The following is a 144,179-nucleotide window of genomic DNA, read 5'->3' as shown; positions in this document are numbered from 1 at the left end:
TGCAGTTGACATGTGAACATGCCCAGCTGCTCAATGCCAGTTGATGGAAGTAGACATTAGTCCCACACTGTCAGAACAGGTCAATTTTTGTGGCTGTGCCATCTTGCAGTGCTATCATGTTCAGAGTTTTGTTGCACGCCTTGGTGTGACCCACAGGAATGCTTCCTCTGCCTCTGAAACAGAATGAAGATCAAGTGAGTAACTGTGCTTTTACTGGTTGTTCATTCTGTTGCAAACTTGTTAACGTAATGATGTACACACCCAACGTTCAACATTTTCCATCTACACTCCACTCTTGTCTTCTGTATATCCCACCAGTCCCTCAGCATTGAATACAGCTTGCCCCGTCACCCATTTCTTGTTCCCGAGTGTTGTGCCTTCATTGTGCATCTGGGATCTTGCTGTGCATTTGTTATATTCTGTTCTTTTTTCCTGTTGCATTTGCTTTTCTAAGCATTTTCAAGCCTTATTTGGACTGTGTGTCCCTGGAATTGCCCTTGTAACTTGCAGAGTATTCAGTGTGCTAAGCACTGTGCCTCTAACACTGGTATCTCTCGGGGGATGATTAGTCTAGAAGTGCCAACCACATGCAGGATAAGTTCGCACAGATAACCTGAATCATTATACTGGGCCCTGCCAATTGCTTTCATAGCTCTGTACAATATATTATTTCCTTCAGAGTGATGGTAATCTATAATATTAACATATATTGTTCTTTTTTTGCTATTCCTACCTTTAATTCCCACAGTCATTAAGTCATTAGTTTCATAATTGAGTAAGAGAGAAGAAAAGAGAACAACAAACAACAAATCCCTATACATAGCAATTTCATTCTGTTATCTCTTGTTGTGTGAGTCTCTAACTTTTGTGTCTACCTCTTAGCTTTGGTATGCCCAAATGGTAGCTCCTACACAACTCAACTTTGGTTGCTTCTGCTATTTCCAATGTCGGCTTCTTGTTGCAGCTCTGTTGCTGTGCTGGTATCTTTTGTGATGTCTGACAGGTAAATCCACACCTTGTGATTCTTCAACTTCACAGCAGTGGGTGTTGACAACACTACTTAATGTGGAAGGGTAACCTTGGGTTGGTTCCATTGTGTGATTGTGCTGGTGTATGTAGACTCAATCTCCTGTATGTATCTATGGGGTCTGAGTTGTTCCTGTGTTATTCCTGTGTTGCTTTGGTTTCGCTGAACACCTTTGATGTATCTTTGTGACTCCCTGATGAGACTAAACTTCTGTGCATGTTGACAGATTCTTAAGATACACATTAAACTCTGGCCCAAGTATGTCTGACCTTCTGTGATCATCTGTCAGTGTTCACGTTGGAGAGCCTGGCATGTGCATTTGCCTACCTATTACCACCTAATGCGGTGACAAATCGTGGTACTTGCTTGGCAGGTTGGGCAAACTGAACATGCCAGTGTCAGGCAATAATGCCAGCCCTTTTTTAAGGTTGCACATATTTTAGCAAACTTATTTTTCAGTAAACAGTTCAATCTTTCCAAATTCATGTTGGCTTGTGGGTGATTTGCAGTGCATAGCGTATGTTTCATAACCAGTAATTTTGGAATCTTACTAAAGATTTGTTTTACAAAGGGAGGACCATTGTCGGACCTCAGGACATTGCATAGTCCCCATCTTGGATATACCGCCCTGTTCAGAAATGTGGCTGCAGCTTTTTGCATCAGCGTTCACACAGTGCCAGCCTCAATCCCATGGGAAAATGGGCATGCAGACACAATCAGATATCTATATGTGCTGCACCTGTTCACCATGTCGATAATGTCAATATGGAGTTCCTTGAAAGGCTCTAAATGGGGGGAAGGGAGGGATTTTACCCCATGCGATCTTCATTGTACAACATGGGTGAAACATGTGGCATGTAATGCAGTTGTCCACAAACATATCCACTAGCTCTGACAGGTTTTGTATGAACCAATCCACATTAATGTTGGCAGCGATGTGCTGTTTAGGTGCATTTGTTGGGTGATGGATCTGTTGTAAGGTAACATTTAGCAATTCGGAATTACTCTTTACCTGTGATATTTTGTCTCCATACCAAATCAGTGGGTGATAACATGCAGCCTTTTTTCATCCATAGTGCTTTCTTCTCAGCTGGTGGTTTTTAGTTCAACTGTTTGCGCCATTGATACTGAGTTGTATAGTTCTGGTAACTGCTCCGGTTGCACCGCTATTACAGGAATGCTACTTTCCACTGGGCATATAAGCTGTCTGTTTGACGGATGCATCCACAGCTGCATTCTCGTGTGAAATTGTGTTTTTCACTCTAGTGTGAGCTGTGCACTTCATGATCGCTGCATGGAGAGGATGCTTCAATGCTTCTACCAATCTTGCCAACAATGAGGAATGCTGAACTGATGATCCATCTGATCTCCTGTACCCTCTCATCTTCCATCTTGATAGACCTAAATGGAATGTTTATGTTACTTAACCTGAATCTAAGTATATTGTGACATCATCGTCCAATGACACTTCTAGTGCTTCTATGAGTGCAATGTGTTCTGCTTCCTGTGCTGAAAAGTGGCACGGTAATCTTTTTTGCATTACTATTTGGTATTCTTCTTCTTCGTCTTTTACATATCTCCCCACTGCTGCACCTGTGTGCCTTTCACCACTCTCCTGATTTAATGTTGATGACCAATTTACATAAAGTACTTTGTCTGTGTCAAGTGCATCTTCACTCACCCTGTTGTGGTCGTTTGGCTCTCCTTCATACACCGCACAGTCATGCACCTGATTGATCTTGTGTTTCAATAGGTTTTTTTCTACACATGATGATGGGTTTACAGTGTGACAACTCACCATGTCAATGGCTGAGTTTGACCGAATGATTCTGTACCCAGATGCTCTCTGTGTGGTGGGGGTAGACTTGTTTCTTTCTAATATGGTGAAAACTGCATGTTCAACATATATTGTAATTGGGTATCCCATTGTGATGGTGGCTGATTTCTGAAATGCAAATGTGGCAGCTGCTAGAGCCTGTTTGCATGTAAAATGACCCTGCATGGCTGGATCCAAAAGCCCATTATAATAAGCTAGGGGCTTGTGTTTCTGGGAGGATTTTTGTGTGAGGACTCCTGTCATTACTTTTCCATCTTCTTGTGAAAACAAATACAATTGTGTGTTATGATCGTGTTTTGCTAACACTGGGGAATTGCTTATGGCTGCTTTTAAATCATCAAAACATTCTGTCATTTTTTCTGCACATTGAGGGTATCCGTTCTTTTTCTGGGCATCTTTGAGTGCTTGTAGTAGGGCCTGACATATGTGCAATAATCAAAAATCCATGTTCTGCAATAATTGCATAATCCTAGAAACTGCTGCCCTTTGGTGTATGTATGACTGCAATGGCTCTGTCTTGTGTCACTCTCCTCCTTGCTGCTGAAAATATCTGCCCTAAGTGTATTACTTCTTTGTGGCAGTACTGTTATTTGTATTTGTCCACCTTGCATTCTTTGTCTGCAAGGAGTTGTAGGAACTTGATGGTGTCTTTTCTGCAATGTTCGGTGATGCTACAAACTAGCAAATCATCTGCATACTACAGCACAGTGCTTGGCATTTGTACATTTCCTAGGTCCATCTGGAGGACCTGGTTGAAGACACTTGTCGACTCACAGTACCCCTGTGGTAAACAAGCGTGCAGGCATCTCCCTCTTCGGTTTGAAAAGGCAGTAAGGTACTGGGAATCTGGATAAAAGGATACTGAGTAAATGCATTCTTTAGGTCAATCACTTAAAGTTTGTGGCATCTGTGGGTGTGTTACAGAATATTGCAGCTTGATTGGGCCCTAGTGGATACTCTGCTTCCACTATATTATTAAGAGGTCTGAGATCCTGTATGAATCTCCAAGGTGAGCCTTTTGCTTTTTTCACTGGGTATACAGCTGTGTTACATGGTGATGTGGATGGTAGTATAATGCCTTTCTCAATTAATGCTGGAATAGTGTCATATATTCCCTCTTCAGCTTGTCTGGACAGTGGGTATTGTTTTCACTCTTGAGAGTATTGTATCTGATTTCAATTTGATCTTCACTGGTCCTATGCTGTTCAGTAATCCTACATCATGGGAGTTGTCTGTCCATAATCGACTGGGCACAGTTGTCAAGTCATCATCCAATCGTGGTGGTTGTGTTGTTAGGACTAGTATTGTCTGTGGTACCTCTCTGAGTTGTACTACCATGTGGCATGGTATACAGATTTCAAACAGTGTTTCCCCTCTCTGATTCTGTGTCTGCAAATTAAGTTAGTCAATCAGTTAGTTCTCTCAATGGTAATGTGGGGGTCTATGCATAATACTGTGACCATTCTATTCCCTCGTCATCTGTACCTACATTATGGCGTCTCTTCTGGTTATTACTGCATCAATGAGTAAAGTGAACTTTGCTCCTGGTGCCCTCTCTTGTGGCATTGCTTGTCTAAATAGGAATTCCAGTTGCAAGCAAACTTTCATGTTTTGAACTCCTGGGAGCCATCCAATAAGGATGGTTACTGCGTACGGGAGGATCTGTTCATGCAGTGGTACTGCTTGAATTGCATTAGTTCAGAAAAGTGCTTGAATTACTGCGACTACTCTGTTAGAATGCATGCCTGGTGTTGAGCACACTATTCCTTTGTCTGTGAAGGAAATGGTCATATTTAGTTTACTCAGTAAGTCTCTATCGAATAAATGTACTGGTGTCTAAGTACTGTTCAATAATGTGCTAACATTTCTTGCATCCCTGCGGTAATTGGTTAATCTTCTATAAAAGGAACCTTTGTTATAGCACCAGAGACCGCTTTGTGTCCATGATTTTGTTGGTCAAAGAACACCTTCCTTCATGTATACAGGACATAGTAGTTCCTGTATCTACCATGAAAGTGAACAGCCTGTCTTCTATCTTCACACCCACTTCAGGTTCCTTTTCAGGGTCTGGGGTGACTGATAGGACTAGATATGTCAGGGCTCACTTTGGGCTGCCCTATTGTGAATAAATGTATGTCCCCAGGAGTGATAATGTGTTGTCTTCCATGACACTCACTCCTGTGTAGTCTGTCACTGTCCCTCGCAGCAGGGCATTCTGTGTCAATGTTGGAGTGGTAGCTTGGGAGGGGGCCTCATGTGTGATATTTCGTGCAATATTCAGAGTGATTGGCTTCTGTAAGAGTCGTCCCTATGTGGGGACTATCATCTGCTGTGGTCCTGGATATTGATATTGACATTGATATTTTATTTCTATCGTGCTCATACACAAGTGTTTCAGAGCGCAACAAGGCAAGGGAGTGGAACAGGGGAGAACAAAACAATGATCTCACTAGGCCCAGTGACATTGAGAACACGCAAGGGCATGGGAGGGGGGGGGGTGCATGGAAGGGGGGAGAAGTGGAAAGTGCGGAGCAAAGGAGAAACAGATAACTAATAAATAAATAAAAAAATAATAAAGACAACAAACAGTGGTAGTGCAGCTAGCAATTGGTAAGTGATGGGTTTATAGCAACAGGCAGGGTAGGTCTGATAAGTGCAGGAACAAAAAAGGGGGGACTGTATGGGTACATATACAGACCCCAGTGCAAGGGGTTGCCCAGAGGCAGTGCAGGAGGGCGACAGGGTGAGCAGGTGCCTGGCCCGGAGGACAGAGGGTGGCCAGGTGCACAGTGCCAAGAGAGAACAGATCAGCAAGGGAGAGGAGGCGCGAAGGCAGAAGCAAAGAGGAAGGTCTTGAGGTGCTTCTGGAACCAGAGATGGTTCTCATCAAGTTTTAGCGTGGCAGGGAGGCTGTTCCAGAGGTAGCCCCCAGCCGAAGACAGAGATCTACCCCCAGCTTGTTTCTTTGAAAAACGACTGACCCTGAGGGAGTTAGAGGTAGAGGAGCAAAGAGCTTGTGAGGGGAGGTATTTGTGGAGGGATCGCTGAATGCATTTTGGACCCAGGCCCCAGAAAGCCTTGTGGACAATGCAGAGTGTTTTGAATTTAATCTGGGAGCCAATGGAGAGATTTCAGAGCTGGAGAGATAGGATCCCAGGGCTTGAGGCCAAGGACAAGTCTTGAAGTCTTGTTCTGGATCAGTTGCAGAGGGCAGAGAGCAGAGGCAGGTAGATTTAGAAAGAGGCTGTTGCAGTAGTCCAACCTAGAGAGAACCAGACCTTGTGAGACCATGAGCTTCTGGGGAAAGGAGAGGAAAGGCAGAGTACCTCTGAGGATGTGCAGTAGGAAGTTTGACTTTTTAGAGACATCAGAGATGTGGGCGGAGAAGGAAGGTGTTGAGTCAAAGATTACCCCGAGGTTCTTCTCTTCGCAGGTGGGGGTAGGAGGAGGGCCAGGGGAGGCCGGCTAGAGAGTGAGGGGAAAAGATGGTGAAGGTGTACCAATGAGGAGGATCTCCGTCTTGCTGGCATTCAGACAAAGACAATTGACGGCACAACAATCTTGAATGACAGGCAATCAGAGATGAGAGAGGGAGAGGAGGTGGCCGAGGGCAGCCTGATAATGATTTGAATGTCATCAGCATAGCACTGGAAATTTGAGCAGAACATGGCAATGCAGTGGGAGAGAGTTGCTTGGTATTAGTTGAAAAGACAGGGCGAGAGGTTAGACCCCTGGTGAACACCACAGGTAGAGAGGAAGATAGATGATAGGAAGGACCCAAGATGGACCTGGAGGGTCGATCAGAGAGGAAAGAGGTCAGCCAGGTCAGAGCCTGATCAGTGATACCCAGGTTATCACGGAGACAGTTGTGCGGGATGATATGGTTGACATATTACTATACATACCTATGGTATTTACTGTGGCTGTGTAGACCCCAGAGAATACCTGTTGTATGATGATGCCCTATAAGATGACTGATAGGCTGGATACTGATTTGGGAGTGCACCTAGATGATATTTAATGAGTTGCCTGCTTTGGCAATCTCGCAATACATGTTCCAGTTTAATGCATGTCCAACATGCATCTCCGAATCTTGATATAAAACCTATCAATCCTCCCCCTTGCCCTCTTTGGGAATTACCTAATTCTCCTTATACCCCTCCCATGTTTCTTCTATTGTTCCCCATGTTACCTGGTCTCCCTTGCTGGCGTTCCTGATCTCGTCATTCATATTTGGCATTTGTGACTACCACACCCCCCTTTCTTACCTTGGCTAGCTTTTTCTGGACCAACTTTCCCTCAGATTGCTGCACTTGCTCATCCTTTTCTCTCAATTTCTCGCATTTGCTCTTGCCATGATGTACTTTGTGAAACAAAAGTGGTGAGGGCTGGAAGGTTTTGAATTCATGTTAACCTCTGGCATTGCTCTGGGCAACCCTCCAGACCATCGTTTGGTGCCTGCCAAGCCATTACAAAAGGGGAAAGACCATATGCAAATCAGGCTTAGTCCCACACCAAAAGGGGTAGTCCAGCCCAAACAGCTTGGTCACATCTCTTCTGCAGGAGACCACCAGCATCCACAAACATGTTTTCTGCCTTGCTTGGCCTCATTAGTGAGGAGTAGCTTGGGACTCCAGGCCCAACAGGCATGGGATCCACCTCTGGGCATACCTGGCCCACTCGGGAGGGACAAAGCAAAAAAAAGAGGTGATTTCTGGAAGGTTTCAAATTAATTTTATCCTCTGGCATTGCTCTGGGCAACGCTCCAGATGATCGTGTTTTGCCTACCGAGACATTACAAAAGGAGAAAGACAATATGCAAATCAGGATTGGTCTCACCCTAAAAGGGACTGTTCAGCCCGAACTGCTTGGTCGAAGGCCGAAACATGTCTGGGGTTGCTTGTGTTTCTGTGCAGAGGGGACCTGGCCTAGCAGTTCAGGCAGGGGTGCTCCCATCGGTGGCAGTGCTTGGTTGATTTGCATATGGCTGGACCCCTTTGGAGGAGGATACCACAAGTGTTTTCCCTTCTGTTCTCTCCCTTCCTTCTCACTCCCAATCTACCTTGTCATAGTGCTTCCAGAGCTCTAATATGCTACATTTCAGTTTTTCTACCCTTCAATGTTGATAACAAATGTGTATACATTTGCTCAATAATGCCCATATCATCATGTTCCCTGTGCTGGCCATGGTGTAAACATTTTCCCTTCTGACCTCTCTAAATTGTACTTAATTATCTTATCCCTCTTTGTCGGTAGCTCCTTGCACATATGTTCTACCAATGTGCACATTTCTAGCAATAACAATGTTACAGTGATGAACTGGCCAATAACTAATTGTCACATTAAAACAAGACACCAATAATCAACAGAAAACATCTCCTGATGTCGCCCCCAATGGCGCTCCGCGAGTTGCCTCCAAGAGCAACAGAAAACCACAGCTGAATTTTCTGTGTGTCTCTTTAGCACAAAAAATTTTCAACATTTCTACCAATGCACTCTTCTCATCCATGCTCTATGCCTACTCTCCACACTCACGCCCACTACTTTCACCTCTAATCAGATACCAGCATTCTATCAACACTTTATACAGCATAATCAAAAGTAAAACACTTATATACACCATTTTCTTCCCTCCTCTCACTCCCTTACCAGAATAACATCCTGGCCTGTGTGCTACTTTCCTCTCTTATTCAACCTGTGCTGCCCTCCCTCCTCATCAAGGGACTTTACAATTCGATACCTAATGTTCTCTAGTAATGTGATGTCATTGCCTGCCCATGTAAGGCCTCTTCTATTTCTACTACAATAAAAATTTAATACAACATTTTACACCACATAGTTAATTTATCACCACTCCACTCTCCTTCCAATACTCAATCTCCCGCCTGTTGTTCTTGCATCTTGTGCACTTTGCTCTCTATGTTCTTCACAGGTCTTCTGATAACATCCCTCCCCTCAAGAGGGCCTGCACACCTGGGGGCGGGGCAACATCCTTCAGCGATCAGGCAAGCCAATGGATCATTCTGGCACTTGCTGGCATCCTCATGGTCTGTGCAGTTTCAGCTCCCTGCAGGCAGGCAACGTGTACCCAGTGAAAGCAGCAAAGGAGCTTCTGGGGCTCCTGGAAAAATACTGGAATTACGGCGGTTGGGTTACAAAATGTAGGGTAAGGCCCAAAAATCAATATAATAAAAGTAATCGAGTGAGCCAATGAAAGTGCACGAGAGCAACAAAAACAAAAATGTATCACAAGCAACTGCGACCCGGAACAATACAAACATTATTCAAAGAAAATCACAAAATGGCTGTGTTTTAGAAGAAAGTGGTATGACATTTCAATCATTGTTTCAGAATACTATAAAAAATACTGTTCATTGATTGGGCACCCTTGGTTGACCTATTGGTGATTTTATATAATTCCTTGCCCAATTGGCCTATCCTATCCCTTGTGACCCTTCTAATAACTACCTCATGATAATAACTTCATGGTTGGACCATCTAGTTTCTCAGGATGTTGATTGGATAGCAGACAGTTTAAAATATTTCATATACAACTGGACTTCTGATTGGTGTGGCCCCTCTGGTTATCCTGGCATGGCTACTTCGGTCATTGGTGACCAATAGAATTGTGAGGTGAGAACAGTATTTGTATGTGTATTTTATTTATTTGTATAGCGCAGCCAGGCTCGGGGCAACCGGGCGCATACCTTCAATCATGGTTACATGAGGAGTTACAGTTGATGATACAGTCAGACATATGCAGGAGCAGTAAGGTACAAGTACAGTGCAGATTTAGTCAAACATAGTCAGGCATACATAAGGTTGTGGTAATTCGCTTGTTCAAGAGGACAATTAGTTATGTGTGGTGACTAGCCAGTGCTTAGCCTTTTGTTTAAATAGGTTCAGTGACGTAAGATTTCTCATGGTAGGTGGTATAGTGTTCCAGAGTTTGGCAGCCTGGACAGGGAAGCTGACACCTCCAGCTGTTTGAAGCTTATATTTAGGGATAGTGAGACATTGAGATCGGGCCGATCTGAGTGGCCGAGACGGAGTGTATTGGGTAAATCGCGAGGCAATGTAGATGAGAGCCTGGTTGTTCATGCATTTGTAGGTGAGGGCCAGCGATTTCAATGAGATTCTTGGGCGACTGAGAGCCACTGAATGTTCTTCCTAGTTTCCGAAATATGAGCTGATCTGGCAATGTTGAGGGCCGCTCTGATCGCGTTATTTTGGGTAATCTGGAGTTTGTTAAGGTTGAGTTGGTTGGTTCCTTGGTACAGTGCGGTGCAATAGTCCAATTTGGACATAACCAGAGTCCTGGCGAGGGTGATGCAATTTTGAGTAGATAGGAATGGGTGGCAGGCTGTGATCAGCTTGCAGTGTAAGCTGAGGCAGCAACAACTGTGTTGGTTTGTCTGAGTAAGGAGAGTGTGGAGTCTAAGTAGATTCCTAGTGTTTTGGTATCTTTGGATACCTTGATGGAATTACCATCAATATTAAAGGAGCTGAACGAAGGGTTCAGCTTGTTGAGTCTCTGTTGTATTCCCAGGATGAGGACCTCTGTCTTGTCATCGTTGAGACAAAGCCCATGTTGGGCCATCCAAGCTTGGATGACTTGGTAGATGTCGTTCAGAGCTTTAGAGTCTACAATGTAATCACCAATGATAGGAATGAGTATCTGAGTGTCGTCCGCATAATTAGTGTAGGTAACATCCAGATAGTCAAGCACGTCAATCAAAGGTTTGGTGAATACATTGTAGAGTGTAGGGGATACACAGGCCCCTTGAGGGACTCTGCAAGGGACCGACGTGGGGTCAGCAGAGGAGGAGGGTGAAAATACTCTCATTTGTCTATTGTTATGTGGCAACAAAAATGAATACTTTGCATCCTTTTCCATGAGAGCTAAAATGTTGGCATCATTTTACCCTTCTCACCCTTATGCAGCCACCATGACTGAACATAGCTCTGCAAACATGTGCACAGGTGGTGACATGAGATCATTAGTCACCTATAACAGATGTTTACATAAAAAACTGGATGCTCCAGTATTTCCTGGAGTGGGGAGAGGGCGATAATCTGCCCCTCAACTAAAATCATGAAATAAATGCAGTGCTTCTGAAAGTTCTCACTCCCCACAATACCAATGAAACTCAGAATAAAGGACACATCCCAGTAAGGAACGAGACCACGAGAAATGATTGCGAGTTTGTCAAAGATGTATATGATATTCAGCATCCAGAGAACTCTGCTGCCTTGAGAGAACTCTGGTAAACAATATAGATACAATATGTTTTAAAGGGTTACAGTGTCATCAGTGATGATTTCTATACAGTCTGTAAGTTACAATATCATTGGTTAGAAGAGAGGTGCACATACAGTTCTTTATGGGCCAGCTGCACAGGATTGTCAGACGACTTGGGGGGAGGTTGGACATCACGTGATTCAGCTGGGCCAGCTCGTGCGAGGTGAAGGTTAGGCCAGGTCGGAGAGGGGGCTGGACCTCACTAGCTGATCTATACACTTATTCTAGACATGCAATAAACAATAAGCATCAATACACCGTTAAATACGTCTTAAAGGCTTATAAGGTGTCCATACCTAATTACATTGGGCCTCATTACGACCCTGGCGGAAAGTGACTGACCGGACCGCAACAGCGTAAATAGCGTTTCCGCCATTGCACGAAGGAGCAAAGTGCGGCCAATCACGACCCATCGGGCACGAGCATTACGCCATGGCGGAATCCGAAAGGCTGCGATGGCGGAAATGACCCCAAAACGGCCCTTACCGCCGCCGTACGCTGCACCAGGTGCAATACCGCCACCCATCTTAGCGGTCACCGTAATGAGCGGTCACCGTAACGAGCGTGCACCGCAAATTACGGCCACCGTAAATATACGGAAACGGAAGTAAAAGCATGTGGCCGGAACGGGAAACAGCACGCCGCACAACTATAAAATCCGAATCCCAACACAACCATAAAAAATCCGACCCTGACACACATCCCAACCCGTTAGCAACCCCAGTTAAAAAAATAAATATGGGAAAGGTAGCCAAGAAAGCGTGTGACCGCAAGCGGCAGGTACACTTCTCCCGAGAGGAACTGACCGTGCTCACCGAGACCCTCCAGGAAAATTCCGCCGTCGTCTTCTCCAGTCAAATGACCAGGACGGCCCTTGCCAACAAGAAGGCCATATGGGCCCTGGTGGCACAGCGCGTAAGTGCGGTGGGGACAACACCCCGCACGCCACAGCAATGTCGCAAGCGGTGGGACGACCTGCGGATCCGCGTACGCAGCATACTTTCTGCGAACAGGAACATCGCCACAGCTACCGGGGGGGGTTCAGAGTCGCCCATCAAGTTGACCCCCTGGGAGGAAATCTGCGCCTCCACCATAGGAATGGAGAGCATAGAGGGAGTCGGAGGGATGGAGAAAGGAGTGCCGACATCCGGAGAATCAGGTAGGTTGGCCAAGAGAAACAATGCGAAATCCACAAACCACGAACATGTGCAGTACCATGTGACCCCATAGTGCAATACATACTTTGCCCTGACAGCGCCCTCTAAAAGTCAGAATGAACAAACAAATCAATCAAGAAGCCATAAACAACCCCTACATGTGCAGCATGCACCCCCTAACTGCAGGCAGCCAAATGAATGCATCCTCAATCCACACGAAAATGAGACCACCTCCAAGGCCCAGTCCCAAATCAGCCACATGTACCACCCCAATGCATTTGATACGTTGCCATTCCAAATCCGACAGACCCATAACTAACGCTCGCCCCTCTTTACTCCACCACAGGGTCCGATACCAACGACGAGCTGCAGGACACCCCTACCAGCACGCCTGCAAAGAGGGCCAGGACCAACGTCCCAAGAGCCTCCACCTCAGGTGCAAGGATCAAGACACGGCAGCAGCAGGAATCAAGTGGCAGCACACTGGAGGGGACTGCAACAGGCACCCCAGCAGCCAGCAAGTCCACAACCCCAGCACCACAGGTCCCCCCAAAGAACGTATCTGATGGCACTGCCTCTGGTGGTAGCAGCACCATAGGTGACACAGCTGTCATGCCAGCATGCTCCGACACGGAAAACAGTGCTGGCGACGTAGGTACCATCCATGACCTTTCCCAATCCCCCTGCATGTTCCATCCCCTACACCATGACGAAACCACGCAGGGGCACCCTGAAGACGACGACTGGCCAACCCCCACAAGTCCTCTGCCAAGGCAACATGTGTTGAGCAGCCCCCCTGTCACACCACCGCAAATGTCCATGGCCCAGCAGAGGCAACAGTCCCTCGACCTGCTGATCGAGCAACAGCAGGAAGCGTCCACGCTACTCAAGGACCATGCAAATGAATGCGGGGGTTCCAGGGCAGCCATGGAAACATCCACCGAGACACTCAGGGCACAAATAGAGAAAAGTAGTGAGAGCCTCAGGGGAGAAATGGAGAGAAGCACCGAGAGCCTGAGAGCACAAATGGAGAAAAGCACCGAGAGCCTGAGGGGGGAACTGCATGCGACGTCCAAAGACGTTTGTGCTGAACTTGCTGCTGTGCGCCGTGTGCTCTCGGAGCTCTCACAAACCCTCAGAGACATGCATGGACGCGAGCAGGCAGAGACATCATCCGTGGCAAGTTCCGTCCAGGGCAGCCCCCAACGCAGATCTGGCAGGAACCTGCGCTCCACGGGCAGGGGTGCCCCTGATACCCGTAGAGGGGGCTTGCAATAGCATCTACCCACGGACAGCATGCATATTTGGACACTGGTGTTGGGGGGGGAGGTAGTAGGGTGGAGGGGGTGTGTTGGGCTTCACTGGGTGGCGGGTCCATAGGGTGTATAAATCAAATCACATTAACAATACAGCACCTCATTATCATCCAATGACATGTGTGGACATTGATATTTGCGTACGAGGCCTTCATAGGCGTACAGTCCACAATGTGCCTGTACTACACACACACAGTGCCACAGGTCCCCTTTCCGTGTAATAGGCACCATGCGTGGTTGCTAGAAGCATGCATCTATGATGCTCTGTCGGATTGCACGTACATCCTGTGCCTCATGGACTCCTTGAGGTGCCTCCACATCCCCACCCTCATCACCATCATCATCTTCAGGTGCATGCAGTACAGCGTCAGGGGGCATGGGCACATTCCTACGTATGCACATGTTGTGCAGCATGACACATGCCATGACCATCTTAGAAACCTTCTCATGGCTGTACATGAGTGCCCCGCCAGACCTGCTGAGGCTGCGGAAACGAGCCTTCAGTAGGCCGAATGCCTGTTCAATGACCACACGGGTACGTGAGTGGGCATGGTTGTAGTCCTCCTCATACTCGTTCTGTGGGTTCCGGATTGGTGTAAGGAGCCATCTCTTCAGTGGATACCCGGCATCACCTGTATGAGACGAATTAAGGGTGTCAGTGGAATGATAGTGCTAAGTAGCCCCCCCCCCCCCCTGCAAGGTCATTGACGCATCAAATGGGCCACGATGTCATGCATGGAATGAGACTCACCGAGTAGCCAGGATCTGTGCCCTGCGTGTCGCTCCATGTAGCGTGGTATTCTTGTGTTCCTCAGGACCATAGAATCATGGGTAGATCCTGGAAATCTGGCACAACAATGCGTAAAGATCTTGTTGGAGTCACACACCATTTGCACATTGATTGAATGAAATTGTTTCCGGTTGCGGTACTGGACCTCCATGGCATGTGGGACAACCAATTCAACATGGGTGCAGTCGATGGCACCAATGCAACCCGGGATGCCGCCAAGTGCATGGAATCCCACTTTAGCGTTGGTAATCTCCTGGTACGTGCGTGGTAGTGTGATGTGGTCGTCGGCGTGCTTCAGGAGGGCATCGTGCACTTGGAAGAGTGTCCGTGAGAACAGTGGCTGTGAAATGCCATGCAACTGTCCCACTGTGTGCTGGTAGGTGCCTGTGGCCAGGAAGTGGAGTGCAGACACCACCTTCAGTAGGGGTGGGATGGCGGTTGGGCTATCTATCATGCTCACGAGGTCAGCATGTGTCATGTCCACAATGGCGATTATGGTGTCCCGGTCCAAACGGTAGAGGGTGTGGATCTGCTCAGCAGTGAGGTTGAACGGATCGGCTCGGAGGCGTGGGATTGCGGGCCGCCTGCGTGGTGGTAGTGGCAGTGCTTGTGGGGCCTTGCTGACCCTGCCTTGCCCTCCTCCTCCTCCTTCTCCTCCGTCTCCCCTGTGCGCCCGGTTGTTGTACCTGTTGTTGTTCGTCGTCTTCTTGTAGTTGTAGCACTTGCAGTGCTATCTGGTACCCCAGGCCCAACATCGCTAGTCCTGCCGGTAGCATTTTGGAGTGGGAGTGGTTGTGGGAGGGGTTTGGGTCTGCTATATATGTGCTGTCGGCCTGTATGGCCTCCACCTGTGCTGATTGAATGAATCTGTGGCAGATGCAATCCCTTCTGGCCGAGCACGTCCCGCACGTAAGGCTGAATTTGGCCGCATGGCATCTTGGGATTTGAATCATGTATCAAATCCCGATGGCAGTGTGATGTACTTTGACTGATTTTCATGCTATGCTCCCATTGTTACACATGCTATGATTGCAGCCGCTTCCATACCTGTGAAGAGTCAGTGGTATGTAGGGCTCGATCGATGGCCGACCCTCATGCAGCACAGTAACGTACTTCACCGACGGGCGTGGCGTGCCATTTGTGATTGCAGCCAGTTAGCATCATGACACACAGCCGCACTACATTGATGTAATTGTGAATGCAAGCGTTCACAGAAGCCTTTTCGACGTAATGTTGCAAGTGAGGAATTCGAAGGCCAGCATTTTGGGTTTTGAAGTAGCGGCGAGGATACGCCCACAGGTCTGGCTGGAAATGTAACGTTCTATTGTAGTATGTCCTTGGGACATGGCCCATAACGAGCAGGCAATGAATGATATGAATTGAATGGGATGCGCAACAGCGTAGTGGACGATAAGGCAGGACGTTCCCAAATCCATCTTGCTTCACAACACTACAGATCCGGCCAGGGGCACAGTGGTTTTTGCGGACTGCATTACGCACAGACGCGATGGAAGTTTCACATATTATGTGAGTGAATATTCATGCGTTTTCATTGCGGGATGAGGGAATGATGTGTGGATGCATGGACTGATGATTCCGTTTAGGGTCTGCCATGTACATGGGTTTTTTGATTCACTCCCCTTCCCCTGCGTTATGTGATGCAAGGCTGCCATAGTGGGACATACGTCTATCTGCCCTTGTCGGATCCTCCCTGTCTCGACGCGCCTTCATACACTTGTGTCTAGGCACGTTACTAATCCCATGTCATGGGTTCTATCTTGACGGACGCATGCACAGTAACCGACGTTGACAATGGTGTATTTAGCTCGATTGGTTTCGTTATGATTCGAAACTGATTTAGGGGTGTGTATATTCCTTTGGAGTGGGCTAGCATGCATATGGGTGTGGATTTGGTGTGTTGAATGAAGATTGTAATGCATCATGAGTCCCGTAATGCAATCGGTTGATTTGTGTTTCTTTTGGGTGACAGGTATCTCCTGCCCTATTGCAGATGCCATCTCTACGCCACTCCTCCAGATGGTTTTTACTCTCGACTCCTGCAGCTTCGGGTGAATCAGTGGAGCACCATTTCGATCATATGGGACGATCGCCAATGGGCCACATGCCCTTACGCTGTACTGGTGGCTAGGTGCAACATTTCGGCCTTTCAGCTCGACTAGTGCCTGCCTCATGGGACGGACCTGCGGTTCTTGCCGCTTCCATGGTGCCTTTTGGAACGTTGATGTAGGCCCTGTGTGCCATGATGGTACAGGGCGTCACACAAGTGGAAGCCGGTCAATTATTGCAGATGCAGCCCTCGGTGATGATGGTTGTTTTGGTGGTATTTTGCAAATTGCTGTGGGGCCTTTGTCATTTGGATGTGCATTTAAATTGTATTCCGATATTTGTCGTGTTGCGTTGTTCTTTGCAGGTGATGTGGCGAATTTCGCTTTGTGGCGGTATGTATTGCGTGATGATCTGCATTGTGTTCCGCCTTCTGAGTTGAGTTGTGTGGTACAGTACTGGCCGCGTTTGCCTACGTAGCACAGTATGGTCACGGATAGGGGCTGCCATTGTGACTGTTTACATGATGTGCTGTTCAGGGGCGGGGGATTGGCTTTTGGCCGACTGGTGCCTGTCAGCCAGGTCGATTGGTGGAATGATGGGTTGTTCAGAATGTGGCTGGTCACAGGTGACTGTGTTTGCGTGCGTTTGTTGGAGGGGGACTGGGGTCATGTCCATTGGAATAGCTTCTGTATTGATGCCATCTGTGCCCTGCAGCTCCCATCGGCCCCTCTTGGGATGAGCCTGGCTGCTCAGTCACTCTGCCGACTTGTGTGGTACATGCTTCTGCTGATGGTTGGTTTGTTTACTGGCATGAGTACAGGGCTGGTGCAATCCCCCTCAGGATGCTGTTTTGGATGTTGCCTTGCGCTGGTGGCAAGCGATGGGGGACTACTGTTGTTTTGTGTCATGTGTTCTTGATTTTCATTTTGATGTATTGTACCTTCACATGCCTGTGCTGCGTCAGTACGGCTATGGTGACATGCCGTACATGGATGCCCACTCACGGGGCGCTTTGAGCCCCTGCATGCTTTTCTACGTTGGCATGCATGGGTGAATTGTGGATTTCACTGGTTGCATAGTGTGAGTACATTGCGCCTGCCAGGAGTTGTGCAATGAGGCCAGGGAGTGGAGTACAGGCACTCAGTGGGCCATTTACGGTTGGTTCGCGTTGCCGTATTTCTCGCCATGGCGGAATGGTACTTTACGACGTGCTTGATGGCGTTCAGTACATGTCCGCTAGGGTCAGAATTCGCGTACCGTTGCGCCATGGCGGTGATTCCGGTTTTGCAAGGCGCGCGTGCGCGTACTTGGTGCAGTTAGCGTTGCCGTTCACTGCGGTGTCGCTAATGGCATCGTACTTTACGGTGACGGGTCATGATCGCAACGAGCGGTGTTCGATGGCGGTATTGCATTTCCGCCATCATTTTTCCATTTCCGCAAGGGTCGTAATGAGGCCCATTGTCTCACATTGGGTCATTCATAAGGTGAAGGGTGTGGGGGTCTTGCCTTCTGTGATAACCTGGGGACTGGGCTGGTCTGGCACATCAGGGCGAAGAGGGGAGTGGAGTGGCACATGTTAGTTTAGGACAGGATATACTGTGACAGGGGTCTGGGTTTATGGGCAATCAGGGGTGGTCAGCACATTGGGGGCACACTTCTGTTACATCAAGAGAATACCCCAGGATGGCACTGGTTTACATAAGCAGTAATTTTCCAACAACGGGGGTGAGGGATGCAGGAGCAGGTTTGTGGAGATGGATGAGCTACACGTCATGGTTCAGACCGGTTCACAAACTGGACAGTGATCTCAAAGGAAGAGTGATTCAATACATTGTTTTAGTTGTAACAGTTAGCTTCAGCGCATCCCTGAGAATGGGAATTGGGCCGCGCAGAAACGGTGGGGGTGGTTAGTGCTCGCTGGGCGTGGTGCTGCAGAGGGGAGAGGAGACTTTGTAGTGCTGATTTGCGGTCTAGGCCAAAGAGGGAGTCGAGGGCACACAAAATGGAGTCCAAGTGTGTCTTGCAATAGCCCCACCTCTGCTCCAGCCGAGGCCTTATTCCACATGGCAGCAGAAGGGCGATGGAGTCGTCCCCCACTAGTGCAAGAGCAAGTGGTTCATTTAGCGTAGAATGTTTGGGGGGGTGCTAATTCGCCCCTTCCTTTCTTACACTTCCTTTGCAGAATGTTTCTATTGAATTGTTGATCTGTACATATTTTGAATGCATCAAACTAGTGTACAGATGTAATTATCATATTAAAATGTTAGTTGTCAAATTAGTTATTTTAGAAATGTTCTTAAGGAGATATCGTATGCTGGTAAATTGAAAATATCTCTTTGGAAAACACTTATTAATCGAAGACTTGGCACTCTTGTGACACCGACCTTAATGGACATGACAATGGAAATGTTTCAACCAAAAACAATGGCTTCCATCGATTGCAACCTTTTTATTAATTCTAAACATACACTTCTTACCTCTCTGCTTTTTTCTTGTGGTGTTGCTTCCTTACTCCCCTTACCGGCCGGATCAAATTAAATGAGGTGTACATGTAAATTGAGTCTGTTGTGAACAATCCTGTTGAAGTTGGCTCTATTCGTATTCAGTTGTGCAGTGACGGTATTTCACATCGCGCAAGTGAATTGTATCAGGTCACAAAAGCTGACATGTTATTTAGCACCCGTTTAGATAACAGAACTGATTCGTTCTTTTAACGTTCACCTCTCAGCCTACGGTTCTACGTACAGCATTATGCTTCCACAGCGAGTGGAGCACATTTTCAGTTTCCAATCAAGATGTGACAGCATACAATGCATGCATAGACCAAAAAGGAACAGACGAGAAGACTTCCAAGGGAGACATCAAACAAGAGATGAGACCTTCATGAAACGGCGTGCAGATGTATTTGATTGCATGATACCCATCCTAAATAAGCCATGTTTTTTTTTGTTTTAAACAAAAAAGTCGGCGGCATCGCAAACACATTTCAATGTGACATTTGGGTTGACTTCATTTTATTTCTCAAATATAATCCTGGATGCGCCTTTGTACTCACTCCCCTGTGTAAATGTCTGGCATTCGTGGCTAGATGATTATATTAAATGTCAGATAGATTGAAACGGGAGAGTAGCATTGGACTACAACATCGGCATCCGTGACGGCCGATGCGTGTTTGGCAATTCAACTTAAAAAAAAAAAAGTGTTTTTAAACATGATAGACAAGAGGGTCGCCAGGTACGTAGCTGATAACCAGAGTGACCTTGTTTTTTTCCAGATCTTGATCCTACTGTACTTTCGAGCAACATTTGGGCGCTCTTTTTTCCCAGACGAAACCTCGATCTCGTCGACTGATCTTTGCAGTCATTTGCAGAATAGTATATTCAATAGAAGGCTGATACAGTGGTGTGACCTGCTAGCGACCACCCACTTGCTAAGAGCACATAAGTATTCTGGGGCGTGTCACAGCCAGAGGATTGGGAATTTGGTGTCCAATAAATTCGCGTCCTGGACTGATGGAAGTGAGAAGCCATTTGACAAAGTCGCCAGTGAAATGGTGATGATATTACGTAATGCTGGCGGAACCACTCACTTGACCACTAAACAAAATAACTGAAGGCGAGCATCACAGATGGAGGATTATATCCTGTGAAGGCACATTACGATTCACGTGACTTTTAATAATGACGAAACTATGCTTTTGATCCTCCAGCTCTTCGCATGGGGCATTCAACTGGAAACTCCACGATCAAGCTACATCATGACTCCCTCTCTTGATTTTTGGGGAGCTGCAGGGGGTTTAGCCTGACCATTGATTGTACTCTGTACATATGGCACATTAATAAACAGCAAACAAATGTAAAAACAAAGCAATCAAAATAAATCACTAATAAACACGTCTAGAGAGAACGTTATTAAAATCGGGTGAGTATGGGTGTGGCTGTGGAACGTGTTGAGTACCAAATACGTCAGTATGTCCCTATTACATGCCTTCAACATTACTAAAACTGGTATACAACTCATACTATAGAATGTTAGTGTCATGAGTAGAAATTCATAGATGAATCGCTCAGTTTAGCTCCCTTTCGTCAACCAACGCATTTTACCCATTGTTTATATATGGAAGTGATCATCTGAAAACAGCCCCAATCATCAGTTTAATATAATTAGACAAAATACATTGTTTCACAAATCCTTTTCCAACCGATGGTGACTTTATGTTATGGTTTGTTCTGTTCCTGCAAATTGGTCCGATCTAAAAACTCACCCTAGCCGCCACCCACTCCCCCACATTGTGTTGCATGCAGTTACATACAAGAGGTGGAATGTTAATCAGCAGCCTCAACTGTCGCAGTAAAAGCAATTGGGTTCTCAGCAGCTGCTCTGGGGTGAAGGCTGAGATGGCACCTGCACATGCATTCTCAGTCTTTAACTGTGTTTCTGTGTGGCAAGGTGCAGTTCATTTAACCACACATATATTACAACAGATTGGACTAGATTTCTCAGACACATGTGTTAAGGAGTCCTTTGTAAGGGTTTACTGAGAAGCCACTCTTAACACGTTATGAAACAAACTGTTTAACAGATTTTGTATTAGCCCTATCTCAGACACATATCATACCCTTTGGAACCCTCTCCCCTGAGCTAACAATGAGCCAAGAACCAGGCCAGTGTACAGGAAATATATTGATATTTAGGTCAATTGAATTTAATAGAAATTAGCACAGAAAAGGTCAAAACACCACTTTATCCGTGCCACAACACAATCAAAATCTCTCAGCATAAAAAAAATCACAAAAGTGAGTTAAAAAGAACACAACCACAAATTCTTCCCTTTCTGTGAATTTCACTTCACAAAACTATTACACTGATCAATAAAGAAGGCACTTATTGAAGGTTTTGCGATTTTGATTTTCCTGCAGGCTTAAACGGCTATCAGTAGGATTTCAAGATTGGTGCAAATGGCACAGTGCAATCCAAACCAGGACTCTTTCTACTGGCCGTGGGTGCAGCGCACAATTAAAACACTTTTATGTATTACGAATTCAGTTTTTAGAAGGCACCCAACCCGTCTGACACCCACCTTTACAAACACCCCGAGTCGCAATGGACCATGAACCAGGCCGGTGTGTAATAATACAATATTTATTTATTTTTAAATTCCAATGAAAATTACACACATTTAATGTAGGGCAGCAATCACCAGTGTGGTGATAGGTACACTGTAAATTGATAGAATACACTTAGTTTGACCTTTCAACATCAGACATACAATTCACAATTGAATAAAGGCAAGATTACTTTTTGGGAGGTGTTTTCTGATAGCACCACAGTTAGCCTCAAACCTCGGTTATCCAAATTTTCTGTGGGTAGCAGAGAGTAGCAAGGAATCAAGTATACTAGTCAACAAACAGAATACACATCAGACTTTTCCCCAATATTTGTTTTACATATGTGGTTGAATGAGGTAGAAATGAGTATGGCTGTATCAAAGAAGTAAGAACACTAGCAAACTGCAAGGCAATGTACTAACAACGGGCATACAGTTCACAAAATCAACTTTGGAAGGAAAAACACAGTGCAGCAAAATCTCACGTGGGGAACTTGCATTTGCTTAGTTTCACAGGTTTAAAATGACAAAAAAGCTTGGAAAATGGGCTAAACACACAAAATCGGAAATCAGTTTTGATGCTAAGGTACAAAGACACGTCACAGGTAGGATAGGAAAGTGAAAGGGTAACTCTGAATGAAATAACAGGATCAGATTCTTACAGGGAAAGGAAAAATCGTTTTAAAATGAAAGCAGTTCACAGGGAGAATCGTAAGGAAATTGACCAGTTCTACTAAAACTTTATTTTCGTGACTAGATTATCAATAAGAGAAACACTGCCCGTGAAAAGGGTTAAGCTGCAGTTTTAACCCCCCCCACACTGTGTGTCTCTTTATGTGGGAATTAATTTATTAAAAATATTACTAAGGACTTACACAACTGACTAAAAGGATTTGAAAGAACAGCGCTAATACCTGGAGATTAAAGGACAGGATACACAGAGAATTCTGACAATTTTAAGGATTTTGCTAGGGCAGTTTATAGGTTCTCTATGGGATTGGACATAATACAATGTAACAAAGCAAGGGATGCAGTTTGTGGTTACTGGAGAAGGGAAAAACTCACAACAGGCACTTGAATGGGGTAGCTTAGACAGCGGACCAGGTTTCTGGACAGCAAGGTAAGATCTTGTCACTGCAAACAGCAGCAGGCTATCCTAGAAGGGGACAGCTGGGCCTAGTCTAGTCACTAGATAGCGAGGTGCATCAGCTGGGCTCTCCTTGAATTATTGGGATTTTTGTGGGGTTTTAATTCTGGACCAGTGGTTCTGCCTGAATAGGGTCAGCTAAGTCTGGCCTGGATTCTGGAATCTGGAATCTTGCAAGGTGAATATGGAAGATCTGGATCGCTGGACGTGCGGGAGCTGGAAAAGTCAGAAGAGAGTCCAGAGCTCCCTTTGCCTCCCACTTATATAAGGAGTATGACATCAGAGGATTTTACTATGGGGCAGACTCAAGCTGGACACACCTGTTACAATTGGATAGGTCAGGCTGCAATGTTACCTCCTCCCTGGAAGAAGATTGGACTGAAGAAGGTGATTCAGTTTTATGGTGGGTGTTTTTTTTACAATTTGCTTTGTTCTACCAAAGTTACTTTTGCCAAAATCAGTTATGGAACAAAAAACTCATATTTACAAATGTCATCATCAGGAAACTTATATGAGCCGACTACATATTTTACAAGATGATGCTGATCCAAATATCAAGACGGTACGATACTGTTTAGTTATCCTGGCAATCTTTCGCCATTTCCATAGATAACATTTCACCTAAAATTCTACAATTGTATAGATGTATACATATTATCACTGTTGATGTTCTCATTCATTTTCAAAGTTGTACCATGTATGTTTCCTCAAAATTTAAATTTTCCTGTGGTTTGTGTCTCCAACATGCTAGGAAAACCTATAATGTTCTATTTTAATGGTGCAAACATGACATTTAAATGGTCATAATTTCACATTAATATGTCTTTTGAATACTGAAATAAATGTCATAAACTGAATAGTCTCTGAAATCAACTGGGCTGACTTTGTTTTCCAAATATTGGCGCTCCTTTCCAGCCCACAGTCAAATGTCAGGGTCTGGTCAGTATAGCCCAGTGTTGCCATGGATTCACCTTTGAAGTCCTTCAGTTTGAGTTGAGGGGAGGTGTCACCAGGAATTCACACCTATGTCTCCTGGCAGTCCTTTGTCTCATGCTGGAGCAGTGCCGCTTTGTCTGAGGGTGCTAGATTCTTCCCCTTGGCCCATTCCTAGTTTCCAGGGGGCTGTTCCACTTGGGGAAGGTGATTCTGTTTCCCGGGGAGGCAGGCCTTTCTGAAGCCAGGGTCTGCCAAACCTGTTCTGCTGGCCTCCAAGTACTTTTATTTATTTATTTCTTTATTTTTCTTTCTTTAATCAAAAAGCAAGTTTTTGGGAATAAATATCCTATATATATATATATATATATATATATATATATATATATATATATATATATATATTAAAGCAAACCCCCATCATATTTCTATGCAAACACAAAGCCTTAGTTTAACATTTCCCCTTTGAAAAGTCATTTTCTTGTTTGGCAAAAGCACCATTTTACACGTGGGTTAAAATTCCTTGAATGTCACTTTACAAATGCGTTTTTTCCTACCATCTGTATTCTGAGCATTTACATGGACCTAGTCAATTTCTAATACACAGAAATCTGTTCAACACAAAGGTCCTTTGAAGCTGACATACTGAGGTGAGAGATTGGACTCCGACCCTCTGTTTAGCGAAACGCTTCACACACAGAGAGTTGGTGCCAGAGCACTATAGATGTCTAGAGCAAGAGTTTTTATTGATAGCAAGTTGCAGATAGTGTAGTTCCCTTCCCCAGACAGCCTTGTAGCTGATGCAGTGGGATCTGAATTTAACCTGTCCTGCAACCGGGAGCCAGTGAAGAGTTTATAGGGCAGGAGAGATGTTGTCCCTGGGGTAGAGGCCAAGGATAAGTCTTGCTGCCCTATTCTGGATTAGCTGGAGGGGTAGTAGAGATAAAGAGGGTAGATTCAAGAATAGGATGTTGCAGTAGTCAAGCCTAGAGAGAACCAGAGCTTTGGTGACATTGAGCTTCTGGGGGAAAGTTAGAAAAGTGAGAATTCCTTTCAGAAGGAAGAGTTAGTTGAAAGTTGGAATGCTTTGTGCCGGATGTAAGGGAGGAAGCATCAAGAGGAGTTGGAGATGAATCCAGCATTTTTGGCTTCAGGTAAATTAGAAGGGGGCAAGCCCACAGATGATGGCCAGAGTGAGGGGAAGAAGGAGGGAGCAGTGGTGCCAATAGGAAGGATCTCAGTCTTGCTGGCACTGAGGCAGAGATCATTGAAGGTGCACCAGGACTGGATAGCAGATAGGCAGTCTCAGATTATGGAATAAGCAAGAGGGTCAGCAGGAAGTTTGATGCAGAATTGAGAGTCATCTGCGTAGCACTGTAAGTTGGGGGAGAAGGAGGAAGTGATGTGTGCCAAGGGAACAAGGTAATTGTTAAAGAGCCAGGGGAGAGGTTGTAGCCCTGGGGGACACCACAGGTGGAGAAGGAGGTAGCCGAGGAGAAGGTGACCAAAATAACCTGAGACGTACAATCAGTTAGGTAGGAGGTCAGGCAGTCCAGTGCTCATTCCGAAATACCCAGTGTATCATGGAGCCATTGTATGAGGATGGAGTTGTTGACCATGTCAAAGACAGAGGAGAGATCAAATAGAATGAGGACAGCTGGAGAGTTTGAATCCAGAGATGCAAACAATTCTTCACGGGTGTTCAGAAGAGCAGTGTTGGTGCCTCTAGATGCACAGAATCCAGATTGTTGGTCATGGAGACCACCACCAAGTTCAGTGTGTGAGTTAAGTTGGGGGAAGACCAGCTTCTGCAATAGTTTCTGAAGGAAGAGGGTGATAACAATCAGGCAGTAGTTAGCTGGACAAGTAGGGTCTGCTGAAGAATTCTTCAGGAGCTGAGGCGCACAAGGGAGTGCTTGAGGGAGGAGGGGAAAGATCCAGCAGCAAAAGAGTGGTTGCAGAAATCAGCAAGAGCAGGTGCAAGCAAGCCAATGTTGCCCTTAATGGCTCTGGAGGAGCAGGGGGAAACTGTTTGGAGGAGACTTCATAGAGCCGACCACTCTGGTGACCTCATCAGGTGTGACAGGGGAGGAGGAGAGAGAAGAAGAAGAAGGGGAGGCCATAAGGAGGCAAGGAGGAGGGGGAATATGGGGGAAATGGTAGCAGGGTGTTCAGGATGTCCAGAGTTTTTTTGGTGGTGTATGGCCAGTGCGTTGCAAAGGGACCTGGAAGGAAGAGGGGAGCAGGAGACTGTGGAACGGTTGGCTAATTCCCTGCAGACTTTAAAGAGTTCAGCCATGTTGTTGGATGCAAAGGATAGCCGTGTCTGAATGTGGGCCCTTTTATTGCCACAGATGGAAGGTCTGTATTGCCTTTGGAGCAGGCAGCAGGTCATTTTGTCAGAGGGTGAGTCTGAGGATTGCCACTTCCATTCCGCAGCTCTGCACATGTGTTTCAGGGTTGCAATTTTGAGTCTTACCTGGTATTACGCTTAGAGGCAGGTTTCAGGTGGATCCTCATGACTGGGGAAAAATGTCCAGAGTGTTAGTAATGGCCCAATTGAGGTTTCTGAGAACAGCGTCAGAGGTAGCATCAGAGGTGGGAGAAAAGGGGATGAAGGTGGATGAGAAGGCAGCACTTGACACTTGTTTCATCAGATGGATGTTCGTGAAAGAGGTTCTCAGGGCTGGAGGAGTTGCTGTCAGAGGACCGAGGGGACCCAGGTAAGAAGAGAAGAGAGAGTGGTCTGACCAGCAGAGACATGTGATCAGAGGGGGGTGAAAGTCCAGAGTTGATGAGGGCATCAAGAGTCTATCCTGCCAAATAGGTTGGGCCAGACGGGAGAATGGTGAGGGCGAGAGAAGTGCAAAGGTCATGTGAGAGGGACTGTACATAGTGACATTGGTCAGAGAGTAGGAGGGAGAGATGGCCAACTTGCAGACCAGGCTCTCAAAGGAAGAGTAAGGCTAAGTGAGTATGAGGGAGGCAGGAACCCACTCAGGGAAGTTTAAGGCAAACCCACCACCAGCAGGGTTAGGTTGTGGCTTGGAAAAGAATGGAAGCCATCCGGGAGAAGGGAGTCAAAAGCAGTGACTGAGCTGGCATTGAACCATGTCTTGGTAAGAGCGAGAATGTCAAGGTCGATGTCTTCAAAAAAGAGGCAGATGTCAGCAGAGTGTTTGTTAGTTGAATGGTTGTTAGGTGTAGCCAGTTGAAGGAGGTCTCCTCCTTTGAAGGTTTTCTGAGGGGGAATACAGGGGTGTGGTACACCAGTCGGAGGGGTAGGGACAGAGAGAGTAGTTGGGGGAGGCAGGTGAAGGAAGGAAGTTAATGAGGGAAGGCAGGTGGCAGTCAAAGAGAAGGAGGTTGGGTTGAAGACCATGAACCAAGAGAGTGCCAGTGTGGTTGACAATACATCATGATGATGAGAAGCCCGCCAAGAGGACTTCCCACTTGGTGCCACCATTGATGGGAGAGGATGTGAAAAGGAAGAGAGTAGAGATGTGACAAGGAATCCATAGATCTGGGGAGGGGACAGGGAATTGGATATTCTTGAAGACCTGTCATAGGTGCCTACGATGGGTAGGCCAGGGTTGGCATTCAGGATGTCTTTTTGTGCTTTTTTCTTCCAGACTTTGTGAGAGGGGGAGGGTAGGTGATAGTGTAGGAGTTAGAGAAAATAGGAGAGATGGTGAGTAACATCAGAGTGACAGAGTATAGCTGAAGGAGAGAAGAGTGCTGCACTGCAATGTCCTAGCCCAAACTCACCAGGCGGCCCAGTAGTTACAGGACAGCATAAAAAAGGAATGCAGAGTGTTTGGTGCAAGATTAAACAACCAGACACACGTAGGTTTGAAATTCAAACGGCACAGAAATGCAATGCAGAATGTGGGGTACAAGATGATACAAACACACACACCTTCTGGTGTTTTAAACCTGTCTTTCTCCAATAACTTGGTCCCCAGTAATCTGAAACAATCCTGGGTCCTACCACTACTAAAAAAAAACACTCTCGACCCTGACATACCCACGAATTATAGACCCATTACCACTGTCCCATTCTTACTAAAAATTCTTGATAGAGTGGCCTATTTACAAATCCAGGATTACCTCGAGACAAATCACTTACTATGAACTCGCCAATCTGGCTTTCTACCACAACACGGGACAGAAACAGCCCTTGTTGATCTCAAATGCCAGATAGACAAACTTAAAGATAAAGGTAAGGCTGCCATCCTTCTTCTCCTCGACCACTCCGCTGCCTTTGACCTGGTCGACCACAAAATCCTGTGCAACCATTTGTCATCGACAGCACACTTCTCCCACTCTGCGGTCACATGGATCCAATCCTTCCTGGACAATAGGACCATGCGGGTCTTCTCACCCCCAGCAGCGGCTGACCCTATCCCCATTACCTGCGGTGTCCCACAAGGATCCTGTGTCTCACCTACTTTGTACAATATATTTACAAAGCCCCTATTTGACAAGCTGGACAATCTGGGTGTCACCTACACGAACTACGCAGATGACACCCAGATACTCCTCACTCTATCCAGTAATTACAATGTGGATGCCAAATGGATCAATGAAGTCTTCTCCATCATTCAGGCACGGATGGCCACACATGGCCTCTGCCTGAATGATGATAAGACCGAACTGCTTCTAGTCGGCTCACCCAATACCATCCGTAAACTCTGTCCCGGTTACACCAGCTTTACCATTGACGGTAACACCATACCCATCGCCAAAAGTGTAAAAACCCTTGGTTTCTATTTAGACACGAATACCAACTTAGCCAAACAAATCAATATAACTGCCTCAGCCACTGCCTACACTGGTAAATTAATTAGGGCCTGCAGACCATTGATCTCCCCCAACAACTGCCTCACTTTAGCCAGAGCACTCATTCAATCCAAACTGGACTACTGTAATAGCCTCTATGTAGGTGCCAATGAAACAGTAATCAATAAATTCTTACAAAATAACGCACTCCGTGCAGCCCTAAATCTTCCCAGAAGAGAACATATCTCCGCTACAAGAATTGCAAGCAAATGGCTCTCCATCCAACAAAAAATAGACTTAAAATCCATATGCCTTACATACAAAGCTCTTAACCACCTAGCCTCGCCCTATCTCACTAACAAATTTACATTAAGACAGAACACTAGAACCACTAGATCGTCTAACACACTACAACTGACGGTGCCCAAATACTCCCTCAAAAGAGCTGGTGTATCCAGCTTCCCAGCTCTGGCCTCACAACTTTGGAACACCATTCCACTGGATATCAAATCCACACCTACCTTCTAACCCTTCAGAACTAAGGTCATCACCTGGTTACTCAACAAATAACCAACCATGTATGTATGCATGCTCAATGTTCAAATGCTTCTTATTGTGTTTGCCTATTATTATCTATGCACTAACTGCCTTCTTGTCAACCTATATGCCACATTACTGTTGTACTATTGTTCCCTACTGTTGCCTGTAACCAGATGCTCAAAGCGCACATATACCCCTGGGTCAAGAGCGCTATACAAATAAATAAACAAAACAAACATACAAACAAACAAAACCTTGGTTCAAAATTCAAATAGGGCACAGCAATGCAATGAAGAAGAGGACGATTAGGTAATGTAGAAAGTCAGAGTGAGGAGAAGTGGCATTCAAGGATTGTTAGAGGAGGAGGCAGTAGGGGAGTTCAGCCATCACTCACTTGTCGATGTGGGGAGTATGAGGAGGTACAAGGGCACAAGTTTGGGCACCAGATGCATTAGGAGACTCTCAATGATTCAGGGGATCCAAAGAAGGTGGGGGCCCTGCAGCCCTCCTTAGCCCAGACAGGAACAGACAGGAGACTTAGAATCTGGGCCTTGGGTTCAGGGGCTGGCTTCTGCCATCTGGCGAATATGATTGGCTCCTTAGATACAATGGGGAGCCAATCGCATAGGTGTAGCATCAAGGTGGTTGGCTGTTCCTGAGGAGAAAAGTCATCGTCCATTTGGAAAGTTGCTTTCATTGATTAAATCAGATTTAAATGCAGGTGGTTTCAGGCAATATGCACAGTTTCAATGAACATCAGCCCCAGATTACAGCAGCGCAGGCATCCACACACATCTCGGTTGCCAAGTGCGGTGCGCATGCTTGCTGCACAGTATTTTCAAGAAATTTTGAACTTCCTTTGCCAGAAGGTCCTATAAAGCCTGCTAGACTTACCATATGGCCTTAGATGAGAGAACACTGCTCCTGCAGCGTGAGATGGCAGCAAGGAGCACCTGCCCTCCACAATGTGACTCAGTGCCGGTCTGGTGAGAGAGTGTAGACACAGGCCCAGACAGGAGCTTTAGAATCGGGGCCTTGGGATCAGGGGCTGGCTTCTGCCAGCCGGTGAATCGTATTGGCTCCTTAGATACAAATGGGAGCTAATTGCAGCATCGAGGTGGTTGGCACCTTGCCGATGAAAAAAGGTGTCTGCCATTTTGGAAGGTTGCTTTCATTGATTAAATCAGCTTCAAACACAGTTGGTTTCAGGCGCTATACACAGTTTCAATGAACATCAGCCCCAGATTGGATGAGCACGGGCATCCACACACATCTTTGTTGCCAAGTGCGCAACCGGAAAGTGCTGTGCAGTATTTTCAAGTAATTTTGAACTTCCTTTGCCAGAAGGTCCTATAAAGCCCATTGGGTTTACCTCATGGCTTTAGATTAGAGAACGCTGCTCCTGCAGCGTGTGATATCAGTAATGAGCTCCTGCCCTCCACGACGTCTCTCAGTGCCGGTCTGGTGAGCGAGTGTAGACACAGGCCAAGAAAGCAGCCTTAGAATCGGTAGCCTTTGGATTAGGGGCCAGCTTCTGCCGGCAAATCCAATCGCAGATGTGCAGCATCGAGATGGCCGGCTGCTCGTCGAGGAGAAAAGGTGTCAGACATTTTGGAAAGTTGCTTTCATTGATTAAATCAGATTTAAACACGGTTGTTTCAGGACATATGCACAGTTTCAATGAAAATCAGTCCCAGATTACAGCAGCACGGGCATCCACACACATCTCTGTCGCCAAGTACAGTGCACGCGCTCGCTCTGCAGCCTTTACAATACATTTTTAACTTGATTTGCCAGCAGGTCCTATGAAGCCATCTGGGCTTACCTCATGATCTTAGATGAGAGAATGCTGCTCCTGTAGCGTGTGATAGCAGTGAGGATCTCCTGCCCTTCATGATGTGTCTCAGTGCCGGACTGGTAAGTGAGTGCAGATAAAGGCCAAGAAAGGAGCCTTTGAATCGGGGCCTCTAGATCAGGGGCCATCTTCGGCCAGTCTGCGAACATAATTGGCTCCATAGATACATGGGAGAGCCAATCGCAGAGGTGCAGCATCGAAGTGGTCGGCTGCTCGCCGAGGATAAAAAAGTGTCAGCCATTTTGGAAAGTTGCTTTCATTGAAAAAAATCAGATTTAAATGCAGGTGGTTTCAGGTGGTATGCACCGTTTCAATGAACATCAGCCCCAGATTGCATCAGTGCAGGTATCCACAGACATCTCTGTTGCCAAGAGTGATATGTGTGCTTGCTCTGCAGTATTTTGAACTTCCCTTGCCAGCAGGTCCAATAAAGTCTGCTGGACTTACCTTATGGCCTTAGATGAGAGAAAGATGCTCCTGCAGTGTGTCGGCAGTGAGGAGATCCTTCCCTCCACAATGTGCCTCAGTGCCTGTCTGGTGGTTATCCCTAACCTAACCTCAGCTATCTTTCTAAAAATTACTATTTTATTAACCAGGATATCTACTCCTGCTTTCTTAACCTGAGATATTACAAAGAATTGATGTCTAAAACCATCTGCATCTCAATCATCGCCAATAAGTTTTAAGGAGTTGGAGTAAAACAATATCAGCATCCAATTCAGTTAATTTATCAAGCACACTCTTCCTTTTCATTGGGAAGTTCAGGCCATGTGCATTCAGGGATACTATTTTAAGGGTAGCCATTTAATTTCCAATCAGATATCCTGAAAAATATCTGACAACAATACTCAATGTTCTCCCTCATGAAGCCTACATATCTCGTCCCTAAAATATATAAGCATAAAAGATTCAAACACTGCTGGTATACCCACCTCCCAACCATTGTACTCTCTTCTTTTGAAACTTTTTGAAATGTACCTCTCCCAAATGCATTCCATTTTTAATCAGGTATCTGTCCACCCACACATTCTATTTCACCAATCAGTGTAGAATTCTAAGCCCACTATTCCCAGACATCATAACTGTTTTCAATCAAAATATCATGCCTTGGAATACATAAACTTAAAATAACCCCGTTATGGGAAACCTTAGGTGTACTACCTAAGTTAGGGTGCATCCTCCTGATGCAACTACAATTATGAACGTATGCAACAGTTATAACATCTCAGCTTAACAAATCTAAAACGGTTATCCAAAAACTTGGCCTATGGATCCCAACCATAACGAGTACTTCATTACCTCCCTATACAGATTAAAAAGAAAAGTCGGAGTGAGGGAATTCCATCCTCACACCGAATCACAACTCAGGTTGCCGCCCCGGATTCCAAGATTCACTCAGGTCGATCCATAGATGGTCTCCAAGGATCCCTCTGCCTGGCCTACTCAGAACCTGCTGTAAATAAGAGGGATTTTCTACATTCAGCATTTGAGTCTCTCCCTGTGGAATTATCAGCACATCCACTGCTGCTCCAAGGTTGGTAAATTGATATTGGGTTCTGTTGCTAGTAAAATGTATCTTAAATTGATATCCCCACCTATAAGGGATTGCCCTGAGGTGAAGCCATTGAGTCAATGGTTTCTTAATTTTGTGTTTTTGATTGTGCCGGAGACAGATCCTGAAAATTATTGATGGAGTGACCACTGTAAGGGATTCCGTTTTTGTGTTTCAGCCTTTTGGAAGGTCCATTCCTTTGATTTCAAAAAATGTGCCCTTGTTAATACATCAGGTTAAAGGTTCTGGCGTGGTTGAAAGTTCGAAAACACCCGATGTGTACGGTGCAGGGTGAGATTCACTCCAGTAGAATCCCCAAGAACCTCGAGGGACAAGTCTTGCACATAATCCAACAAGACACGATTAGTAATCTCCGTAGGGACTCCTCTGAGCCTAATGTTGTTCATGCATGAACGATTTTCAATTTCCTCCAACTTTTCCTTTACAGACATCTACTGTAGTTCCAAATCGTGGACTCTGAGTTGCAGATCAGTATGGTGGTTCTGCTGTTTGAAAAAGGCATTCTCAAGCTCTTCTAACCGCTGTTCAGTATTTTGTACATTTAGAGCAAGTTCCTGAAATGTGCGTTTCAACTCTCATAGCCATATCATTCTATATAGTGTACAATAGCTGAGTAATATCACATTTAGTTGCTGCTTGTGAGTGTTCCTCCTTCTAAGATGTAGGTTAAAACAGTGACCCCAATGCACCAGTGTTACTTCTTTTAGCTTAGTGAAGCACATCTTTAATTGAGGAGGTGGATTTTTGTTTTGATATATGAGACTCCATTGTGGGAATTTAGGGCCAAAATCTATCCCAGAAAAAACTTCTGACAATGCCCCAAGATCAACCAGCTGCTGACACAGCATGAGAAGAAAAACAACATTGCTAGAGTCTTGCTGTTTTTAACTGTAGGTTATAGGAAATACAGGCGGATTCCCTTGTGGTCTTAACAGGGCTAATGAATTGCCGCCTGTGCCCAGATCTCCTCCCACCGCTTCAAGCCTACTTCACAGAGCAGGGTAGCCATGCTTCCAGCAGCCAAAGCCAGTTGCTCAGTGCAACTGCAGCCACCACACACAATAAACCCCCCAAAGCTAAGCTGCAGCACCTTTTATGAACATCAATTCAAAGTCTCTCTGGGCAAATCAGAATACAGCCCTTACCTCGCACAAACAGGTCCATAAGGCAACAAAGGGAAATGGGAAGGGAACACCCCCATAAGCAAACTGCTTGGTTAAGCTGTTCCTCATTTGGCCAAATCTCCCTCAGTCCCATTCGCTCTGTGGATGGATTATCTGTAAGATCACTGTCGCCTGCTCACAACTCTCTTCTCTGCTTCCAACGCGATGAAGGACAGCAGAGCGCCATCTTGGAAGAGTTCCAAGTCTGATATAAAATCAGCAGATATAATCTCAACAAAGAGCAGATTGCTCCAAAAGGTCATGAATATTAAACCCTAACCCCTCATAATAATAAAACCGTAGGTCTGGATCCCAAAGGTCGTCTCTTCATGCCAGGATGCTATTTGCTTTCAAGCAGCGTAGCAGAACTCTGGAGATGTACGTCTGCTTTAGGCTCACACAAGGTCACACCGGCCCTAGAACATCACTTTTCAGATGAATAGATTGCAAGATTGTGACTTTTGTCATAACTAATATGAAAATGTATGGAAATAAATAATAATTTCTATACCAGCACATTCTCTGAAAAGGCCCAATTGCTGTTGTTTTATCTGCACGATATCCACTTTGAAGACATACATCTCTTTTAACTCCTTGGGAGAAACCTGATGGCATTCTCCCACCATCTCCCTCAGGATTTTGCTTTCAGGTAGCCAGGGAAGGGCCATCGGTTTTGGATCTTGACCCTAGTGGTGAACAAGTGAGGGAGGATCACCTGATTGGAGAGTCACGAGGGATTGGGAGGAGAATACCCAAGGGCAAGACATGGTATTCACCCATTCCCAATAAGACCCCAACCCACTCTCCCTCAACCTTCATGGGGTATTTTTAATCAAACCCCATGCCCCTCACCCCATTTCCAACAAACACTTAGACGAGGAAGATGCAACTAAGATCAATGAGGAATACCCTTAGGAAAAGCATTGGGAAACAAGAAAGGGGCCTCATTACGAGTGTGCCATTCCGGTAACAATGGTGCCGGTAAGCCTACCAGCACCGTTGTTACCAGACCGGCGAACTCTGAGTCTGCGGGCGGCTGCCGTTCCACCCGCCAGGCCTGACCGCAAATTCTCTGGGAAGCATCAGCACTGTTATCAACGGTGTCAGTGCTTCTGTCATCCCCCTTCCCATTGAGTCCTATGGGATTCAAATGAGAATGAGGATTAACATTTTTCCAGCACCTGTCTTCCAGGAACACCAGAGTCGTAATACCCCGGTGCTTCTGTGGAGCCAAGCGCTGGAAAAATGCACGAGGCTGGCGGAAGCCTGCCATTTTTACCAGCACGGCTACCGCCAGATTCGTAATGAGGCCCAGGCTCTTCTACTACTACAACATACCACTAGGCTGTCCCACTAATAGAGTCGGGCAAGTTCAGGCACTTTATCCAACTGTGCACATTTGACTCCAATTGACTCTGCCCTACACAATAAAATGTGGAGTTCTGCTAGAAACAGCAAGCGAGCTAGGAATGCTGTCCGGACCAGAGAAGTCATGGAGCAGAGAGCAGCAGGAACTCAAGCCTGGAGGAGAACGGCATACCGAGACGCTACGCTGGTGTTTATGAGGGACTGCAGTGTGGCTAGGGAGTCGTGCCTCCAAGGAGCTGGAGTGAGGCAGCCTGCATCGTGCTGGCAGCGTTTGGTGAAGTGCTCATTCCCTTGGGACCTTTACCCGCCCCAAGGGGGTCTGAGGGGCAGGTGGTCAGACCCTGAGTCCAACCCCTTGTATCCAGATGGAGACCGCCTTTAAACACAATGTTGCCCGGTGATATGTCTGTAAATCAAAGAGAGAAATTCGGGAGCGTGCGTTTCACTGGAGCGAAGCAGGAGAAAGACACAGTTTGCAAAGTGGCATGGAACGGAAAGAGAGAGAAAGCATAGGAAGTACAGAAAGTGTAAGAAATAACAGAAATAGGGAAAAAGCACTAGAGGCGCAGAAGGAAAGAAAAGCAGAGTAAAGGCTTGTGAAGTGTGTACGAAGCACGAGAAACAAGCGGACTCAAGAAAGTGTGCACTATAAAGGAAAGAAAGTGTGCGACAAGCACAATACAAGAACAAGGAATCAAAAGGAAGGTGCAAGAGTGTACAGTAAAGAAAAGGGTGCAAGTGTGCACAGTGAAATAAAGGAAACAAAAGAAAGCAAAGAAACAAAAGAAAGCAAGAAGGGCTGCAGGAAGCACCAGAAAGTGAAAGGGCGGAAAGAAACGGATGAGTGCAAGTTTGCACAATAAAGCTAAGAAAACAAAGGAGAGCAAGAAGGGGTGCAGGAATCACCTGGATGTGAAAGGTTAAGAAGGAAGAGCATGGATTAAGGAGAGGGGATAAAGGTCAGAGTGGTTGTGCTTGGGAGGAGCAAAGAGCCCAGCATTCTCGAAAGTCTCTGACACTACCCATCTAAGAACTGTACAGTTAACGGTACATGCAAACTTTGTTTAAAGATGAAAGAGGCCTAAGCTTGAGGAAGGGAACCGAGGGAGCCCGAGATGAATTGTGTGGGAAACAAAAGGTACATCCTGACTAAAAGAACTTTGTATGTTTGTTAAAAGACAGAGGGGGCCTCAGCTCGGGGAAGGGAACCCTGAGCGGTCTAACAAGGGTTGTGCAAGAGACATTGTTGAACTGTGTAAAGAGAGGCCTTCACTTGGGGAAGGGAACCCTGAGAGGGTTTACCATAACTGTGTATTATTATTTTTTTTGTTTGGAACCGGCAGGGAACCCCAAGAGACCCAAGGATATTGTGAACTGTGTTGATTTGCTGCGTGAAAGGTTTCAAGGGTTCCCCTTTTGAATTGCACTGGTAGAACTCCACTATCTGAAACCAGCTGTGGTTTACATTTCCTTTTCTTTGTATCACTATATTTTCCTTTTGAAAGACTTCCTAACACATTTTTTTAAAGAGTGAGGGAAGCTTAGGTTTAGACATAGACTGATTGTTTTTTGGACTTTCAGACATCGATGGCCCTTAAAAACATCAGTTAAGGGAACCACCCCTTTAGGGTTAGGACCAGTTAGGCATTACACCAACCCAGGAACCTTAGTAAATTAAGGTATTGAAACTAAGATCTTTGAGGCTGTATTTCTCTTGATAACATGCCTGTCACACACCCTGCTTTTAAAGGGTGTCCAGTCAACTCGTCGAAAAAAAACTGGTCGACTGCAATTTGGTCGACGCAATTTGGTCGAAAACCATTTCGTCGAAATTTTTTTTTTATTTATATATGTATTTTTTGGGTTTTCGTTTAGTTAAAAAAGGGGTTTTTAGAGAAAAAAAGGGGGTTGGGGGGGCACCCCCCCAAAAAAAAAAAAAAAAAAAGGGTTAAAATAGAAAAAAAAAAATTTCGACGAAATGGTTTTCGACCAATTTGCTTCGACCATTTGTCTGGTCGACCAATTTTTTTCGACGAATTGACTGGCAACCCTTTTAAAGCATGTTATGTCTTCCTGTTATTCCTGTTCTTGTGAAAACGCCTCATTACAGTTAAGAAAATTGTGACTTTTAATTTCTGAAAAAAGTCTCAGTTGCTGCAATGCACAATGGGAGATTTATAAAAGATTTTGGTTCCCAAATACTTCACAAGCATATTTACCAATAGAAATGTAAGAAAACAACTTTGACATCTCAGTCCTTCAGCTCAACCTTAAAATACGTTTTCTACACAAAACTAAACATTCTCTTCCTGTTTTACTTTATTTTATGTATTTATATAGTGTGACCCTTGTCAACGAATGATCGAGGTCGAAACCTGGACCTTACGGCAAGAAATATACCAAAATCTATTCAAAACAATTACAAGGTTCCTATAGAAGTAGTAGAAATACATAACGAAGAACATGTAAAAACACAATACATTTAACAATTCCAATAAAAGTATGAAGATAATATGGTAATTAAAATCCAACTATTAGAAACCTGAATGTAAAACAGTATTCATTTCTTTAAAAAAGATGAGTTTTTAGCAACTTTCTAAAGTGTAATAGAGCATCAGCCTTGTAAATATGAATTGGAAGGGAGTACTAAAAAGTTGGTGCTGCAAAAGGGAAAGATTTTTTTTTGTTTGGACTTTCTTTGACTTTGCAATACAAAGTGTTAGCTTATATTTCTTTCAGGAGTTCTCATTTATACCAAACATACCATGTTTTTCAGAAAGGGAAAAAGGGTGGCCAAAAGGAAGAGCTTTAAAGGTCAGGCAACCTAATTTAAAAAGAATCTGAGCCTGTAGGGAGAGCCAATATAAGAACCTCGAAATTGGCGATACTGAGTCAAATTTTCAGTCTCCAGCAATCAGTTTGGCAGCGCCATAGAAAACTATTTCATGAGGTTTTAGGGTAGTGTCGTGGACCCCGTAAGAAAAGCATCCCTCCATCCAAATGAGAAAGAACCAAATAATGAACAAGAGTGCAAAACCAGCTTGAGGGTGAAAATGGTTTTGATTTATGAAGTACCAAAAGCAGTTGCGCTATCTTGTTTATATGTATTTTTAGGGAAAGCTCGGTATCCAAATAAAAACCTAAAGATTTCACTGCTAACTTTGACTCCAGTTGAGAATTGTCAGGGAACAGAGATGTGAAAAGTTCCCTGTGAACTATAACACATAAATAAAATAAAAGAAGTTTGAAATCAAGGAAAAACAGTTTCGCAGATTTTCCTACAACCAAACCAGATCAATTCCGTTTGGGAATTATTGAATTTCAAGCATACCAATTTCATCCACATCTCAATGTCAAGCAGACATTGGTGTAGTTTAATGACATCATCTTCTAATGACACTTGGAGATACAATTGTGTATCGTCCACATATTGATGGATGGAGATGCCATGTCTCAGTATTTGATCACCAACCTGGATCCTATCAGCATTTGGTAGCCTAGTCTAAGATTTCCACCACACAGAATCTAACCAGGGTGGGGACACCTGCCCCCAAACATTGCTAACACTTCAGCACTACTTGCAACTTAGGAGGTGTTTTTGACAGCATGTATGAATTGGTAACTTGTATTATGCCAAGCAATGTTGTAAAAACCTGCGTTTTTAGACACAAGTCCTTGAGCCTAGCCCACTTAGTACATCTCTGCCTTCCTTCATCCAAACCTTTACCCTTACTAAATACTCCTTTGTCCTTTTGATACCTGGCACTCTGAAATATTCTACATGGATTCACGTGTTTTTATCGCTGCAATTTCTGATGTGGCAGTTTTCATTGTGATGTTTTCATTCTGGCGATGCTTTTTCTTTTTTGTATTAGAGAGGTTGCCTAACCCCACTACCCCTGACACCTCACCCACCACCCCCAAAACCCCCCAAAACGTCTGGAGTGAAAACACCACAGTGAAACCTGGTGTGCCAAAAATGCAGCGATGAAACCATGGTAACCAATTGTACATGTATGCAGTGTGTTCCAAAACACCAGCTATGTACTATTTCAATGTCCTTTTCCACCAGGCTCAGAGGAGTGCCTCTTGTCATGTGACTAGCTCCACTTGCTCCAGCTTTTCATGCCAAACAGGTTTTATTTTTTTATTTTTTATTGTTTAAAGCACAGACTTAGATGGAGAGCAGCAGAGCGCTGTACAGAGTGTGTTTAGCTGGTGTTTGGGCTGGCATCTTTTAAAAGTAGCGCATTATTGAGATTGCAGATCACAGAGACAAATTACGTCCTGTGCACTGTGTACTCTCATGTACAACTGGGTATCGTATCTGGACTCTCATGAAGACATAGAATCAGTTAGAATGCAACAAGTTCATCTGGACAGCATGTTGTCTCCCTGAGAGGTTGGAGGTAAAGAAATTCAGGACAGTGACAGAGAAACCCATCCTGTCAGCAAGGAGGGAGAGAAAGATGCAACGATCGACAGTATCAAATGCAGCTGAGAGGTCAAGGAGGACAAGGAGGCATGAGTCAACCTTATCCATGATTTGCAGAGCATCATCGACCACCTGGATGGTGGTGGTCTCAATGCTACACTTTGGGTGGAACCCTGACTGGTAGTAATTCAGGAGGTGGAGCTGTTCAATTCTGGTGAGTAGTTGTGTAGCAACAACTTTTTCCTAGATTTGGCCAATAAACAGAAGGTTCATAATGTGCCTGTAATTGGTTAGGTCGTCTGGATCGAGGGTTGTTTTTGTCACATTTGGTCATATGAGATCAGTCTTGAAGGTGTACAGAATTCCTCCTTCTACTAGGGAGGCTAATTCTGCTGATGAGCGCATTCAGTGCTGCCCCATCAATTGTTTAATGATGGAAGCCAAAATGATATCCTGAGAGTAAGAAGTAGGTTTGAGAGATGCAATCATGTTTTAGAAGACCTGGGGTAAAGAGAGGAGAGAATTCAGTCCAGAGGGGCAGTGCGCGTGATGGGGTGCAGGGGATGCTAAAGTTATGAGAGGTTGATTTGATGGTGTCTCGGATTCTGCCTATTTTTTCAACAAAAAAATTGTTGATTTTTTTGCATTTTTCCTGAGTTGCTGGTACCTCAGGGGTTGTAAGGGTTTGGTACAATGCTTTACTGCTTCAAATAGGGCTTTGCTCCAGTTGGAGGCTGCCACAACGGTGGTGGAGTAGTAAGTAGCTTTCACGTTGGTAATCAGAATCCTATGGTTTGCGTGCAGTTTTGAGTTTGGTGAGGTCTCCAGAGTTTTTGCACTGCTGTTTCTGTAGGGCTCTGATTGAGCATTTGTGGGAGGTTAGCTCAGGGGTGTACCATCGGGTGGATGATTTGGTCTTAGCCCGACTGGATTTTAGGGGAGGCATGAATGTCCACCAGTTTCATAGCAGAGTTGCAGAATAAAACCAGGAGGCCTGAGGCATACCCTGTGGTGGGGAAGTCTGCAAAGTTTACTTTTAGCTCATTGACCAGGAAGGACTCAATTAATGGTGTTGAGTGAGGTGGCGATTAGCCTGACCTTTGTGAGCCATATTCACATGGGTGACTGATAATGGGATGGCGGCACGGTCAGAACAGTAAAGTGTGACAGCGTCTGCACAGGTGATGCAGGGGAATGATGTGAAGACTAAGGGCCTCATCACGAGCTGGGTGGTATCCCAGCGGTATTTCTGCCAGGTTACCACCCGTGCTAATAGCGTTATCGCCAACCGGTCTGGCGCTATTAGTGCCGGATCAAGGGTTGGGTGGTAACTGTAATTCCCCATTCCCCATTGGGTCCATTGGACCCAATGGGGAATGTTCAGTGCAATTAGCATGCGCTAATAGTGCCTGAAAAGGGGAATTTTTCCAGCGAGTTTACCCCAGCTCTGAGCTGGGGGTAAACACGCCAGACCGATGTTTGGGTGGACCCTTAAATGTGGTGGTAATAGCGTTACTGCCGCATCAGAACTAAGATTTTTAAATACATTTTATTCTTGTTGAATGTGATTAGTTTTAGCCTGTATCAGTATTGTTTTAGCTTTGTGTGTTTTTACTAATTAGGGTATTGAATTTCTGTGCTTATAAACCTGCTAATTGTGGGGGGAGACACTAGAAGCTACCTTCTTTAGTGTTTCAGTATGCAGCCTTCTTTAATTTTACCTTTGAAGACATGAGCAAAAGCATGCGCTATTTTCCAATTAAGAACTACAATCCCCAGTAGGATTGTAGTTCTAGAACTCCATTTCCCTTCAAACCCGGCCCGAATGCGCCGGCACGCATGGGCAGGCTCAGTCTGACTCAGTATAAAAGACTGGCTGCAAGGGAAGCACGGTTAGTACTAATATTTTAAAATACATTTTATTCTTGTTGAATGTGATTGGTTTAAGCCTGTATCAGTATTGTTTTAGCTTTGCGTGTTTTTACTAATTAGGGTATTGAATTTCTGTGCTTATACGACTGCTACTAGTGGGGGGAGACGCTAGAAGCTACCATCTTTAGTGTTTCAGTACGCAGCTTTCTTTAATTTTACCTTTATTTCCAGTTAAGAACTACAATCCCCAGCAGGATTGTAGTTCTAGAACTCCATTTCCCTTCAAACCCGGCACGAACGAGTAGGAGTTGTTCCATGGCAGAGTCCAACAGAGCCCCAACTTGTAATCCAGTCTGCAGTAGGAAGCCAACAATGACCAAGTGCCCACACAGACTGGCTGGAGGGAGAACAGGAGAGAAGAAACCAGATAGCACCGGCAACATAGCAAAGTTGCAAGTAGGGCTGCTAAACACGAGGTCCTTAAACAAACACGCTCATAATGTGCATGACCTCATTAAAGAGAAGGGCTTAGATATACTATGTGTAACTTAAACCTGGTACATAATTTACAACAAAAACAGAGAGAATAATATAGGCGGAGGGGTTGCGATCATAGCCAGAGATACCCTGAAGTTATTCAAGGCGGAAATTGCATGCACAGGCTGTGAGGCAATCCAATTAAAACTAACATACTAACCTAATGATAGTATTAATGTCATTGCTCTCTACAGACCACCCTCCTTAGTTTCAGATTTTGAAAACAAAGTCACTTCCCAAGCAACTAAGCTTATCTCAACCAATACATCTACGTTGTTGGTAAGGGATATGAACGGATGGAGAGGGAATTCTGAGGACAAAGAAGCAATATTGCTGGAAAACTCCATGAATAATCTGGGTTTCCCAGTATTAAATAAAGAACTCACGACTCCCCCAAGGAATCAGTTAGATAGGGTTTTCACCAACAACCTGAAGTATCAGAATGTTATTACTGAACCATGTATATGGTCAGACCATTACTTAGTCACCTTTGAAATAGAACTGTATAGACCGTCCATAAAAAATAATAACCCCCATATCAAGGTGTGGAGCAGAAATGTAAAAAATATAGGTCCTGAAATACTGAAACCATGCTTACAGAAGATCGCAGAGTCCTTTCTTGAGAAGGAGGATTGCGAGGGCATGCTAAAGAAATACAACAAACATATGCAAGTTTTGGTGGAAGAAAATTCCCCGCTGAAACAGAATTTGGTGAGAAAAAACAATAACCACAGCATATGGTATAGTGGAGATCTTAATAAACTAAAACAGAAGAAACGAGCCAAAGAAAGGATATGGCATCAGAACCCAATCCAAATAAATAAAGAAAATTGGAAAAGGGCTGACCACTGCTATAGGAAAGGGGTTAGGGAGGCTAAGAAAAATGACTACAACAAAGAAATTGAGGCAGCCTCTAATACATCTAGCAAAATCTTTGACATCCTCAAGGGAATGGAAAAGCTCAGGGTATTGTCACCGCCACATACACCCACAAGTGAAGACTGTGATAGGGTGCAGGAAGCTTTTGCTAACAAGATTCAAAAGGCCAGAAACAACATCATTACAGCCAGAACCGAAGGACACAGTCCTGCCACCCTTGTTGAAACCTCAAACTTGGAAGCAAGAGGGAGTTTTAGGTTCTCGCCCATATCTGAGGGTGATTAATGTAAGGTAATGGCTAAAATGAACCCGACTTTGTGTGCAGAAAATATTCTGCCCACCAAAATCATCTTGGAGAATAATGAACTTTTCTCACCGGTTCTGACAAAGATAGACAATGCATCTTTTAGTGACGGTGTGGTGCCCAAAGAGATTAAGGAGGTAACTATTACCCCTTTAGTCAAAAAAGCAGGGTTGGATCCTAAAGATCCCTGTAACTTACGGCCCATTACAAACTCGAACTTCATTTTGAAGGTATTAGATAAAATTGCTACAAATCAACTGCAAAAACATGTGGAAGACCTGAATCTGAAGTTACTGCATAATCAACAATCTAGTTTTCGGGCCTCCCATAGAACCAAATCTGTCATGCTGGACCTTCAGACACACATGTTGGGCTTGAGAGACAAGGGTAAAGCAGGAATTTTCATGTTCTCATGCTGCTGGACTTAAGCGCAGCTTTTGACTTGGTGGATCACCGGCTCCTTCAGGAGGCATTGCCTAAAATCGTAGGTTGTTCTCCCAAAGCACTGGCCTGGTTGTCATCCTTTTAGAAAGATCGGAGTGCTAGAGTACACTGGGGTTATAATTTTTCCAGGACCTCTCCCATTCTTTATAGAGTCCCGCAGGGAGCAAGCCTGTCACCTTTACTATTTAACTTATACTTGAGAAGACTCTGCGAACTCCTGGAACACATCGGCGTATTCTTCACGAACTACGCCGATGACACGCAGCTTATCTTCGAACTCAAGGGCAATTACATCACCGACAGCGTGAAAATCAAAGAGGTATATCAGGTTATACAACATTGGATGCAACATCATTGGAAGTGCTTAAACAATACTAAAACCGAATTGATGATTTTCGGAACTCGACAGGCCAGAGCAAAGTTGGGGATGGAATATAAGACCTTTACCATCAAAGACGCTATAATCCCGGTGATGCCGCATGTCAAAACTCTCAGGATGATGGTGGAAGCTTCGTGGGTTCTGAGGTACAGGTAGGCTACCAGCAGAAAAAGAACACCTATTATTTGTGCCTCTTGAGAGTGATAAGACCCTACATTAACGAAGCTAACGCCGTGCCAATTGCTAGAGCTATCATTTTGTCGCGTCTTGACTATGGCAATGCTTTACTGCTAGGAGCCACGAAGAGGGAAATGCAAAAGTGTCAAGTCATACAAAATTATGCAGTTCGCATAGTCAAGAATATGAAAAACAGAGAACATGTATCAACAGGGAGAAGAGTACTCCACTGGTTAAGAGTGGAAGCTAGAGCTCATTTTAAAGCCATGACAATAATCCACAGATGCCTATATGGAGAGGCCCCGAGCTATTTTAAAAAACATTTCTCTTTTTATACACCTGGAAGATGCTTAAGGTCAGCCGACAGGGGCCCCTTGAATCTTCCCGGTGCCAAGCGTGCGCTAGGGCAAGGAAAATCCTTCCCGGTGAAAGCAGTAATCTACTGGAACAAAATGCCGACGGTACTACGGCAAGAAGTGAACTACCAGAGGTTCAGGAAATTGCTTAAAACTTTTTTGTTCCAATAAATAGAGCCGATTTCTCCCACCAGCACCCAATCCTAGTTTTCGAAGAAGAGTACTATGTGTATTTGATCTTCTTGGTTTCTCGCGCCCTGATGCCTGCGGGCTTCCGGCTCGTTACAAGCAGACACATAACAGAACATTTAAGGGCTACCGTCCAACTCGTGATGAGGCCCTAAGTCTAGGGTGTTGTATTTGTTGTGCATGGGGGAGAGCACAATTTGCTTATGGTTCTTGGAAGTGGTCAGTGCCAAAAACAGGCTTTGAGTGTCGTTGTCAGGCTGTGACATGCAACGTTAAAATCACCAAGAAAGACATTATTCGAATTGCTAATTTGGCAGCAGTAAATTGGAGATGTCTGCAAGAAAGGAGTCACTCCTGTGAGCTAGTTTACAGGAATTAAGTGTGTCCCAAACATAGCTGTGGTTTGAGCCATTGCTTTTACAGTTTGATATGAAGAGAATAGAATAGCATACAATGTGCAACACTCTCAATATAACTCACACATTTCGAACACATTGGGCCTCATTACGACCCAGGCGCTAATGGGTTAACAGCGCCGTTAAAGGGTGCGGCGCCGTTAACCTATTAGCGCTAAATTACAAGGCCCCTTTGCGGGACCTGACCTTAACGGCTGGTTTTACTGTTATTTGCTGTTCTGGAAATAAGGGTGCTGGTAAGCTCACTGGAACCCTTGTTTTGAGCCCGACAAACTACAGGTTTGTCTGCCGGAGCCGCTGTGCCCAACAGGTCTGACCCTGCCGGGTGCAGCAGTCATGGTAAGCAAAGCCATCATGGAAGCACCGGCACCATTAACAACGATCCTGGTGCTTCCATGTCCCCATTCTATTGGACTTTATATTAATGGATATTTACAAATGTACTGGTGCCTTACTTCCCAGCCGCCGGTGGCACCGGGAAGTCAGGCACCGGTAAATTTGTACGGGTCCATCCGAACCCACCGGTAGCACCGGCGGGGTTACCGCTGGGCCTGTAATGAGGCCTAGTAACTTTGCCCCATGGCTGAGTCTTCCATTCTTGTGGTGGGAGTCTTTGATGGACCCAATTGTACTATGATGATAATTGGGGTGACTGCAGAGTACCCCGACCACACCTATACAACTTCTTGGTTGACTAAGTGACAATGTCAATGTTACTAATCATGTCACAAGGTGATGGAAATGACTCTCTGCCTGGGGTTGGGAAGCGACCAGAGAGAGTCCTTCCACAGAAGAGGACAGTGGCAGTTGAGAGGGCCCTAGTTGCTGCCCCTTACCCCCCGTGCCACTATGTATTTGGCAGTACAACCTTGTCTCACCTGTATCTTTATTGCGATAAGTGACAACTTCCCATCATCTATATTTCTGTGTATTCATACCTAATAAAATCACTTATAGTACCATCATTGCATGCATAAAAAGCAGACGACTACTTATTTTAAATAAGTTCTATTATAGAAACCCTAAGCCGACTCCATCATTTTGAAACACGATGATCCTTCAAAAGGACAAGCATATATTTTAAGAACGTATGTTTTTTAAATACTTAATATGGACAGACTATTCAGAAAAAGAGAATGCTTTTAATAAATTAACCAAATAGACAATATATATATAAAATAACAGCTATTTATTGCCATAAAATGCCCAACGCGTACTGTCAATACTAACGCTGGTATTGCATACATGATGCTACTATAACAAGCTTTATATATTCAAGCTATATATGTTGTGTTACTAAACATTCCATTCAAAAAGTTCCATATTTGAAAGTTGTCAGATGCTCCAATGGGACATTACTGTTGAAATGTATTTCGAAACTCTAGCCTGGTCGACAGATGTTAAGAGAACACCCTAGTTATATATAGCAAACAGGAAACTCTCGGAATTTAGACACACCAAATAACGTAGCATGTACAGTGGACAAGGCTACGTCTCACGAGCGGTGAGAGGGGCCAAGGGTCCACAATGAGTCCACACAGTAAAATACACAATGATTACACTTAGACAGTATGTGCAAAAATACTCTATTTAGTATTGGCCAAAGAACACACCATACAAATGAATCAAGCAGGTGTCACACAACATTACAAGTATACAGTCACTGGTATTTATTTGTTACATTTAAGTAATGCCCACACCTGGAGGTATCACAGTATTTGTACAGAGTAAAGGAGAAAACGGTACACAGGTGAGACATTAGTCATATTTGTTAAACAGCCAGGTCTTTAAACGTTTTTTGAAGGTTGCTACTTGCTGATGTGCGGTGGAAAAGAGTTGTAGAAAGAGGGTGCTGTGACATGGAAGCTTGCACCTCCAGCTCCCTCGTTTTTGTATCTCAGGGTGAGCACGGGGAGGTTTGTGGATGATCTTAGGTTTCTGGGCAAGGCTGTTGTTAAGGTAGATGGGTGCCTCTCTGTGGATCCACCTATGAGCAAACTCATGGTTTGAAGTCAATGCAGGCTTCGATGGGTAACTAGTGCACCTATCGCCTGGTAGCTGAGATGTGGTCTGAGGAACATAAGCCCAACGCTGCTTGTAGGGTTTTCTACTGGAGGAGTTGGAGTTTGGTACGGTTTGATGATGAGGTGCCCAAGAGGAGAACATTGCAGTAGTGCAATTTGTTGATGATAAGAGCTCTTGCGTGCGTGAGGCAGTTACTTGGAGAAATACATTGTCTAGCCAGGGAAATTAGATTAGCAGTGTAAACTGTGGATGAAGCCAGGGCATTAATGTTTCTAGACATAGGGCCTCATCACGACTTGGGCGGTAACGCCGGCGGTATTACCGCCGGCGTTATTAGCCTTACCGCCGAACTCCCCGGCACTAATAGCGCCGGATGACGAGTTCGCCTATAATGTCAATCCCCATTCCCCATTGAGCCCATTCAGGAATGCCCCATTCCCCATTGGGCTCAATGGGGAAATTTTGTGCTAATACCGCCGGCGGATTTCCCGCCGGCGGTAATAGAGTGAATTTTCGGCGGATTTCCCCCCAGCTCAGAGCTGGGGAGAAATCCGCCGAAGTCCTGCTTTGGAGGACCCTTAAATCTGGCGGTAATAGCGCTACCGCCGGATTTAAGGGTTACCGCCAAAGTCGTGATGAGGCCCATAGCCAGTTCAGCCTCTAGTTGAACACCTACGGTTTTGACGTGTTTCAGGATGGGTATGATTTAGTCATCAATGATGAGGGAAGAAAAGGCCTTGTCAAGGATTTTGAAGTGTGGGGGGAGCCAAAGATGAGCAGCTCTGTTTAGTCATCATTAAGGCAGAGTTTGTGAGAAGCTATCCAGCTTTGGGTAGGACTACACACCCGGTTAATGGTGATAGAGTGAGAGGTATGATTGTCTGTGATAGGGGTGAGGATTTGGATGTTGTCGGCAAACTTAGTGTAGATAATCCTAAAAGAGTCCAGGATGTCGAATAGGGGCTTTGTGTAGATATTGTAGAAGGTCATGGAGAGACAGGAGCCATAGGGTCACCAAGGGGAACCAAGATGGGATCAGCTGTTGCGTTTCTGATGAAGACTCTTGAAGTGTGATCACTTGAAGGATTTAATCCAAGTAGTGGCCTCAGGAGAGAAATTGAATTGAATTGAGAATTGAGGTACTGGCAAAGTGTGTCATGGTCCACTAGGTTGAATGCTGGAGAGAGAGTGAGAAGGAGGACACTAGCTGGGTTACCTGAGTCATGGTTAATGTCTATTTGGATGTTTAGGTCAAGCAGGGCTGTTTCAGTGCTGTGTTTCAGGTGGTAGATGGATTGGATTGATCTGACTGGTGGTGCTGTTCCCAACAGTTGGACTTGGGAGTAGGCCATGCAGACCAGAATTTTGAGCAGGAAGGGACCGATGTGATGGGGCAGTAGTTTGTCAGGAGGGTCGGGTCAAGGGATGTTTTTTTGTGGAGCCGGATGCCCCAAACTTTCTTCTTCTTCCTTCATTCTTTCTTCCTGGATCCTCAGCCTACACGGAGCCCTCGGAACTCACTCCACCAGCATTACCGCTTTTTGCAGGGTAAGCGCTCCATTTTTGGCGTGCATTGCCCCTGATGTGCCGTGCTTGGCACGCATTTTTGCAATATTGATTTTCATTGTGCTGGCAATGTGCTGATTACATGAAGAGCTCTCCTTTACTTATTTCAACCAAGAGCCTGGGTTCTTGCCTTATTTTCGATTTCCAGCATTGGCCCTCATTGTGCTTTCTGGCCTTCAAGATGGCCGCATTACCTTGTCATTGAAATCTGCCTTGGGCTTGCCACTGGTCTCCCACTCTCATTGGTTTCACTGGTCCCCTTTGACCAATCACAGCAACCAGGAGGCGGGAGCCAGCCCAGTGCACCAAGGCCCACACGGTGGCCCTGAATTCTTTCTTCCTGGATCCTCTGCCTACACAGAGCCTTCAGAACTCGCTCCAGGAGATGTCTGCCTGCCTGCAAGACTCCACCAGCATTGCCGCTTTTTGCAGGGTAAGCGCTACATTTTTGGCGTGCATTGCGCCTGATGCGGCACGCTTGGCACGCATGTATGCATTATTGATTTTCTTTGTGCTGGCAACGTGTTGATTGCGGGAAGAGCTCTCCCTTTACTTATTTCTACCCAGATCCTGGGTTTTTGCCTTATTTTTTATTTCCTGCATTGACACTCATTGTGCTTTCTGGCCTTCAAGATGGCCACATTACCTTCTCATTGAAAACTGCATTGGGCTTGCCACTAGTCTCCCCCTCTCATGAGTTGCGCTGGTCCCCTTTGACCAATCACAGCCACCGGGAGGCGGGAGCCGGCCCAGTGCACCAAGGCCCACACGGAGGCCCTGAATTCTTTCTTCCTGGATCCTCTGCCTACACAGAGCCCTCAGAACTCGCTCCAGAAGATTTCTGCCTGCCTGCAAGACTTCACCAGCATTACCACTTTTATCAGGGTAAGCGCTCCATTTTTGGTGTGCTTTGCACCTGATGCGGTGTGCTTGGCATGCATTTATGCAATATTTATTTTCTTTGTGCTGGCAATGCGCTGATTGTGTGAAGAGCTCTCCCTTTACTGATTTCTACCCAGATCCTGTGCACCAAGTCCCACATGGAGGCCCTGCCTTCTTTCTTCCTGGGTCTTCTGCCTACACAGAGTCCTCAGAACTTGCTCCAGAAGATTTTGCCTGCCTGCAAGGCTCTGTCAGTATTGCTGCTTTTTGCAGGGTAAGCACTCCTTTTTTTGGCTTGCAATGCGCCTGATGCGGCAAGCTTGGCACGCATGTATGAAATATTGATTTTCTTTGTGTTGGCAACACGCCGATTGCCACGCACCAATGATTAGCCACGCACCAACTCCAAGGGTACGTAGATAAGCACAATCTACTAAACTCCCAGCAATCTGGATTTAGAAGTACACATAGTACAGAATCAGCACTACTCGATGTTCAATCCAAAATGCTGAAAATTCTGGATAAAGGAAAAGCCGGCCTGCCCATTCTATTGGACCTCTCGGCAGCATTCGATTTATTAGATCATGGGAAGCTCTGAGAGGCCCTGGGAAAAGCAGGTAACTGCGCTGATGATGCCATTGAATGGATATCCTCCTTTTTGGAGGACAGAAATTCTAAAATCACTTGGGGCGGACATTCCACTAGTTCGATCCCTGTGGACTGTGGCGTCCCACAAGGAGCCAGCTTCTCCCCTCTCCTCTTTAATCTATACATTCACTGCCTCTGTACCCTCCTCTCACAGTTAGGGATTTATTTCACTAACTTCGCAGACGACACACAGTTGATCATATAACTCTGTGGAGACCATGTCACAGATAATAATACACTGTCAGCCATCTACAATACCATAGAGAGTTGGATGAAGGCTCACTGGATATGCTTGAATGGCTCGAAAACAGAACTTATGACATTTGGATCCAAAAAAGCCCTATCAAATCTAGGTCCAGCTTATTCTACATTCAACATTAAAGACTCCAACATCACAGTCACAAACAAAGTCAAGACACTCAGCATATACCTGGAATTCTCACTAGGAGCTGAGGCACAAGTCTTATACCTCAAAAGAAACTGCCAATATTACCAGAGATTATTACGCCGCATCAGGCCCCACCTTAACGCCAAAAATAGCGCCACCATCGCTAGAGCCACTATCCTGTCCCGACTCGATTATGGGAATGCATTGATGCTTGGGTCTAGTAACAACTGCATCAAACAATGCCAAATAATTCGAAATAACGCTCTTAGGTCCATTACTCAGAAACCCAAGCCCGACCATATCACCCAAGACAGAATCGGCCTTCATTGGCTCACCATAGAGGAGCGCATTAAATTCAAATCCTTGACGCTGGTTCACCGCTGCCTATACGGCACGGCCCCATCATATCTCAAAAAGGAATTCAATTGGTACGCACCAAGCCGATGTCTAAGATCAGCTAAACAAGGGCTACTCAAAGCTGCCCATACCAGAGTAAAAGCCAATGGACTCGGGAGGGCTTTTCCCACCAAGGCAATTGCTCTCTGGAACGAGCTTCCAGGCACCTTAGATTGGAAAGTAACTACTTTTCGTTTAGAAAGCAGCTGAAAACTTTACTTTTTCGGTAGTTGTTACATACTCAGCTCTGGACTCATACTGAGTCCATCTCTTCTCTGTTTTATGTAGTCCCGTGATCTCTTCTACTTCGTGTTTTTGTCGCGCCCTGATGCTTGCAAGCTGCGGCGCGTTATATATATATAAATAAATAAAATAGCTCTCCCTTTACTTATTTCTCTCCAGATCCTGGGCTTTTGCCTTATTTTTGATTTCCTGCATTCGCCCTCATTGTGATTTCTGGCCTTCAAGATGGCCGCATTGCCTTCTCAGCCCGCTCTCTGGGGCCTCAATGGGCTCCGAAAGGGGGGCCGTAAAGAAGCAGATAATTCAACTCTTTAAATGCTAGTTTCGTACATTGCTATTCTTTCAGGAGACCCCCTGGCATTCGTGTACTGATTAAATGCCTTGCTCCCTGTCTTCAAGGATATGTGAGGGAGGGAATTGGGCATTTCTGTCTGGCTCTCCAGTGTAATGTTTCAACATGTTTCTTAGCCTTGGACCATTGAAGCGAAATAATATCTACAGCAAAGCAGTTTTACATGAGGCAAAGTGGCAACGTTCGAGAGAGCAGAGAGAGAAAACAAAATGGCGATTCTGGTCATCTTAAAATGGCCTCACTCTAGTTGAACTAATAGCTACGTAATAACTAATGAATATATATTCTTAACACTGTAAATGAGGCGGTTGGTCTTCCGCCAACCAATTATCATTCATTTCCGGACCCTCAAGGGGTGTTTGGTTTTTCTGGACTGACAAACAAACCCTCCTCTTGGGCATAAACCAAACATCTCATCCATACATTGCATCCTCCTCCGACAAGTATTTGGATTAGATTAGGATTCTGATTCAAATTCTGACTCATGTACACTTGTTGTCTACTCGTTATTATTATCAATATCAATTGCCATGAATTCTTTAATGGTTTCAGATTTGTTACTATGCCGAGTGCTTGATTTAGTAATGTTTTTTCGTTTCATCATTTATACACGCTCTTCGCTAATTTCAGTACATACTATGGGGAGACAATGTATGCAACAACAACATGTCACAAATATTCCGAGGATTGCTACTAGGATTGCAAATAGCTTCCATCCCGAGGACCGCAACACTTCCCAGAACCAGGAGCTTGTGTTCAATTCCCAGCCACCTTCAGGGGGGTGGAGATCAGAGCTTAACACATGCAATTTTCTTATCACCTCAAAAATCGGGGGGAAGAGTCACTTACAAATATGCAACACGCTGATCCCACGATTTTGCAAACACAGCAGTGATCAACTAAGATTATATCAAGGACCATTCTATTTTGCAGTGACATTAATCTTATACCTTTTTCCTCGAGAGTCATATTATATAATATGTCAGTTGTTCCATTTATTGTTTCTTCTAATATCCTAGAAAGTCGTCTTATGTTATAAGAGTTTATCTCCTGGCCCCAAAATGGTATAAATGATTTCCCTATGTCTTCTGCAATCAACCCATCCCCACTATTCCGGCGAGGTTGTGACCTGGTCAGCTTGGCTATGTCTGCTGTTTTTGAAAGGAACACCCCAGGAAACAAGAAACCTTAATAACACATGCCTCCCCAGTTCCTAGGTAACCAAGGATATGCTTTTTCTCCACATATGAAATACACAGGATCTCCCACATATATTGGTTCCACTTCTTTATCAAGGAGTGCTATGTTCATGCATCTGGTAAATGTTCCTACCTGGAAAGAACCCTTTTTCTTTAAACAGAATGGGACAGAATGAGGGTTATAATTCACTGTATATGAAGGGGGTGCCACATCGTTATTCCTCTGTGTGTTCATGTGGAACGTGATCACAGAAGTTTTATAAGGTACAGACAACCTATCCTGTGGCATTATTGCTGGTGTAATTTATCGTCTTTTATGGAATATGGAGCAACCCACCGGTTTCATTATCACTTCCTCAAATTCATTCATATTTGTTTTATCTAGTTGACCAGTTTCCCTTTCGTTCCATTTCCCATAATATAGGGCACTCAGTGAGGCATAACATGCGGAAGTCAATGGCAGGGGCTGTACATACCATCCTATTCCTTTGCCACCATGTTGAGGCAAATGGGCACAAACCCAGCAATTGTTTTTTCTTAGGATTAAGTGTGTCATATTCATTATTAATAGCAATGTATTGTTCCCATATCCTTCACTATGTCTTTCTTCCATTGGGGACAAGGTATAGGAAATCACATGGACTGGGCTTTCTGTTGTGGAAATGTTCATAATGGGCAAAAGTACTTCAAAAGGGTGTATTTCCTCTAGGTACCATAATACTGATATGGTCAACATTGGGGCTAATATACTCATTATGCACATTACTATGGTTAGACCCAGCATACACTTCTTTTTACCATGTCCTTTTTCCACCTTTCTATATACTACGTTTAATTCTTGGTGCAGGAGGGGGCATTTGCTGGTTCCGACATTTCTTCCCTTCCTTCTTCTTCTGCTGTGCTCGTCGTGAATATCTCTTGTTCATGTGCTTCCCAGTATGTTGACAGATTTCAATAAATGTCTACAATCTTTTTATGCCAGTTTGCTATCTGCCTGGATTGCTTTTTCATTTGACAAGGCCTTCGTGCATTTTCACATTGCCCTATAGTTTCAGAGCAGCTGCCTTTGTACCAAGTGTGCCCCGCTTGTTCACTTGGGTTCCTGACACATGGATTTAGCACCAAGGAGTTGCGTTTCGTGAGCTGTCTAACTTGCACAACTCTTACGCCACCCTCCTCTAGGCCTCCGGTTCCCACTTCATCCGAAAATAGGAAACAGAGGCAAGAAATTCCCCAAGAGATGAAAATGTGATCACTCCTTCTTTCTGCTCCGCAGGTTGTACTGATTTGCTCCTGGTACCGTGTGATCAACAAATAGTGCGGGTGCACTTCCGGTCTCGAGCTTGGAGTCAGCCTGGGGCACAATGGTTCTCGTTTATCACCGCAGAAGAGATGAAAAAAACCCTTGTCTCTATGAAACCTACCTCATGCGCAGAAAACATCCTACCCGCCAAAATAATCTTAGAAAACCCAGACATCTTCACCCCTACACTTGCTAAAATCGTCAACACTTCCTTTAAGGACCAACTAGTCCCCTAGGCCATAAAGAAAGTCACAGTTACCCCACCTGGCTTGGATCCAAGAGACCCAAGCAACCTTAGGCCAATAACCAACTGTAACTTCCTGCTTAAGATCATGGACAAAGTAGCCACTGCACAATTACAGGCACACATTGAGGCCTCAGATGCACTCCACCCACAACAATCTGGGTTCAGACCATCTCATAGCACGGAATCAGCTATGTTGGACTTACAGACAAAGATGCTCAGCATCTTAGACAAGGGAAAAACAGGACTTCTCATCCTGTTAGATCTCAGTGCCTGCCGCCTTTGATCTACTGGATCATAATCTACACAGAGTAGCCCTAGGCAAAACGGCGAACTGCTCACAAGTGGCAAAAACATGGATAATGTCTTTTCTAAAAAACAGGACATCTCGAGTCCGTTGGGGAGACAAATTCTCCATGGAAAGGGAGATCCTTTGCGGGGTTCCTGAGGCAGCCAGCATGTTCCCACTGCTGTTCAACCTCTACATTAGATACTTATGCTACATTTCAGATCATGCAGATATATTCTTTACCAACAATGCGGATGATACGCAGCTGGTACTGGAATTTAGCGGGGACCATAAAACTGACAATGACAATCTAATCAGAATTTATAACATCATTGAACAATGGATGGATTCCAATTGGATGTGTTTGAACGGCAGCAAAACCGAGCTGATGGTTTTCGGATCCACCCAAGCCAGAAACTCACTGTCCCAAGACTACGCAAATTTTAAGATCAAAGACGTCATCATCAAAGTACTTGAGAAAGTAAAAACCCTGGGCATGATACTGGAAGCATCCCTAGGAGCAGAAGCCCAGACTCAATACATAAAAAAACATGCAATTATTATTTGAGACTCCTCAGAGCCATTAGACCGTACCTTTCGGAGAACAACTGTGCCACAGTGGCCAGAGCAACCATCCTCTCTCGTCTAGATTACGGGAACGCACTTATGCTAGGAGCCAACAAAAAAAGCATACAAGCGTTCCAGATTATCCAAAACAGCGCAGTTAGGATAATCAAAGGCAAATCCAAATCAGACCACATCAGTAAATCCAGGAAGGAATTACACTGGCTCAAAGTGGAGAGTAGAACCCACTTTAAGGCGCTTACAATAGCCCACAGATGCATCCACGGGAAGGCACCATGCTACCTAAAATCGAAAGTACGTCCTTATGTCCCAAGCCGCGCCTTAAGATCCTCGGATCAAAACAGGATCGCAGTGATGCCACACAGAAGTAGGTCTGGACTGGGAAAATCCTTTCCAGTCATTACAGCAGGTATCTGGAACAATCTGCCAGTCCACATAAGGAAAGAACCCAACTACTTACGCTTTCATAAGTTAGTGAAAACTTATCTCTTTAATTGACCTCGCTAATCTTGACCCACCAAACCTTTGATTTCATTAGGAACTGTCTCGTCCCATTGTGTTTGTCTTCATGTCCATGTCTCTGCGCCCCGAAACTCGCGAGTTACCGGCGCATTACAAATAAATAAATAAAACAATAAAAAAATAAAAATGGCAGATGACGATGGGTGCCCAGGCGACAATGCAGACTGTGGCGCAACAGAAGATGGTGAGCGCCACAGAGGTATGCGCTTGATGAGGACTGGCAACAACCTTTTTCGTTTCTGGAACTGCTGCTGTCTCCTTCTGGTCTTTGTCCCGATCAGTTGACGTGTCGAATGGCGATGGGACTTTCTTGGCATGCGTGGCATGAATCCACGCCTTGCGTCCATCCATGCGTATCGCTGTCTGCGTGGTCAGGAGTATTTGATACGGCCCACGCCACCTGGGTGCCAGTGATATTTTCCGTTCATAGTTTCTGACTAATACCTAGGTTCCTGGCTCCAATGCATGTCCTGGGCCAGTATACCTCACCGGTAATGCCTCCTGCAGCTGCTGATAAATCAAATAATAATAATAACAGATTACAATAAATGCTGAGTACAGGGTATTCTACCTCTCTCATTCTCCTAGGCTGGGGTGTGCACCACACATTCGCCGGTCTCCCCATTATGAGTCATAGGGGGAGAGCCCAGTTCTGGCCTGCACTGACGTTCGCATACACAGTAACTCTATTGGTAACTCTATTGGTAACTCTATTGGTAATTCATCTACCCAACTTAGTTTGCTGCCTGCACAGATCTAACTGATTTTGGACTTCAAGATTATGTTATGCCGTTCAATAAGACCGGCCGAACTCGGATGTCTCGAACAATGGAATCGTTTACCGATCTGTAATCCTGCACAAATCTACAAATCTGCAGTATCACTGCACCTACAAAGTGCGGACCATTGTCCGACCATATGACACGGGGCAGACCAAAGCAAGAGCAATACTCTTTTAGCATTACTTTCGCCGTGCTCATGGCGTGCAGTCTTTCAATGGATATGCTTCCACCCATTTGCTGAATGCACATATGATCACCAAAACATACTTCAGATTTTGGCATCTCTCCATTTCTATGAAGTCAAAGTGAATCACTTTGAATGGCATAGAGGGAGGTCCAAAACTTCCTGTTGGAGTCACCGTTCCCTTTCCCACATTGTGCTGTAGACATGTAATGCAGTTCGTTACCAGCCTCTCAGCATTCTTTTTTATGAGTGGATTTTCCCAGACTGTGGCTAAATGTTGGACTATTTTCATCGCACAGATGTGTGTGGGACTGGGAGCCATTGTAACCATTGTGTTTATATAAGCATTTGGCAACATCCAATTCCTGCATTTCTTGTCCACACAGCAACCCTCCAAATCCAATTCTGCAGAGCCCTTGGCCCATCCCTGTATTTTGTCGGCGGTAGTTTCCGCCTGCGTTTCTTTGACAGTCACAATTCCATTTTCTATCATGCAGGGCACTTCCTCCGATTGTACTGTCAACATTTTTCTATTCAAATCAGTGGCAGTCTGTTTCGCAATCTTGTCTGCAAATGCATTCCCTTCTCCCACTTTACATGTCACCTTCTTATGCGCCTCGCATTTCACTATTGCCAGGTGCTTTGGACACGTAAGTGTAGACAGTAATCACACAATCAGAGAGCCATGTTGAATTTTAGCCCCATGGGATGTTAAGAAACCTCTCTCGGCCCATAATCGGCCAAAGTTATGGACTACGCCGAAGGCGTACTGACTATTAGTATAGATATTTACACTCAAGTTCTCTGAAATTTCACAAGCTCTTGTTAAGGCAATTATCTTTGCTGCCTGGGCAGAGTTATAAGGAATTCTTTTACTCTCTACAACGCTTTTTAATGTCGTAATAGCATATGCGGCAATTGATGTGCCGTCAGGTAGTTTAAAAGGAGCCATCACAAAACAGTTCCCCTTCTGGTTCTTTTAGTGGTGTGTCACTCAGATCAATTCTCCCTTTTGTTTCAATTTCATATCTAGTCAATCTAGCAGAGGTGAGGTGTTGCGTCTGCGTTGTATTGAGTAGAACGTCTATGGCATGTGGCACCATCAAAATTAAGGTGTGCCCCAAAACCATCCCTTCTGTTTGTTTCACTGACGCAGCAGCCGCTGCAACAGCTCGCAAACATCGTGGTAGTGCGCGCGCTACAGGGTCCAGCGCAGAAGAAAAATAGCTGCAGCCTATTTCTTCCACCTTGTTCCTGTGTTAAGACAGACAACACGCATCCTTTGTTCTCATGCACAAATAGCCTAAAAACCTTTTCATAATTCGGTGTGCCCAAAACTGGAGCAGAACTCAAAATGGTTTTTAGCGAATCAAATGCTTTCTGACATTCTTCATTCCACTGCAAAGGCATCACAGCATCCTTTTTTGTCAATTCCACCATTGGTTTCACAATTAAAGCAAAGTTTATAATACATTGACGGCAATAAGAAGCCATCCCTATTATTGCTCTCACACCTTTCTGTGTTGTTGGAATAGACATACCAGAAATACTCTTTATCTTCTCTGGCGTTAATCTTCTCCCTTCCTTTGAAAGTAGGTAACCCAAATAAGCTACTTCTTTCTGACAGTACTGGAATTTCTTTAAGCTTTCTTTATGGCCATGCGTAGCTAGATGAGTCAATAATAGAACAGTGCCTTCTTTACATATCTCCTCTGTGTCAGCAGCAATTAGTAAATCGTCAATGTATTGTAGCAACACAGTCTGCTGGTAATTCTAACATGTCTAGCTGTTCTTTCAATGCTCTACTGAATATACTCGGACTTTCAGTATAGCCTTGTGGAATGCGTGTAAATGTGAATGATCGTCCTCCTAGAGTGAAAGCGAATAAATACCTGCTTTCTTTATGTAGTGGAATGCTGAAGAAAGCGTTTTTTAAATCGATAACACTAAAGTATTCTGCTGACGCAGGGATTATTGTCAAAATCGTAGTGACATCTGGCACTAACGGGAATTGGGGGTCTACCACATTGTTTAGTGCACAGAGATCAATTATGAAACGGTACGGTACCTCATTACACCCTTTCTTGTACACGGGAAGAATGGGACTGTTACATACACGACCTGTAATATATTCAATCACTCCCAATTTCACCAAATCAGAAACAATGTTTTTCAATCCTTTTTCTCGTCTGCTGAAATTTTATACTGCGGAATACGTGGTAGCGTTATTCCTTCTTTTAATGTAATTTTTACTGGCTCTATTTTCAAACATCCCACATCATTGTCCTTCACGGCCCAAATGCAAGCTCGTACCTTACTCAATTCCCCTGATAAAGGTTCTGTCACAAATTCAGAAGTCGGCATAGTCTGGGGAGAAATAGTCAAAAATACTGCATCTGGTGTACAATGAATAACTAAGCTTAGGTTTTTCAATAGATTCAATCCTAAAAGATTTTTCCCACAATGCTCTGTTAAAAGAAATGGACAATGTTCAGTAAAAGGCCCTATTGTCACTGCTACTGATTTGGACTCAGGCTTTATTACTGGGGTACCTGCAAACCCTACTGAAATATTCTGTCGCCCTGACAGAGGTATGTCTGGAACCAAGTGATGATCTATTGAGCACTTTTGTGCCCCCGTGTCTATGGAGAATCTATGCTCTTCATTCCCGATTTTCATCTCTACGTAGGGTCCTTTCTGATTCACGGGAATTGACACTGGTTACGACCCCTGTCCTGGGCTGTCCTATTGGGGTAACAACACATCATCCGATGTGTAGTCTCCACTGTTATTATAGTATGCACCTGTCTGATTATCAAAAATTCTCCCCCCTCTCCCTCTACTTCCCGCTTGTACACCCTGCTAATTTTGACTTTGAGTAGTTTGATTCGAAGCCTGGCCTTGATTCTGTGCACCATTCCCATAATTATTTTGGTGCTGCCTAATATGATTTCTGTTGTGACCATTTGTTCCCATGTGCCCTCTGTGAGGCCTTCTCTGACTATATCCGCCTCTGTTTTGCTAATGCGGACATTGTGCCTGCCAGTGTCCTTCCTCTCTGCAGTATGCACATTGGTTTAATCCCAAAGGCCCTCCATGAATATTTGAATTTCCCCTACTCTGTGCATTTCCCCTTCCCCTGTTGTGTCCTGCTTCCTGCTGGAGTAACACCCCTACTATCGTCCGCAGAGCTTATTTTCTTATTTGCAAAGGGTACTCATTACATATCTCATTTATCTCCCCTACCAAAGTCCTAGGGCTTGACATCCATCTCATCGTTTCCCACACACACACCTGCAATCTTTGTCTATCACCTATCTGTCCCGGTGACAGCAAAGATTTCTGCATATTCAGTCCTGATGCTTTCTTCCTGCCTCTCTCAATATTCTTTCTCCTATTTCCCGGTGTGGCGAGTACTTCAGAATACTCTTCATCCAATTCATTCTTTATTTCAAACAATCGCTTCACATGCTCTTCTATTTCTTCATCTCTCCCTCTACAACGGACTAATGCATTCAAATCCAACAATCGTTGCGGTGGTAACTTCCCAATTAACTTTTTCCATTGTCCCGACAAATATTCCCCCATGCATTCCAACAATACCTGTCTTTCGTTGTTCCTTCTGAAGTCATATAGGGACAGTAGTATGGATACACCATCATTATCGTCTATATACATTTTTGCTTGTTCTTGCAGCTCACGCTTTCTCTCCTTACTTATCGCGCTGCGAGTTACCCTCGTACATTCATTCTGCTCAATTCCACTCATGGGAGGGGCGGTCAGAACAGTGGCACCCTCCTGATAGGGAGGCGCGGAGGGGGCAGTGAGAGTGGGATCCATCTGCTGGGGCTGTGGTAATTGCGAAACACTCGGGGCTGGCTGGCTAGTGGGCAGTGCAGTATCTGATGTAGCCTGTGGCTGTGCTGGGATTGGGAGGGGCTGAGCAACGGGAGGGGGTTGAGCGGCAGCTACTGACGTAATCCGTTTAGTTTCACTACTCGGGCCCTGTTTTGTTTCAGTTAAAATTTTGTTTATTAATTCGTCCGATGAAGGTAGCTCTCTTTGTGGATATATATTTTCTATGTTTAATTCATGGTGCCGTCTTGTCTTTCTAAAGCTATTACTCCACTCCTCCTCCTCCTTCTCCTCAGCTTTCTCAGCCTTCGACTTATGCCTGCGTGCATGTTTCTCTCTACTTCTAAATTGGAGCATTGCTTCCCTCCTCTAGTCCCTAAGGATATCAAGTGCCCCAGGGCGTGCTCTCTTACTTATCAACACCTTTCCAGGTTATCTATACGTTCCATCTCAAAACTCCCATCCCTCGGCCACTGAAGATTTTCCTGTTTTCTGGTTTGCTTATGCCAAGTTTCACAAAATATTATCGCTCCCATACCATACTTTATGTACATAAGCCGGCATTCCTCCCGGTGGTGCTTCCTGATCAGTTTCCAAAGATTGTTCGCCGCAGCGGAAAAATCCTGCTAAGGTGGACAATACCCCAGGCATGTTTTAACCTTTCCCTTGGCTAATCAAACTTACTCTGGGTGTTTGATTTTGCAAAATCAACTCTCAACCAATATCAGGATCACATACGAATTGGAACACGACTCACCTGATTAGTCAATGTGTCTTTTCAAGACACAATTCGTCCATATACTGACGCAACCAATGACGTTGTGTCTGCGTATCTCGGCTCTGCCTCGTTTCGGAACCCTCGCCTCCTTGTTCGCTGGCCAGGGACATCGATCAGGGATCAGTGGTGTGCAGATCTGCAAAGGAGTCTCTCATCGCTTTTCGCAGGGGCGCCCCGTACACCTCTTGATCCTGGCTCGATTGCTCCCGTCCTCGCCGTTCTTACCACCTTCCTTATTTTACAACGTACACGATGGAACAAGTGGGGGAGGGTCCCTGTTCGGGCGCCATCTTGAAGGGGCCCCTGAGGGACCCTCAGATGTGGAAGCAAGGCACAGTCACCACACTTGAATAGATACGCCAGACACAAGGTTCCGTTCCCAAAATCTAGGGTTTATTGCAATACAAAGAAGTCCCAGTTGGCCAAATGGACCCACGCCCCGTGACATGTGTCTAACTGACCTCGGGGGACGCAAGAGAGAGTGAAACGTACATCAGTTATATATGAACAAACCAAACACCTTACAATCAGCAACGACACAGTATGACACATTTGATGCCGCCCCCAATTCATTTCCCTTTGAATTAGAGGAGATGATTGACCAGTATGACAAATATGACACCTTAGAACACCATATTTAGTAACGGTTTGCAATCTTCAATTTTACAGACATCATTCTTTATTTGCGAGAACACAGCATTTCTGTTTTTCATGGGCAAGCTGTGCGTAGGAGACTGGCACATACCAGACCTCACTATCTCTTAGTTTTGATTCTCGCTCTAGAGGTCAGCCCGCTCTCTGGGGCCTCACTGGGCTCAGAAAGGGGGGCCGTAAAGAAGCGCATAATTCAACTCTTTAAATGCTAGTTTCGTACATAGCCTTGGACCATTGGAGCGAAATAATATCTACAGCAAAGCAGTTTTACATGAGGCAAAGTGGCAAAGTTAGAGAGAGCAGAGAGTGAAAACAAAATGGCGATTCTGGTCATCTTAAAATGGCCTCACGCTGGTTGAACTAATAGCTACGTAATAACTAATGAATATATATTCTTAACACTGTAAATAAAGCAGTTGGTCTTCGCCCAACCAATTACCATTCATTTCCGGATCCTCAAGGGGTGTTGGTTTTTCTGGACTGACATCTCCTCTGTTCCCCTCCTCTCCCCTTCCCTCTCCGTCCACACTTGCTGACCCTCCTTCAGCCACCCCCACCCTCTTTCTCATCCTTTCCTCTTTTCTCCCTTGATGAGGTCACTAGACAAGTCCAATGAATGAAAGCCTTGTCAAAACATGTTGTTAGGGAGAATTCTCACGAATGTGCTATTTTCCTTACCTTTTGAGACCCACAGCAACTTTGCTGGATTTCTAGGATTTGATTTTTTACCTGGGAAGAAGGTGAGCCTTTTTTTCCCTCTCTTCCATGCATTTTGATGTGTGTTTTACTTTTGTGTTCTTTGGAAAGAGTTTTAAAACAACTCCATAAGCATCATCTTTTTCCTGTGTGTCACACAGCACCATCAGTGCAGTGACACAGGGGTGTCTTTCAGACTCCCCAAGGTTTAAATACCTTCTCTGGGACTGACTACTGTCTCCCAGAGCATGTAAAGTTAAATTGATTTTACTAGTCTTTTTAAATATAAAGACCCAGCACAAACTATCTTCCTATGGCGTGCTGGAGGGGTTGCCTAGCTTCCCCTGAGTCTAAAAACTCATCTAACAGTCAAATGTTACCCTTTCCCACTTAAAATGGCTGGTGGTAGTGGTTTTAAACCAAATACCATGATTTTTCCCGACCGCGAACACCGGTAGCAAAAAATCGGGTCAGCCATGTTTTCCAATATGGCGGCCAAGACCTATCTGTAAAAACAGACTCTGGTCAACTGTTTTCATCATTTCTTTTTGGAAAGGTCCTTCTTGTGTTTGTCTCTGTGCGCCAAACCAGGTTTGGTCCCTTTGTTCGTTGGCCTTTGGCGTGCTTCAGTGCTGAAGCCCTCCTCTAGCCCCTGAGTGTCTGGGGTGGGCAGGATGTGAGGGAGATGCCCAAAACTCCCTGTGCTTAGTCTCCTAGGAGACCTGAATGCACTCTGGTGTGATTGGCTGGCTGGCTGTCCGGCAAGGACAGACACTGTGCTGTGTGAGTGACAGCAAGGCTGGAATGAATGGGGGAAAACTGTTTAAAAGCAGGTCTCTGGGACTTTGAAAGCAGACTCGACCACTAGAAAGAAAGAACCAAAGATGAGCTGAAGGAAGATGACTGCTGCAACTCCTTGTCCACCGGTGAAGCCCTGCTGCAGGTCCGAATTGCCTGAAACTCCATTGACAGAGAACCTCCCGACATCCTCCTTCTTGTCTCCACGACTGAAGCTCAGGAACAGCGAGATCTGCATGAACTGCCAGGAACAACTGCCTCAGCTACAGCTTTTCTTCATTTACAAGGTACTGTGCAAGTGTGGTGCAGAACTCAGTTCGGCCGTGGTGAAAGTTTGTGAAACTTTCCCAACTCCGAAGGCTTGTCCTTCCTTAAAACCAACATCTAACTTTTCGTCTGACCAAATTCTTCTAATATCTGTGGCAAAGTCTTAACCGTTTACTACCAGAACTGTGCTTTCCTAAACAAGACCCTGAACCATTGACTTGGGCCCAGGCCTATTGAATTGAATTGCTGGTTGTAGTGAACTGAAACACTTTGCCCTGTCTATGAATGTATTTACGCTGTTGATTCTTATAACCTTGTCTTTTTACCCCTTTTTAAAGTAACTGAAGTGCCATTTTGCTCCCACTTCAGCAGAGCTGAACTTGTTCAGAAACTGATTGTTTGTGTATTGTAGTATATTAGATTGTGATATTGAGCTGCTCTTACTAGTGGAATGTTTTCCAAATGACTGTAATTAAATGTATATTCTTTTACCAAGAAACCTTGAGTAAGTGTTTGTTTGAATCACTGTATTTGTTGGTCCTTTGTGTAACCTGTTCTACTGTTCACTTCACTCTTGAGATAAGTCTGGCTGCTCAGCCACTGCTACCACATTACTGTGTAGTATGGGCTTGTACCAAAGGTGAAATTGTACTGACACTTGTAGTCTTAATTGTGTGTAGTGTTCCCAAAGGTTACTGCATATGATTCTGCCTAACACATGTTCATCGCTGTTCCTCTAAAACCATCAAGGACCACATTGATACTGTTGCTCCGGCCCTTGCTGATTTTTGCAACTTCTCCTTTGCCGCAGGATCCCTCCCTCCCCATCTGAAGCACTACCTTGTGCAACCTCTTCTCAAGAAACGCACAGCTGATCCCTCTTGTCCGGCTAACTACTGCCCAATTTCCATTACTCTCTTTCTGGGTAAACTCCTGGAAAAGCTGGTCATCTCTCAGCTTAACCTTCATTTCTAGGGGCTCTCTCCGTGACTACCAGTCTGGCTTCAGAGCAGCAAGCCAGAAGCACGGAAACTGCTCTCCTGAACATCCGTGAAGATCTGCTCTCCAACCTTGCCCCTAACATTCTCTCTGTCCTCATCTTACTTGATCTCTCCTCTGCCTTCGACACGGTCAGCCATATTACCCTGCTCAACCGTCTCCATGATAACCTGGGTTTCACCAATCAGGCTCTGGTGTGGCTGAACTCTTTCCTCTATGATCGACCTTTGCATGTCCAACTTTGTTCCTTCTTATCATCTATCTCCCTCTCTACCTGTGGTGTTCCCCAGGGGTTTAACCTCTCGCTCTGGCTTTTCAACCAATACCTGGACACTCTTGCCCACTGCATTGCCATTTTCTACTCAAATTTAAAGTGTTATGCTGACGACACTCAACTCATTTTCAGGCTGCCCTCAGCCACCTCCTCTCCTTCTCTCATCTCTGGTTGCCTAACTGCCATTCAAGATTGGTGTGCTGCCAACAATCTTTGTCTAAATGCCAACAAGACTTAGATCCTCCTTGTCGGTACACCTTCACCATCTTTTGCCCTCATTCTTTGGCCGGCCTCCCTTGGCCCCCCCTCCGACCCCTATCTGCGAGGCTAAGAACCTCGTGTCATCTTTGACTCCATACTTTCCTTCTCCGCCCACATCTCTGACGTCTCTAAAAAGTCAAACTTCCTACCTACTGCACATCCTAGACGTCCCCTGCCTTTCCTCACCTTCCCCTAGAAGCTCATTGTCTCCAAAGCTCTGGTTCTCTCTAGTTTGGACTATTGTGACAGCCTCTTTCTAAATTTGCCTTCCTCTACTCTCCGCCCTTTACAACTAATCCAGAACAGGACTCTGAGACGTTTCCTTGGTCTCAAGCCCTGGGATCGTATCTCTCCAGCTCTGAAATCCCTTCATTGGCTCCCAGTGGATGAAGGATTAAATTCAAAACCCTCTGCATTGTTCACAAGTCTTTCTGGGGCCTGGAAATAGAATAACTTCAACTATACCTCCATAAATACCTCCCCTCTCGAGCTTTTCGCTACTCTACATCCCTCGGAGTCAGTCGTTTTTCATAGAAACGAGCTGGGGGTAGATCTCTGTCTTCGACTAGGGCCTCCCTTTGGAACAGCCTCCCTGCCACTCTAAAACTTGAGGAGAACCATCTATGGTTCCGGAAGCACCTCAAGGTCTTCCTCTTTGCTTTTGCCTTTGCCCCCCTTCTCCCCTGCTGATCTGTTTCTCTCTTGGCACTGTGCACCTGGCCACCCTCTGTCCTCCGGGCCCAAGTACCTGTTCACCCTGCACCCTCTTGCACTGCCTGCAGGCCACCCGTTGCACTCAGGTCTATATTTGTACCCATAAAGTCCCCAACCCCCTTTCTTTTCTTTATGTACTTATCAGACATACAATGTCTGCTAAACCCAGCACTTGCCACTTGCTGGCTGCACTACCACTGTTTACTGCCTTTATTGTTATTATTTTTTATTTATTTATTATTATTTATCTGTTTCTCCTCTGCGCTGCACTTTCCACTTCTCCCCCCTTCCATGCACTTTTCCCCTTTTCCCTTTCCCATGTACTTGTGTGTTCTCAATGTCACTGGGCCTAGTAAGATCGTGATTTTGTTTTCCCCTGTTCCCCTCCCTTGCCTTGTCGCACTCTGAAATGCTTGTGTATGAGCGTGATATAAATAAAATATCAATTTAATTAAAGTCAAGCTGATTTGATGCTAGAGGGGACTTCACTGGATGGGAAGTAGGCATTGATGAATTCTGTAATAATTGGTGTTAATGTGGGGGTGCATAGCTTAAGTATGTGTGCCAGACAGGAGTCTTCCTTGCACTTGAAGGCTTTCAAACATAGGATGGTTTCCATGTTGTTTGCTTGGGTTACTTGGGAGAAAGTGAAAGGAGGAATTGTGCAGAGTTTTGACGAGGCTGGGGCCATCTGATGTATAGGTAAGGGGAGTTTGGCAGTAAGTTGTGTTTTTTCATTGCGATTTTTGCACGTAATGAGTGAATCTTGTTGGTGAGGATGGGTTGGATGTTGGAGCACTAGGCTTTGTCAGACCATGTTGGGGTACTAGTGGGAGCTGGGTTTTCTATTTCTCGCAGAAAGATTATCAAAGTTAACGAGGGTGGGATGTTTCCTATAGAGAGGCTCTACGGCTCTTTTATTTATACATATTGTGAAAAGTTCATCAGTGAACCAAATGTTGGTGGGTTTGTGTGATTTGGGCATGTTACCTTTGAGTGGAGCATGCTGATCCATAACGTAGAAGAGGCTCTGGTGAAAGAGCGTAGCTAAATTTTTGGGCTCTTGTTGCCATGTAATAGGGTAGTGAGCTTGGTCTTCAATGTGAGCTTACGGGTGTTGCTGATCAGTACTGGGCTGGGCAGATTTGTGGGGGTGGTTATGGGTTTGGAGTGCGAGAGTCCAAACTCTATGAGGTAGTGGTCCACGCAGGGTAGCAGACTGATGGCAGAGATGTCAATGGAGGAGTTGGTGGCAAGGATCCAGTCAAAGATACACACTTGGTCATGCCTTAGTGAGGACAACAGCTGGGAGAAGTTAATTTCTCCTAGTGACTGTGCAAGTGAGGTAGCTTTAGCATCCCCGGCATAATTGAAGCCCAGATTGAGGTCAGATAAGTATAATGAGTTTGGTTGTTGGCTTGATGAATGGTGTGAACAGGAGCGGGTTTTATAGGTCCAGGGAGGTGCAGGAGATTTTCTGCTGGTAGAGCAGTAGCAGGTTGTAGATGGATTGGGGGTTGATGGTGAGCTTACGTATACGTGGTGTGAGTGTAGGGATGACGCTGCGTCGGAAGGGTGTGGGATTTGGGAGAGAGCATGACTTGGAAGGAGGGTGGGTTAATATTGCTAAGCCATGGAGAGGGAGCGCAATTCTAAAATTGCAGGTTTTATGGCGTTCCGCAGAGGTGGATTAGGTGGAACCTGATAGATTTGTGCTGGTGGTAGGAACAGGGTAGTGGGTGGCAGGTTCAGAAGTAATGTATTGGTGTGGGTTGGGGGGCAGACTTTATTGGTGTGGATGGTCCATGCAAATTGGCGCTGTGCAGAGTGTGATGGGCTGGCGGTAGTGACAGGGGATGTAATGGGATCATGGGGCAATACTTGAGTTTGGTGCAGCGGTCTGGGCAAGCAGCCCTACCTTGCATGGTGGGGTTTGCCTTACCTTAGGCAGTTAATACAATGCATACAGTTCACCAAATCCCTGGAGGGGAAGGTAAGTTGTTAGGCAATTGTATCAACAGTCTACAGGAATAAAATCCCTAACTTTAAAAGTCCAACTGTAAGTTGAATGGGGCCTTTTGCCCAAACGTTCACAAAGTACTTTATAAAGTTGGAAAAAAGTTTGGAAGTGTTCCTGTGGATGGACCTGCACTTTTGGACACCTGCTGTCTGCATTTACCCTTGCACCTGCCACCTGCTTGCTGCACTTCTTGTTATTGTTTTGATCCCATGTACAGCACTGCCCCGTCCCATATACCCTGGCACTTTTCCCTTCTTCCCCTTTCCCCTACACTAAGGTGATCTCAATGCCACTTGGCCTAGTAAGGTTGTTGTGTCTGTCCTCCCTCTGTCCCCCCTTTTTTGCCTCGTCACGCCTTGAAACACTTGTGTATAGGCACGTTACAATTGCCATATCACATATCATATCATATAATTGGTTCCAGTAGTCAGCAAAAGGTGAGTAAAGTACTTTTCCTATCGTTTGGAGTGCATTCTCTTCACAAACGTTAAAACTGAGGAGATAAGGACACTGGCAAGTATTGTGACTACTCACTGCCCATACTCTGATTTTTCCCAAGGATTTAGCAGGTCAAATGGGGGTCGCTGGCGCTAGGTTTTCCCACCATTGGCTCCAATAGAAGATGCCCAGAAGCTGCAGGTGCAAGCAATGTTCCATTTGGGTCCAGGAGCTGCGTTCAATCCTTTCCAATGGATAAATGCAGCACACACTGACGCAGGACTCCTTAAGGCACTCTACCAGAGGGGGATGGCCAGTTTCAGCGACAGTCATCGCACACAGGCAACAGAAGGTATCTCAGTAGCTGCAAACAAAAGAAACTTTCCAGAACAGGACACATCAACGCTGGGATGCTGATCCTTGGCAGGATGGCTAATTGCATGACTAGCTAAAGACCCATGATGTTACAGGCCAAAACACAGAACAATGATGATTCTAGCAGTGAAGCCCAAAACAGAGCTGGTGAGTCTATACATTTGTTTAGGGATACTTCTGAAGGCTCCTGGCTGCAGGATTGTGAGAAGGTGTTGAAACTGGTTGGTCCCACCCGTCCAAAGGTTCAAAGCAGATCAGTATCCAGACAGGGCTCCTCTGGGACAGGAGCAAAAAATGGTCATCAGGCCTCTTCAGGATTCGTCATCGGGTTTCCGCTGTCTGCACAGCTACACAGGGTACTTGGCTCCTCTTCTGATCTACTGAAATGGTTGCAGGACTCCTTCTTATCCCAAATTCAGTTGAGAGATCAGACTCAGCCCTCCAATAGAAAGACCTGCCCCACACATGCACAACAACAGTGGTCTTGTAATTGCAATTGTAATTGTTTATTTGTAATTTGCTTATACACAGGTGAGGTGCTTCAATTCGCTTCAAGGCGGGAAGGGAACAAGGGAATGCAGTGGTCATTCTTAGGCCTTGACGTTTCTGAATTATCTAACCAAACTAACTAGCATACAAGGCCTGAGGCATTTCTACGAGTGCAAACACACGACAGGAGGGAAGGAGAAATGGGGGACGGGGAAGAAATGGCATACAATCAATAAGCTGCCGTACTAGCCTAATGAATTTTTAGATAGTCCAAGTGACTATCAAGAGTTGGGAGAGAAGAAGATTGGGATGAGGGGGAAAGGAGATACAGAACAATAAACTACTGTACTTGGCCTGACAATCAGATTGATTGATGATTGGTCATCTCTAATACGCCTATGCACAAGTGTTTCAGTCACAACCCAGATCGGGGGGGGGGGCGGGGTAAAGGGAGGACAAGGCAAATGATCTTACTAGGCCTAATGCATTCAAGGTTTCGCAACTGCGCAGACAGGAAGTGCTAGGGAGGGGGAACAAGTGCACCCAGTCCATCAGGGGCCTGGGTTAATTGCAGAGGGTTTGCCTCTCTCATCGAATGTATACCAAGTTCAGTAGTGCCAGGCGGAATGCAGAGGCCCGGAGACAAGTGTAGGACTGGTGGGGAAACCTGGGACCCGTGAAGCTCTGGAGGTGCAACAGGTGACCAGTCAGCAAAACTGAGCAGAGTCGGGGTGGAAAACGAAGGGGGGAGCAGAAGAGAAGATAAAGGAGGTTAGCAGGGGAGAGGGAGAGAGAAAGAAAGAGAGAGAAAGAGGAAGAGAAGAGAAAGGTCTTGAGCAGTTTCCAGAACTAGAGGAGGTCTAGCTCAAGCCAGAGAGAGGCAGGGAGGCTGTTTGAGAGGGAGGCACCTGTAGAGTATAAATATCTACCCCCAAATCAATGTTTTGAGAAAAGGCTCTCCCTCAAAGAGTTGGAGGAGGCCGAGCGGAGGGCTCTAGAAGGAGAGTATTTAGGAAGAGAGTGTTGTAGATAGTGTTGACCCCAGCCCCAGAAGGCCTTCTGGACTATGCAGAGAGACTTGCAGCCACGGGGAGCCACTGCAGGGGTTTCAGCGCCAGAGAGATGTGGTCCCTGGTCTTGAGGACAAGGATAGGTCTTGCAGTTCTCTACTGGATAAGATGAAGAGGTTGAAAAGTAGAAGTAGGAAGATTGAGAAAGAGACTGTTGCAGTAGTTCAGTCTAGAGAGATCCAGGGCTCTTGAGATGGTGAGCCTCTGTGGGAAAGTGAGAAAAGGTAGAATACCTCTGAGGAGGTGCAGATGGTAGTGGGACTTTTTACAGATGTCTGAGATGTGAGAAGAGAAGTAGAGAGTGGAGTCAAAGATGACCCCCATATTTCTTGCCTCACTGATGGGTGAGGGCACAGGACCCAGGGAGGGCAGCTAGAGTGAAAGTGGGAAACGGGGAGGGAGGATGCAAAAGAGGACAATCTCTGTCTTACTGACATTAAGTCAGAGATCGTTTCCAGCACACCAGGACTGAATTGCGGATAGACAGTCAAGGATGAGCGACGAGGACGAAGAGGCAGAAGGTAGCCTGAAAGAGAGCTGTGTGTCATCTGTATAACACTTAAAGTTGGAGGTGAAGGCAGAGATCCTGTGGGCCAAAGGGGCCATGTAGACATTAATAACCAGGGGGCTAGAATAGATTGCTGGGGAACATGACAAGTAGAGAGAGTGATAGCAGAGAGAAAGGACCCAAGTTCCACCCGGGAGGGACAATCTGAGAGAAAAGACGCTAGCCACACCAGGGCCTGCTCTGGTATTCCAAGGGTATCACACAGATGGGAGATCAGGATGTTGTGGTTTATCGTATCGAAAGCAGAAGAGAGGTCAAGAAGGATGAGGACAGAGTGAGAGTTAGAGTCAAGATATGAGATCAAGTCTTCATGGGTGTTCACGAGAGCAGATTCCGTGCCTCTGGATGCTCTAAAGCCAAACTGATGGTCATGCAGACAGCCAGCGTTTTTGGTGTGGAGGTTAAGCTGAGAGATAGCCAACTTCTCCAAGAGTTTGCCCAGGTAAGCAGGAAAGGAGTGATAGAGATCAGGTGATAGTTTGCCGGAATGGAAGGGTCGGCAGAGGTTTATTTTAGCAGTGGGTGTACAAGAGAGTGCCTGAGAGAAGTGGGTAAAACTACACTGCAAAGGGGAGGTTGCAAAGGTCTGCCAATGCCAGAGCTAGAGAGTCAATGTTGTCCTTGATGGTTTTGGAGGGGAAGAGGTACATCTGTTTAGAAGAGGCTTTCATAGTCCGTACTTGCCTGGAAACCTCCTCAAGTGTGACAGGGGAGAGGGCGGAGAGAAGAGGGGGAGAGGTGGGGAAGGACGAGGGGGGCCCACGAAATGATGGTGCATGAGTGGGTGCAGAGGAGAGAGAGGACAGGATTTCCTGTGTTTTGGCAGTGAAGTGTGCAGCCAGGGCTGTGCAAAGGGCCCTGGTAGGTGCAGTAGAGGATGAGGCTGCAGAAGGGTGGGCCAGTTCCTTGAAGACTTTGAAAAGTTCAGCCGTATTGTTGGATGCTGCGGAGATGCAGGCTTGAATATGGACTCTTTTCTTGGACCAGATGCATAGTCTATATTGCATTTGCAGAGGCTGCAGGCCTGCTTGTCAGAGGGTGCACCTGAAGATCCCCATTTCCGTTCTGCTACCCTCCACTTGCATTTAAGGTCAGCCAAATAAAAGTCGTACCAAGAGTTGCACTTTTTGGCAGGCTTCAGGCTGCCCCTCATGACAGGGGCGAGGATGTCGAGAGTGTTCGAGATGAAAAGGTGAAAGTTAGAGAGGGCTGTGTAAGGGTGGGAGTCAGCCACAGAAGTAGGAGGAGGAGAATAGGTAGAGGCAAAGGCAGTCACTGAGACTCTTTTCATAGTTCGGGTGACCTTGAACGTGGGAGGCAATCCAGGGTGTGCCAGTGCTAAAGGAGAAGAACGCTTCAATTGAGAAGAGAGAAGAGAGTGATCAGTCCAGGAGAGTGAGTTAGTGAGAGGGATATAGAGAGGGATGTTTGTGGTGATCAGAGCATTCAAGGTGTGGCCAGCAGTGCGCATTAGACCAGAAGGTAGAATATATATATAGAGAGAGTTGCATATGTTGCAGAAAGGCCCTGAGGAGTCAGGAGAGACAATATTGATGTTAAGATCCCCCAGCAGGAGGAGTTGGGAGGAGGAGGAAAGGAGAGTAGATGCCAGGTCAGCCCATTCTTAGAGGAAGAGGGTGGACTGGCCTGGTGACTGATAGAAGGTGGCCAGAATAAGAGGAGACAGGCAAGAGAGAGAGCCTGCAGCCCAGGCATTCGAAGGAAGAATAGGCCTGAGAGGGAACGATGGAAACCGGGATCTACTCAGGATAGATCAGGGGCTCTCCCCTTCCTGGCCTGTTGGGCCTGGGCTCAAAGAAGATCATGTAGCCTTCAGGGAGACGTTTGTCAAAACTCATGACAAAGCTGTCCTTAAACCATATCTCAGTGACCGCAAGGACTTCAAGATCCAGGTGTTCAAAGAGGTGGCAGATGTCAAAGGTGTGCTTGACTGCAGAGCGAGAATTAAGCGTGGCAATGTGGAGCTGATATTACCTATGGTGGTGAGTAGGCACTGCTGGCTCAATTCAATTTTCAGATAGATAGTTTGTGCTTTAATTTCTTTCTGTGGGGTGCAGTCCACTATACAGTACCACTGTGCAGGGTACTTAGAGTATAGTACAAAAAAGAGACCAAGGCTTTTGTGCCTTCGGTGTGGACTGCACACCCTTTAGCCCAAGAGGGGTAAATCTCTCTTTTTCAGTTGTCTATTGTTGCCATATTCTTCACACCAAAAATGAAATCAAAACATTCTTTCTAGATCTTTGATATATAAACATACATCCTTGTTTATCAATTCAATCCCACCAAACCACTGGTGTTTATTTCTAAAGCAAGGGGCATGTATTAGGTCTATGCATTTCGGACCACATGTCCTTCATCAGGGCCACATGCCCTGGCTCTTTGTGTACTAATTGACCATCGATAATTGGTTTCAACATATTGTTAAGCAATGTCAACAAAATCACAGTTATTGTAAGTGTACATTTTTCAAAGTCAAATCAATGAGAGGGTGCCCAGAGTAAAAAGTACGATGACAAGTAGCATTTAGATAGAGAGAAACACATCAAATATTAATAAGTTCAGTACGTTTTTGTTCCATAATCCATTCAACTATTCTCAAGCGTGCATGCTAGTGCCAGAATTTCCAATGGGGTTTTATTTTTCTCTGTCCTTTTTAATGTCCATTATGTCTACTCCATTAACTGGTGTGCTTGTACGAAATCTGCATGTTAGTCTTGCTTTTACCTGGCGGTGACAGAGGTTTTCAAGATCATGTTTTGCTATGCATTTCTGCATTAATCCTCTTAAAAGCACCAATCTAGTGTGTGTAGAGTGTCGTCTCCGTGTCTGTGGGCATTAGTATCATATATTACATATTAATGTTCAGTAATTGTTAATAGTGCTTTTAAATTAACATAGGTGTACAAAACCCATGATCTATAAAAAAGTTGAGCTCACAGACCTGCTATCAGCATTAACGAGCGTTTCTCGCATATACACGTATCCTACACAATCTATGGGAAATTAGATCAAACGAAAGATTAAGAATTGTGTGTGCATAACGGTACGAGTATACTTCATTGCTTGGGAATTAAATGTGGGCTTGTACGCTCACCTGATTCACCGATCGTGATCGCGTGATCGTATACAGTATACGTGGCAGTAACCAGAGTGCTGCATTTGTGTCTCCTAAATATCGTCCGTTGTCAAGGAGATCACAAAGCCGTTTATGCCTAGCTCATTGGCCATAGTGTTACAAATGCAGCTGCCATCGTGTATATTTCTGTTGTCTGATCTAAAAGGCAGTGTTTGCACGTGTCATCTTCCAAAATACATATTCTACACAGTGTGCTTCGCTGTGATATTGATCACAATCTATTGCAAATACACATAACATACTATAGTGTCATGATCCCAGTCAGTGAGCATAGTCCTCATTCAGGTATTCAGGCTCGGCAGGGATTCATTATATCAGTCAGCAGGTCGAAGGTAGGTTTGGTCTGGCACATATGGCATTTACACCATTCACAGCATATGCTTTCATAGACTCTTGTGATGTTTAATAGTAATTTCCTACACTAAACATGGCCGCCGCAAGATCCATTTACCAATTTACACCACGTTCTATTCATATCGCAGAGGGAGCTATTTAAGACCCGCCTCTGCAGTAATGCGCACTTCGTGTCTGCTCCGCTGACAGCGGGTAACGCTAATGGCGTTTCTCCTCACAGAACATGTAAAAGGTGAAAATAGAGACATTACCTTCACAGAAAACTACAGAATACTATAGTTAATAGAAAAGACGTACCAGACCGAAGTTATCTCTGAAGCGGTTATTTTCAGTCAGAAGTTTCACTCACAGCTGCAGCATCTTCAGTCCGGGGCCTAAGCACGTAGCCTTAGCATCTTCAGTCAAAAGTTTCACTCACAGCCACAGCATCTTCCGTTAGCAGATTTCGCTCGCAGCCACAGCATCTTGATTCAGAAGTTTCATTCACAGCTGCAGAATCTTCAGTCAGCAGTTTTCGCTCGTTGTCGCAGAATCTTCAGTCAAAAGTGTCTTCCTCAGCCACTGAATCTTCCAAAGGTACTTTTTCTCAGCTTTCCAAAAACCTGCAGAAAATACAAGCGGTATTTAATTTACAAACAAACTTAACAGTTAAAAAGAAAAGACATTTAATAAACATTTATGTACCTAAAGGTTATTCAAGTTTTCACCTCACAGTTGTTTCCGCGCTATTCCTTGAAGGCTGCAGTTACACAGTATTGGTGAATTTATGTGTTTAAAAAAAACATTTTCTCATCCTGAGTAACTCTTCAGCCATCCGCAGCCATAATTCTTTTCCCAAATTCCCAGAACCAGCAAAAAAAAGAAAAAAAGAGCAAATTATTAAAAAGAGAGATCTCTCCAACGTAGGAATCATTTCAGGCCCTTAAAGTATAGACACTTCAAGGCAAGATGCTGTAGAGTACATCAGCTATCCATCAGCTATCCAAGTTACCATTGTTCATCTCAACAAGCTCCACAAAAAATAAAGACAGGTGAGAAGGGAGGGATTCTAGGAGTACAAAAACTGAAAAAGCCTCTGGACCAGAGTATTACGATAGCATCAAAAAACAGAAAGTATATGTCCAGAGAAAAAAATGTTAGAAATAATGTATCAAAATGTATTTAAGGTGATACAAAAATTGAAAACTGGTGAGTAAATCACAAATAATTATACACTGATCACTTTAATATAGCAAAACAACAGCAACAATATGCTAAAAATCGGCTAAAACATTGTCACTCATACTAGCCATTCATGGTGCATTCATTCACACACAACTCATCATACCGTGACGTACATCCAAAATACTAAAAAACACAAGAAACATGCTAAAAACCTACGGGGAAAATGAATTCATAGCTAGTCCCCATAATGACACACATTATTGTTATGTTTCCAAACAAAAGAAATAATTCACAAACAATCTATTGTCAGGGTGGATCAGATGAACACGTGCAAAGATCACATCCCTGTAGAGTTTACCTCTCGACCGGTTTCGACGTGTAGGGCTAGTTAACACAACGTCTTCCTCAGGAGGTGGATGTTATCATTCTGTAAAAAAGCACAAAAAACACAGCTATAAACTACTACATGAAAAATCCAAGTCTTTGGTGACTGCCTGCGACATACAATTAAAAAAGGAACTGCTGAAAGCAGCCTAAATTATTAAAAACTATTTGGGACCATATATACCATAGTGAAAATAAGCATATTGTGATTCCCAGTACAACGGCTATGTATACCAGAACGAAAGGGTAAGTGACTCCCAAAGAAGAACCATACAGCATGAAACAGAACCTTCAGAACCATAGTGAATCAGCGACAAGTGTATATATATATATATATATATATATATATATATATATATATATATATATATGATTATATATTCAGTGAAAAAACTTTGTTAAAGGGATGTTATGGTTAAGTTGTGCTACTGAAAACCTATGAAATTCAGTGAAAAAAACTTTGTTAAAGGGACGTTATGGTTAAGTTGTGCTACTAAAAACCTATGAAATTCAGTGAAAAAACATTGTTAAAGGGACGTTATGGTTAAGTTGTGCTACCAAAAACCTATGAAATTCAGTGAAAAAACTTTGTTAAAGGGACGTTATGGTTCCAAGTAAAACTGAAAAACCCTTGAAATTCACCAGTTATGGTAAGCTAAGAAACCATAACTCGCGCCATCACAGTGCACTGCTAAGCCTAACACCCAGGACATCAAAGATGACATCACAAATGTGAACATACTGAACCACTTCTACTGAATGTAATGTCCGCGAACATTTTTGATGTCCGCGGACTTATTCGGACAACAGTACCACTACCTAAAAAGTCTGGGGGGGTATGTTTAATTGTTATATTACAACATGATAACATTAAAAAAATTCACAAAGTAGTACACATACATATTATATGTAGTAATACATAAGAAATGTAACCTATATATGTACCGCACTAACCATTCATTTAAATACAATATATTCTAAAACGGAGTATACCAAGAGAAGATAAATAGGCTTCCAAAATAATTACCTCACAGACTCTCCACAACTAAGACCAAAACCAGTCCTACAGAGTACTCAGAACATATCTTACCTGAAATAGTAAGTGTACATCATTTTACTCATATCTTTAGAAACTTTCTGTATTAGATTATAAAAAAAATATATATTTTTTTTTTTCTCACAGAAATGTCTAGTACTCTGGAATGGCTAGAGGAGCACTTCCCACATGATGAAATGTCCGAAAATAGTGAAGCTAATGGTACACACTTTACAATATAAACCATTTAATTGTTATTATTTTATATATATTTAACATATATATTTCTTTTTGTATAGAGCATACCAAAACTGAAAATATGTCTGAAGAAACTGTTATGGAAAACACGCTTGACAGCTTAAAAGAAAAAATTGATTTATTATTGAGCAATTTTAATAATTTGAAAACTTTTGTTGAGGTTCATTTTAAAACAAAAACCTCATACCATTGTCCCACATGTACTTGTCCCCCCTCACCATATCCCAGTCAATTATCCCCAAACCCTCTCCATAATCCAAAACATTTTGATGAGACTTCCATCCCTTCTTCACCTGATACCAATCATGTTGAAACCCCTAATTCTCCCGTTTTTGTTTCTGTTTCTGCCTCAACTTCTCTGTCATAAATTATTAATATATGTGAAATAAAGTTAAATTTTTATATTGTGTTGTAATTACTTCCCATTTTTAATTTTTTAAAAAAACAATGTAGATGTCCGCGGACAGCGCAGGTGTTCTGAAATGTTTGTAAATAAACGAAAATGGAGGTTTCCTGAAGAACACAATACATATCCGTACTGTTCGCTAGCAAGTTCAAACTGTTCTAAGAACACAAGCGGTGCCCTGAAATGTTCGTAATTAAACGAAAATGGAGGTGTCCTAAAGAACACTATACCTGTCCGTACTGTTCGCTAGCAAGTTCAAACTGTTCTAAGAACACAAGCGGTGTCCTGAAATGTTCGTAATTAAACGAAAATGGAGGTGTCTTAAAGAACACTATACCTGTCCGTACTGTTCGCTAGCAAGTTCAACTGTTCTAAGAACTCAATTGGTGTCCTGAAATGTTCGTAATTAAAGGAAAATGGAGGTGTCCTAAAGAACACTATATTTGTCCGTAGTATTCGCTAGCAAGTTTAACCTGTTCTAGAACATACGCGATGTCCAGAAATGTTTGTTTGATGTGTGACGCACTTTTAATTAATTCAGGACCCGAACACTGTCTGTAGAACATCAACTCGCATGCGCAAACCAATGTCCGTGCATTTGGTGTCCTGCGGACAGGAGCTTCCTTCGCGGACCTGTTCGCGAAGGGATCATGTGACCGCACCCATGCTGATCGCGTGTTCTGAATGCGGACACTGTTCGTGTCCCCGAACAATATAAAAGTACATTTTCAAATAATCCACAATATTTTTCCATAAATACTCATCATGGCACAAGTCCCACATAGTAATCCTGAGTTTCTACATATGTTTTGAAACTTTTTGAACCCTTTTTTGTGTTTGATCTGTCCGCAGACAGCGCGCATGTCCGTGGACCGCATACAAGCACCCCCATAAAAGACCACGGCCTAGAGCTTATTCTCATTGTGTTTCTGGCTATTCTTCAGAGCACAGCTATTTCTCCAGCAACTTGCTGATTCCACCATCGAGATGGCATCCTGGCTGCAGAACAGCCACATGGTGCTGCATCTGCTTTAGCACTACCCCCACCCCATCCACCACTACCACCTTCCCAAGGGCCTGAAGAGGGGAACAGGAATGAGGATGCAGAGGAGGAAGAAGAGGATGACGAAAATGAGGTAGAGGAAATCCCTACTACCCGCACTAGACGTGGGTCTTGGGTGTGGCGGTTATTTTCCATTTATGGGAATGGTTCTAAGGCTCGTGCGAACTGTGTTATCTGCAATGATTGCAAAATGATACTCAGTCACGGGAAGCACGGTTTGTACAGTTTTGGGACCATGACCATGAAGTGACACCTGAGGTCATTTCGCTCTGGGGCTATTTGCAAGGTTACACCTTGCCAAGAACTTAGTAGGTTGATTTCCTCTACTTCATCCTCTGTTTCTGATCCAGTCACCTTAAGGACCACCTGTGTGGGACAGCGTCTTCCTCAAGCTACCTCACAGGCCATATAGAATTCTGATGACCCTTACCTTTCGAGGGTCACAGTTGTATGTATGTACTGTGACACAGTACTCTGCAGGGGGGAGCGACTTCGGAGTGCTTTTGAGACTATCGTCTCAGAGCACGAGAAGACCTGCTCACTACCCAAATAAAACCCACTCTACATCTTCCTCTCTCAGCTCGCCCTTTCTTATCCCTGTGGTTGGTGTCCCTCCCTTTACCTTCCTTTCCCCTCCTCTCCTAGTGTGTCGTGTCTAAAAAAACAAAAAAAAATACAAATTTACAAAAATCAAAAAAATTAAGGCTCTTTTCAGAGCCACCTTTCACAGTTAAAAAATAGAAGTGAAGATAAATAAAGCAGGGCCCTTTGTATTTCTTAAAAGTCTGCGGACAGTTCGCAAACATTAAAGAAATTGGGGTGCTACCCTATTGTTACCATTGCATTTTTCTCTGGGAGGAAGTGGTGGCTCTGAAAAGAGCCTTTGGGAGGTGTTTGCATGTCAAAAATTATAAATACTTAACACCCACTTCAAAATGGATGCTGTATTTCTAAAAAAGGTTGCAATGCATTTTGTACATTTCTCAGAAAAATCTGATTGCCAGCATACGTAAGATAGACTCCATCTCTGTGAAAAATGTATGTACTACGAAACATAATATTTTCATTGTGAAAAGAGGACATGCCAAAATCTCTTAGAAATGCACAGACACCCTTATTAACATTGTGCCTTGCTTTTTCCATTTGTGGACCAAATGAAGAAGAACGAAGCCACATTTGTCTCTGTGCAATCCGTGAAAATATTACTTGAGAATTAGGAAACATGTCCATGACTTTCCCAAGTCCTTCTTTCATAGCAAATTGCAAAGAAATTCCAGACACATGTCCTAAACTGTTCCCTCCACAATGAATTACAATTATGTCTGGATGTTGCTTTGTTTCCAAAGTAGCACAGAGAGGTAGCAAGTCCAACCACTTCATTCCACATACTCCATGCCAGTGTACTTCCACATGTGGAAATCCAAGAACTACAGCTACTCCACAGATTTCTGCATGCACCTTCAACCAATGTATCCACAAATCTCCCAAAATCCAAACAATCTGTTTTCTGAAACACACAGCCCTAGCTATCTGTTGTTCTCTCAGCAAAAAGAGTATCTGAGAAACTCTCTCCTGGCACAACACACCCACTAAACGTTCCTGACCAATCCCTTTCACTGCTCATTCTCATTTGCATGACTTCTGAACCCAAAAATCCCCGGATGTAACTCCCGATGTCGGCGAACTACCGCCATGTCCGCGGACATATCGTAACATGAACAGCCCTTCTACCATTTCCACTTCACTCTCTGTGCCATTCCCTCATTGTATGTAGCTAAGAAATCACATGACCATGCACCAATCACATTCAAGACCTCTACATCTAACTGCATCATCATAGATCAGCACTGCAAATGTACTGTGAATCTCTCTGAGTACAAGTGTCATATCATTGGCAAGCACCATCTACAAGAAATACTGTACAAGTCTCCAAGATTTCTACTTGCAGCTCCATGCATATCCATATGCATGAACACAAACTACAGGTATGCATATTTTCTGTACAGTACATGAACACATTTTCAAACTGCCTTTAGATTGTGTAATCTGTAAAATGAATGTACTGTCTTTTTTCCAATTTCCTAAAATCAACTATCACTTATAAACCTTTATACTATTTACTTTCTTTATACACACACTATCAAATCATGTTAAACTAACATTTTTGAAATCAAATGTATAGACTACATATATTCAAACAAAATTGCATGCATGCACACTCTATGTTCCAATCTCAAAAAATAATACTAATACAATTACATTTTTTATTTATTTATTTATTTATTTATTTATTTATTTGATTACTTTAATTTAAGCATGACATTAAGGCGCAATTACCTAGAACAGTGTATTTACAGAAATGGTGGTATTCAGTGGTACATTATGAATTTCACAAGACATACTAAAGATATTTTGTTTGTTACAGTTACTCATTGCAATACAATTTCTTCATTAAGAAATTATCATATGTATTGAACTGGTGTGACGTATCTTATGTGAATATGAGAGTTTTAATGGTTTTAAGGAAGGCGCTGAGGATTTCAATTAAAAAAAATCAATATCTAAATTAATAACAATGCTATATACAAACAAAATTACTAATTTGTTTCTTTTACAATTGCAGTGAAGACCATTCTCCTGAAAAGAAGCAGCCGAATTTCAAGGACAAAGAAGAACTAAGAATTAAACTGCTCATTTTAGAAAAAAAGTAAGTAGAATATCACCATAATATTTGTATTATTACTCAAACATACTGTAAAGTTAATTCATGCTATTTCTGTTCCTAAAAATAGAGATTGTGCACCATTCTGTCCAAAAATCCCCATGTTTTAAAGAGCGATTTACAGCCAGAATGGCGCACAAATTCCTACTTTTGGACACGCAAATTACCCAACTCAACCGCTAGAATTTTCATATTATAGAACAAACAACTGTTTTTATTGTATACATTAGATTTACTATTTGTACTTCTCCCCACCACTAGCTTATTTTTTTCTGTCATCTGAACCTGAGTTTAGTAACATATTAATTGAAGAATACACATCCCTACTAGTTGTAGTTCCCAATGCACGATCAGACACCATTACATACATCATCTTACTCAAACACTCATGCACACAGCACACATACATTGCAGAACACCCCAACCCATACCTTCTTTATTTTTTTCAACAGACCCTAAAGAATGCCTACCAAAAGTCAAGTCCGGAGAAAGCAAAGCAGCAGTAGAGCAAATGAAAACAAAAGTGTCCAACATAAGCATCCATCTCTAGCAGAATTTGTAAAAAAAGTTCAAACAAAACAGCTAATATAGTCATTTAGTGAAACACAAGAAGTTTCAAGTACAAAAACGTTGCCTCCTCTATCAAAATGTAAAACAAACCAAAAAACAATTAACAGAAAACTAGGTATCACTACAGATAAAACTACTTCTTCAAATTTTAATATAGTGCAAAGTAAGCATACCAAGAAAAGTATTTTAGCCAAAATGTTCCATCACAAAGTCCTTCAAAATCTTATAAAAACAGGAGAGAAATCAGGTTCAATGCTTAAAACCTATGGTAGGAAATTAATTTTAGAAGCGTTGATAGTGCAATTCTTCTCAAAAGAAACTTATTTATTTTAGTGTTAAATAAAATATGAAACCACTAACAAAACTAATAACTAAATTACAAAAAGACTTCTCAATAAACGAAATGTCAACAGAAAGAACTTCTTAAGTATCTGCGGAGGTGAATGGAGTCAAACTACGAGCACAGAACCATACTTTAATGAAGAAGCGTACAAACAAAAGCAAACAAATACAATTGCCATACATAGCAGTGGTCGAGGTTATGAAACAGTTAATAATACCATAATGGAACAAGAAGTACTCCTTACAAAAATATGCCCTGAAAACCTAGAATTAGCCCTCCATTCAACTGAATCAGAACGTCTTGTGTACAAATGGCCATGCACATCAATATGTAACATTCCTAAACAATTTTTCAAGTCTTTAAGCCAATTCCTCAATCAATATGTAAAAAGCAAAGACAAAATCAAAATTAAACTACTGCAAAATATGGATACCTGTCCAGTGCACAAATACACAGGACTACAAGGACATTCATTGGCCTACATTACAGGACCTACTTGTAAAACAACCTTCCATGATATCAAAAGAATATCAACACATCATTCAACTATAAGACATCTAGTCTATAAACTGTACTATGCTAAAAGTCCTGCTTTAGCACTAGCAAATTTAAATAATATTCTTCTACATGGTACAGCGAAAGACCTACTTCAAGAAATTGACTATATCCAGAAAAAATATTTTGGAAGTGAAAGCCATTTACAGAATGAAATAGCTTTAAACCAAATTAGCAACAATTCTACACATGACAATCTTTTGCTAAACACATACAACAAAAGAAATACTAAAATTTAAAAGTACATCAGCTGAAGTACCAAACCATGTATGTGTATGTTGCCGCAGAACTTTTTATAAACGGAACACGAAAACTGTAGACCTATCATATAAAATAGAAGACAATGAAGATTCTAAATGGTTTGAATTACCTCTCTACCTTGTAGCAGAAATCAAATACGAAATATGTGACCCCTTAATACTTTGCAGTTACTGCACTACAAAACTTGACAACAACCAAACTCCTTCACGTGCTATCACAAATAATTTGGAATTATACCCACTACCAAAACCCCTACAACAACTTAATTTATATGAGAGCATCATAATTCAAACAGTATACCCATTTCAAGCAATAATACGCCTTCAACTAAAAACAGTAAAATAACCTCCCTCTGAATTTGTAAAAGGCATTCCTGGAAAGGTAGTTTGTTTACCATTAGATCTAAAAGAAAATGTGCATACTCTAGGAGTGTAACGTCCAATGCAGCAATCTTTAATTATCTTAGTAAATGGAGTATCTACAAAAAAATATGGCAACAGCTGGTAGATTTACATAAAGTTAGACAAGCCTTACAATATCTCAAAGAGAATAATGAATATTACAAAGAATTAATATTGAAGAAAACTTGAAAGATACAACTGAAATAATTCAAGAAACACATGAAGCTGGTCAATTTGAGCTAGTAGATCCTGTTACAATATCAAATACTTTAGACCATTATACAATTCATCCTTTGCACTCCAATGACACCATAGAAGATGCACTGGAAACGTACCAAAAGTGTCAAACAAAAGGATCACCAATCAGCATATGGGAAAAAAGTTTAGAAGCATGAGATTTTCCTCTACTCTTTCCTACTGGCAAAGGAGGAAGGTATGATGATAGACCTATTCAAATATCAGCTTCAGAATACCGCTCATTACGGATGTATTCTTAAGATCCCAGATTTAGACAAAATGTGGAATACATATTCCACCTACTCTTTGAAAGTGAACTAGCAACTTTATGTTATGGAGTTGCACACATATTAAAATCAGGATCCCACTTTCAAAATATGACAGCTACACAATTATTACAAAAAGTGCAACAAAAGGATGAGGTTTTACAATCAAATATTACAAATCTATTAGCAAATATGCGTGGTACTAAAGAGTACTGGTTTCAACGTCATGGAGATGTACGTTGTTTGATCAGAAACCTTGGCCCACCCACTTGGTTTGTTACATTAAGTTGTGCAGAATATGCATGGGAAGATTTACATGATTTCCTACGCATATCAAATAATAACAAAACAAACAAAGATATACTAACACCAGGAGAACTTTGTTCTTTGGATCCTGTTAATGTTTCAAGATATGTTCACCATAGCTTCATTGCTATGCTACATTTTATTTGTAATAAAACTGTTCCTCCCCTTGGAGATGTGCAACACTTATTTTGGAGAAAAGAATACCAAGCCAAAGGAGCACCACATATCCACATGCTTTTATGTATTACAGATGCTCCTAAATTCGGTCAAGACAGTGATGCCACTGTTTTACAGTTTATTGAAAAATATGTCACTTGTGAAATTCCATCAGAATCCACAAATAGAGATCTTCATGCACAAATTCTACAATTTCAAAGACATAAATGTGGCAAATATTGTCATTGCAAATACAAAAACAAAGGAAAATACTACGCCAAATGCCGATTTGGTTTCCCTAGACCATTTACAAATACAGGTCAAGTGAACAACCTCATGTCTCAGTTAGACATAGTGTTAAAGGTAAGTCACCGAAAAATACATATTACATAAAAAGAAAAGAAGAAGAAAAATATATCAATGATAATAATGCAATCATTGCCCACTTATGGAATGCAAACATAGATATGTAGTACATTGCAGACACTTCTACTGCAGTTGCACGATATGTCACAGCATATTTAACCAAAGCAGAAAAAACAGAGCTCCAAGACCTCTGGAATGACCTGTCATCAGATAAAACAGTGTCTCAGAAATGATACAGCTTGGGCAAAAAAATGCTCTCCCATAGAGAATGTGGATCATATGAAGCAGCTGATAGTTTAACTGGAACTGTATTGTATTGTATGGTAAATCTGAAAATATAGTATGGCTAAGTCTTGTTCCAGCTAAATCTAGAAAAAGAGTTCTAAAAACATACGAAGATATAGAAACAATAGTCAAACATGATCCCAACAGCCAAGACATTTTAAAAAACAATTTATTGGACACATACTACCCAAACAGAAGTAATACTTTGGAAACCATGTGTTTATACCACATAGCTCAAAACTACACATACAAAAATAATATGAAACCTGATGAAAAAAAAGGTAAATACATAGTGACAAACTGTGAAGGCAGCTTAGTTAAACTCACTAAACCAAATTTAATTAATCATATCAAATTGTCATTGAAGACTCCTCAACATAAAGAAATATATTACATGTCCCTGCTACAACTCTTTAAACCATGGAGAAAAGAAGAAGAAATACTAGAAAACTATGACTCATATGAAGATGCTTCAAAGCAAATGAAAGCACTATAACTGATGTAAACTTTACACAATACAAAACAATGTTGCACACTGAACAGCAACACGCAGAAGAATTTCAGGCCCAACTAGACAAAGACACTCCTGACAGTAGTCAACCTTCTGTAACAATGCAACATGAAGAAGAACTCCAAGCCCAACTAGATAAGGATACTCCTGACAGTAGTCAACCTTCTGTAACAGGAAGCCAAGAACCACTGGGAGAACCACTAATAATAAATGAGGCAGAATTAGCTATGATAGAAGTAAAAAACACCATGTGTCAGTATGAAGATAAAGAAGACTTAACTATACTACAATCAAAACTAAACAACAAACAACGTAGCATTTTTGAAGAAGTAACAAAACAAATTGCTCATGCTGTACAACATGAAAATAAAGAATGTTCCTGCCATAATTATAAATCTATACTACTGTACGTCAGTGGTGAAGCTGGTTCTGGCAAAACATTCCTAATCAAAATCATTAGTAAATTCCTTCAACAATTGACAAAGAACAAACTGTCAGCTGCCCCCACAGGTATAGCTGCCTACAACATAGGTGGTGTCACTTTACACCGATTACTACTATTGCCAGTAGAGCACCAGAACAAATTAGACTATTACAAACTTTCTGCAGCTCCTGCAATGGAACTAAGCAGAGTATTGAAACAAATGAAAATGCTACTAATAGATGAAGTGAGCATGGTCTCCAACCTAATGTTGGCTTTGATTCACCTCAGATTACAAGAAGTACTGAAAACAAACTATGAAGAGCTCTTTGCAGGAAAACACATTATTGTTTTTGGAGATTTTCTTCAATTGACACCAGTAAAAGGTGAGCCTATTTTTAAAACATTAGGACACAAACTCTGCCGTAAAACTGTTGGCAGCATTGGAAATGTCAACCTTTTGCAACATTTCCAATACAGAGAATTAACAGAAAACATGCGGCAATCTGCAGATCTCACTTATGCCAACATCTTAAAAAGAATCAGAGTTGGTATACTCTCTAAAGAAGCAGAAACAATATTGAAAACTTGGCAAATGAATGCACTTTATGGCGATAATGCATGTGCTACAGATGTTATGGAATAATTAGCCCACAAAAATGTCAATTTTGTGCCCTTAATGCCACCTCTTGCAAGCTGTTTCAAATTCAATGAAATAATGTTAAGTAAAGAAATGCAACCAATAATGGAAATTAGTGCCACAGACAAACTAGATGTACATAGTATGACACTACCTATCTGTGACCAAGCCACAACAAGACTAAATAGTTAAGAAAAATCAATCTCAAACACAGCAGGCTTAGAAAAGATATTAAAATGATCCTTAAATTGCAGATTAATTCTTAAACGTAACCTTGACGTGGACCAAGGACTAGTTAATGGAGCACTGGGTACAGTTGTTGGCTTTCAAACATACCCATATGACAACAAAATTCAGTTTGTCAATATACTCTTTGACATACTTTCAGAAGTTTAAAGGATAGGACGCTCAACAGCTCGATTCCTTCTCTTCAAAGACATGTATGTACGCAGAGAACAACTTTCTCTAACTCTTGCATACGCAGTCACGATTCATAAATCACAAGGTCATTCTATTTCTAATCAACTTTGATGCAAGTAAAATAAAAGCTGATATTCCTTGCATTTTACAATACAATAGACTTCGCTCACTATACACTCCCCATCTAAACACATATTCTGTTCCACAAAAAGTAAAACATTACAAAAGAAAAATAAATCAAACAGAAATGCAACAGGATGTCACTGTAAATCCTCCAAAGATTGTAAAAGAAAGTAATACTTCTTCAAGTACCACAAGCAAAAAAGAATCAATTAGGGAAAGTAAACCAGGTACTTCTTCAAAGAAGGAAGACAAACTCCAAAAAAAGCAGTCAGATACATAACTACCTGGTCCATTTAAACTCTCAAATATAGTTGGTGTAAGTTGCTACGCAAATGTAGCAATTAATGTTCTTTTTCAATTACCACCAATTGTTGACAACATTTACTTACACAGCACAGACCCATTGTGTTTGCAAATGTTAGTACTTCACAGAAATGCAGCAAACAATCCTGGCAACACATATAGGCCCTCATTACGACCCTGGCGGAAAGTAACTGACATGACCGCCATAGCGTAAATAGTGTTTCCGCCATTGCACGATGGAGCAAAGTGCGACCAATTCCGACCCATCGGGCACGAGCACCACACCATGGCGGAAGTGCAAAGTCCGCGATGGCGGAAATGACCCCAAAACGGCCCATTCCGCCGTCGTACGGCGCCCTAGGTGCAATTCCGCCACCCATCTTAGCGGTCACCGTAATGAGCGATCAGCGCAAATTACGGTCACCGTAAATATACAGAAACGGAAGTAAAAACATCGGGCTGGAACGGGAAACAGGACGCCGTACACCTATAAAATCAGTATCCCAACACAACCATAAAAAACCGACCCTGAGACACATCCCAACCCGTTAGCCACCCCATAATAAAAAAGAAAAATGGGAAAAGTTGCTAAAAAAGCGTGCGATCGCAAGCGGCAGGTCCACTTCTCCCATGAGGAACTCACCGTGCTCACAGAGACCCTCCAGGAGAACGCTGCCGTCGTCTTCTCGACGCAAATGACCAGGACGGCACTTGCGAACAAGAGGGACATATGGGCCCTGGTGGCACAGCGGGTAAGTGCGGTGGGGACCGCACCCCGCAACCCACAGCAATGCAGGAAGCGATGGGACGACTTGCGGATACGCGTCCGGAGCATACTTTCAGCCAACCGCAACATTGCCACAGCTACCGGGGGAGGATCTGATTCACCCATCAAGTTGACCCCCTGGGAAGAAATCTGTGCCTCCACCATTGGAATGGAGAGCATAGAGGGAGTCGGAGGGATGGAGAAAGGAGTGCAGACATCCGAAGAATCAGGTAGGTGGGCCAAATTAAACAACGCTAAATCCACAAAGTCCAATCATGTGAAGCACCATGTGTCCCCATAGTGTAATTGAAACACATGTCCAGGAGAACGTCCACATACATTGCCATGATAGCGCCCTGTAAAAGTCAGATTAAATACATAAATAAGTACAAATCCTAAAAACACCCTCTGCATGTGCAGCATGCACACCCTAACTGCAGGCTGCAAAATAACTGCACCCTCAATCCACATGAAAATGAGACCTCCCCCAAGGCCCTGACCCAAATCACCCTCAGGTACCACCCCAATGCATGTGATACATTGCCATTTCAATTACAACAGACCCATAAATAACGCTTGCCGTCCTTTACTCCACCACAGGGTCTGAATCAAACAACGAGCTTCAGGACACCCCTACCAGCACACCTGCAAAGAGGGCCAAGACCAACGGCCAAAGACCCTCCACCTCAGCTGCACGGATCAAGACACGTCAGCAGCACGAATCGAGTGGCAGCACACTGGAGGGGACATCAACAGGCACCCCAGCAGCCAGCATGTCCACAACAGCAGCACCACAGGTCCCCCCAATGGATGCCACAGAAGGCACTGCTTCTGGTGGCAGCAGCACCATAGGTGACACTGCTTTCATGCCAGCATGCTCCGACACAGAAAACGGTGCTGTAGATGTAGGATCCATCCGTGACCTGTCCCAATCCCCCTGTATGTTTCATCCCATACACCATGAGGACACCACGCAGGGGCACCCACAAGACGACGACTGGCCAACCCCCACAAGGCCTGTGACAAGGCAACATGAGGTGATCAGCCCCTCTGTGACACCACCGCAAATGGGCATGGCCCAGCAGAGGCAACAGTCCCTCATGCTGATGAATGTGGGGGTTCTAAGGCAGCCATTGAAACATCTACTGAGACACTTAGGGTGGAAATGGAGCGAAGTACAGAGACACTAAGGGCACAAATTGAGGGAAGCACCGAGAGCCTGAGGGGACAAATGGAGAGAAGCACCGAGAGCCTGAGGGGGGAACTGCATGCGACGTCCAAAGATGTATATGGTGAACTTGCCGCTGTGCGCCGTGTGCTCACTGAGCTCTCACAAACCCTTAGGGACATGCATGGACGTGAGCAGGCAGAGACATCATCCGTTGCAAGTTCCGTCCAGGGCAGCCCCCAACGCAGATCTGGGAGGAACCTGCGCTCCACAGGCAGGGGTGCCCCTGATACCCGGAGAGGGGGCTTGCAATAGCGTCTGACCAATGACAATGAGCATCTCTGGACACTGGTGTTCTGGGGGGAGGTAGGAGGGTGGAGGGGGTGTGTAGGGTTCTTCCGGGTGGCGGGTCGATTGGGTGTGTAATACCATTTCACATTTGCAATACATATATACACATTAATCCAATGAGATGTGTGGACATTGATCTTTGTGTACGAGGCCTTTCTTGGCGTACAGGCCACATTGTGCATGTTCCCGACACACACAGTGCCACAAGTCCCGTGTCCATGTAACAGCCACCAGGCGTGAGTACTAGAAGCATGCATCTATGATATTCTGACGAATCTCACGGGCCTCCTGTGCCTCGCGGACTCCTTGAGGTGCTGCCACATCCCCACCCTCATCATGACCATCTTCAGGTGCTTGCAGTTCTGCGTCAGGGGCCATGGCCACATTTCTACGTACGCACATGTTGTGTAGCATTACACATGCCATGACCATCTTTGCAACCTTCTCATGGCGGTACAGGAGTTCCCCGCCAGACCTGCTGAGGCAGCGGAAACGAGCCTTCAGTAGGCCGAATGCCTGTTCTATGACTACACGGGTACGTGAGTGGGCATGGTTTTAGTCCTCCTCATGCTGGTTCTGTGGGTTCCGGATTGGTGTAAGGAGCCATCTCTTCAGTGGATACCCGGCATCACCTGTATGTGGACAAAGAAGGATGTTTGTGGAATAACATTGCTACGTACGCATCCCCCCCTTCCTGCCACGTCATTGACGCATCACCTACCCCACATTCACATGCATTAAATGAGACTCACCGAGTAGCCAGGATCGGTGCCCTGCGTGTCGCTCCATGTAGCGTGGTACTCTAGAGTTCCTCAAGACCATAGAGTCATGGGTTGATCCTGGAAATCGGGCACAACAATGTGTAAAGATCCTGTTGGAGTCACACACCATTTGTACATTGATAGAATGATATTGTTTCCGGTTGCGGTACTGGACCTCCATGGCATGTGGGACAACCAATTCCACATGGGTGCAGTCGATGGCACCAATGCAACCCGGTATGCCGCCAAGTGCATGGAATCCCACTTTTGCGTTTGTGAGCTCCTGCTCCGAGCGTGGTAAACAAAAATAGTGTCCGTGACAATAGTGGCTGTGAAATGCCATGCAACTGTCCGACTGTGTGCTGGTAGGTGCCTGTGGCCAGGAAGTGGAGTACAGACACCACCTCCAGTAGGGGTGGGATGGCGGTTGGGCTATCTATCATGCTGACAAGGTCAGCGTGTGTCATGTCGACAATGGCGGTTATGGTGTCCCGGTCCAAACGGTAGAGGGTGTGGATCTGCTCAGCAGTGAGGTTGAACGGATTGGCACGGAGGCGTGGGATTGCGGGCTGCCTGCGTGGTGGTAGTGGCTGTGCTGGTGGGCCTTGCTGCCCCTGCCTTGCCCTCCTCCTCCTCCTCCTCCTGCGTCTCCTCTGTGCGGCCGGTTGTTGCAGTCGTTGGTGTTCGTCTTCTTCTTGAAGTTGGAGTACTTGCAGTGCTATCAGGTCCCCCAGGCCCAACATCGCTAGTCCTGTCGGTAGCATTTGGGAGTGGGTGTGGTTGTGGGAGGGGTTTGGTTATGCAATTTATGTGTTTTCAGGCTGTATAGCCTTCACCTGTGGTGATTCATTTCACCTGTGCCAGCTGCAATTACTTTTGGGCGAGCACGTCCCGCACACAATGCTGCTATTTGACGCATGGCATCTTGCAATTACAATCATGTATGTGAACCCGATGGCAGTGAAATATTGGTTAATATGTTGATTCTGCTATGGTCCCATTGTTTCACATACTATTTTTGCAGTCGCGGACAAACTTGTGAAGGGTCAGTGGAATGTAGTACTCGATCAACGGTGGACCCTCATGCAGCACTGTACCGACGTTCACCGACGGGCGGGGAGTCCCATTAGTGATTGAAGCCAGTTGCCATTTTCACACACAGCCGCACTACATAGATGTATTTGTGAATCCAAGCGTTCACAGATGCCTTTTCGACGTGATGTTGGAAATGAGGAATTCGAAGGACAGCGCTTTTGCTTTTCAACTAGCGGCGAGGAGACGCCCACAGGTCTGACTGGAAATGTAACGTTCTATTGTTGAATGTCCTTGGGACAGTGCCCATGACGAGAATGCAATGATTGATGTGAATTGAATGGGATGCGCAATAGCGTAGTGGACGATGAGGCAGGACGTCCCCAAATACATGTTACTTCACTACACTAGTGAACCGGGCAGGAGCACAGTGGATTTTGCAGACTGCATTACGCACAGACTCAATGGAAATTTCAAATGTAATGTGAGTAAATATTCTGGCGTTTCTATTCCGGGATGAGGGAATGATGAATGGATGCATGGACAGATGATTTAATTGAGAGTTTGTCATGTGCATGGCTTTTTGATATCTATCCCCTTCCCCTGCGCTATGTGATGCAAAGCTGCCATAGTGGGTCCATCATCTGTCTGCCCTTGTTGAACCCTCCCTGTCTCGACGCGCCTTCAAACACTTGTGTCTGTGCACGATACTAATCACATCTAATGGATTCTGTTTTGACAGACGCATGCACACATACACTCGTTAGTAATAGTGTATTGAGCTCGATTCATGTCGTTATGATTCGCAAGTGATTTTTTGGTGACATTAATCCTTTTGAGTGTGCTAGCATGCATATGGTTGTATATTTAGTGTGTTGAATGAACTGAGTAATTCATATGAAGTTCGGATGCCCATGCTATTATTTTTTTCTTTTGGGTGACAGGTATCTCCTCCCCTTTTGCCGCTGCCATCTGTACGCCACTCCTGCTGATGGCTTTTTCACTCGACACCTGCAGCTTCGAGTTAATCAGTGGAGCACCATTACGATCTTATGGGACGATCGCCAATGGGCCACATGCCCTTACGCAGTACTAGTGGCTAGGAGCAACATCTGTGCCTTTCAGCTGGACTAGTTCCTACTTCATGGGACTGCCCTGCGGTTCTAGGCGCTTCCGTGTTGCCTTTTTGGTCGTAAATGTAGGCCCTCTGTACCATGAAGGAACAGGGCGTCACACAAGTAGAAGCTGGTCATTCATTGCGGATGCAGCCCACAGTGATGGAAATCATTTGGGAGTTAGTTTGCGAATAGCTGTATGGGCTTGGTGATTTGGATGTGCATTAAAATTATGTTCAGATATTGACCGTGTGGCCTTATTCTTTACTAGTGATGTTGCATATTCCGATTTGTGGCGCGATGTATTGTGAGATGATCTGCATTGGGTTCCGGCTTCTGAGTGGAGTTGTGTGGTACTGTACTGGCCGCGTTTGCCTACGAGGAGTTGTGCAATGTGGGCAGGGAGTGGAGTACAGGCACTCAGTAGGGCCATGTACGGTTGGTTCGCGATGCCGTAATTCTCACCATGGCGGAAAGGTACTTTCCGCCATGCTTGATGGCGTTGAGTACATGTCCGCAAGGGTCAGAATTCGCGTAGCGTTGCGCCATGGCGGAAATTACGGTTTTGCAAGGCGCGCGTGCGCGTGCTTGGTGCAGTTAGCGTTGGCGTTCACTACGGTGTCGCTAATGGCATCGTACTTTACGGTGACGGGTCATGATCGCAACGAGCAGTATTCGATGGCGGTATTTCATTTCCGCCTTCGTTTTTGGAATTCCGCCAGGGTCGTAATGAGGGCCATAGTGTTTATGGAATAAGACAACAATTGGACTACTGTGCTGGAATGGTGAAATTCACTATAAACTCACAGGAATATCCACAAGAATTTCTAATGTACTTACTACAAGTACTGGAAAACAAAAACATACCTATAAATGAAATCTTCCAGATTTCATACATGTGGAAACATACATGCACTATCTGCAACAATGTGACACAAGATGAAATCCCCAATGAACGCTTCGTATGTATATATCAATACCTAATTGTGAATCCATTCCATTTCAGCAACTTGTACAAAATGCAAACCATGGTAGATTACGTTCAACTTGCAATTCAGATAATCGCTCCACGTTAGTGATACAAACACATAGTAAATACGCAATACTAATGCTTCTACGTTACAATGCAGATGGCAATTGAAATAGAATATTCATTGCTACATTTGCATAGCAACTTACACCAACTATATTTGAGAATTTAAATCGTCCAGGTAGTTCTGTATCTAATTGCTTTTTTTGGAGTTTGTCTTCCTTCTTTGAAGAAGTACCTGGTTTACTTTCCCTAATTGATTCTTTTTTGCTTGTGGTACTTGAAGAAGTATTACTTTCTTTTACAATCTTTGGAGGATTTGCAGTGACATCCTGTTGCATTTCTGTTTGATTTAGTTTTCTTTTACAACGTTTTAGTTTTTGTGGAACAGAGTATGTGTTTAGATGGGGAGTGTATAGTGAGCGAAGTCTATTATATTCTAAAATGCAAGGAATATCAGCGTTTACTTTACTTGCATCAAAGTTGATTAGAAATAGACCGTCAAGTGTACGTAAGCGTGATAGTGCTACGTAGCTCATGACTTCTTTAAAGACTGTGTTACCAATATCTATCATTGCTTTGTCTAGGGTAAGACCTTGTGACTTATGAATCGTGACTGCGTATGCAAGAGTTAGAGAAAATTGTTCTCTGCATACATACATATCTTTGAAGAGAAGGAATCTAGCTGTTGAGCGTCCTAGCCGTTTTACTTCTGAAAGTTTGTCAAAGAGTATATTGACAAACTGAATTTTGTTGTCACGTGGGTATGTTTGAAAGCCAACATCTGTACCCAGTGCTCCATTAACTAGTCCTTGGTCCACGTCAAGGTTACGTTTAAGCATTACTCTGCACTTTAAGGGTAATTTTAACATCTTTTCTAAACCTGCTGTGTTTCAGATTGATTTTTCTAAATTATTTAGGGGGTAATTCATAGAATTCAGCGCACAAGTTGCGCACGCGGCTGGCGCACAGTGTGCGCGTGCGAATCCCTGCCCCTGCCGCGTGCGCTAAAATCCATTTCCGCGTACAGCGTATTCATGGATTCCAGCCACCAAAACCAGCCGTGGCGCACAGTGGCGCAGCGACCCTGCAGCAGCGCCAGTTACGCCCCCAAGAACGCCTCTCGCGCAGGGAAAAGCCATCAATATACCCAATCCAGCGCAAAGGGCTGCGCCAACCCTGTACCAGCACGGCAAGTGGGCTACGTGTATCACTGGGGTGCGCGGGAAGTACCTCACGCGATTGGCCCAGTGCGAGCAGGGTACGCGTATTTCAGGGGTGCGCGGGAAGTTCCACACGCGATTTCCGTAGGGTACGCGTATCTCATGAGTGCGCGGGCATTTCTACACGCGATTGGGCCCATGCGAGCAGGGTACACATATCTCAGGGGTGTGCAGGAAGTGCCACACGCGATTTCAGCAGGGTACATGTATTCCAGGGGTGCGCGGGAAGTCCCACACGCGATTCCATCAGGGTATGTGTATTACAGGGGTCCGCGGGGAGCACCACACGTGAATTGCACGTGTGGGTCCTCCCAGGTGTTCCCTCTACACCCTCCACGGCCCCTGCAGGTGGCTCACACCACAGGGGTCTACCCTGCACATGTCCTGCAGGCACACCATCCACCATGCCCATGACCCCCAGCCAACCCACATGTCTACTTGCACTACTGCCCACCAACGCATGTCCCCCTGCACCCCCAGTCACCAGGGGCACCCTCCACCAGGCCCCACCCATGTCTCCCACCACCCCCACCCCCCCAGTCACCTGGGGCAGCCTCCACCAGGCCCCCACCCATGTCTCCCACCACCCCCACCCCCTAGCAGTGCAGGGGCAGCCTCCACCAGGCCCCCACCCATGTCTCACACCACCCCCACCCCCCCAGCAGTGCAGGGGCAGCCTCCACCAGGCCCCCACCCATGTCTCACACCACCCCCACCCCCCAGCAGTGCAGGGGCAGCCTCCACCAGGCCCCCACCCATGTCTCACACCACCCCCACCCTCCAGCCACCAGGGGCAGCCTCCAACAGGCCCTCACCCATGTCTCCCACCACCCCCACCCCCCAGCACTGTGGGGCACTTGCCACCAGGCCCCCACCCATGTCCAACTCATGTTACCCACCACCCCCACCCCCAGCACTGTGGGGCACCTGCCACCAGGCCCCCACCCATGTCCAACTCATGTTCCCCACCACCCCCACCCCCCAGCACTGTGGGGCACCTGCCAGCAGGCCCCACCCATGTCCAACGCATGTTCCCCACCACCCCCACCCCCCAGCAGTGCAGGGACAGCCACCACCAGGCCCCCACCCATGTCTCCCAGCACCCCCACCCCCCAGCCACCAGGGGCAGCCTCCACCAGGCCCCCACCCATGTCTCCCAGCGCCCCCCCCCAGTCACCAGGGGCAGCCTCCACCAGGCCCCCACCCATGTCTCCCAGCACCCCCACCCCCAGCACTGTGGGGCACCTGCCACCAGGCCCCCAAACATGTCCAACTCATGTTCCCCACCACCCCCACCCCCCAGCACTGTGGGGCACCTGCCAGCAGGACCCCACCCATGTCCAACTCATGTTCCCCACCACCCCCACCCCCCAGCACTGTGGGGCACCTGCCAGCAGGCCCCACCCATGTCCCCCACCACCCCCACCCCCCAGCCACCAGGTGCTGCCTCCACCAGGCCCCCACCCATGTCTTCCACCACCCCCACCCCTCACTCCCCAGGGGCAGCCTCCACCAGGCCCCCACCCATGTCTCCCAGCACCCCCACCCCCAGCCACTAAGGGCAGCCTCCACCAGGCCCCCACCCATGTCTTCCAACCCCCCACCATCCAGCAGTGCAGGGGCACCCACCACCAGGCCCCCACCCATGTCTCCCACCACCCCCACCCCCCAGCACTGTGGGGCACCTGCCAGCAGGCCCCCACCCATGTCTCCCAGCACCCCCACCCCCAGCCACCAGGGGCAGCCACCACCAGGCCCCCACCCATGTCTCCCAGCACCCCCACCCCCCAGCCACCAGGGGAAGCCTCCACCAGGACCCCACCCATGTCCCCCACCCCTCCCCACCTCCCAGCAGTGCAGGGGCACTCACCACCAGGCCCCCACCCATGTCTCCCACCACCCCCACCCCCCAGCACTGTGGGGCACCTGCCAGCAGGCCCCCACCCATGTCCAACTCATGTTCCCCACCACCTCCACCCCCCAGCCTTGTGGGGCACCTGCCACCAGGCCCCCACCCATGTCCAACTCATGTTCCCCACCACTCCCACCCCCAGCACTGTGGGGCACCTGCCACCAGGCCCCCACCCATGTCTCCCACCACCCCCACCCCCCCAGTCACCAGGGGCAGCCTCCACCAGGCCCCCACCCATGTCTCCCACCACCCCCACCCCCCAGCAGTGCAGGGGCACCCACCACCAGGCCCCCACCCATGTCTCCCAGCACCCCCACCCCCCAGCCACCAGGGGCAGCCTCCACCAGGCCCCCACCCATGTCTCCCACACCCCCCACCCCCCCAGTCACCAGGGGCAGGCTCCGCCAGGCCCCCACCCATGTCCAACTCATGTCCCCCACCACCCCCAGCCCCCAGCACTGTGGGGCACCTGCCAGTAGGCCCCACCCATGTCCAATGCATGTTCCCCACCACCCCCACCCCCCCAGCAGTGCAGGGGCAGCCACCACCAGGCCCCCACCCATGTCCAACTCATGTTCCCCACCACCCCCACCCCCCAGCACTGTGGGGCACCTGCCACCAGGCCCCCACCCATGTCCAACTCATGTTCCCCACCACCCCCACCCCCCAGCACTGTGGGGCACCTGCCAGCAGGCCCCCCACCCATGTGCAACTCATGTTCCCCAGCCAACATGTCATCACAATCTAGATCTCTGGTCCCTATGGTCAGCCTCCAAATGCAAAACACCCACCCGAGTATTGCATCCACCCACTCATAATTTGCAATTACATCACCGAACACCAATTGCAAGTTCCGAAACAAACACATTTCCCTCACATACACCCAATGGGTGTCAGTGAATCTCAAAACACATATCATGAAATGCCTGAAACCAATGAGATACCACACATTGAAGTTTACCAAAAAAGATATGTATTAAAGGAAACATAAATATAATAAAAAATGAAGAAACAGAAATGTGAATGTACAAAAATGAAAAGAAGCATGTCCGTTAAAAAAAGCAAAACCAAAAATAAAATTCCAAAGTAATGGTGTCCAAAGTCAATGTCCACAAAACAAAATCCAATGGGAAATAAAAAAGAAAGCTATTGCTCCATGGTTAAAAAGTAAAAAAAAAATACAATCCAACTGTGAACTATGTACATGGGAACAAGCCAGGGTCCATTATCCCAACAAAATAAAGGAAACCTATCTAACTACACTAACTAATAAAATAAACTATATACAAAAATGTGGCCAATGTCCGAAAGATCCAAATAAAATAAAAACAAAAATGAAACCTAACACTACCTACATAACTATGTACAAAGGCAGCGGGCTAGTTTCACGGCTCACTTGTGGATGTCCCGGGCCAGGGCATCATCAAACTCCTCCTCAATGTCCCGGAGGCGGTCCTCCTCCATGGCCCTGAGGGTCCACAGGGCCGTCGACGTCTCCACCTCCAAACCCCTGCGGATTGCCTTGAGGCACTCGGCCCGCCTCAGGGCCCTCCGCATGGAGTTCTCCGCCCTGACCATTGTGAGCCGTGCCTCTTCGGCCCGCTGCCGCTCCTCATCTATGGCGTGGCCCAACCGCTGCCACATGGAAGACACTCTCTGTCCTGGGTCCTCCTGCCCTCCGGCCGATGCCTGCCCCTCCGATGTTGAAGGCCCCAAGCCTTCATGGCTCCCACCACGTTGCTGCTGCTGCTGTGCCTCTGCCCGTGCACTACCTCCTGCTGCCTGCACATCCTCCGCCGGCTGGGGTGCAGTCGTTGATGTGGCCACCCCTGCTGGACGTCCGACTCCCGACTGTGGCAGGGATGCCTCCTCCACCAGCCTGGCCGCACCGTCAGAGGCAGCGCCACAGGGCACCCAGGTGACTGATGGGTGGGAAGATGGCACAGAGGACGACTGGCGCGTAGGGTGTCCAGTTGATTAGGGGGTCGGAGCAAGCCCCATCAGACAGAGGAATCTGGCCTGGGTGACCTGTCCCAGCAGGCTGACGTGGTCAACGAGCCATTCGAGATGACTTGCAGTCTCTTCATGAAAAGACTGCAGGTCACCTCGCATGGCCCGTTGACGCAACGCCACACCAGCCAGGACAGGCACAACCCCGACCTGGATAGCCACGTCCGCAGGCAGAGGAAGGACAGTTGACGTGAGCTCATCCCCTGCCTGAAAACGGGTCTGGACGTAGGCATCCCTGCTGGTGCAAGATGATGCAGGGACAGGATCAGGGACAGGATTGCACACAGGCACCTCCGCGGCGGCCTGTGCTGCCTCCTGTCCCTGGTCCTGCACTGCACCACTAGCACCAGTGGGATCCCCACCTCCAGACCCCGTCTCTGGTGCTTGCACGGCCTCCTCCTCCACCAAACCCCCCACCAACCTGGATGACTCCGTGCCATCTTCCCCTGTTGGGCCCTGTGGGGTCCCAGCTGCACCTTCTGAGTCCAACTCCAACCTCCGCCTCTTGGACCTCCCCCTGGCAGCTGCGGCCTGGGACGCGGCACCGGACTCCTCACTCCCCGACGAGATGACAACATGGGAGGGGAGCCGGGCCTTGCGTCTCAGGCTGGCGGTGGGATCCCCGCCGCTGTGCTCCACAGCACCTTCTCCGCCCTCTTCATCAGTTGACGCTGCAGACAGGGAGAAACAAAACACAGGCATCAGGGCACTGTACAATGGACACATACACACATGACAGTTGTACATTAGTGGCATTGGCAAACCTCAGACATGTCATCACAATCCCCAACACACATGTCATTACAACTCGCACACATGAGCCATACCACAGCCATATCGCAACTGCCACCACCATCCACACACATACAACAGCATGAGCAGCCAAAGGTGAGCCAGACATCACATGCAACGCAGGAAGTGCACCACACATGTACACACACTACCACACTTGCATGCATGTGTACACCTCTGCCAAGTGTCGCAGTGTTCAGATGGGCATCCATGTCACATCTGCCAATCAGGCTTCCACATACCGCTGTCACATGCATCCATGTTGCATCACTGTTGCACCCTTGTCAAATACACACACATGCACATGTACACAGTACTGATACATGCAGCCAAAAACAACATACATGCGTGACATCACAGACATGTCTACTTGCATACACATTCATCAAAACATGTGTGCCCACACAACTGCATTTGGCATGCAAGCCTACACACACAAGCACCATCCATGTCTCACACATTACAGCCCTCGCATGTGTCAGCCCCACGGCCCTGTACACCCCCACCCATACTCGACCCCATACAAACAGATGTGCAACCTGCACACTACTGAATAATCACCACACGCACTGCTATCAATCAGGATGCATGTACACTCACTGCTCGACTCAAGACGGGTCTGCTTCTCAAGGACCTGGATGTGGAGCGCTGGGGATATGCGTTCCAGGACCCTCATCTGTTCTTCCGACAAGTGGCCCCGGCACCCCTTGGCATCCGCTCCCTTCAAGAGGCGCCGGGCCTTGTTCAGGGTCCTGGACCTGAAGACCTCCCAGCGCTTCTTGACATGTTGTAAGTCGCGGACTGCCACCCCCTCCGCGTTGATGGCAGTCACGATGTCAGTCCAGATCCGAGTCCGTCCTTCCTTGTCGGCGCGGGAACTTCCGAAGAGGGCACCATATTGCCCCAGGACTTGCTCCACCAGGACACCAACTTCGGTGGCACTGAAGCTGGTGCCCCTCTGCCTCTCTGGCCCGGGGTCGTCAGTGGTCCCAGATGGTGTTTGCCCCGACATGACAATCCCAGAGGCAGGAGTTGGTGGGCAACTGGGTCCTGGGGCTGGGCTGTGGAGCGATGGAATCCCAGTCGGGAGTCTTCGGTTCCAGCAGGGGTGGTCACAGCAACAGCACCCCTGGCTGACATGCAGGCAGCAAATGGCAGGGCACGTGGGCAGCAGGCAGTCAGGCAGCAGCAGATGGCAGGTGGGAGCGTGCTCGGGGCTCTGGGGGGCAGTAGTTCAGCCTTCTGGGCAGGAGCGTGGTCTTCTGTGTGCTTACGCGTGGCCAGCTTGATACGGAGTGATTTGGCACGTGAAAAATCTGCACGTCAGCGTGTAATTGGAGGAAAGGCCCTTAGCGCGTATGCACGGCAGCACGCATGTGCAATTTCATTGGACCAAAGGCCCTTAGCGCGTGAGCGCGTCTGTGACGTGACGCGCGCAGGTGTTTCCCTCATTGCACGTGATGACAGAACACACATGGATTTCCACCAATCGCGTGTGAAAGTTCCCGGCACCCCGGAACACACGTACCCAAACTAATCGCGTGTGGAACTTCCCGCGCACCCCGAAACACACGTAGCCAGGCCAGTTGCGTGTACGCTCACTCCCCTCCGATCACACGCGATGAAACTCGGACCGTATCCGAATACGGGAAACCCGCGCACGGCAAAAGACGTGCACAGGCGTCAACGCGTCCGCCCACACGAAGGCAGGCAGAGCCGTCCCCGCGAACAGCATAAAAGTGCGCGCAAACAACAAACTCGTATATACAGCTACAATGAATGCCCCATTTGTGGCTGCACTGATCGTGGGACACCGCAGGAGGAGGAGAATAGCCAGGGCACGCATTTTCGCAACACGGACAAGCCTTTTTGGGATGCCTGACGACCAGGTCTATGGCAGGTATAGGTTTCCACCCCATATCATCCTAGACCTGGTCAGGGAGTGGGAAGATGACCTCACATCCCCCACCCTTTGCTCCCAAGCATTGAGCCCCTTGGAGAAGCTGCTCAATGTTCTGCATTTTTTGGCCACTGGGTCATTTCAGCGGACCACTGCCATAGTGGGGGGGGGTCTCACAGGCCACGCAGTCACGCTGCCTACACCAGGTACTGGCAATCATGACAGCGCGCCCCTCAGTCCGCAGGCACATATACATGCCCAGAACACCCGCAGAAAGGCAGGCCGTTGTCCTGGATTTTTTCAGGGTAGCACACTTACCCAAAGTGCTCGGTGCCATAGATTGCACCCATGTGGCCCTACGTCCACCTAGGGCCATTGAGCACATCTACCGAAACCGCAAGCACTGGCATTCCATCAATGTACAGGTGGTATGTGATGCAAAGGATATCATCACCTCTGTCTATGCGAACTACCCTGGCTCCACCCATGACAGTTTCATACACAGAATGTCCACCCTGAGCCGGGCCCTGGAAGCTGGGCAGCATGGCGACACATGGCTCCTAGGTCAGTACAAATGCCCTTGCACATGCATGCAAGTTTCACACAGACAAATATCCAAACCCTAATAATCTCAACTATTATCACCTCCCCAGGGGACAGTGCCTACCCTCTGAGCAACCACATGATGACGCCAATCCGGAACCCCACCACACCACCCCAGGTAATATACAACGCCGCCCATATTGCAACCAGGGGCATAGTGGAGCGCACATTCGGAGTGCTCAAGTCACGTTTCCGCTCCCTTGACCGCTCTGGTGGGCAACTACTCTATGCACCACCAGTAGTGTGCAGGATCATTGTGGCAGCATGTGTCCTGCACAATGTTGCAACACGGCAGGGCGTCCCGGTGGACATGGTGGTGCCCCCACATACCCAACCACAGGCACAGGCGCTGCCCATTGGAGGGGACAGGGCACGTGGGGAGGAAGCCCGGACCCAGCTTGTGGCCACATTTTTCACCTAAACTCCCACCCCTGCGGAGTGCACACAGGACTGGCACATACCAGGTGACAATCGATTATGACAAAGAGACAGTCAACTGTCACAACCCTACCACCCTGAGATAGTTGCCATGGAAGTGCCACATCGTCTGCATCCCTAGCTACTTAAACACAAGCTATCCTGTGTGACCAAAAGGCACACATATGACATATGACATGATATGGGCCATACACAAGTATTCCAAGGCGCAATGAGGCAGGGAGGGCGGAACAAGGGAACACAGAGAACGGTACTACTAGGCCAGGTGTCATTGAGATTGTGCAAGTGCAGGGGTAGGGGGAATGGGAAAAGTGCAAGGGGAAGGGTGGGGGGGAGTCCAGTACAGGGGAAGTAGCCCAAAAAAATAATGCATAGGTCGCCTGGTGGCAACTACAAAGGTAAGTGCAGACAAGTGCTGGGAAGGGAGGGCTGTAGGGATAGAGAGACAGGACTGCAGTGCAGGGGTTGCCAGGGAGGCAGTGCAAGTGGAGAGTGGCTGGGCCAGGGACCGAGGTCGGTGAGAGTGGCCCAGTTGCAGCTCCTGTGCAGTTCCAGTGGAGAATTCTGTAAGGGAGAGGCAGACAGTAAGCAGAAGCAAAGAGGATGGTCTTGAGGTGCTTCCAGAACTGGAGATGGTTCCCCTCAAGTTCAAGTCAGGCCAGAAGTCTGTTCCAGGGGGTGGGCCCTGCTGCGGAGAGAAATCTACCCCCAGCTAGTTGCTCTGAGAAGCGGATGTCCCGGACATGCAAGGTGTGCATCACACACACCTGCAAAACAGGCCATGGCCATCACTGTCATGTCACTCAAACCCTCCCAAACATCAACATGACATGGCAAGCAATACCCATACACCAATGCAGTAACGATAAGGTACACATTGCCATGTCCTAAATGTACAGTGGCATCGGACACTGCTGCCTGACCCGGAATCAGATGAAATGACAGATCAACAAAATCTCCCACCCAAAATAAGTCATTTCCAAATGCATTACAACAGTCGTAGACGTAACATCACAATGAATGCCTGTCTACATGCACATTATGCATTGCAAAATCAACACTGCAGCTCATGTGTGCAGTGTCCTACTCCTGCATCACACTGCTCAGCGCACAGCACAGTGAACAGCCATTGTGTGTGATGCACACCCTGAGCATCACATCTAATTGACAGACCACGTCAAACATCAAATTAGGCATGTACTGGATCCATGATCGGTCACAGAACATGTGCTGCCGGGACACAGTGGGCACCAGAAGGCAAACAGTGTACACGTGGATATGCAAGGGTGGGAGTACATGTAGTGCATCAGAGTGCAAGTGTGTGGTTCTGCAAGGACATGCATTCCACATATGCATGTGCACTCAAGTGACCATCAGTGTTCCCTACACATCACATGTGAACATCCACCATGTGTACACCCCAGAATGTCAAACCACAACTATCCCCTCACAGCTGAAGGGAAAACACAACACATGAACAGGCATTGATCAGCAGAACACAACATGTACATAGGATACCACCATTACTATGTCAGAGTTCCCATCACACTGCAGGGCAAGGCAACTATCAACAACAACCCCCCCTCCCTCACAAATGACCATGACCCACTGAACAACTGCACCTAGGTCATGGAGCCTCCAAACCTCAATTCCACCTGGCCACAGGATCACCTTCACCCTTCGTCACCATCTCCCACCTTGTGTGTAATAAGATGCCTGAACCCTCAGAATCCACACTCATTTCCAAAATCACAAAATCCAAGGCATAAAAACGAACCCGAACACCCTCCAGTAGATGACTTGATGTAGCAGTACCTCACAAAGGCCAAGTACTACCACAATGATGCAACAACCAAGGTAGCACAGCAAAACAATGTCACGACAGGATGTGAGACATGTGTGGTACATGACATAGGATGATGCACCATGAATGTATGTGTACTGTCACAGGTCCCCTGTACAGGCGCGGGAGTGTCACGAAACAACCACCCCCACCATGTCCCAGGTGCCTGCAAGGTGAAACTCACACAGGCCCCTGAGACCCTGGTGGGGAATGAGGTTCAGGGATATGCAGTCGGGACAGGTGTTGACACACTGGATGACTGGAATGAGTGGCAGGAGAGGGGAGGAGGAAGGACAAATGAAAGTTCGGGGCTTACACAGGCATCCGCAACCCCAGTGGGGAAAGAGGGTCAGGGAACGTTGCTTGGATAGGCACGGGAAGCAGGAACACTGGGTAGAGGGTACAGGTTTCAAAATTGCATAGGATCACGGGTGATTAGGGAGAAGCAAACATACCAAATTGAACCACACAGACATCCATGCATCAGTACACTCCCCAGCAAGCCTATGCAGAGCAGTTCGTAAGAAAAACAACAAGACACTTAGCTCTGGTTTTGAGTGCTGGCCTCCTGCCTGCGCACTCTCAGGTCCGGTTACAGGAGCACTGCAATGCTGCAAAGAGAGCCACAGTCAACAACCTGTACGTGCCAATTACACAAAAACACAACACCAAACATGCCCCATAGCAACAAACTACTCTACAAACAGACAATCTGGTGGTTGATGCTTTGTACCCATATATAACATCACCCCTGTGACGGGTCATACACAATCAATGCAGTAAGGCAGCCGCTGGTGGGTGCGTGGCAAATGGAACACCAATGTGTCACAATTCACACAACATGCAATGTTCCCTGGGTAAGCAGACAGACCCATATAGCAAGCCATGACTACAGAGCAAGTTGCGTACCACCATGACCGAAACAAAGTTGGCAGTGCAATTATCATGAAGTACGTGGAAAAGACATGCACTGCACCCGAGTATGTCCCTTGCTGTATGTCCCTGTGAGCTGCCCCTTTCCATGTCTCGGAAGGCTACATGGTTGATACAAGTGCCTCAATGGACCTTGGTGTACCGGAGGGTATGTGCCACTGCCCCTGCATGTGTCCCAGACAACCCTACTATCAACAGCCATCAGTCCACAAACACATCTGAGCTGCATTGTCTGCTTCAACACCAATATTCGTCTAAGCTCACCCTCAGTGCTGTGACTATGCCTGCATGTGCAACTCGCCTGGTGCAAGCTTTGCTGTGTTGTGGCCCCCCTGTGATGCTCACCTTGCATGGAGTTCCTTGGAACATGTCAGCAGTTCTAGGATGTGGGTCTGCAATCACTGTGCCTCTGCTTGTGCACACATGTGCATGTGGGCACCAACAAACGGGTCCAGAATTCCGTCGTCCAATGGGCCATGTCTGCTGGCAAAGGTGCTCTGGAGGCTCATCCCCCTGCAGAAAGGGCATGAAACACATGATTAATGCTTCAAAGTCATCTGTGTGTGTCTCATCAGGCATCTCATTACTTGACCATGTCAGAGAGTCACATCACAAATCACACCATCAGTCCGTCTTTTACCTCCAAAGTGTGGAACACTATCTACAGCATGCATTGCAACAAGCACATGTACAGGAAAGATATGAAACATACTACACAATGCATAGCAATCAATGTCCACATTAATCATGACACACCCCATCTAGCAAAAGCTGAACAGTGGACAATGACACCTAAATCATCCCCACTAGGGGTGTCAACACACGTCACACAGCACCAGATATGCTACAGATATGACAGTCCAAAGCCCTTGTGTAAAATGCTGTAACACCGAACCATCCTTGCGAGCCCATGGATAAGGGAGGCAGGCGTGGCATATGTGAGTCAAGGACCCCAAGCAGCAAACACATACACAAGACAACCATGAAGGGCCCAGCTGGAACAGACAGTGGATGCCTTCAAAAGCCACAAAGCACCGCACTGTCACATGAAAGCACAATAGACTAGCAATTTTAAACTAAATCAACTATTAACTAATTACACTAACTATGGAAAACCTACATTACCTATTTAAACTAACTATCAAACAGAAACTTAACTAACTAAACTAAACGAAAAATCAAAAATGGCCACATACGACCCGGGGGGAGGGGAGGCACCCAGGAGGGGGGAGGTACAGGGTGCTGCTCAACATCCACATGCGATGTTGCTGAGCCAAAAAAAAATCCTCCATGGGCTCAACGCCTGCACAGCACGACCTATGTGGGAGATAGATGGTTGTCCGAGTCTGGTTCATCCTGGAAAGGAGGACGTGGCACAGTAGCCTGGCCACGCCTAGCCGCAGCTTGCCCCTCGTCGGCAGCAAGTCTGCCGGACGGGTGAGCCTGGTTCTGTGTGGCGATGTGACGTAGGTCTGCATGCAGAACCTCAAGTGATACACGTGCTTCCTCTTGCAAGGTAGCACGTGTAACACAGAGTTCCTCCTGCAAGGCCTGGCTGGACAACCGCTGCACCTCCCGGCAAGCCTGTAGCTCAGCCGAGATGGTACGCTCAAGCTGTGCAAACCTCTCCTCTGCCTGCTGCCTCTGGGACATCATAAGGACACCCAGAGTAGATCTGAGGGAAGCATACTCCTCCCTCAGGGCATCCATGTTCGCCTCTGCGTGAGCAGCAATTGCTTGATGCAGAGACGACATTTCAGCCTGGCGTGCCCTGTCTGAGGCCGCCATGCCCAGCCTGAGCGAGCGGGCCATGGACAGTGCCGCCTGCTGCTGGAGAAGCACCTGCCTAGCAGTGAGGAGCACAGATTGGGCCACACGCTCCATGCTCTCAGCGATGTTCTCCATTGCTGCCCCCTGCCGTTCGGAATTGGCAGTCATGTCTTGCTCCCACTCAGTATACAGCGGTTGCGCGCGGCGACCGCGTTGCCGGGCTTGACCCCTGCGGGACCCAAGGACCAGGGGTCCTCGCTGTGTTAGCACCGCCTGCGGCTGCACGACTACATGCCCCCGTCAACGTGATGTCCCAGGCACATCAGTGACTGGTGTGGAGGGTGACCCTGCGTCCCGATCCACCACGGGTGGAGGAACCAAGACTGTCTGATCCCTCAGTGCAGGTGTCGCAGACAGAGGAGTGTCCACATCAGAATCACTCACCCCTGACACATGGACTTGATGCTCATCCAACTCAACATGGACGTCAGAGTCGTCATCAAGGCTGGACTCATAGGCAGCCAGAGACAAGATGGACTGCAGCACTTGGGGGTTTTCGTGGCCTACCACCCCACGACCCCCACTAGTGCTGGGTTGATGTGGTGTTACCAACCCTGTGTCTGGCATGACAACACCATCCTCCGCCTCCATTGCGTCATCACCTGAAAAATAGAGAGAAAAAGGTCAATACACATGTCAGAAGCACACGACACACACACACACCGACAGCAAAGGCATCCGGCAGACATGTGACACACAACATATGACCTGGCATGCATGCTGGGTATACTTTGAATAGCTTCTGTGATCAGACCTGTTGAAAGGTGGCAGTTTCCATGGAAGTGGGTCTATGCAGTGCAGAAAATGTGTACGCCACTCACTACCTACATGTACAAGCACTACATGGTGTGTGCCAGGAAATGTGAAGGCAGTGCAATGTCAAATTTAGACATCACGTGCATTGTGCATTCAATGTGTATCATGTCTAGAAGCCAAGCACCCCTCCACCCCAGTACCAAGGCAGGGATGCCTAGCATGGTATCAAAGGGCTGACCATACACCTGTGTATTGACAGGCAGTGTTGACTGGCATCGACAGCTTGATGTGATTCAAATTACAACACTGCAAATGATGCTGGGACAGTGGGCAGGACATATGATGGAAACTCCGGAGGCCGCCCACGTGTGAAGAAGACACAACAAGAGTTGGACAGAGTCATTGGCCATTGAACAGGCTGAGGCCTGTGAGCCACACAGATTGTCAGAGCCTAAACATGTGTGCAACGCAGGACTGAGCCACAGTTGACATGGGAAGGCTGATGAGATGGCAGGCAATGTATGTAACCAAGGACTTATATTACAGTGATCATCCAGTCAAGGACACATAGGGGCATGCGTGCAATGCACATGGAGCATGAATGGGCACTCAAGTCCCTGCGGGATATCTGACCCATGCACAGTACAAGTGAGATACCTGCATCGAGTACTAAGGCTCTACCACACGGCATATGTCTGGCAGATTCTACGCTGGAAGTTAGCATCTACACAGGAAACATGAACAAGAAAGTACACATTGACAAGATTGAAGCAGACCAGTGCAAAGGTGGAACTGGGGTGCAGAGTGGCGGATGAGGGGCAAGGGAGCATGCCTACATGGAGTCCCTCATGCAGGCAGAGGAGACATGCATGACGGTAGTATTGCATTACTTACACATCAGAACCATGTACACGTCACATGTAGCAGCAATCATGCACAACACATCCCACAAGTGAAACACACACGTCCTCAACAAACACGCATCAACACTCACTGGACTGGGCATCAAAGTCCAGCTTCTCTCCCACTCCTTCGACCAATTCAGGTGGTATGAACTCCGCAACGAGAGCCTCATGCGGAGTGAGTTCTTCCTCCTCTGGTGCAGGCCCACCGCCAGTCACCAGAGTCAAGTTGTAATTTGAGGCATGCTTGGCCTTAGTGCTGCGCTTGATGTCATTCCAACGCTTTTTGCACTCCTGCGCCGTGCGCACCTCATGGCCGAATGAACTGACATGTTCCGCAACATGCTTCCAGTGGGTGTCACGTTGGGCAGCCGTAGTCTGACTATTGGCACCCACTAGCATGTCACGGCTGTGGCCCCGCACGTAGTCCACGAGGAAGTCCAGTTCCTGCTTACAGAAAGGCTTCTTCCTCGATGTGCAGGAGGTTGTGGCTGTGTGTGGGGTCCAGCCTGTGCTACAGGTGCAACCTTCCTCCTCTTGGACTGTGGCGCAGACCCTGGCTGGCTAATGCCGCCCTGACCAGTATGGCCAGTGTGTTCGGTGGATTGAGCCAAGGGAGTGGCAGGTGGAGGGATGACCAAAGGCCTGACTTGTGTCAGTGGCAGCTGGGTGCCCATTAATGAACCCTGCGCAGCAACATCAGCTGTGGCAGGGTCATTGACCGCAACGGTCCTCGTTGGCAGACTCACAACCGGGGTGCTGTTGGGTGCATCTGCCCCTGCACTTGCCAACACCCGGCTGTTCGGGGCAGCAGATGACATGACTGCCCCAGGGACACGTGTCTTGGTCTGAGCAGCCCAGCCTGCCCCTATGGTTTCCCCCCTGGCCTTTTGGAGATCTACCAAGGGCTCTTCAAGTGCCAACACAGCCTGCGCTGGCAGACCCTGAGCCTGGGTGGCGGTGTCCACAGCTGCACCTGCAGCTACCACTACCCTTGGGCCCGTGGCAGTCGATGGAACGGACTGCCGGGTCATATGGGTGCCAGTGCCAGATGCAGGAGCTGCATCCCCCGGAACCACAGGGGGTGGTGGCATGGCTGCACGACACATGGCACAACATTGTGCTCAAGTGGCGCACCCCTGCCTCTTCCCCCTCTGTGGCTGCCCTGGACACCCTGGAGTCCCCCTACTCCCTGGTCACCACGGCCACGTCCCCGACCACGCATGGCCCATTTCATGAAGAGACTGCACGTCATCTCGAATGGCTCATTGACCATGTCAGCCTGCTGGGACAGGTCACCCAGGCCGGATTCCTCCGTCTGATGGGGCTTGCTCCGACCCACCCTCAACTGGACCCCCTACACGCCAGTCATCCTCTGTGCCATCTTCCCACCCATCAGTCACCTGGGTGCCCTGTGGAGCTGCCTCTGACGGTGCGGCCAGGCTGGTGTAGGAGGCATCCCTGCCACAGTCGGGAGTCGGACGTCCAGCAGGGGTGGCCACATCAACGACTGCACCCCAGCCGGCGGAGGATGTGCAGGCAGCAGGAGGCAGTGCACGGCAGAGGCACAGCAGCAGCAGCAACGTGGTGGGAGCCATGAAGGCTCGGGGCCTTCAACATCGGAGGGGCAGGCATCGGCCGGAGGGCAGGAGGACCCAGGACAGAGAGTGTCTTCCGTGTGGCAGCGGTTGGGCCACGCCATATATGCGGAGCTTCAGCGGGCGGAAGAGGCACGGCGCACAATGGTCAGGGTGGAGAACTCCATGCGGAGGGCCCTGAGGCGGGGCGAGTGCCTCGAGGCAATCCGCAGGGGTTTGGAGGTGGAGATGTCGACGGCCCTGCGGACCCTCGGGGCCATGGAGGTGGACCGCCTCTGGGACATTGAGGGGGAGTTCGATGATGCCCTGGCCCGGGACATCCACAAGTGAGCCGTGAAACTAGCCCGCTGCCCTTGTACATAGTTTTGTAGGTAGTGTTAGGTTTCATTTTTGTTTTTATTTTATTTTGACCTTTCGGACATTGGCCACATTTTTGTATATTGTTTATTTTATTAGTTAGTGTAGTTAGATAGGTTTCCTTTATTTTGTTGGGATACTGGACCCTGGCTTGTTCCCATATACATAGTTCACAGTTGGATTGTATTTTTTTTTCACTTTTTAACCATGGAGCAATGGCTTTCTTCTTTATTTCCCATTGGATTTTGTTTTGTGGACATTGACTTTGGACAACATTACTTTGGAATTTTATTTTTGGTTTTGCTTTTTTTAACGGACATGCTTCTTTTCATTTTTGTACATTCACGTTTCAGTTCATTTTTTATTCTATTTATGTTTCCTTTAATACATATTTTTTTTGGTGAACTTCAATGTGTGGTTTCTCATTGGTTTCATGCATTTCATGATATGTGTTTTGAGATTCACTGACACCCATTGGGTGTATGTGAGGGAAATGTGTTTGTTTCGGAACTTGCAATTGGTGTTCGGTGATGTAATTGCAAATTATGAGTGGGTGGATGCAATACTCGGGTGGGTGTTTTGCATTTGGAGGCTGACCATAGGGACCAGGGATCTAGATTTTGATGACATGTTGGCTGGGGAACATGAGTTGCACATGGGTGGGGGCCTGCTGGCAGGTGCCCCACAGTGCTGGGGGGTGGGGGTGGTGGGAGACATGGGTGGGGGCCTGGTGGAGGCTGCCCCTGGTGACTGGGGGGGTGGGGGTGCTGGGAGACATGGGTGGGGGCCTGGTGGAGGCTGCCCCTGGTGGCTGGGGGGTGGGGGTGCTGGGAGACATGGGCGGGGGCCTGGTGGTGGCTGCCCCTGCACTGCTGGAGGGTGGGGGTGGTGGGGAACATGCGTTGGACATGGGTGGGGCCTGCTGGCAGGTGCCCCACAGTGCTGGGGGGTGGGGGTGGTGGGGAACATGTGTTGGACATGGGTGGGGGCCTGCTGGCAGGTGCCCCACAGTGCTGGGGCGTGGGGGTTCTGGGAGACATGGGTGGGGGCCTGGTGGAGGCTGCCCCTGGTGGCTGGGGGGTGGGGGTGCTGGGAGACATGGGTGGGGGCCTGGTGGTGGGTGCCCCTGCACTGCTGGGGGGTGGGGGTGGTGGGAGACATGGGTGTGGGCCTGGTGGAGGCTGCCCCTGGTGACTGGAGGGGTGGGGGTGGTGGGAGACATGGGTGGGGGCCTGGTGGAGGCTGCCCCTGCTGGCTGGGGGGTGGGGGTGGTGTGAGACATGGGTGGGGCCTGGTGGAGGCTGCCCCTGCATTGCTGGGGGGTAGGGGTGGTGGGGAACATGCGTTGGACATGGGTGGGGCCTACTAGCAGGTGCCCCACAGTGCTGGGGGGTGGGGGTGGTGGAAGACATGGGTGGGGGCCTGGTGGAGGCTGCCCCTGGTGACTGGGGGGGTGGGGGTGCTGGGAGACATGGGTGGGGGCCTGGTGGAGGCTGCCCCTGGTGGCTGGGGGGTGGGGGTGCTGGGAGACATGGGTGGGGGCCTGGTGGTGGGTGCCCCTGCACTGCTGGGGGGTTGGGGTGGTGGGAGACATGGGTGGGGGCCTGGTGGAGGCTGCCAATGGTGACTGGGGGGGTGGGGGTGGTGGGAGACATGGGTGGGGGCCTGGTGGAGGCTGCCCCTGGTGACTGGGGTGGTGGGGTGGTGGGAGACATGGGTGGGGGCCTGGTGGAGGCTGCCCCTGGTGACTGGTGGGTGGGGGTGCTGGGAGACATGGGTGGGGGCCTGGTGGAGGCTGCCCCTGGTGGCTGGGGGGTGGGGGTGCTGGGAGACATGGGTGGGGGCCTGGTGGTGGCTGCCCCTGCACTGCTGGGGGGTGGGGGTGGTGGGGAACATACGTTGGACATGGGTGGGGGCCTGCTGGCAGGTGCCCCACAGTGCTGGGGGGTGGGGGTGGTGGGAGACATGGGTGGGGGCCTGGTGGAGGCTGCCCCTGCACTGCTGGGGGGTGGTGGTGGTGGGAGACATGGGTGGGGGCCTGGTGGAGGCTGCCCCTGCACTGCTGGGGGGTGGGGGTGGCGGGAGACATGGGTGGGGGCCTGGGGGAGGCTGCCCCTGGTGGCTGGGTGGTGGGGGTGCTGGGAGACATGGGTGGGGCCTGGTGGAGGCTTCCCCTGCACTGCTGGAGGGTGTGGGGGGTGGGAGACATGAGTGGGGGCCTGGTGGAGGCTGCCCCTGGGGAGTGGGGGGTGGAGGTGGTCGGAGACATGGGTGGGGGCCTGGTGGAGGCTGCCCCTGGTGGCTGGGGGGTGGGGGTGGTGGGAGACATGGGTGGGGGCCTGGTGGAGGCTGCCCCTGCACTGCTGGGGGGTGGGGGTGGTGGGAGACATGGGTGGGGACCTGGTGGAGGCTGCCCCTGCACTGCTGGGGGGTGGGGGTGGTGGGAGACATGGGTGGGGGCCTGGTGGAGGCTGCCCCTGGTGGCTGGGGGTGGGGGTGCTGGGAGACATGGGCGGGGGCCTGGTGGTGGGTGCCCCTGCACTGCTGGGGGGTGGGGGTGGTGGGAGACATGGGTGGGGGCCTGGTGGAGGCTGCCCCTGGTGACTGGGGGGGTGGGGGTGGTGGGAGACATGGGTGGGGGCCTGGTGGAGGCTGCCCCTGGTGACTGGGGGGGTGGGGGTGGTGGGAGACATGGGTGGGGGCCTGGTGGAGGCTGTCCCTGGTGACTCGGGGATTGGGGGTGGTGGGAGACATGGGTGGGGGCCTGGTGGAGGCTGCCCCTGGTGGCTGGGGGGTGGGGGTGCTGGGAGACATGGGTGGGGGCCTGGTGGTGGCTGCCCCTGCACTGCTGGGGGGTGGGGGTGGTGGGGAACATGCGTTGGACATGGGTGGGGGCCTGCTGGCAGGTGCCCCACAGTGCTGGGGGGTGGGGGTGGTGGGGAACATGAGTTGGACATGGGTGGGGGCCTGCTGGCAGGTGCCCCACAGTGCTGGGGGGTGGGGGTGGTGGGAGACATGGGTGGGGGCCTGGTGGAGGCTGCCCCTGCACTGCTGGGGGGTGGGGGTGGTGGGAGACATGGGTGGGGGCCTTGTGGAGGCTGCCCCTGCACTGCTGGGGGGTGGGGGTGGTGGGAGACATGGGTGAGGGCCTGGTGGAGGCTGCCCCTGGTGGCTGGGTGGTGGGGGTGCTGGGAGACATGGGTGGGGGCCTGGTGGAGGCTGCCCCTGCACTGCTGGGGGGTTGGGGGGTGGGAGACATGGGTGGGGGCCTGGTGGAGGTTGCCCCTGGGGAGTGGGGGCCTGGTGGAGGCTGCCCCTGGTGGCTGGGGGGTGGGGGTGGTGGGAGACATGGGTGGGGCCTGCTGGCAGGTGCCCCACAGTGCTGGGGGGTGGGGGTGGTGGGGAACATGAGTTGGACATGGGTGGGGGCCTGCTGGCAGGTGCCCCACAGTGCTGGGGGGTGGGGTGGTGGGGAACATGAGTTGGACATGGGTGGGGGCCTGCTGGCAGGTGCCCCACAGTGCTGGGGGGTGGGGGTGGTGGGAGACATGGGTGGGGGCCTGGTGGAGGCTGCCCCTGCACTGCTGGGGGGTGGGGGTGGTGGGAGACATGGGTGGGGGCCTGGTGGAGGCTGCCCCTGCACTGCTGGGGGGTGGGGGTGGTGGGAGACATGGGTGGGGGCCTGGTGGAGGCTGCCCCTGGTGGCTGGGGGGTGGGGGTGCTGGGAGACATGGGTGGGGGCCTGGTGGTGGGTGCCCCTGCACTGCTGGGGGGTGGGGGGGTGGGGAACATGAGTTGGACATGGGTGGGGGCCTGGTGGTGGGTGCCCCTGGTGGCTGGGGGTGCAGGGGGACATGCGTTGGTGGGCAGTAGTGCAAGTTGACATGTGGGTTGGCTGGTGGGCATGGCCATGGTGGATGGGGTGCCTGCAGGACATGTGCTGGGTAGGCCCCTGTGGTGTGAGCCACCTGCAGGGGCCGTGGAGGGTGTAGAGGGTACACCTGGGAGGACCCACACGTGCAATTCACGTGTGTTGCTCCCGGCGCACCCCTGTAATTCACGTACCCTGATGAGATCGCGTGTGGAACTTCCCGCGCACCCCTGGAATACACGTACCCCGCTCAATCGCGTGTGTAACTTCCCGCGCACCCCCGAAATACACTTATCCCGCTCAATCGCGTGTGTAACTTCCCGCGCGCCCCCGAAATACGCGTACCCCGCTCAATCGCGTGTGTCACTTCCCGCGCACCCCTGTAATACACGTACCCCGCTCAATCGCGTGTGTGACTTCCCGCGCACCCCCGAAATACACATACCCCGCTCAATCGCGTGTGTAACTTCCTGCGCGCCCCCGAAATACACGTACCCCGCTCAATCGCGTGTGTAACTTCCCGCGCGCCCCCGAAATACACGTACCCCGCTCAATCGCGTGTGTAACTTCCCGCACGCCCCCGAAATACAAGTTCCCCGCTCAATCGCGTGTGTGACTTCCCGCTCACCCCCGAAATACACATATCCCGCTCAATCGCGTGTCTGACTTCCCGCGCGCCCCTGAAATACACGTACCCCGCTCAATCGCGTGTGTAACTTCCCGCGCGCCCCCGAAATACACGTACCCCGCTCAATCGCGTGTGTAACTTCCCGCGCGCCCCCAAAATACACGTACCCCGCTCGCACAGGCCCAATTGCTGTATGTTGCCACTTTTGTGATGCACTGGGACTCTACCGCCTGCCTTCGTGTGGCGGACGTGTTTCAGCTTGTGCGTGTCTTTGGCTGTGCGTGGCTTTGCCCTATTTGATTCCATGAGTATGTGTGGTTCGAGTGCGTGTGGGCGTTCCGTCTGCTTCCCTGCAGTACATCCCCTGTTACGCCCTTATTTTCGCGCGTTGTTCCCCATTCCGCGTGTTACGCCCCGTGTCCCGCCCACTTTCTGGTGTATGCGCCGAGGTTGTGCGCTTTCACTGTGCGCGTCGCGCACGCCTTTCGGGATGTTGCAGTGACTTGTGCGCCATGCACGGGTTTGGCGCACATCCCGAGGTGTACACGCGCAGGGACTTCCATGAATCGCACGCGTGCGCCTGTTTTTTTCCGCTTGCGCCTGCTTGCGCGAAGATTTTCGGCGCACGTTTGTTCCATGAATCGGCCCCTTAGTCTTGTTGTAGCTTGGTCACACATGGGTAGTGTCATACCATGTACATCTAGTTTGTCTGTGGCGCCAATTTCCATTATTGGTTGCATTTCTTTACTTAACATTATTTCATTGAATTTGAGACAGCTTGCAAGAGTTGGCCTTAAGGCCATACAATTGACATTTTTGTGGGCTAATTGTTCCATAACATCTGTAGCACATGCATTATCGCCATAAAGTGCATTAATGTGCCGGGTTTTCAATGTTGCTTCTGCTTCTTTAGAAAGTATACCAACTCTCAAACTTTTTAAAATGTTGGCATAAGTTAGATCTGCAGATTGGCGCATGTTTTCTGTTAATTCTCTGTATTGGAAATGTTGCCAAAGGTTGACATTTCCAATGCTGCCAACAGTTTTACGGCAGAGTTTGTGCCCTAATGTTTTAAAAATAGGTTCACCTTTTACTGGTGTTAATTGAAGCAGATCTCCAAAAACAATAATGTGTTTTCCTGCAAAGAGCTCTTCATAGTCTGTTTTGATTACTTCTTGTAATCTGAGGTGAATCAAAGCTAACATCAGGTTGGAGACCATGCTCACTTCATCTATTAGTAGCATTTTCATTTGCTTCAATACTCTGCGTAATTCCATTGCAGCTTCTGCAGAAAGTTTGTAATAGTCTAATTTGTTCTGGTGTTCTACTGGTAATAGTAGTAATCAGTGTAATGTAACACCACCTATGTTGTAGGCAGCTAAACCTGTGGGGGCAGTGACAACAGCTGACAGTTTGTTGTTTGTCAATTGTTGAAGGAATTTACTAATGATTCTGATTAGGAATGTTTTGCCAGAACCAGCTTCACCATTGACGTACAGTAGTATAGGTTTATAATTATGGCAGGAACATTCTTTATTTTCATGTTTTACACCATGTGCAATTTGTTTTGTTACTTCTTGAAAAATGCTACTTTGCTCATTGTTTAGTTTTGATTGTAGTATAGTTAAGTCTTCCTTATCTTCATACTGACACATGGTGTTTTCTACTTCTATCATAGCTAATTCTGCCTCATTTTTTATTAGTGGTTCTCCCAGTGGTTCTTGGCTTCCTGTTACAGAAGGTTGACTACTGTCAGGAGTATCCTTATCTAGTTGTGCTTGGAGTTCTTCTTCATGTTGCTGTCCATTGTGCAACATTGTTTTGTACTGTGTAAAGTTTACATCAGCTATAGTGCTTTCATTTGCTTTGAAAGCATCCTCATATGAGTCATAGTTATCTAGTAATTGTTCTTCTTTTCTCCATGGTTTGAAGAGTTGTAGCAGGGACATGTAATATACTTCTTTATGTTGAGGAATCGTCAATGACAATTTGATATGATTAATTAAATTTGGTTTAGTGAGTTTAACTAAGCTGCCTTCACAGTCTGTCACTCTATATTTACCTTTTTTTTCATCAGGTTTCATATTATTTTTGTATGTGTAGTTTTGGGCTATTTGGTATAGACACGTTTTCCAAAGTATTACTTCTGTTTGGGTAGTATGTGTCCAATAAATTGTTTTTTAAAATGTCTTTGCTCTTTGAATCATGTTTGGCTATTGTTTCTATATCTTCATATGATTTTAGAACTCTTTTTCTAGATTTAGCTGGACCAAGACTTAGCCATACTATATTTTCAGATTTACCATACAATGAAGTGCCAGTTAAACGATCAGCTGCTTCATAAGATCCACATTCTCTATGGGTGAGCATTTTTATGCCCAAGCTGTATAATTTTTGAGATACTGTTTTATCTGATGACAGGTCATTCCAGAGGTCTTGGAGCTCTGTCTTTTCTGCTTTAGTTAAGTATGCTGTGACATATCATGCAACTGCAGTAGAATTGTCTGCAATGTACTGCACATCTATGTTTGCATTCCATAAGTGGGCAATGATTGCATTATAATCATTGATATATTTTTCTTCTTCTTTTCTTTTTATGTAATATGTATTTTTAGGTGACTTACCTTTAACACTATGTCTAACTGAAGACATGAGGTTGTTTACTTGACCTGCATTTGTAACTGGTCTAGGGAAACCAAATCGGCATTTGGTGTAGTATTTGCCTTTGTTTTTGTATTTGCGACGACAATATTTTCCACATTTGTGTCTTTGAAATTGTAAAATTTGTGCATGAAGATCACTATTTGTGGCTTCTGATGGAATTTCAGAAGTGACATAATTTTTAATAAACTGTAAAACAGTGGCATCACTGTCTTGACCAAATTTAGGAGCATCTTTAATCCATAAAAGCATGTGGATATTTGGTGCTCCTCTGGCTTGGTATTCTTTTCTCCAAAAGAAGTGTTGCACTTCTCCAAGGGGAGGAACAGTTTTATTACAAATAAAATGTAGCATAGCAATGAAGCGATGGTGAAAATATCTTGAAACATTAACAGGATCCAAAGAACAAAGTTCTCCAGGTGTTAGAATATCTATGTTTGTTTTGTTTTTATTTGATATGTGTAGGAAATCATGTAAATCTTCCCATGCATATTCTGCACAACTTAATGTAACAAACCAAGTGGGTGGGCCAAGGTTTCTGATCATACAACGTACATCTCCATGGCGTTTAAACCTGTACTCTTTAGTACCACGCATATTTGCTAATAGATTTGTAATATTTGATTGTAAAACCTCATCCTTTTGTTGCACTTTCTCTAATAATTGTGTAGCTGTCATATTTTGAAAGTGTGATCCTGATTTTAATATGTGTGCAACTCCGTAACATAAAGTTGCTAGTTCACTTTCAAAGAGTAGGTGGAATATGTATTCCACATTTTGTCTAAATCTGGGATCTTCAGAATACATCGGTAATGAGCAGTATTCTGAAGCTGATATTTGAATAGGTCTATCATCATACCTTTCTCCTTTGCCAGTAGGAAAGAGTAGAGGAAAAGCATGTGCTTCTATACTTTTTTCCCATATACTGATTGGCGATCCTTTTGTTTAACGCATTTGGTAAGTTTCCAGTCCATCTTGTACGGTGTCATTACAGTGCAAAGAATGAATTGTATAATGGTCTAAAGTATTTGATATTGTAGCAGGATCTAGTAGCTCAAATTGACCAGCTTCTTGTGTTTCTTGAATTATTTCAGTTGTATCTTTCAAGTTTTCTTCAATATTAATTTCTCTGTAATATTCATTATTCTCTTTAAGATATTGGAAGGCTTGTCTAACTTTATATAAATCTACCAGCTGTTGCCATATTTTTTTGTCTTTTGTAGGTACTCCATTTACTAATATAATTAAAGATTGCTGCATTGGACGTTGCACTCCTAGAGTATGCACATTTTCTTTTAGATTTAATGGTAAATAAACTACTTTTCCACAAATGCCTTTTACCAATTCAGAGGGAGGTAATTTTGCTGTTTTTGGTTGAAGGCGTATTGTTGCTTGAAATGGGTGTACTGTTTGAATTATGATGCTCTCATATAAATTAAGTTGTTGTAGAGGTTTTGGTACTGGGTATAATTCCAAATTATTTGTGATAGAACGTGAAGGAGTTTGGTTGTTGTCAAGTTTTGTAGTGCAATAACTGCAAAGTAGTAAGGGCTGAGTTATTTCATATTTGTTTTCTGCTACAAGGTAGAGAGCTAATTCAAACCATTTAGAATCTTCATTGTCTTCTATTTTGTATGATAGATCCACAGTTTTTGTGTTACTTTTATAAAAAATTCTACGGCAACATACACATACATGGTTTGGTACTTTAGCTGATGTACTTTTAAATTTTAGTATTTCTTTTTTGTATGTGTTTAGCAAAAAGTTGCCATGTGTAGAATTGTTGCTTAATTGGTTTAAAGCTATTTCATTCTGTAAATGGCTTTCACTTCCAAAATATTTTTTCTGGATATAGTGAATTTCTTCAAGTTGGTCTTTTGCTGTACCATGTAGAAGGATGTTATTTAACTTTGCTAGTGCTAAAGCAGGACTTTTAGCATAGTACAGTTTATAGACTAGATTTCTTATAGTTGAATGATGTGTTGATATACTTTTGATATCATGGAAAGTGGTTTTACAAGTAGGTCCTGTAATGCAGGCCAATGAATGTCCTTGTAGTCCTGTGTACTTGCGCACTGGACAGGTATCTATATTTTGCAGTAATTTAATTTTGATTTTGTCTTTGCTTTTTACATATTTATTGAGGAATTGGCGTAAAGATTTGAAACATTGTTTGGGAATGTTACACATTGACGTGCATGGCCATTTGTACACTAGACGTTCTGATTCAGTTGAATGGAGGGGTAATTCTAAGTTTTCAGGGCATATTTTTGTAAGAAGTACTTCTTGTTCCATTATGGTATTATTCACTTTTTCATAACCTCGACCACTGCTATGTATGGCAATTGTATTTGTTTGCTTTTGTTTGTACGCTTCTTCATTAAAATATGGTTCTGTGCTTGTAGTGTGATTCCATTCACCTCCGCTGATACTTAAGAAGTTCTTTCTGTTGATATTTCGCTTATTGAGAAGTCTTTTTTGTAATTTAGTTATTAGTTTTGTTAGTGGTTTCATTTTGTTTACCAGTAAAATAAATACATTTCTTTTGAGAAGAATTGCACTGTCCATCAATGCTTCTAAGATTAATTTCCTACGATAGGTTTTAAGCTTTGAACCTGATTTCTCTCCTGTTTTTATAAGATTTTGAAGGACTTTGTGACAGTATATTTTGGCTAAAATACTTTTCTTGGTATGCTTACTTTGCACTATATTAAAATTTGAAGAAGTAGTTTTATCTGTACTGATAGCTGATTTTCTGTTAATTGTTTTTTGGTTTGTTTTACATTTTGATAGAGGAAGCGAAGTTGTTGTACTTGAAACTTCTTGTGTTTCACTAAATGATTGTATTAGCTGTTTTGTTTCAACTTTTTTTACAAATTCTGCTAGAGATGGATGCTTATGTTGGACACCTTTATTTTCATTTGCTCTACTTTTGCGTTGCTTTCTACAGACTGACTTTTGGTAGGCATTCTTTAGGGTCTGTTGAAAAAAATAAAGAAGATATGGGTTGGGATGTTCTGGAATGTATGTGTGCTGTGTGCATGAGTGTTTGAGTAAGATGATAAAGATGTATGTAATGGTGTGTGATTGTGCATTGGGAACTAAAACTAATAGGGATAGGTATTCTTGAATTTATGTGTAAGTAAACTGGGGTTCAGATGACAAAAAAAAGTAAGCTAGTGGTGTGGAAAAGTACAAATAGTAAATCTAATGTATACAATTAAAACAGTTGTTTGTTCTATAATATGAAAATTGTAGTGGTTCAGTTGGGTAATTTGTGTGTCCAAAAATAGAAATTTGTGGGCCATTATGGCTGTAAATCGCTGTTTAAGACATGGAAATTTTTGGACAAAATGGTACAAAATCTCTATTTTTAGAAACCGAAATAGCTCATATTAATGTTATAGTGTAGTTGATTAATGATTAATAATACAAATATTATGGTGATATTTTACTTACTTTTTTTTAAATTAACAGGTAACTTCTTAGTTTTTCTTTCTTCTTCGAATTCAGCTGCTTCTTTTCAGGAAACTGGTCTTCACTGCAATTGTAAAAGCTTCAAATTAGTAACTTTGTTTGTATATAGCACTGTTTTTAATTTAGATATTGATTTTTTTAATTGAAATCCTCAGTGCCTTCTGTAAAACCATTAAACTAATTTATTTACATAAGATACATTGCATCAGTTCAGTACATATGATATGTTCTTAATGAACAAATTGTATTGAATGACTAACTGTAGCAAAAAAAAAATATCTTTACTATGTCTTGTGAAATTTATAATATATTAGTGAATACCACTAGTTCTGTAAGTAAACTGTTCTAGGTAATAGCGCCTCAATGTTATGTCTAATTTAAAGTAATTAAGTAAATAAATACATAAAAACAAAAAATATGAAATTGCATAAGTATTTTTATAAAGGTTTAAACATAGATTGTGTTTGCATGCAATTTTGTTTGAATATATGTAGTCTATATATTTCATTTAAAAAATGTTAGTTTTACATGATTTGAGTGTGTGTGTATAAAGAAAGTAAATAGTATAAAGGTTTATAAGTGATAGTTGATTTTAGGAAATTGAAAAAAGTACAGTAAATTCATTTTACAGATTTTACAAGGTAAAAGTCTGTTTGAAAATGTGTTCATCTACTATACAGAAAATATGCATACCTGAAGTTTGTGTTCATGCATATGGATATGCATGGAGCTGCAAGTAGAAATCTTGAAGACTTGTACAGTATTTCTGGTAGATGGTGCTTGCCAATGATATGACACTTGTACTCAGAGAGATTCAGAGTACATTTGCAGTGCTGATCTATGATGATCCAGTTAGATGTAGAGGTCTTGAATGTGATTGGTGCATGGTCATGTGATTTGTGAGGTACATCCAATGAGGGAATGGCAGAGAGAGTGTAGTGGAAATGGTAGAAGGGCTGTTCATGTTACGATATGTCCGTGGACATGGCGGTAGTTCGCGGACATCGGGAGTTACATCCGGGGATTTTTGGGTTCAGAAGTCATGCAAATGAGAATAAGCACTGAAAGGGATTGGTCAGGAAAGTTTGGTGGGTGTGTTGTGCCAGGAGAGATTTTCTCAGTTACTCTTTTTGCTGAGAGAACAAAAGATAGCTATGGCTTTGTGTTTCAGAAAACAGATTGTTTGGATTTTAGGAGATCCGTAGATACATTGGTTGAAGGTGCATGCAGAAAGCTGTGGAGTAGCTGTAGATCTTGGATTCCCACATGTGGAAGTACACTGGCATGGAGTACGTGGAATGACGTGGTTGGACTTGCTACCTCTCTGTGCTACTTTGGAGACAGAGCAACATCCAGACATAATTGTAATTCATTGTGGAGGGAACAGTTTAGGACATGTGACTGGAATTTTTTTGCAATTTGCTATGAAAGAAGGACTTAGGAAGGTTATGGACATGTTTCCTAATTCTCAAGTGATATTTTCACGGATTGCGCAGAGACAAATGTGGCTTTGTTCTTCTTCATTTGGTCCACAAATGGAAAAAGCAAGGCGCAATGTTAATAAGGCTGTTTGTGCCTTTCTAAGAGATTTTGGCATGTCTTCTTTTCACAATGAAAATATTATGTTTTGTAGTACATACATTTTTCGCAGAGATGGAGTCCATCTTACTTATGCTGGCAATCAGATTTTTCTGAGAAATGTACAAAATGCATTGCGACCTTTTTTGGAATTACAACAACGATTTTGAAGTAGATGTTAAGCATTTACAATTTTTGACTTACAAACACCACTCAAAGGCTCTTTTCAGAGCCACCACTTCTTTCCAGAGAAAATTACAATGTTTGTGATGGAGTAGCAACCCAATTTTTTTAATGTACGCGAACTCTCCGCGGACTTCTAAAAAATACAAAGAGCCCTGCTTCATTTATTTTCACTTCTATTTTTTAACTGGGAAAGGCGGCTCTGAAAAGAGCCTTATTTTTTTTTATTTTTGTAATTTTGTATTTTTTTCGATTTTTCAGACACGACACACTAGGAGAGGAGGGTAAAGGAGGGTAAAGGGTGGACACCAACCACAGGGATAAGAAAGGGCGAGCTGAGAGAGGAAGATGTAGAGTGGGTTTTATTTGGGTAGTGAGCAGATCTTCTCGTGCTCTGAGACAATAGTCTCAAAAGCACTCCGAAGTCGCTCCCCCCTGCAGAGTACTGTGTCACAGTACATACATACAACTGTGACCCTCGAAAGGTAAGGGTCATCAGCATTCTGTATGACTATGGCCTGTGAGGCAGCTCGAGGAAGATGCTGTCCCACAGAGGTGGTCCTTGTGGTGACAGGATCAGAAACAGAGGATGAAGTAGAGGAAATCAACCTGCTACGTTCTTCGCAAGGTACAACCATGCGAATAGCCCCAGAGTGAAATGACCTCAGGTGTCGCTTCATAGTAGTGGTCCCAAAGCTGTACTTACCCTGCTTCCCGCGACTGAGTATCATTTTGCACTCATTGCAGGTAACACGGTTCGCACAAGCCTTAGGAACATTACCATGAATGGTAAATAACCGCCACACCCAAGACTCACGCCTAGTGCGGGTAGTAGGGTTTTCCTCTACCTCATTCTCATCATCCTCTTATTCCTCCTCCGCATCCTCACTCCTGTTCTCCTCGTCAGGCCCTTGGGCAGGTGCAGCACCAAGTGGCAGTTCAGCAGCCAAGGATGCCATCTCGATGATGGTGTAGTCTGCAGGTGGCAGCAAAAATCACTGTGTTCTGAAGAATAGCCAGAAAGACAATGGGAATAAGCTCTTGGGCGTGGTCTTTTATAGGGCTGCTTGTGCGCGGTCCGCGGACATGCGCACTGTCCGCGGACAAATCGAACACAAAAAAAGGATCGGAAAGTTTCAAAAGGTATATAGAAACTCAAGATTGCTATGTGGGACTTGTGCCATGGTGAGATTTTATTGAAAAATATTATGGATTAACTGAAAATGTACTTTTAAATTGTTCGGGGACACGAACAGTGTCTGCATTTCAGGACACACGATGAGCGTGGGCGCGGTCATATGATCCGTTTGCGAACTAGTCCACGAAGGAAGTGCCTGTCCGCAGGACACCAAGTGCACAGAGATTGGTTAGCGCATGCGCATTGATGTCCTACGGACACTGTTCGGGTTCTGAAGTAATTAAAAGTGCGTCACATGTGAAACGAACATTTCAGGACACCGCGTGTGTTCTTAGAACAGTTTAAACTTGGTAGCGAACAGTAAGGACAGATATAGTGTTCTTCAGCACACGTGTAATTTCGTTTATGTACGAACATTTCAGGACACCAATTGTGTCTTTAGAACAGTTTCAATTGGGTAGCGAACACTACGAGCAGGTATAGTGTTCTTCAGGACACCTCCATTTTCGTTTACGTACGAACATTTCAGGACACCAATAGCGTTCTTAGAACAGTTTGAACTTGCTAGCGAACAGTACCGGACAGGTATAGTGTTCTTTAGGACACTTTAATTTTTGTTTGTTTACGAACAATTCAGGACACCGTGTGTGTTCTCAGTACAGTTTAATGTTGCTAGCGAACACTACGAACAGTTGTACTGTTGTTCAGGACACATTATTTTCGTTTATTTACGAACATTTCAGGACACCAATTGTGTTCTTAGGACAGTTTTAAGTTGATAGCGAACATTACGGACAGATATAGTGTTCTTTAGAACACTTTAATTCTTGTTTCTTTACGAACATTTCAGGACACCACGTGTGTTCTTAGAACATTTTCAACTTGCTAGCGAACAGTACGAACAGGTGTGGTGTTCTTCAGGACACCTCCATTTTCGTTTATGTACGACCATTTCAGAACACTCACACTGTCCGCGGACACTTTTATTGTTTAAAAAAAAAAACGGAAACTATTCACAATATAATATAAAAATTTAACTTTATTTAACATATAGTAATAATTTATGACAGAGAAGGTGAGGCAGAAACAGAAACAAAAACAGGAGAATTTGGGGTTTCAACATGATTGGTATTAGGTGAAGAAGGGATGGAAGTCTCATCAAAACGTTTTGGATTATGGAGAGGGTTTGGGGATAATTGACTGGGATATGGTGAGGAGGGACAAGTACATGTGGGGCAATGGTATGAGGTTTTTGGTTTGAAATGATTTTCTACAAAAGTTTTTAAATTATTAAAAGTAGCCAACAATACATCCATTTTTTCTTCTATATTGTGAAGACTGTTATCCATAACAGGGTTTTCTGAAGTTTTTCTATTTTGGTATGCTCTGTACAAAAAAATAATATATATGTTGAATGTATATAAAAAAATAATAGATAAATGGTTTATATTATAAAGTGTTTACCATTAGTTTCACTATCTTGTGACATTTCTTCATGTGGGAAATTGTCCTCTAGCCATTCCAGAGTACTAGACATTTCTGTGAGAAAAAAAAAAGATAATATATTTTTTAATCTAATACAGAAAGTTTATAAATATATGAGTAAAATGAAGTACACTTACTATTTCTGGTAAGATAAGTCCTATGTATTCAGTGGGTCTGGTCTTGTTCTCAGTTCTGTTGTGTCTGTGAGGTAATTATGTTGGAAGCCAATTTATCTTCTTGTGGTATATTCCATTTCAGAACATATTGTATTTAAAAGAATGGTTAGTGTGTTACATATATGGGTTACATTTCTTATGTATTACTATATATAATGTGTTTGTGTGCTGCTTTTTGAATTTGTTAAATGTTCCTATATTATGATATAACAATCAAACATACCCCCCCCCACAGTTTTTAGGTAGTGGTCCTGTTCACCGAACATGTCTGCGAACATTAAATAAGTTTGCGGACATCAAGTTCATAAGAAGAGATCTAGTCAGTTCCATATGACATGTATATAAAGTCAAAGTCATTATTGTTAAGTTGTGCTACTAAAAAACTATGAAATTCAGTGAAAAAGCTTTGTTAAAGGGACGTTATGGTTAAGTTGCGCAACTAAAAACCTATGAAATTCAGTGAAAAAAACTTTGTTAAAGGGACGTTATGGTTAAGCTGCGCTACTAAAAACCTATGAAATTCAGTGAAAAAACTTTGTTAAAGGGACGTTATGGTTCCAAGTAAAACCGAAAAACCCTTGAAATTCGCCAGTTATGGTAAGCTAAGCAACCATAACTCGCGCCACCACCGTGCACTGCTAAGACTAACACCCATGACATCAAAGATGACATCACAAATGTCATTGATGACATCACTGATGACATCACATGTCTGGCTCACTATTTTTTCTTTTGCTGACATATCTAGGCCACATGGTTTTCTTCAGTAACAGTCAGAAACTAAGAATTTTATTTTATTTGTAGACGTATCCTTCTAGTAGGTTCTTACAGTAATTCCCTTAGAGTACAGTCACATCATATGAAACATATACATATGGGAAAACACAAGCTTGAAAGACAGCAATCCTTTTTGTGCATAAAGATAATCACTAGACTTATGAGCACTTTCTGATAGTTCTGTTGTTTTTTTTATGGCTGTACTTTCCCTGTATATGGTCATATTTGTATACATTGTACTCACACTACTTTCCTTAGGGTCCAATCACATCAAGTGATACATATACATAGGGTAAATAGCAACTTTGAAACAGAGCAATCATTTATTTGCATGAAACTAATCAGTTAAGTTATGAATTGTTTCTGCTACATGTGCTTTTTTGCTAACTTCACTTTCCCTGTATATACCCATATTGATATGTGTTCTTGTGTCTTTGTGTTTTGTCTATAGTAATGCAATTATGTAATACATGGGTTTTATTAGCTACTTATTACATATTTCACAGTACAGAAAAATCTATTAAGAAAACAATTATCATTTCATTATTAACATTACGAATATCATACCTTCATCTTGTACGCTGCACACAATGTTATGTTTCTGTATGAGTAGCTTAGTATACTAGATAGAACCCCATAATAGGATGCTATTTATATCAATGCATTGTTCAATGCACTTATTAGGGTATATTTCTTGCAATGATTCTTGACACTTTTTTCGCAACATAATAAGAATCCCTTCTACACATATTTCATGAGAAGTACATACACATGTGATGTCATCAGTGATGTCATCAATGACATTTGTGATGTCATCTTTGATGTCCTGGGTGTTAGTATTAGCAGTGCACGGTGGTGGCGCAAGTTATGGTTGCTTAGCTTACCATAACTGGCGAATTTCAAGGGTTTTTCGGTTTTACTTGGAACCATAACGTCCCTTTAACAAAGTTTTTTCACTGAATTTCATAGGTTTTTAGTAGCGCAACTTAACCATAACGTCCCTTTAACAAAGTTTTTTTCACTGATATATATATGTATATATATATATGAAAGTAGCCTGGCCAATGACGGTGTCTGTATCTGAAAGAGACTTATTGTACACTAACCTGGTGAATACCAAGCTGCTGTAACGACCATTGCAATGTAGTATGGCCAGTCACACCGGAAAATTCAAGACTAAAACCTGACCTAAAACAAAACCAGAATGCACTAGGTCAGGTGGGTCAAAAACTGGGCTCTAAATGGAGTGCCTATATCTAAGGCGGAAATGGTACCTCACCTGGAGGGCGCCCTATACAGTCTAGGGAGATCCAGAGCTGCATATGTTGGAGAAATGAAGAGGCAGCCCAAAAATCAACGCTGTCTGCGAATCACTGAAAAAAACGGCCAAGGAACCCCGTTTCGATATTAAATTGCAAGAGATTACCAACGACTGCCCAGAATGAAAAGACACTACATTAAGTACATCTAAAGTGCAAGAATTAAATGGGGAACACCTACAAAGTGCCTCGCCACACTGAGGGGGCCAAAAGGTATTTAACTGTAAATGCGCGGCATGCAAAATAAGTCAATTAGGGCTGCTCACACGATTGCAATGTTAAAGTGAGCTCAACGTCGAATAGCAACAATCCAGGGTGCAGCGCCTCAAAGTTAATTGTAACAAGAAATGTGGCTAAGAAGTTATTTACATAGCAGGGAGTCTGGCCCCACGCTTACCTGCAGAAGATGGTTGCCATATTATAGGATTGGCGAGCACAGAAGGAGAGAAGGTTGCAGTCTCTTCGTCCCGGAGTGGTGTTAAATTCGGAACGCTATGAAGGTCTCGTCAAAACAGGTTCACCCCTGTTACTCCAAAACTATCAAGGACCACATCGACTCCCTGGCTCCTGCCCTGGCTGACTTCTGCAATCACTCCTTTGCCTATGGAGTCTTCCCATCCCCCATTAAGCAGTCCCTTGCGGACCCTCTTCTTAAGAAACCCTCTTTCGACGCCTCCTGCCCTGCTAACTATCGCCCAATCTCCATCACTCTCTTCCTGGGCAAGCTCCTGGAGAAACTGGCCATCGCCCAGCTTAATCTCCATGCTGAATCTGTTGGTAGTCTTCATGACCATCAGTCTGGCTTCAGAGCTGCCAGAAGCACGGAAACTGCTCTCCTGAACATCTGTGAAGACCTGCTCCCAAACCTTGACTCTAACACTCTGTGTGTTCTCATTTTGCTCGATCTCTCTTCTGCCTTTGATACTGTCAACCATGCCATCCTGCGCAACCATCTCTGTGATAACCTGGGTATCACTGTTCAGGCTCTGGCATGGCTGACATCTTTCCTCTCCAATCGACCCTCCCAGGTCCAACTGGGGTCCTTCCTATCTGACATCTTTTTGTCTACCTGTGGTGTCCCCCAGGGATCTAACCTCTCTCCCTGGCTGTTCAACCAGTATCTGGCACTCCTTTCCCACCGCATCACTGCTTTCTGTCCCAACTTTCAGTGCTATGCAGATGATACCCAGCTCATTTTGAGGCTACCCTCGGCCTCCTCCTCTCCTTCCCTCATCTCTGACTGTCTGTCTGCTATCCAGGAATGGTGTGCCGCCAATGACCTCTGCCTTAATGCCAGTAAGACTGAGATTCTACTCATTGGCACACCCACTCCCTCCTTCCCTGCAGCTCTCTGGCCAGCCTCTCTTGGCCCTCTTCCTGCTCCATCCCTGCTAGGCAAAAAACCTTGGGGTCATCTTCGACTCCACACTCTCCTTCTCTTCTCACATATCTGACGTCTCTAAGAAGTCACACTACCAGTTGTACCTACTCAGAGGTATTCTTCCTTTCCTCTCCTTCTCCCAGAAGCTCACTGTCTCCAGAGCCCTGCTTCTCTCTAAGCTGGAATACTGTAACAGCCTCTATCTAAATTTTCCTGCCTCTACTCTCCGCCCTCTGCAACTCATCCCGAACAGGACTGCGAGTCTTGTCCTTGGCCTCAAGCCCAGGGACCATATCTCTCCAGGACCCAAATCGGTACACTGGCTTCCAGTGGCTATGAGGATTAAGTTCAAAACCCTCTGCATTGTCCACAAGGCCTTCTGGGGCCTGAGCCAAAATACCTTCAACTCTCTCTTCCTAAATATCTTCCTTCTCGAGCTGTTCGCTCATCCGCCTCCAACTGCCTCAGGGTCAGCCACTTCTCCAAACAACGAGTTGGGGGTAGATCTCTCTCCGCGGCAGGGGCCTCTCTGTTTTATCTTTTCTCTTATGCATGGGTGTGAGACTGTATTACTTTTGATTATATTATTGCAGTTGCTGCAGTTGAGACATGGAAATGTTCTTTGTCTATTGTTCTTTATGGCTGTTTTGTTGTCGGTCCCTCTCGTGTTCACCAGTGGATCCCTTAAATTACCACTTCGCTGGTAAGCAAATGTTAGTTTTGTCGCAAACACATCTTTCATGCGATTGTCACTAGTTAGAAAATTCCAGTGTTTGTTGATGAGTTTCTTAATCTGTGCGCTCTGGGTGGAAAAATTTGAAACATAGACTAACGTGGGTGCTGCTTTTTTCTGTGTAGTCTGTAGGAGTTCATCACACGTTTGTGTGCCTACTTTCTTGGTTGCTAGCTCCAGGTCAGCCTCTGGGTATCCTCTGTCCTTTAACTTGTTCCTTAATTTATTCAATTCTAATGCACACTCAATAGGATCACTGATAATGTGCTTAAGTCTTATCATTTGTCCCTATGGGAAATTCCGTAAAGTGTTCACCAGGTGACATCTCATGCGATGTAGGACGTTATTTCTATCAGTGGGTTTGTTATATAGTGAGGCAGTCATCTGTAGATTGGATACATGGACTTTGAAATCTAGATAATGTATGTCAGGTTCTCCTATTTTGGCAGTAAATTGTATCCTCTGATCAATCTGTTTGTGGACTGATAAAAGTTGAGAGAGTGAATTCTTGCATCCACGCCATACACCGAAGATATCGTCTATGAACCATCTCCAGATCTTTATCTTGTCTTTCCAACGGGTGTTCTCTAGGATATGTTGTGTTTCAAAATGGTGCATAATACTGTAAGTGTGCGATTGTGCCATTGTGGCACTCATGGCAGTTCCAGACACTTGTGAGTAGAAATCTTCTTCATACTTGAAATATGAGTTAACCGACATGTATGCAAGTAGTGACATTAAAAACACTTTTGCTGCTCCAAATTTCAACTTCTTTTAATAACTGCCACTCTACTGCTTCCTGGCCTCTGTCATGTGGTATGCTCGTGTAAAGGCTTGTGACATCAAAGGTAAATAAGATGTCCTCTGCCCTCCAAGATGTTTAAAAAGTGAGTACTGTCTTTAACGTATGCGGGCATTTTTTGAATGCCCGATTGTAAAAAATGATCAATATATGTCCCCAATGGCTGTAATATTCCATCCGTTGCTCCCACAATTGGTCTTCCTGGTGGGCAAGTCGGGCTTTTGTGTATTTTAGGCAAAAGGTAAAAATGGGGAACCTTAGGTTGTTTATTGGGTAGGTATGCTCTTGTTTTCTCTTTGATAAACCCCATTAATTCTGCTTTCAGCAATAGCTCTTCTAAATTATGGTGGGATCATGGGATTTTTTTCATATATAATGTGATCACTAAGTTGCCTTGTGTCACTCCTGTTTGTTATCGTCTGTATTCATAAGGACATGGGCTCCTCCCTTATCTGCCGGCCTGATGGTGATGTTAGTATCTTTATATAGTGTCATATGATTGAGAGCTCTCCCCGACTCAGGTTGTTAAATTTTGTTTTACCAAAGTTAACTTTGTTCAGATCTTTTAAGACCATTTTCTCAAAAATATCTATTGTGGGCACATTGATCAGTGCAACGAAAGAGCTTTTTGGTTTACATTTTTTCGTATTTACCCTCTGTGTCCTCCGTTGTTTCTTGCGTTTGAAGTTCTTTGAAGAACACTTTTAATTTTAGTTTCCATTCCAGTTTATGCAATTCGACCTTGGTGTTAAATAGATTTGTGTTGTAAGTCGGGACAAATTTTAAACCTTTCGGTAGGGTCTGTTTTTCTTTTTTGGTGAGAGTGCGATGTGATAGATTGATGACTAGGTCCAATTCGATTGGAACCTGGTGGTCACAACTAGTCCTCTTCCTCCTCCCCCTCCTCATTCTTTTCGGTTTTGTCTGGATCCTAAAAAAACTCTTTGTGCAATGTTGTTACTCTTTTCAAAATTCTATGATATTGTTGCTGTGTCCAAGGTACTTGGTCCTGTGTCTTGTCTTGTAGATGCTCTGTCTCCTTTGGTAGAGTCGTTATCCAAGCTGCTATTGTCTGAATATGGATTTGATGGCCGTGTTGGTTGTGTCTGATATTTATCAGCCCATGTATATACCTCGTTGTTAAGGTAGTCGTAAGTGTCACGACGGAACTTATGGATTTTTCTATTCTTGAGGTCTGTCTAATATCCCTCTAGGCGGTTGCTAATGTCACCCAGTATGTCCGCAAAAGTTTCAGCGTCCATCAGAGCAGTGATGTCTGTTGATAGTTCTTCAATTTCTTTTGTTAATGTTGTCAAGTTAACTGAGATAGTAAGCAGTATTAGGTCAAGGGAGCACCTGTTCAATATTTGTTCATGTACAAATTCCTTGTTCTCCTTGCAACGTGTGGCTCTGAGTTGCATTCATAATCCACGTGGAATTCTTTGATCTTTATAATACCTTCCCAAGGTCACTGCATGTAGTTTCCTATTAATTTGCTTGCGTATAGTATGTTCTAGCTTCTTGATCCTTGTCTGAGGGTCAACAGGTTGAGTGGTCAAGGATGTCTCTTGTATTAGGCCTAAGATTTCCTTTGCCTCGTCAGCTGAAGAGCCTAATGTAGTTGCCCATAGGTCAGTCAAATTTGCTATATCTTTGTAAGACATTGTAAGGAGAAAGACTCAATGCGTGCTGCCACTCACAATAAAGCACGGAAGGGCCCAAGAGATGATGTTGCATGGGTGGGTGCAGAAGAGAGAGGACAGGATGTCCTGTGTTTTGGCAGAGAAGTGTGCAGCCAGGACCGTGAACAGGGCCTGGGGGGGTGCAGTAGAGGATGCGGCTTCAGTAGATTTGGCCAGTTCCTTGCAGACTTTGAAAAGTCGAGCCGTATTGTTCGATGCCGCGGAGAGGCAGGCTTGAATATGGACTCTTTTCTTGGACTGGATGCATAGTCTATATTGCCTTTGCAGAGTCGGCAGGCCAGCTTGTCAGAGGGTGTGCCTGCAGATCCCCATTTCCATTCTGCTGCCCTGCACTTGCATTTAAGGTCAGCCAAATCAAAGTTGTACCAAGGGTTGCACTTGTCGGCAGGCTTCAGTCGGACCCTCATGACAGGGGTGAGGATGTCGACAGTGTTTGAGATGGAAAGGTGAAAGTTAGAGAGGGCTGTGTCAGGGTGGGAGTCAGCTGCAGGAGTAGGATGAGGAGAATAGGTAGAGGCAAAGGCAGTCAATGACACCCTTTTCATGGTGCGGGTGACCTTGAAGGTGGGAGGCAATGCAGGGTATGCCAGTGCTAAAGGAGAAGAACGCTTCAAGTGAGAAGAGAGAAGAGAGTGATCAGTCTAGGAGAGTGTGGTAGGGAGAGGGATAGAGAGAGGGATGTCTGTGGAGGTGAGAGCATCCAAGGTGTGGCCAGCAGTGGGCCTCAGACCAGAAGGTATAATGGAGAGAGAGAGAGAGGGAGAGAGAGAGAGAGTCACATATGTCGCAGAAAGCTCTTTAGGAGTCAGGAGAGTCAAGATGGATGTTATGATCCCCCAGCAGGAGGAGTTGGGAGGAGGAGGAAAGGAGAGTAGATGCCAGGTCAGACATTCAGAGAGGAAGAGGGTGGACTGGCCTGGTGGCTAATAGACGGTGGCCAGAATAAGAGGAGGCAAGCAAGAGAGAGAGCCTGCAACCCAGGTATTCAGAGGGAATGATGGAAACCGGGATCCACTCAGGAAAGATCAAGGATACTCCACCTCTTGGTCTGTTGGGCCTGGGATCAGAGAGGATCATCTAGCCTTCATGGAGAAGTGTGTCAAAATTCATGACAGAGCTGTCTTTAAACCATATCTCGGTGAGAGCAAGAACATCAAGGTCCAGGTGTTCAAAGAGGTGGCAGATTTCAGAGGAGTGCTTGACTGCAGAGCCAGAGTTAAGCGTGGCAACGTGGAGCTGATTGCCATTTTTGAAAGTCTTACAAGGGAGTGTGCAGGGGACAGAGCCCCCCCATAAGCGGCGTGAGTGCCTATGAGATAGAGGCAGATTAAGGCAAAGGGGCCGATGATGACAAAGAAGTTAGTGAGGAGAGTGCAGGGAAGGGAGTGGGGAGAGTGGTAGGTGGCAAGGGAGCCAGTGAGGGAGAGGCTGATGAGATTGTATGTGCAGAGAGTGTGGGTGAGGTATCAGGGTGGCCTTAGAAATAAAGGGAACCAGGGAGGTCGTAGGTTCAGATGGCAAGGGAGCCAGTGAGGAGGAAGGCGGAAAGTTGATATGGCAAGGGAGGAGCCTATCAAAAAGTAGGAGGTTGAGTTGAAGCCCCTGTACCAGACATTTATGATGACCCTGGAGGTGGAGAAGAAAGAAGGCAAGGTGGACCTCCCAGCGGGTGCAACCATTAATGTGTGAGGAAGAGGAGGGAAAGAGCAGAGCATCCATATGAAGAGCCCGTAGGTCAGGTGAGGGAACGACAAAGAGGATGTCGGTGAGAGTCTCTCTGGCAGAAGCACTGATGTAGATGTCAGCGATAGGTAAGCCTGGGTTGGAACCCAGTGTGCCCTTCTTGTGTTTCTTCCTGCCAGACTTAGTGAGTGGTGAATGACAGGAGATAGGAAAACAGTGTTGTCCACTTAACCAGGCAGAGCAGAGGTATGTTTGGGGGAAGTAGGGAGGTGCGCACAATGGAAATACAAACAGGACTGGTAAAAAAATGATGGGAACTGGAATGAGTAAGGGAGCAGAAGACAGACCATACAAGGCAAAGGGAGTGACTAGATACAACAGGGGGGTAGAGAGTCACTACTTTGTCGGACTGAATTTTCCAAGCAGTCAGTACCAGTGTAAAGTTGTGCATATAATCAGAATTCCCAGTATATAGATACACTATAGAACTGTTTCAGGTGCAAAGGGACAAAAAATGTCTCAAGACCACTAGAGACAAAGAGATAAACAAAGAAGCAGAGCCTGTTATATGCTAGCAGTTGGTCCCTATATGCATTCCTAGAGGATAAAGGATCCCAAATAACTTCCAAAGGCAAGGTTCAGAAATGAAAGCAATTCTAGCTTGATAACCATATCAAGTGTTATTTCAAAAAACATATAAACACTATTAAAACTTTCAATGCATGTGGATGAGTAAGATCATCAGATTCGATTGTTGGTGTCAAAAACATATTTTATAATGAAAAGATTCAAAAAGAATAATTTCTCATCAAAGTATTTGTAGAGACACAGATTTGGGTTGTAAGAAACAATACGAATATTTTGAAATATATTGATGGAATATCGTATTAAACACTCTTACAACCTAGTCATCAAATTCATTAGTGAATATCAACAAAACAATATAATGGTAAAATATACAGTTGGATCAGAGCCAGACAGGCAACTCATATAGGTTTATGAATAGTTCCTCAGTACACCAGTATGACAATTCTCAATATCTGTCAAGCGAGTATTGTGATTTCATTCACATTGTTATATGTCCTGTATTCCTGTCTTCAAAACCAATCCAGGTGTGCGGGCAGTGTCAACAGTGTTTCATAAAGATGCCAACGCTTTTTGGAATAAATCCTTCTTCAGGGCTGTGACTGCCGTACTGTGAAAATAGTTTGTAACTACAGATGTGTCTCTTCTTTCTACATAACAGTGTGTAGACTTTTAAAATCCGCTGGGTTAGGAGAAGTCATGGATGATTAGGAAAACTGTGGCATAGCTGTGAGTGGTGGCACACGCAGCATCCTCAGAATAGCCAGGGTCTCCGGTCAGAAGATCGCTAGAGAAGCGGGATTCGGGCCACTGTACGTCGTCTGCTTCTCCAAAGGGAGTGACTAGACAGCACAGTCACAAGAAAAGGCAGAATGTGAGCACAACCTAAATTACAATGCAAGGTGTGAGCATGGCCTACATTTTATTACATTTTATTTTAAGCTACAGGCAACAAACAATGTAGGATGTGAGCACAACCTTAATTACAATGCAAGGTGTGAGCATAACCTAAATTACAATGCGAGTTGAGACCACAATCTAAGTCTGATTTTAAGCTACAGGCGACAAGCAATGCAGGTTGTGAGCAGGCCCTTAAATTAGAATGCCAGGTGTGAGCAACCTAAATTACAATACAGTGTGTGAGTACAATCTTAATTACAATGCAATGTCTGAGCATGGCCTACATTTTATTACATTTTATTTTAAGCTACAGGCAACAAACAATGTAGGATGTGAGCACAACCTTAATTACAATGCAAGGTGTGAGCATAACCTAAATTACAATGCGAGTTGAGACCACAATATAAGTCTGATTTTAAGCTACAGGCGACAAGCAATGCAGGTTGTGAGCATGCCCTTAAATTAGAATGCCAGGTGTGAGCAAACTAAATTACAATACAGTGTGTGAGTACAATCTTAATTACAATGCAATGTGTGAGCATAACCTAAATTACAATGCAAGGTGAGAGCACAACCTAAATTCGATTTTAAGCTACAGGCAACAAACAATGCAGGGTGTGAGCACAACATCCAATTACAATGCAAGATGTGAACAACCTAAATTACAATGCAGGGTGTGAGCACAACCTTAATTATAATGCAAGGTGTGAGCATAACCTAAATTACAATGCAAGGTGAGAGCACAACCTACATTTGATTTTAAGCTACAGTCAACAAACAATGCAGGGTGTGAGCAAAACCTAAAATTACAATGCAATGTCCGAGCAACCTGAATTTCAACGCAGGGTGTGAGCACAACCTTAATTACAATGCAAGGCATGAGTGTGATGATGGAAATGCATTGGTGGGACAGGGCCTCCCTGTCCTTGTTCAATAGTCCTTTTTTTGTATATGTTCTGTGTTATTTTATGCCCAGGAGTCCATGTGGGACTCCTGGCACTGCAGCTCTTCCTCTTTTTGGTTTTGTGTACAGACCCTTGGGATTGCTCTTATGGCACCCATGGATAGGGGTACAACCCTGTACCACTAGTGTATGTTTTTGGGTACCTGTGTGTGACCCACAGAGCAGGGTGTGGGCTGGTGACAGCTCCATGCTGAATTTGTCAGGTGCTCTGAGTATCCTCAATGTTGGTATAGCCAGGCCCTGTCATTGCAATCCGTTGATTCCTGATAGGAGACAAGATGGCCCTGTGGCCTCTTGCTTTTTATTGACTGTTACCTTGTTTTCCCGAAGTCCTGGGAAGTCCTGACTTTGTCCTTTCCCCTGACTGGCTGTTGAGTGGAAGTTGCATATATGGTATTGTGGGGAAGCCCAGGCCAGACTGGCTGGAGCCTTCCAGTGACTGTATGTTGTTGGTACACCCTTGGGGTGGGACCTGGGTGAATGGAGTGTGTGACCATTATGCACTTCTTGTTATGGGTGTCTGTTTTCTGGTATGTGACACAAAGACTGAGGCAGCCCTGCCTGAAACTGGTATAAATGCAGTCTGGAGTGCTGAATGGCTGCGTACTTGTACAAATCCACATTCCTTGTTGTGAGTGTCTGGCGGGAGGAGAATGGCCTGAATGCACTGTGAGCCTGATTGGCTGCCTGCATGCATTAATGCCCTTCTGGATCATTGATTTCCTGGGTGTGACCCAGCAGACTGAATGAGAGACCAAACACTGTATCTGGGAGCCTCTCACTGATGGAAATCATTCAGAAGCTGATACTTAACCTTGAAGTCCACTGGAAGAAGAAGAATTGCTGCTGCTGTCCTTCACCAATCTGAAAGCTGCTGTGCATTCAAGGAATTGATCCAAGAGAGGACCTGGCTAGGAGACATCTTCCCGAGCTACGAGGGACCATTGTGCATTAGCTGGTTTTTGCCAAAGCTCCCTGGATGTCACACCCTCAAAAGGCTGTCGACCGGAGACAGGGACCGCTGCAGAATCACGAAGTAAAGCGCCCAGACATTGTAGTCCATCACCGTCGACTAACGCCATTGCCGACCGGAGCTGCAGTGCTCCTTTGCCTAACAACACTTTGAACAAAAGGATTCCCTCGCTCACCACCGACAACCAATTTGTCCCGCCGGTGAAAGTCAAGGCCATTGATGCGCCGAGGAGTATTCGCTGGTGGGTTTCTTACCACCCAAAGACCACAGAGACGCCGACGACCTGACGCCCTTGCTGGGCCAAAGTTATTCATAGACTCTTTATGGCAACAAACTATCATTGTCGAGCTGCACCGCACGCCTCATCTTCACAGGACGTCCACGACCGATCGTCGACGAGCACTGTCAGGACCGAAGCTGCTGCCTCGATGCCTTTGTTCACCATTTCCTCGTGGGATCTCTATGATCCATGGCTCCTGCCTTAAAGGGAGCCACTCAAGAAGGATCCATTGACGACCCGATGTCGAACTCTGCTTAACCAGGTACATTTGGGTAGTAGAACTTTTTAGAGGGAGAGACTCACATAAACAATATATGGACTGGGCTTGCCTTATATTTTTATTTACAGGTTGCCCAGTGGGGGGATCCTCATATAGAAACTGTGCATAGTGGTAGGGGCCAAGTGTTCTGCCTATTGTCTTAACCAACCTGCTTTCCTCCTATGTCTATTGTTGGTTCACATTTTTAACTGATTTCTATGACCTTTGAACTGAGTTCAGTTGATACATTTTAATGGAATCAAAGAGTAATTATGGTATCCCATTGAAACTGTATATATTTACCATTTTAGATTAACTTGAGCACAACGTGTGTTATTGTGATTGTGTACATAACTTGAAGCCTTATTCATATAAAGACTGTGTTTTCACTAACATAGTGTGTGGACATTCATTTGTGGGTGCTTGGGGACTAGACTGTACTTAAGAACCAGCCTGCATCAACTCCTGAGAGCTTAAGCTTTGATTGCTCGTCCACGAAACCAAATAGAGAGTCTTGGCTGGGGTGCTCTGTGCCTCTACTCTGCATATAGAGAGCAGAAGTACAGATACCCCCTCCAGTGTTTACAATGAGCCTAACATAAATTCAATGTTAATCTACAGGCAACAAACAATGCAGGGTGTGAGGGATCACTGTGGTGTTGACTCATGCAAGCACTCAAGACATACTACTACCAGTAAGTGGATTGGGACCAAACAGTCGGAACCCACTTCCTCGGTTCGAACAGACATGGCAGGCACTAGCCCGCGAAAGCCACTGCTTTCCTGGGCAAATGCATGCCCATAAATGGACATTCCTGACCTGGGAAGGCAGGAAGAAAGCCAAAAAACAAAATGGACAAACAACAAGCGGAAAATCTCGTGGCATGGCCATCTTAAAAGACTAGCCTATGTTAGTAGCCAAACATGGGAAAACCCAAGAAAGTTAGAATTTAGGCACATTTAAAAGTAACCAAAAATCCTTACAGGATGATTCAAAAGTATCCCGATTGCGTTGCATTGAAAGATGCTTTGTGCAATATGAAAAAGTTACCTAAACAGATAACAAAGTGAAAAGATAAATGCAACACATAGTTTCCCAGTTCTCACAGTCTGAAATACTATTCAGTTTCCCTTTAACAAATGAGCAAAAGGCCAGGGAAGTGAAGCTGCAAAAAGTCAGGACAAGGTGTAAAACGAAATCAAAAGGTTGGGGTGTGGTGTCCATAGAATTTGATGGAACATTTGCTAAAAGAGAAACTCTCCTAACACTGGCCCTACCCACCCAGACTATGGACAGGGGAACTAATACACTCTGGATGGTTCTCCTTTTCCAGTCGGTTATACATTCTGAACAGCCCATCAGCATTGCAATGTTCAACAACTGCCCTATGCTCAACAGTGACGTCAAAAGTTTGAAGACGTATGTACCACCTGAGGAACTTAGGATTCTCTCCCTTCATCAACCACTTTAAAGTCCTTTGGTCAGTCTGCACAGTGGAGTGAGTCCCACAGAGGTAGGGTTTCAGCTTCCTAAGGCTTCACACAATGCAAGTAATTATTTTTGCCACAGTAGGTCATCTGAGCTCTCTGGCCTTAAGCTGGCAACTGAAGAAACATATAAGATCCTCCCTGCCTTTGTCATCTAGCTGTTATATTATTGCTCCTATTCCAGTGCCAGAGGCATCTGTCTTCACTATGAATGGTCTCTGGTAATCAGGTGCCCTGAGAACAGGGGCCTGACAAAGGGAATCCTTCAGGCCTTGGAACACCTTCTCACACTTCTTAGATTTCCTTGGTTTAGTGAGGGCAGTGAGAGGGTCAGCTATGTTGCCATAGTCTGCCCTAAAGTTCTTGCAATACCCAGTGAGGTCCAGGAAAGCCTGCACTGGTGTTTGGGTAGTGGGGGTTGCCCAGTCTTGCACAGCCTGTACTTTGCTGTGAAGAGGCTGAATCCTGCCCCCACCAACCTCATGCCCATGGTAAACCACTGAATCCTGACCAATCTGGCACTTAGTAGCCTTTTTGGACCGGTTGACCTTCTGAAGAGCCTGTAACTTTTTCTTTTTCACTTATTTGTATTGCATATCAGTTAAAAGACAATGGGCCTCATTCTGAGTATGCTGTTATCCTGGCGGTAGAGCCACCAGGATTCTGGAATTTGGTACTTACCTTTACTGGCACTCAGTCCAGCGTCATTGCCGCTAATTTTAAGTGCCGGCAGGACGTTGTTCATCCCTATTCATGGAGTCGTATCGGACTCCATGAGGGGATTTCCCGTCATTACCGCCACCGGCAATGCCGGTGGCTGTAATGATGGCTTTTATTGCTGGTAGGGCACCTAGCTTACCTCCAGCTTTTAGCTAAAGGAAAACAGTTGCCCCACCAGCAAACCTCTTGTCCGGCTGTAGGGTAAAGTGCAGGTATTCACAAATACTGGCACTGTTTTACCAGACCACCTGACTTGGAAGGAGGCCCAATGTTTTAACCGGAACAATGTAAAACAAAGATAAAAAAACACTTTATAATCATTTTAATACAAAAGTGTCAATTCATTTACACTGCATAAAACAACTTAAATCGGTATAAGAACAAACAGAAAAACAATACGGAATAATAAGTGCCCAGAATGAGGGGACAAATGCATTAATGACCCAAAAGCAGCTTGCATACTGAGTGGAGAAATAAGTCTTCCACTCAGTCCGATGCCTCAAAAGACCCCTCCAAGATCTGAGAAAACCAATCACAGCAAGGACTAATCAAGTGGGGAACCACCAGAACATCTCTGCCATGAATGTTCACTTTTAATAAAACTCATTCAGTGAACACAATAATTAAAACATGAGATAAAAGTAGATGATAAATTGGGACAGTAAATAACAATATGCTTTAGGGTTTCTGGCTCCGTATGGTATTCACAATACCTACAATACCATTCCTTATGGTTGATGACCTTATGTCTACACTGGATCTCTCTCATAGCATATACATTCTATCTGAATCTGGTGAATTCCCAGTAGGCCCGTGGTCAGGGACAAGTATAGAAATGTGGAGCAATGACCACAAGCTGCTTATGGTTGTTACTTAAATGACTAAGTGACTGGTACTCTAGCACCTTGAAGCGTCTTTTGTGCTAGATGAAATTACAAATAATGATCTCAGACCAAATTATCGGACAGACAAAGTACTACTTCATTCTCATTTAATAAAGCAGGGAGACATCGGACTGATGCATGCACACTCACATAGCAGCTTGATTTCATAGAGGTATTATAACCCACTATGTGTCATCAATGATGTAATTCTACGAGGCAAATTATAAAACCTATTGAGAGAAGGGATTGGTTCAAGGGAACATATCTACATATAGAATGCATATGGATTAGTAGTGCATTGGCTGCCCCTTATCTGTAGGACACATCTTGAACTACCTCTAAATACGAATAATACTGATTATAGCAAATACAATGGCAGTGGATTGTCCAATGCAACACTACATTTTAGGTTGCTCCTTAAACTCAATGATTGGTTGGCATGCTATCCCAACCTTGGACTTTCAGCTCTTAAGCAGCAAGTACGTGAAACAAAATGTAATAATAATAATAATAATAATAATAATAATAATAATAATAATAATAATAATAATAATAATTTTGCATTTATATAGCACTACGAAACCTCAGGCATCTGATAATAATAATTTTGCATTTATATAGCACTACGAAACCTCAGGCATCTGAGTGCTGTTTATTATTACCCACGGTGTGTGGTGGTCATTTATCGACCTCTGAAGGATGAAAGGCTGAGTTTGTTTCTGCAGGGATTCAAACCTGCATCAGCAGGCTCTGCATAGATGTCAAAGCGAGTGCTCTACTCACTGTGCAATCAGACTGGCTTAGGTGTTTGAATCCCATCAGACTATTCCCCATTTTCCCAATGAGTCCATCATCTCTAATCAGTCGGCCATAAGCAAAGATGTCCATCTCTAGTTGACCTTGTAGCCTGTTCACTGTCCAGGAACATTCAAGGGAGTGTGAGCACACCGCTATCTTCATCTGAGGCTCTAATGAATAGCCCTTGTCTTCGACTTTAGAGTCACATGTGAAGAGACCACAAATGTGTCCATTTGTGCCTCTTATTTGCTATATTTGATTCATTTATGCAGGGTGTTTTTGCTCCACTTGGCCTCTAGAGACATTCTCACTATATCTTACATAGACTTCATACACTTTTAATTTTTCAATACTTTGGCAATTGCATATGTGTTCTTCTTTAATCTAATCCTTGATCCTGGGCCAACATAGCCTTGCTGTTGTTCTGCACACAGAGCTTTCCAGCCTCTCCTGATTCTATAATCTTGGTCTGTCTCTGCGGTATCTTGCTTGAATTCGACATGAGCCATCGTCCATTTTCTTATCATGGTCGTCCTTGCCACATTATATATTCCTCTATAGCAAGCCTCTATATGTTTCATTTCTATGGTGTGTTACTGCGTATTTACAGTTATTGCCAATTTATTACTTCATCTTCTTTGTATTCACAAATACATTAGCCTTAGGTATATGTTTCTCTTGGCGCTTCAGTTACATTGTTACCCTTAAGTATTTTCATATTGTTTCAACATAGGTTTATATATCTTCTTCATGACATCACTCTGCCCTTGTCAGGTTTCACTTTAACAGTCCAAGGTGTGCATAGGTGCGTACTGTTCTTCCATGCGACATCCTTCCACAGCTTCAGTGAAAGGGTACATTCTGTATGGCTGTCTGAGTGCATGACGTCTCTCATGCACTCAATGTGGTATTGAACAATGCAGGTGGACCCATTTACAGCTCTTTTTCTATTATTCCAATATGATGGCCGTGAGGGGGCAGGAGCTAGTGTGAAAGCATCCACCTGCTAATCCACATTCCCCCTCTGGTTGAATATTTGACCATATTCAGGCCAGGGCAGGCCATTAGTCCTTCTTCCCATCCGTTACTAGCGAAAACACACGCATATATCACTAGCTGAGTTCTCTCTTCGCATCTTGGCTCTCCAGGTTTTTCAGTTATGTATGAGCAATTCAGCTTCTTCATCTGGACAACCTTTATTCGTTCTCCAATCTGGGATGGATACATATGTTTCTTGCTTGTCCATTCTAGTGCATTTTCCATCCTCCTCGTTTTCACATTGTCATCTTCATGCTAATTTCGATCGCCATTGTAACATAACCCATTGTCCTTCAAATTGTTCTCTGGTTGTGTATACTGCTAGATGACTGAGGCATTTTGCATCATGTGTAGATATTTCTCTTCCAATAAATGTTCTTGCCACATTCATGGCATACAGTATTAGGGAAAACAACTAACAGCTTGTGTCTGATGTTCTTTCTCCCACCTCTTTCATATGCTGATAACATAAATTATTATTTAAATTAAATTAATTTTCAAGATACGTATTTATATCTTCATGGGTCTCCTCAACGTCCCTTTTAAATCGAAATAGACCCCTAGTTACATTGTAAAACAGGCTCTCTGTACCTCTAGTGGGGACAATAATAGATGTTTCATTCACACCCTTCATATATGTATCACTTTTTATAACATGTTGAAATGTCATAATAATAAGGAGGGAAACACAAACCAGTGATATCACCACCAATATTCCATGAAAACCTATTAACTTTCTGGATGATAATGAATCTCTGAAACTATGAAGCCTCTCCATGTGGTGCTGACTTTAGTATGCACATTTGTTATCCCCTTTTGAATCAATTTTATATCCGAAATTGTAATAT

This window comes from Ambystoma mexicanum, chromosome 1q (assembly GCF_040938575.1).
Source record: "Ambystoma mexicanum isolate Mex_15411 chromosome 1q, UKY_AmexF1_1, whole genome shotgun sequence".
NCBI lineage: Eukaryota > Metazoa > Chordata > Amphibia > Caudata > Ambystomatidae > Ambystoma > Ambystoma mexicanum.
This window is presented reverse-complemented; position numbering follows the sequence as displayed.